This window comes from Uloborus diversus, chromosome 1 (genome assembly GCF_026930045.1).
Source record: "Uloborus diversus isolate 005 chromosome 1, Udiv.v.3.1, whole genome shotgun sequence".
NCBI classification, from domain to species: Eukaryota; Metazoa; Arthropoda; class Arachnida; order Araneae; family Uloboridae; genus Uloborus; species Uloborus diversus.
In genome coordinates, this window is record NC_072731.1 from 190329336 (window position 1) to 190473514 (window position 144179).

General features: G+C 31.9%; 3 protein-coding genes across 3 annotated transcripts in view; 2 read left to right on the forward strand and 1 right to left on the reverse strand.

Annotated features, from left to right (window-relative positions):
- Positions 1-920, forward strand: part of LOC129217846 (fat-like cadherin-related tumor suppressor homolog) — an 82762-nt gene extending 81842 nt beyond the window's left edge. Inside the window, exon 27 of the mRNA XM_054852182.1 lies at positions 178-920. Within this exon, the coding sequence (XP_054708157.1) occupies positions 178-920 (743 nt within the window). The remainder of the gene's footprint in view (positions 1-177) is intronic.
- Positions 921-20656: 19736 nt separating this feature from the next.
- On the reverse strand, positions 20657-115020 carry LOC129223943 (paired mesoderm homeobox protein 2A-like). The gene is made up of 4 exons (XM_054858330.1): positions 114741-115020; positions 91768-91964; positions 29868-30114; positions 20657-20853 (listed from the first exon to the last, which is right to left on the reverse strand). The coding sequence occupies exons 1-4, from the start codon at positions 115018-115020 to the stop codon at positions 20657-20659; spliced, it is 921 nt and encodes a 306-aa protein (XP_054714305.1).
- Positions 115021-122169: 7149 nt separating this feature from the next.
- Positions 122170-123086, forward strand: LOC129223953 (uncharacterized). Its single transcript, XM_054858340.1, has 2 exons — positions 122170-122270; positions 122408-123086. Exons 1-2 carry the CDS (start codon positions 122170-122172, stop codon positions 123009-123011), a joined length of 705 nt encoding a protein of 234 aa, XP_054714315.1. The 3' UTR covers positions 123012-123086.
- Positions 123087-144179: the final 21093 nt, after the last annotated feature.

The following is a 144179-nucleotide window of genomic DNA, read 5'->3' on the forward strand; positions in this document are numbered from 1 at the left end:
GAATGATGATTTCTTTTTCTCTAACAATTGGATGTTAATTTGCTAATTTTTTGATGTGCCGGTTATTTAAAGCATGTGTTTCTTTTTAACCTCCCATTCTACTTATTGCTGTTTCAAAACATTTCCTTGTGTCTGCTAAAACCATTTTCAGCTCCTTAATGCTATGTTTTTTTTTAGGTTACATATGGGACTGTTCCGACTGGGCCATGGCATCTCAGAAACCGCTTTCCAATATAGTAGAAGTCTCTACCAAAGAAGTCCGAGACTCCTCTAGTGTCCCCAGCACAGAATCCAATAGTCGTGCCAGCCAAATAGAACTACTTCCCAAGGAAGGAGACATTGCCAATCTAGGTCACACAAAATTGCCCAACCACCAATCAAGTAGTGATGATTTTGAGAGACCAGAGTCTGAATACGTTGGAGATTCCGAAAACAATGACAACGATTTCGACGACTCGTCCATCCCAGTGCCAAACTTCGAGAACATCCTAGGTATGACAGACCTGGAATTTGCGGATGATGGTAACGATAGTCTTCCTGCCTCTCCCCACAAGTACCAGCGCCATCCCAACTCTTACCTCCCTACTCACGCAACCAGCACAGCCAATACAAGCCCTGATCACACTTGGAACAATGACCAGCGCCAAATTTCTGATCTCTCTGATGATGAAGTTATGACTTACGGTTTTCCACCTCAGGGAGGACGTGGTTTCCATGTTCCGGTTGATGTCTCTGCCCTGGACTCCATGTCCATGTCAGTGGGCGGCTACACATCAACCAATGCCTCGTTTTCTGATATTTCCGGTGCTGTCTGTGAAATTGATGATAGTGAAACAAACTGCAGTGATGTGGACTATGAGTCTGTTAACATTAAACCTTCTGCATTTCCTCAGGACAGGTTTTGCTCTACTCACTTATAGCTGCCGCTTTCATCTGACACTTTTCATATTTTGCATTTCATTCAAGGCCGTAGCTAGAAATTCCCTTTTTGGAGAGGTTTTGCTTTTTTCCTCACAGAAAGTTTTATAACCCCATTTTGCATCTAATTTTCCATCTTCATGGCATGCTATAAATGGGCAGTGCCAAATTTCTATTGAGGCAGAGTAGGCAGCTGCCTGGTGCAGCAAATTTTTAGGGACAGAACATTTTCATTTTTATATAGATTTTTCATCATTCTTTTAAATAATAATCCAGTGAATTGTTATTTTCTTTTGTGACATCATTTTCTCATCTTGCTGTTAGTTGTATTTTCAAAGGCAAAGTAGGTTTCATTCTTCCTTTAACCAAAAAGGGTGTAGCAAATATCAGGCCAACCGATGAGAGGTTTGGACCTTCATTCAACCTCATATGTGAGAAAAATCTACTTTAAATCAATTGGAAATGAAGAAGTAGTTTTAGGTGTAAAAAAATATATTAAATTTAAAACAGAAAGCAAAAACTTTGTGTTTGATGTCAAGTTGTCAAGTGGTTTTTATACGTGCAATTTCTTCACCTTGGTTATGGCCTTGATTTCTTCAGATCTGTTTGGTCAATAATTCGTTATAGTACATTGAAACCTTGTTAATCCAGCTGATCTAACAAAATTTTGAATAACATTAGCAACACTTATTCTCCTTAGTGGTTCACAAAATTTTATAGTGGGCTCCAAAAGTTGTTTTTTACAGTTTAGGCAGCTTATGGACCAATGAAAAATTGAAAATGCTTCTCTATGTTGCAAGAGGTTTTCACATTTCTGAAACATTTGGGGAACACTTATCAGAGATTGATGTATGCTCCATTTATAGTACCAAGAATATCAGACGATGTTCAGGTTCCATAGCATAAAGTAATTACCTGCAATTGCTGTGGATCAGCAAGCAATGCTGTTTATATCTCCCTGAAGAAAAAAAGCAGATGCAAATAATTTGTTTTCCTGCCAGGTAGATATGGGCCTGATTTACCAATAAGACCTTGGGGCCCAGCCTACAAGTCCCCCATCTTGATAAGAGAAGCAAAATTATAGACCACATAAAAAATTATTCCAAAAAAAGATTTTAATTCCCATATTATGATGTTTAAAATTGTGTGTTATGTACATAGTCAGGGACCGTTTAAGATATTGAGATTTCATTAACATAATTAAGCTAGGGAAAAGGGTTTATTGCTAAATTTTGCAAATTTGCTCTTAATTGTCAATTTTTGCGTATTAAATAATACCTTTTGACTTGTCAATTGGTATTTTGATTATTCTGAATTAACAAGGACCGAATTTTCAAATTCACTCTTCAACAAATTCTTGACAGAAAAAATACTATATTCAGCTTGTGGATTTTAAACTTTGCAATTTCACTTGGAACATTTATGTATATTCATCATCTTTCTTAGTTGCGTCACACTGAAATGAAACTTAAAATATTTACTTACAAGTTGAGCAAAATCTCTCCTGCAATTTGTGATAAACATACATGTGGCAGCTGTGTATTGTCTCTTTTCATGTGGTTTTTGCAGCTGGATGTTGTGCCAAATTCCTTTTATTTCTCCAATCACATTATTTCTTAATTTTATATTTCATCTTTCACAGTGAAGTACTTTTTCATAAACTTTTTACACTTTTTTCTTTTAATGTGTGGTTAAAATTGTTTTGAAAAATAGGACGGCTAGTTTTCATTCCAGGGTGCCATTTTTTCTACTTGATGTATAACAGTTGACCTCACATGTTAAAATTGCACTAACTAAGATGCAATAATTTTTTACCAAGTTAAGATGTAAAAGATGTTTTATATCTAAAAATATATTTTAGTTGGTTGATTTTTTTGCAAATTCAGACGTACGTATAATTTGACCTTGACATTAGAACATGTAATTTTAACACAACCATAATTTTCTGATCTAAGAATGCTCCTGGTTTTTGAAATGCTTGACAAGGGAAAATCACTGAAATTAAAAATCCTAAGAGCTTTTAGTGTGGTTCAAATTGAATCTTGAATTACATGTAAAACATGATGCCTTATTTCAGTGTATGTCAGTATTCTGTGACTGTTTATTCTTTTAAATTCTCAAAACTATTTGCACAACTCAAACACTTACAACATCTCATATACAAATATTGGTAAAATACAAAACATAGGAACACTAAGTAATTCAATAAAAAATTTAAAATAAATTTTTTGTAAGTAGAAGGTTTGTGAGATAGAGAAATGCATCTTTCCCTTGGCCTTCTATCTAATCCCCAATATCCCTGAATAAACTTTCTAATTCTAGGGAAGGGGAAAGACTGTGATAGAGAAATGCGTCTTTCTCTTGCCCATCACCTTAATCCCCATATCCCTGAATAATCCTTGAATTTTCTGCTTCTAGAAAGAAAAAAAAAGCTTTGTTTGAAATAATTTTACAAGAGCACCTCAATCTAAAGTTCCACATTTTCATCTGAACAGTTTTTTTGCACAATTCAAACATTTCCTGAAGACATGAAGATTGCAGAGGTGGAACTAAATAGGACATTTTGCTTCCCAATACGTATTCAATGCATCACAACATTGTGATGGGGTTGCAAGTTTCACATGTTTATTGCCTTGATTGGCAACAAAATGTTTTGTGAATCAAATAACAAAACGTCTGAAGTAAAATACCTTCAAGGCTCTTAAACGTCCTGAAACTTTTTGCTGCATAATTCGAGCTATCTAACATCCTCCTACAATAAACTTTTTACACTTTTTTATGAACTATTATTTCAGAAAATATTATTTCAACAGAAAGCTATCAGTTTTCGTTTTGAATTTTAAGTATGAAAAATAATCCTGAATTATTGCTAAGATTGATAAAATATTTAGATGCTGCTAAAACCGTTGAGCTGTATTACTCATTCTTTAGTAATTTCCAAAGTTAGCTAAACTTTTGTCGTGATGATAATCAGTTCAGCCTGAGGAAGATTTTGGGGTCAAGTCCTCCCCCCCCCTCCTACCCAAGAAACCTTGGTTAACAATTATGCATATTATATTGCACATATTACCAATAATATTACACATATTACCTATTTTAATACTGTACAAAAACTCATATAAAGGCAGCTATGACAGAAAAAAACCACCCAGAAAGAATTTCCGGCTGCACTGATCCTTGCATAATGATTATGAAAATTAATCAATACAACGCAATGCATCATTGACTATCAGCAATTGAATGAATAATCATAAGAGAATTGTACATATGTATGTATGTTGATCTATTAGTTTTCCAGATTGTGTATTGGAATTAATGGCACAATATTTTTGGGGAAATCAAAGCAATTTTTTAATGTAATGGCTTCTATACCTTATAACTAATGCAGACTTGAAAATATTTCAAACATTTCTTGTTTGTGTGAACTGTTTTTAAATATTCCACTATGTTAATTTGAATATTTTATCATTTCCAATCATTCATTCCTTTTAACAGTATAATTATTATCATAACAAGTTTTGTACTTTTCCATGTGATTTTTTTATCTTTTATGATTTACAATTTTTTGTATAATTTTTTATGATTTGGAGCATTTATTTTGCATTTGTATTTTTTCCTTTTTTAGTGTAACATTTTTAATTTGAAAAATAACTATTTGTTTGAAATTATGTTTACCATTATCATATAATACTATCTTAAACTTTCCTAGAACAAAGTAAAACTGCATAATTGCAATTAATTTTTTTGACATTTTTTTTCAGTTTTAAACAATTCTTTAATGTTTAATATATGCAGAAAATTTCTGTAATATAAAACTGTAAAATTAGTTTGCATTACAAAATGTTTATTAGCAAATCAAGCTTGTTTTAATAGAAATTTCAAAAAAAAAAAAATGTCTGTTTGAATCTTTTAGTGTTAATCTTGTTTTGGGGCCAAAACTTCTCTGTAATTCCATAAAAGTATTATATATGTGCCAATGACTTTTAAAAAAATTAAGATAAGGAATCAAAGTTTACTTTTACAAGATATGATTGGTTTGTTACTAAAATGTAGTGAATCGTTTATGCTTTCATAATCAACAATATATGTTATGCTCTTTATTTATTTTTAACTTCCATTTAAATGAAATGGACACTTTCATAAATCCAATTCTTTCCATGTTTACATTTTTTGTTCTATTGAAAGCATTTTATAGTCCAGTCATTTAAGCTTAAATTAGGTAAAAATCTCGGAATTCGAGATACCCAGCTGTAAGTCTGTAAATACTTGTATATTGACACCCTAAAAGTTGTCTCAAAACCTACATATGGTAGGGTGTACGCAACTATTAAATTTCAACGTCAAAGGTCACAAAAATAGTTTTTGCGCCTTTTTTTTGTAAATATCTCATTTCCTATGAGTTTTTTGCTATTTGTATTTATTATCAATATTGTAGAATACAAAATTCTCTACAAATTTTGTTAAAAAAATTTTTTTATACGGTGAACCGTTTTCGAGATAGAGGGCGGAGAGCGCGCGGTCATAGGATCACTTCAGGTCAACCGGTGCCTCCGGTCGAAAACGTGCCATATATAGTTGATGAACTATCGCTAAATCAATGATTATAAATATTTGTCAATTTTTATTAACTATTATATTATATTTTATCATTTTCTTCATGCATTAAATCTATATACAATTTTCTGCAACTGTAAGAGTGGTTGTGGTTCGTGATGCGGATGCAGGAAAGCAGGCTTGCAATGCTCTTTAGCTTGTGGCCAATGTAATGGGCAAGCTTGTCTCAATGCTCTACCATATCAGAGCGACATTAACGAAGACAGAACCTTTGACCCCGAAATCATGGAAGAACTTGAGACAAATGTCATTGAAGACGATAATGAAGACTAGTTTGAAATTTACCAGCAGCCGGAAGACGACGATGAAGAGGAAGAAGATGATTAAAATTATAAATTGTAGTTTTTGAACTCTTTATTCCATTTTTTTACTTTTAATAAAAATAAATGTATTGAATGATATATTTTCATAAAAAGATTAATTCATAATTTATTTGTTTTTTTTTTTCATCACGTAAGAAGTTATTAATATTAATTAGGTTAAAAATCAAATATAATTCCTATATTTTCATTAACAATTCTGCAATTACATGGGCAGGTAAATGTTGTTAAGTAAATTAATACTGAATAAAAAGTTGATAGGTTAGGAAAAATGATAAAATATAATATAATAGTTAATAAAAATTGACAAATATTTATAATCATTGATTTATCGATAGTTCATCAACTATATATGGCGCGTTTTCGATCGGAGGCACCGGTTGACGTGAAGTGATCTTGTGACCGCACGCTCTCCACCCTCTATCTCAAAAACGGTTCACCGTATAAGAATTTTTTTAAACAAAATTTGTAGATAATTTTGTATTCTGCAATATTGTTAATAAATACAAATAGTAAAAAACCCATAGGAAATGAGATATTTACAAAAAAAAGCGCAAAAAACCGATTTTTGTGACCTTTGACCTTGAAATTTAATAGTTGCGTACACCCTACCATATGTAGGTTTTGAGACAACTTTTAGGGTGTCAATATACAAGTATTTACAGACTTACAGCTATGTATCTCGAATTCCGAGGTGAACTAACTATAATGCTGGGCTATTAGAAGATGTCGTCAACAGTGCAATGATGCTCTTGTTTTTAATTAGATGAAAATGTTGTTACTAATTGAAAAATTTATTCAATTTAACTTGAGTTTGATACATCTGCTATAGTCCAATTTTACAGCACTAGACCACAACTTAATAAAAATGCATTATATTCTGTGATGTGAGCAGAAATATCAAAGGGGTCATGATTTAATGTTTAGTGTAAATGTTTGCATTCATAAAATCTAAAATGTTTAGAATCTCAATTCTATAAAAAAAAATTATTGAATATTAAATTTAAACAAATTTTAATGCTATTAGCAAAAAATTAATTTGTCAAATGAGCAATGTTTGGATTTGTGGTTATTTACAATCATCAACTTCCAACCTATTTGTTCTCACAATTCATATGTTTAGTTTCTTGACTGTAAGGTGGACGTTTTGGTAATGTGTATTTTTTGCCTAGTGGTAAAATTTTATATGGCAGTCAAATCAGACTGACTGATGCCATGGGGCAACATTAATGATTTTTGAAAACTTTTAGTGAATGATATATTCTAAACAATAGCAAGTTTTGTCTAATTTATGATTATAGAAACTGACCAACTAAATCTCCTTGGCAGAAGTTCTTTGCAATGTTTGAATTTGAATAAAATACACATTACCAACTTGCTGCCAAAAATAATTCCCATTTAATAGCTCTGAAGACTTTGAAGGTTTAAAACTGAATTTTCATAGTTATTTAGAACCATGGTCCTGCTTGGTTCTGCATTGCTTAAATTGGCTGTAACGATTATTGAAAATGGTGGAAAGGGCAGTATTCTTCTTGAGCAACGTATAATTTGATGGTTAGCCTCTTTTGAGAAAATGTCATAATGAAATGATAGTTACAGCGTTGAAAAAACTCGTAATTTAGCTGTACTTGCAGTGTCATTTACAAGTAACCCTCCCCAAATGTGAATCACCAATTGGAATAAAACTTTGCACATCGATAGAACACTTAAAAGTATTGAACCCATGTTTTTGTTTAAATCAGCTACAGACACCTTTAACAGGGTAACCTTACTTTCTTATGGTAGATGTAAGTTTCAGGGTCATTCACCGTGACTATGTAATATTGCAAAGGATGGTTTACCCCTATAAAGAGTATTTTCAGAAAAATCCTGTAAGACATTAACTTTAGTTTATTTAGTTTTTTCAGAACTTTAGTCATTATTTGAATTTTTGCTATTAAAATTTAAAATGAAAGGTTATATTATACCCTCTAATATTCCAATTATCAATATTTAAGGGTAAATTTCACCCCATTAAAGGTATCTGTTGCCAATTTAGAAAAAAAACACAGGTTCAATATTTTTAAGTGTTTTATCAATGTGCAAAGTTATATTCCAATTAGTGATTCACAATTGGGTAGGGTTAGTTGTTTGCTGCAAACACAGTTTAATGTCCGAACTGTCCTTTAATTTAAAACGCTATCTGATTGTTAAACTAAGCATAGCAGGATCGAGAAGGACTATGATTGGTACTAGAAGGTAAAAGACTAAAACTAATTAACATTTAACGAGTTTACATTCAATTGAAGTGCCTATGGAATTCAAGGAAAATTGTATTAAGTGTTATTGTGTAAATAGTCTGCAATGGAGGAATAGTTTGAAATTCTATTACTCTCCCTCGTGCAGATGTTCAAATGTATAAGTTTTTGCATTTATGAAATTTATCTTGGAAGCTTTAAAAATAAGACTTTTGAATTCCTTATTGCTTCTCAGTTATATTTCGAGGAACAAAAATATAAAGTAAATAAATTATAGAAGAATAAATATTCATGTGATTTTCGGATTTTGAATGTAATTTATTTCATGAGAGAATGTATGTAGATGAATATGTTTGTAGTTTTTGAGTCAATAAGTTAACCTACAGGATTAGAAAGACTAACCGTTACTTGCAGAATTTTATGAGATTTCATAGAAATTTAAAAAAAAAGTTTGTTACTATTTCTCAAAACGGAATATACTTGAATTGAGTTGGCATGGCTCTCATATAATTCATGCCATTTTCTGTCCAAATATGACCAAAATGGTTGGTTCATAACATTTTGTCCACTATGGTGCTACTTAAGCCACTTCGCATTGTGTACATATTTCAAATGTAAATAGGTATAAAGATCTTGTAATAAAGCATTTCATAAGTTTTATGTTGGTGCTTGTTGAACTTCCAAAACACGTTTTTAAATGTACAACGTTCCTCCTGCAAGACCTCTTTTTTTGCAACCGTTAGATCCAGATTCCAATTGCAAAAGTAGTCAACATTAGATAGAGTTAAGACATGAAAAGTTTGAAGCAAAATATAAAAAATAAATATAGCAAAAAAAATTTAGTTTTAATTTTAATACTCTTTTTATATGGTATGGTTAAAAATGAGAGAAATCCATCTCTCAACAAAGTACTTCAACTACACTGTTGCCACAATTGGTAACCACAAATTTGTGTATACATAAGATCCAGAGCACAGCAAGTGAAAAATTATACGCCTTTTCTAGGGGCGTCTGTGATCCGAAAATTTTGGCTGACAATACATTTCTAAAACTAAAAAATTATTTTAAAATGTTTTTTTTTTCAATGATTTTTGCATTTATATTTGAAGAGTTTTTAGGAAAGGGGGGGGGGTCGAGCTTCCCCATGGTTTCCGAAAATATCACAATCTCTTCAGAAAATTTTACTTGAGTCCATTATCACCCCTGTCCTTTTCAAAAAAATTTCGCCATAGTAGCATGTCCCTGTTCAACCTGCAAGACCTCTAGTTTTGCAACCGTTAGTCCCAGATGCATACTTCCAATTGCAAAAAAGTCAATATCAGATGAAGAGTTAAGATATGTAAAGTTTGAAGCGTAAATAAATTAATAATAACAGCAAGAAAACAAAAACTAAATTATATTAATTTTTTATATGGTATTGTTAAAAATGCAGAGGAATCCATCTCCCAACAAAGTACTTCGACTATACTGTTGCCGAATTGATAACCACAACTTTGTGTGTGCACAAGATAACTAAGTCATTCCAGGGGCGGACTGGGTCCCTGAAGAGGGCGTCAACCTTGGCCTTCAAAGGGTGCAAAAAAAAAAAGTGCAATAGGAAAGAAAAGAGCGAAGAGAAGTCGCACAGGTTTTGAGAAAAAAAAATAATGAAGTTGCACCAAAAAATTAAAAAATAATTTTTAAAAAAGTTGTTCAGGCTTGAGGGCGCATCGTCCTTCGGGCTGATTTGCCAGCGGGCCAGTCCGCCTCCGAGTCATTCTCAACCACTGTCCACAGCACACCAAGTAAAAAATTATACTCCTTTTCGAAATAACAAATTTGCCGTAGTACACAGCGTGTCCCCAATTAGCCTGCAATTCCTCTATTTTTGCAACCGTTAGTCTCAGATACATTTCGGGTACGTTGTACATGAAATATAACTTACTATAGTGAAGATGATGAAATCTAGTTTCTAAAAGTTGGGGAAAGGAAAAATTTCATTGCAAAGTATTTGCAAACTAAACTTAGTGCAAAAAGATAGGGATTATAACCAAGTTTGAATTCTTGTAAGTGTTGATTAAATTTGGTTATTATGATAGAAGGTGGTCCACAAAGTTAATATCGTGTAAAAAGGCTGTTATTAAATTTTGTAAATTTAGTTAATAAACGAGTCAATGGAGGCTGAAATTTAATTTCAAAACGAAGACAATAACGTATTGCATAAAAGTTTCTAAAAATTTGTGTCAATGATGAGTTGCTTTTTACAGAGAGAAATTACGGAAATGTACCTTTTTAAATAGACATGATGAAACTTTACTCATATAACTGACGAGGAAAAATTCAGTTTCTGAACGATATTCTCAACAAAATTTGACTTAGATATATGAAGAGAATGATATTTAGCTCAAGCGTAGACAGGGCCGTCCGAAGAGCTGACAGCGCCCGGGGCGAAAGTTTCTTGGCGCCCCCTATTCCTTTACGCAAAAAAAAAAAAAAAAAAAAAAAATCAAGTTAGTTATAACATTAGTGCATAATATGCGTGAACGCGTCATATTTGATTTTTTTACGTATTAATGAACAGAAAACTCAGAGGGCTATGCATAATACAAACTAAAGCAATGAATTTGTTTCTAATATATGTAAAACATTAATGCCCCAAAAACTTTTCGAAAATGGAAATATTAAAAATCCAAATATTTATCTAGAAAAATGTTATTCCACTAGACAAAAAACAAACAATTAAAACTGAATCGGTTATTCATATTGATCAAACTAAGAACACAAATAAATAATTTGCTGATTATAAATGGAAAATGTATTTATCAAAATAAATTACATCCAATATTTAATTTTGATCTGGACTCATCCAATGATTCTTTTCAAGAGTTTTTTGGTTTTACTTCTACCAACTTAATAGCAGCTTTCATTGTGTTCAAAACAAAGATGTTATTCTTTTGCAACAAATATTTGTAAGATTTCGGGAGAAGCCCACAAATACTCAACAACATCGGAAATCGCTCAGAATTGCGGTTTTGGAGCTCTAATTTCGAAAAATCACTGGTGCTAATATTGCAAAATATGGTCTTACAAATTGTGTTTTAAGATTTAAGTTTAAGAAAATATTCGTGCAAGGGTCCCCATGCCGACTTTCTTTAATATCACAAGCAACAGGTTTTTTAAACTACACTTACAACAAATTTATGCGGAGCAACCCCTGAATGTAAAAAATTGCTTAAATTATTTGGACCATAATTTTGAACAATTTTCCTGGGAAAATGCTCCAGACCCTCCTATCCATAAAATCTTCAAAGTTTGTCTAAAGTTTCGTTTTTGAAAATTCGATTTCGAAAACGTGCAAGAGGAAAAGGAATTGATTTCAATCTATTTTTAAAAAAATCGATCCGAAACAGTCTCTGAGCTCCCTTCCTTACCCTAACGTCAATAAACATGGCCTATAATCGCGTTTTTAAGGCTGAAATTGCGTTTTTAAAATTAAAGATTTCAAAATGTTGACCGGACACCTTTTGACCTTTTTCCTATCGGATCAAAGAATTTTTTTTTTTTTTTTTGCTGTTTTCTGTTTTTTTTTTAATGTGCCCCTTGAATCTTTTTTCTGGTTACGTCCCTGCACACAGGGGCAGAATTCAAGCAAATTTGGTGAGAACTATACAAAGGAGAAGTGCCTTTTGTTTGATTCTAATATTTTCAGAAATTGTATCTGCTTCAATGATACAAATTAAACGAATGTTTTGGAGACTTAAAGAGAGGAACGGTTTTCGTGTCCTAGGAAAAAATAGAGAATCATTGCAATGATTCTCTATTTTGTGTGTCTATGACTGTGTATCTATGATACACGAAATGAGGGGGGGGGCGCCCCTAATGTTATGCAATTGGGGGGCATTTTATACGATGAGGGGCGGCACCCCTCATTTTGTGTGAATGTCTTCGTGCTCCGTTGAAACAAGGGGCGCCTTGCGGCGCCCCCTCATTTCGTGGCGCCCGGGGCGATTGCCCCGCTCGCCCCCCCCCCCCGTTCGGACGGCCCTGAGCGTAGATATGTTTAATATTTTACTTACTAGCATTACTTATATAACGTGCCCAGATAATATGTGATGCTTAAAGATTAAAGGAGAGGGCAATTAACGAGATTTTAACTTTTGTAAGTCATGGAACTGAAATACAATTTTTAATGAAGGATAAAGAAAAAGAAGCTATCTGATGATGATGAAGACATATACTTTTAAAGAAATGAAGAGTAAAACTGGTGAGAGTTAACAAAATAAAGTCAAAATTCCAAAAGATAATCAAGAAACAGTACGTTGAAAAAAATTTATAGCTTCTCAAAAGGAAAATGAAGACGCAAAATTTTTTAATTATGGGGGGTGTAGTAATAGTAACAAACGAAAGAAAACGAATTTGAAGAAAATTTTTGCTTTGGTTTCGATTTCGGTTAAAGAATTTAAGCATAAAACAACTGAAGTAACGATTGGGTTGGAAAAATTTCAGAATAGTATCGAAATGTTTTCAGATTACTATTCTATTTGATTTTTAGCTCGAAATTATTCATTCTAATGTTAGCCAGTGTGGTATTTAATGTTTTTGTTATTCGCTTTTAGATGTTTAATATTTTTTTACATTCAATGTTAGCAGATGCTATGTAGTAATGTTTTTAGTTATAACTTAAACGTATGTTTGGGTGTTATTAATATTTTTTAGCTGTTATATACCCTAAGTATCGTTTTTTACCTGTATCATTCGGATTATCCGCCATAACCTTGCCACTCTATTCCGCGGATAATCGGAAGTTTAGTGTAATGCAAAAATGGTGATCAAAACTTGTGAAAAACTCTAAATATAAACGCGCCATACTTACGTTTTCTTTGACTTATGTAGCTCGACATTTCATTTTAATACTAGCAAGTAGCAAGTGAAGTAATTGCTGCATTTACCATAAATTTTCCTCGTAGTTTGAGGTTTGACCAAAAGCTTTGAGTTAAAAATCAAAATGCTTTCACATTATGAAAATATTTCCAATGAAAACTATGTAATCACAGAAACAAATACATCTTTAATAAAATATTCCGGTGTATTTACAGATACATGATATATTCACATAGATAATAAGTATGATTTTCAACAGAAAACTTTTGTTTGTATTGGAGTTACAATGAACTAATAATATTATTGGTTGAAAATATAATCACTAAATATCAGCATATTATCGCCAATTCATACAATAACTGCAAAAAAATATGAAGTATAATTTTAGTTGTGCTAAAAAGTCTTAACAAAAGATAAAAGTTGATATCTTTCCAGTAATCACAAATAAATTTAAAACATTTAATTGGTTTTTAAATTGTTACGCATCAAATTATACTTAAAAATAGTTCATGTTCTTTTGTAACGCAATTGTAAGCTCTAGAAATATTACATGCTTGAATGTCAAAAAAAAAAAAAAAGTGAATTACTTATAATACAAGTACCAAGGCGTTGAATTAATTCTAAATCTTATGCAGCTGGTTCCAGAGATTGAATTGTTCATTATGTCCTCTTTTCCATGCACAGTATACTTTGGCTTATCCGTCCATGGATAATCCGTTTTACAGATTTTAGATGCAGTCTTTCGGTTTGTGTCAAATAAAGTTATTGTTAAAAGGTGCTTCATAAAAATGAAAAAAATTACATATTTAATAGTTATGTGGCTCGTATATATATTCCAGATGTGTTTATGATCCGAAATTACCGAAAAATTTGGGTTTCCGTTTTCGAAAAGTTTTGGCTTTTCAGTGTTATAATGTGTGGCGGACCACACATTATAACACTGAAAAATAATTTTAAAAATGTTTTTTTCAATGATTTTCGTATATGTATATTTGAAGAGTTTTACGAGGAAGGGAGGGGATCGAGATCCGTTATAGTTTCCGAAAATTTCATACTGTCTACAGAAAATTTTACTTGAGTTCACTTGCACCCCTGATATATTCGTCTGTACGCGTATCTACTCGTATACATATACATGGCAGGAATATACTCATGTAGAATGTACTCACGTACATTCTTGTGTATACACCGTACACCTGTATACATTTATACACTAGTAGACGGCTCAACAAAACTTAGATTATTGGAATGTCATAGAAGCACAAAAATAGAAATCGTTATACGGAAACAGATGGAACAATCAGTAAAGCAAAAATCTATCACTGACTACTTTAATTTAAAAACTAAACTAATTAAAAAAGTTATATTATAGCCAATAACTGTAAAACGCTAGTTCTTTTAATAAATTAGGATCAGTTATCATGTTTTAATTTATCTCATACTATACACGAAGACAATTTTATACATATTTAACTTATTCTATAGTAAAATAACCGGATTTCTGGAGTTTTCGTAATGAGGTGGAACAGGCCCGTGTTCAGATTTTCATAAAGGGAGGGGTTTTAATCTTACCTGCGGGAGGGGGGAATTGAACCCCCCGCAACCTTTAGTTTACGACAAATTGCCGATCCCAGTATGGCGTTTTTACACCTGGAAGGGCTGCTGAACCCCCCCCCCTCCCTTTTTTTTGAGGGATAGTTTTGGCTGCGTAGGTGACCAAAGTAATCCTTCATTTTACAGGTTCGCTTTAATCAAATCTTGTTTGTTACTTTTTAATTAAACCTGCTTACTACGCGGTACATTGCAATAAATATTAAAATGTCTCCACAAATTCTTTTATAATGTAGAATGTATACCAGGTTTTATGTTCTAAATAACTGAAATAATGCTTAATAAACTAAACAAGAAAGAAGTTATTGCAGATGCAAATTACATTACCAAACACCATCACTAATGCATTTTCATTGCTAGCACACATGCTAAATTCATCATAACCTCCTTACAATAAGCAATACTAATGCTTTGCATTGATAGATCATTCAGCAGTTCTTCCACCTCAGTTTTTCCTAAATATTATTTCAGTTGATCAAGCTTTAACAGTTGTAAATTGCAGAAAAACTTAAGAAAAGAGAGAAAGTTAAGAAAAAAAAAAACCCCCGCTGAACACAAACTTTACATTAAGATTAATTTAAGCCAAAAAAGAAAAAAAAAAACATATATTTTCTTCATTTCCCTTATTATTTTTCGCCAAATCCGGTGGAAAAGACTAATTTTAATTGATGTCTTTTTTTTTTCCAAATGCATTTTTTTTATATTAAAAAAAAAGAATTAAAAAAAACCCTCCGAAAATCTCTAATTAATTTTATACAAGTTTTACACAAATTTTAAATAGTTGTGTAGCTTACGTTATCTTTTGACAAAAACTTGAACGATATTTGAGTTAACTAAAAGAAAATTAAGGATAAGGAAGCATTTTTTTCCTGTAACTGTTATAACTACTTGTGTTATTTCAGCCATAGAAAAAAAGAAATGAACTGAAATGTTGTGAGAAAGTTATTCGCAACTCCAATAAACTATAGAGGGCGCTTCAGCCACTGTCTAATAGCGAATGAAAAAGGTAAAACAAAAAAATGCCGTAACTTATAACTTGCTTTGAAGCTTAATGAATGTCAGTAATTTTTCATCGTGGTTGCGGGAAGCTTTCTTTTCTATTCCTCTGAAATTACATTACACCACAAACTGCGTATTCGAGCTCTGGAGTTGCGAATTATACGCGATTAACTGTTTTCTTTTTTTAACCAATAAAATGGTCAGTGGCTATAATTAATTAATACGGGGATTCTCAATCGCTAGCCCCTGGAGATTCTTACTTGTCTACGCTAAAAAGTTTACTTATTTCAGAAGTTAATGTTTACATTATCTTCTAAAATGAGGAATAAGGAATTACATTTAATATTTTCCCGTTAATATTTTGATTACTTTTTACCATTTTCTACAATTTTCTCTTAAGTGTATTTACTTAGCATCGAAATTTCGATAAATATTTATTTCTATAGTTAAATAGTTATAAATAAATCATAATCAAGATCTTCGAAAGAGGCCATTAATACATAAATAATTCTGCTTTGCGTACGGTAAGATTGCCCTCTCTCTTGATTTTTTTTTAAAAATTGAAATGTCTGTCTGGAGAAATTAAAAAAAAAAGTTTATTCACTGAAAAATAACTGACTATAATTTCAAGCATGTGTAATTTCTTAATATTGCATTCCTCCTGACATTAATAGATATATTACTTCTGTTGATAGAAACATTAATTCTATTATCGTCACGAGATTTGGAGCTGTTTACATTGCGACCATAATGTCAAAGATATCAACACATACTGTTCTTAGAATGTTAAATTAATATAGCAATCAATGCGGTAATAATACAAATAGTTATAAAAATTACATATAACTAGTATTTTAAAAACTTTATGATACATTTCCGATAAAGTTTTAAATTTGTTCAATTTCGTGCTGTATTTACAATAGCAATTTGAACTGAATCTTGTCTCAGTGGCAATTAATTGACTAGAAAAAGAGAAGAATGATTACGTGGATATTTCCATTGAAACTCATGCTACAGCAAATGCTATCACTTCTCGATAAAGTAAATTCCAACTAAAGCGATTCCACTGAGTGGATAAGACTCATAGCAATATTCTTCAGTGTGGCAGGAAGAAAAACAGATTCATACAATATTTTGGTGATATTCGGCAATATTAGGTAAATCTATTTGGTTATCTGGGTAAAAACATATGTAAGTGTCAATTTGTTAATTGTATTCATGTGTTATCCTGGTCGTTTTTACTAATTCATTGGTTTAGAGATACAAAGCTTAGGGTCTGGTGGGGTAAAGTGGTCATAAAATCGTAGGTTTTCAACTTAGGTGGATAATAAATACAATAAATTCTTTAAATACTTCAACTTTTTTTGTTATTATTTTACATTGCATTATTAAAGAACACGTACATTGAATTTCAGGAAAATAAATATTGATTTAAGTAGTTTTATAACATTTTCATTTCCCTTTGTATTTATGACCACTTTACCCCATGGGGTGGGGGAAAGTGGTCATAGCATGGGGTAAAGTGGTCATAGTTAAAAACAGCTGCAAAACTGTTACAAATAACCCTATTATTTGTATATTTCGGTTATTTTTATAGTTACAAGTACATGTACGAGTATATGCGGGTATGCACGAGTATATACGTGTCGTGTAAACAATAGTAAACATGTTCATATATGAATTAATACATGTATACATCAGATACATGCATGCATGTGCCTACTCAAGTATATTTGTGTATACATGAGCATATTAGCATGCATACGTGATTGCCTACAGGAGTGTATACGTGTCTACACGAGTATATATGAGTCACGTGTATATGCGAGTATATACGCGCAAAACGAACATCATTTGCGTGTTTGCACATGTATCTCGAGTATATACGTTCATACCTGAGTTTCTGAGCATATACGTGTATAGTCGACGTATATACGCATATATAAGTGTAGATAGATACACTACTGGTCATTAAAATTGCTACACCAAGAAGAAATTGCCAGAATGAAGCTAAATTTTACACACGTGATAATAAAATTGACATTAGAAAGTGATTACAAAAATAAAGCAAATTGATCATTTATGGTTGGAAAAATCCCGAATTAATGGAGGTTTAAGTACCCTGTTAAGCCACCTCTAGCGTGAATGTACGATGTACTTGAAGCGAAACAATCGGGCATTGAGACATAACAGTCTCCTACGATATCCTGCGTCATCTCGTACCACAGTTGCTGTAAACGTGCCACTCATTCGATCAAACTCATATCTGTTAGCACTCCCTACGGGGCTCCCAGGAACCATTTTTTAACATGACAATGCTCGGTCACACACAGCAAGGGTGTAAAGGGATTTCCTCTTCCGCATTATCACTTTCTCTGGTCTGCGTGATGCTCTGGTCTGCGATTTGTGACTTGTCACAAATTGAGCATATCTGGGATCACTTGAGACGGTAAATTGGACAGCCTGTATGTTTGATCAAATTAGTGGCGCGTTTACAGCAACTGTGGTACGAGAAGACGTAAGACATCGTACGAAACTGCTGTACCTCAATGCTCGACCGTATCGGTTTTTACATTCCAGCTAGAGGTGGCGCAACAGGGTACTTAAACCTCCATTCATGTGAGATTTTTCCAATAATAAATGATCATAAATGCTTTCATTGTGTAATCGTTTTCTAGTGTCAATGTTGCCATCATGTGTGCAAAATTTTGTTTTATTCAGACTATTCCTTCTTGGTGTAGCAATTTTAACGACCAGTAGTGTACTTACATACACATACAGGTATACACGAGTTAATTCGTGGATATATCCAGTGCGTGTTTGGTACGTGTCTACTCACGTATATATATGTGGAAGCAAGAGTATATACGTATGCTTACGTGTAAACACGATTCTATACTCGCTGGATGTATATACGTATATTTACGTGTAAACACCAGTACATGTATCCACATATATCTACGAGTATATCCGCTAATATACATGTATGCTTACATAGTGAATCCAAGATCTTGGGCAAAATCTGAGTGGTGTGAAAGAGTAGGATAAGAAGCAAAGAATCATAAGGGACTTATGGTCATTGACGCGATACATGCACACAAAGCCAGAAATCGATGGAATGAAAACAGGTCACAAATTTGTTGCACAAAGAGGATTTTACCCGACATTTTAGTACTTAAGAAATATTTAGACAGTTGTTAAAAAGTAAGGCCTGTAGTAGCTCTAATACACGCATCGCAACAAAGGCGCAGCGACTGATGAAAGTTTTTCAAGTGTCTCGTTATTGTAACAGAGTGATTGCGACGCATGTATTACAGGTGCCGGCCGCAAGTTTCATCAATCACTTTAAAACTTTCTTAAGTCGTTGTGTAAAATTGTCTTTTTTGTAATAAATGTGTGACCTGTTTTGCATTCATTAGTTTCTGGCTTTGCGTGCATGTAGCGCGTCAGCATTGAGTTTGTGCCCATATGTTTTTTATGATTCTTAATTCTTATCCTCCTCTCTAACACCTTTTAAAAATTTCCCCGAGAGCTTAAACTCACACTGCATACATGTATATCATATCCTAGTATGTAAGTGTCAGCTCGAGTACGTACGCGTATATACGTCGTGTCTACCTGAGTATATAAGAGTTCGTATTTGTACGAGTATAAGCGGGTATATACGTGTATAGTCGAATGTATATCTGTATAGATAAAAAATACTACGAGATACCCAAATACGTGTTTATTGGTGCATTTATGTGAATACGTATATATACGTGCCTACACGAGTATATGCGTATGCATGCGCATATACTCATATATTTAACCTTGTTTACTGTAAAAACAATACATATTAAGTTAAAATAATATTTAATTTATATCTGCCTTATACTTAAAGATTAAGTGATTTTAAAAGAACAATATTCGTTAAGCCTAATATTATGACCACTTTACCCCATCTTACTAAAATTGTTCTAAAAAATTATTCAAAATAGATTCAGCTAACTGCTAATGAGTATGAGTTCTTGAGACATGTAGGAAGCTTCCTGTGCAATCAATCTGTTCATAATTCTAACAAACAAAATTTCCCAAAGAAGTTAAAAAAGGTGTTTATATTTTAAAAAAATTCATAATCACACAAAATATTTTTTTTTACCAAATAAAATTTTGCCAGTTGTAAAATTTTGTATTCAAAATGTAGTTTCTAACTGCACTACTCTAAAATAAAATTTTCACATTCATTCGAACATTTATTTCTAAGGTAAAGCCATTTATTTGAATTATGACCACTTTACCCCATTGACCACTTTCCCCCACCAGACCCTATTAAATGAATAGTGAAATTAACTTCATGGAAAAAGTTCTAAAGATTCCTTCCTCTCCGAAAACTCAAAACTTTAAACTGTATTAATAGCTTCTGAAATATGGAAAATACAGGTATGGCTCAATTTATTTCGCTGATATCTATGCAAAAAATTTAACAATTTCACTTTTTTTTTCTTTTTTTTTTAAGTTAGCACCAACGAGTTTTTAAAATCAAAGGATGCGGACCTCAATTCAATCGAGTTTCAAAAATGACGCCATATTTTCATCGACAGCAGACCATTATATTGAAATTTGCTATTTCAAAAATTTCCAGCTGATGAAAAGTGGCGCAATTTTTAGAAACAACTCTATCCCCTTATCAGCACATACAACTGAGATCACTATTATCTATAGCTTCCAGAAGGAAGCTGCAGCTTGAATTGCCACTGGGACTAGATCTTTCCAAACTAGAGTCATAAAAGTTAAATACATATCTTAAAAATGTAAGGTCAATAAACTACACAGATCGTCTTAATTCTTTGTGGATGAATGGTATTTTATGATCCCTCTGATATATCTTCCCGGAAACATGACTAACTGCTCCAGTTAAAATACAGAACGGACATTTCCATCAACTTGCTCTAAGCAGACTCTTTGGCCGACAACAAGACTTAGAACGTGACATATGACGTAACATGTCCTGACAATATGGATGCGCATATGACATTGCGCACATGTCTTTACACTTGGCCTCCTGTGTGGCTGGATAAATCAACAAGTATAAATAAAACAGTCATATCAGTGATATCAGAACATGGATGCTAGAGCTGTTGGTTTGGTGTCAATTGAAGACGATAGGGGATAAGGAACCGAACCCAAAACTCCAGGAAATGATGATGTTGGACAGGATGTCGCGAGTGACGTCAGCGGACTGATTGCTGCGACTGCTGGTTTCTGCTGTGGGCAGTGAGATGTACTCCACTTCACTGAAGGAGATATTTTTCCTAAAATAAAAAATAATCAATTAGAGTAAGAGAGATAAATAAAAACAAATAACGATATTTTCTGAGTTGCGTATTTTGCTTGTATAAGCCAAGTAAGACTTTTTATACGTTTGAAACACTTTTGCTGTAAAAATAGAGAAATATTATGCCAGTTTTACTTTTCTTTGCTCAGGCTTTCATTAATAATGAAAAATATTTTTTAAACATCTGAACTTACAAACGTTCATTGAAAGGTTTTACAATTTACTGTATTTTTGAAGAAAAAAGTAACAAAATTGTTTATTATTTCTCGAAATGACGTCAAATTTACATCGGCAACAGATCATTACACTGAATTTTTCCGCTGCACTGTATGATGTTTTACTCGAATTCGCGAATCGGATATTTTTCAAGGTGGTTGACACTTTTGTGGATTTCGTAAGTACTTTATTTTCACTTATACTCTCTTGATTTCTCCTTAGTTTTATATATAAAAAAGAAACGTATAAACGATGTTTTACTGCAATTAATAGAATTTTCAGAATTTGAAACAAAATTTAAACACGCTAGCACACAAATACTATTTTGAATCTAATTTCTATTTAAGGATAGAATAGATGATAAATGTATAAGACTAAAAAATACTTTAAGCTCCTAATTGTAACCCGCAATAGATCATGCACAGAGATGAAATTAACTGGTGTGATTTCATGGTTTTATTTCATTAGATACACACACAGTCGTTAAGAGCTCAAAAATTAATCATGTAAACAGACTGCTAATCTTTCCCACAAATGGATAAGTTTCTAGGTAGTACATAGATTTCTCCAACTTTTCTTTTAAAAAAAGAATCCGTTCGGAAATGTGAAACAAGCACTTTCTTGGACGATTCTGTCCCTTCAATAACATTAAGGAACACGAACAAAATGAACTGAAAAAGGAAACTTAAACAAGTAATACAGAGAAAAGTTTTCAAATAAAACAAGTTCCTGATATTCTAAATTAACATTGCCGGACTTAAACAAGACAAAAAGAAGGAACTCTACAAAGCCACTTTATCTGAAAGGCAATTTAGTTCTCAGCATGTTGGAGACAACTATAACTAGAGTATGAAAGGAAGCGGGGGTGGAGGCAGACCCATTGCGACAATAACATCAACAAAAAGAAAGCCATCAGCCTAATTACAATGAGTATCCACCATAGTTGTCCGTGGCCCTTATTTTGGTCCTCGACATCCTTCGTCCAGAATGGCAAAAAACAAGAGCCAAAAAGGAATAAGGAGTGTGACAACGCTCGGCCCCAGGTGAAAGCTGGCACGTGGTAGGGAGGGGTGGAAGGATAAAGACAACCCACCACGTGATGCCAGATGGGTCGAGGCAATTCCGTAAATGGTTTTTGGTGTACGCCCATTTGTTTCAGTTAGCGTCAGTAGAATGCGGGATAATGGAAGCATGACTTCTGCAACTCCCTTCCCTTTCTTACTTTCCCAGGAACTATCCGGCTCAGGTCCGTGCCCATGCAAGGAGCGAACGCATCCGGAGTGTTGATGAAAAGCCCGGATTCATAGTCCTAAATCGCATTGACTCTTCAGCAAGTTATGGCTGATGTGAAGTCGTTTCGTTTTGATTCGGAAATGGGAAGTTACCTTACGTGTGAGCATTAATAGCACTAAAATAAGGAGAGTGGGAAGCCTTAATGTTCTTCGAACACCGTACTTGTTCTTTCGATCGTTTTACACATCCTTCTCGTCAAGAAATAAAAATGCCACTTGTATACCTGAAGGTAGACAAGTTCAAAAAGGATAACTTATTAAATTACTTGACAGAGAACAGTTAAGGGTATAACAGTAGAAAGTTTTCAGAAATTCCCACTTAAGACGTTTTTCCATTTAATTTTAGGTTTTTCTATTCTTGAGTCTGCTTCCAAATTTATTTTAAGTTTCCATTTCAAAGCTGCTCATTTTTCTTGAATTTATCTTGTTCTATTTTTACTTGCCAATGTTTCAAATTATGACTATTTTCCTTAACTTGAAATTTTCTGCTTCAATAGAACCTGATAATCCAGAGTCGTTTGTAACAACGTATCACATTACTTGACAATCAGAACATAGTTAAAGATGCAACAGAAGAAAGTGTTCAGAAGTTCTCACTTATGACGTTTTTCCACTATTTTTCTCTTTCTGATTTTATTTCTATTTCTATGCTGTAAAAATTTCTCTTTAAAACAGTTTATTCACAACGATTAATCTTGTTCAAGAAGCATTTGTTTTTAAAACTGTTTAAAAAACTTCGTTACCAGGTTTTTTTTTTTTTTGTGCATTTTCTAAATTAATTTTTTTCTCCATTAGACTGTTTTCGTTTGCAATAATAAAACTTTGTTTCTCGTTTGGAATTTAATGCTAAACAAGTAAGTTAAGATTGTTGTTTGTTACTACGAAAACTGGATATTAAGGCAAGTTTTACATTGAAAAATTCAAATTGCATTTTTCAGATTTGGTGTACTATTCAAATTGTACGTATTTCGGAGTTAAAGGAGCCCAATGCCTATTTTTCTCGCCTTGCTCCAGGATAACCACCTTGCACTGAAGCACTCAAATTTGGACCAAATAACGTTAAATTTATAGTATACACAATTGTCTTATATGGTAATCATTTCAACTTAACTACGTGAAGATATTAACAAGCGTATTTCAGTGAATTTCCTAACACCTTATCATTTTGTATTGCATTAATTTTCAGCTCTTATAAGAGCTGAGTATACACACTTTATAGTATACACAGTTGTCTTATGGTAATCATTTCAACTTAATTACGTGAAGATATTAACAAGTGTATTTCAGTGAATTTCTTAACACCTTATCATTTTATATTGCATTAATTTTCAGCTCTTATAAGATTTAGAAGAATTTTCTAAGGTGAGAAACACACATTGCATGACATTGCATGCTCAAGCTCAGATCAACGTTTTCGTGAATGTTTACGTTGTCATGTGTTTCGCAAAGAAATAAAATGAAAAGTTTTGTCTATTGGTTAGGGGTAGTGGCGTAGTCAAGGTGGGGGGGACCCCCTCCGAAATCACTAAGTGTAAATATATTATTGAAGAAAAAATGTATTGTGTTGAAAACAAGCATTTTACTCAAGTTAAAAAAATGGAATAAGAAAAAATATGCATATACTTGTACAATATATAACATACAAAAAAAAAAAAAAATTTTTTGAAGGGAAAATTGATGCAGTTAAATAGGCGAGGGAAGGGGGGACGAAATGAGGAGGCGATGTAAGGCGTATAGCTTTATAGCAATGATTCTCAATTTTTCCCTATTGTGCGAAAATATTCCTCTCTGCAATTTCCAAAATATTGGTTTCCCTTGTATAATTGAAGTTGATGCAAATTCTGAGAAAATACCTGTTTAAAATGTAACAAAAGACACTTCTCCTTTGTCTAGTTGACTCCAAATTTCTTGGAATTTTTTCCCTGCGTGGTTTTTCTGTGGAAGTGGGGAATCTATTTTGCGCTGCTTGTTTAAAATCCAAATGCATTCAAAATTATTACTTGTCATTAATAACCGTTAAATAAATTTTTCATCTCTAAAATCTATTTTGCTTCTTTTTAAGAAGATCTCCATATCAATTTGGCAAATTTCTACTGTCCCCCCCTACTAACTTCCTGGCTACGAAACTGATTGGATCCCCTCCGAAATGAAATCCTGGCCACGCCACTGTTTAGGGGGAGGGGGCAAGCAAGCTGAAGATTTTTTAATTCTTTTTTAAGCTTAAATTTCGTTTCAAAGGGAAAAAACGTGCTCACTTTCAAATTAAGAAGATTTTTTTCTGATTAAATAACTTTCCCAAGCTGGATCGTTTTGACTTCTGAATTTTGAGTGGTCGAAAAAATGTATTTGAATACAAATTCGAGCAAATCAGCTTTGTTCAACGCTGTACCTACTATTCTAAAACATGGAACACTTTTAGTGATTGTTACTTCCAATGCATTTAGCTGCAGAAGAAATCTACATTAAGTGTGGTGCGAAATGCCAGCACTAATAACCTGTAACTTAACCGCTATTTGGAATTCTTTATTTTTCTTATACGTAAGGAAGAGAGAGAGAAAAAAAAGAATTGATAGTTACTGAACATTATTTCTGTGCTAAATTCTAGTTTCAAATGCATTTGGAGCGTTTTCTTAGCTGAATTACTGAAACAAAACGCAGAGAATTTTTCTTGGAGTGGACAAAATGGCTTAATTGATATGTATTACAAACACATTAGCCGAAAGAAAAACAACTTGATCTAAAGGAGGAGATATTTATACTTGGTCAATTTCAGATGCTATGCCAATCATTGTTTCAATTGATATTCGACGATGAACATTTTAACCAAAATACGAACAAAATCTACAAAACAGAACCATCTGTAGAAATACCGAATAAATTCCTTTGTACTTGAAAGTTAAATGAATCAATTAACCAACGTTTTGATGCACAAAAATTGCAACTTTTTGCAATTTTTTATTATTTTATTTTTACGATTTTTGTGCATCAAAACGTTGGTTAATTGATTCACCTGTCGAAAATCAATATGAAGTTATTTTAGAGGTTTTTTAAAAAAAATATTTCGTTTAATTTTTCTTTGTTTTTTTTTTTTTTTTTTTTTTTTTCAAACTGCTTGTCAATTTTCTCACGGAGCTGCAGGAAGCGTGATTTTAGGTAGATAATGTCTTAATGAGAAAAAAACATGAAACTCAAAAGAAAGCAAGATCTAAAAACGGTCTCTAGTAAATAGCAAACGAATTCTAGTTTTTAACTACAAAAGATGGTAGTCAGGTTAATTGGCTTCATTGAGATCGCTGCTTAGTGTCCGGACGCTCGAAAATTCTTTCATATTGAAAATGAAGGTCACTGTCATCCCGAAACACACATACAGAAAACTGATTATACTGAACAATCTTTTCAGTTCAATGTTAGTTTTCTCATAAATTATTTCCGAAAAAAATAAGCGTCTACTTCTAAATAATCCGTTTATTAAATTTGGAAGGGACAGAAAAAAAAAAAAAAAAACATGAATGTTTTACCGTAAATCGATTTTTTTGGCAGTAATAGTTGTATGAAGGAGGAGTATAAACAAAGTAAGAATTGCAGTCGGGTGGTTTATTCCGTTACTATTTTATAATTGTGCATAAGCTTTAGTTTCCCTTTTCGGATTTTATATTCATTCAAAATGTCATAAAAAAGAGTAGAAATGAACAGGGTGGGGAATTTTAGGACTTACATGCCAATTGCAAGTACATTTTTAGTTATTCAGTTAATGTTTTATACGTACAATTTAAATTGGTTCTTAGTTCCCAACCACTTCATTTGGAAGTACAAAACAAAAAAGTTTCATTTAACCCACATATATTTAGTAAAACAATAAAATAAATAATTTACAGACAATATAAACAAAACTAACATCCTGTTTCTCAATTTGAATCCTTAAAAATTCGATTCATTTTAGTTAGAACTCTTTTGATTTAGGGTATATTTAAAATCCTTTTGATGAATTTATTTATTTATTTATTGTTGGTTTTATTTTATTTCTTTATTTTATTTTTAAGAATTATGTTTGGTAAAGAGACATTTTTTTGGGAGTAGATTATTTTATTGCCAAATGCAACGTGTATTTTAAACTTCAATAAAATAATTGTAATTAAATTTGTGTTTAATCAGCAGGAACTTTTTTGATTTTAAAGTTTCTTACGATTTTTGGGCTGCCCCCCCCCCCCCCCCACAAATATGTAAATTTGTTTAGAACAACAAAACTACAATAATGACCGTGAAAATAGAAATGCATTTGCATCTAATAAACTGCTCTGCAAGACAAAATACTTGGAAAGGTTCTCACAGTGAGAAATTAACTGTTTGAAGCAGGGCTGCGGGATCGGAAGGAAAATGGCCGACTCCGACTCCTAGATTTCGAAACACCCGACTCCGATTCCAACTCCGACTCCGGATTTTTTATATTTTTTTTAATTGTATTTTTTCAACTCCCTCTCTCCCTTCAGGGGAAGGGGGAAAACCTCTAAACAAAGATTGAAATATTGATTCCTTTTCATGAAAATTTCGCATTTTGTTTTTTATTGTAAACCCTAAACGCATACAAAGTTAGAAATTCAATTTAAAAATCAAATTTTCCAACAGTTACGAATTAAAAAGTGAGATTACTTAAAAATCCCTTTTAAAAAATTTGCAAAGGATTATCTGTAATTTCCCCCCTTTTAATGTTAAACAAATAGATATTTATCAAATCGTGTGCTTTCAATTTTTGAAAGTTGTAACTTGAGAGAAAAAAAGCTTTTTTTCTAAATCCAAGTTCTTGAGAGGGGGTGGTTTGCCCCGGGTGACACCCATCTGGTAGATGACATCCAAAGTTAATTTCAGAGTTTATAAAAAATATAAATACCTTAATTCAGAAAATTTTCGCGAATATATTTTAAATTATATTTCATCACTAAAATTTCAACGAAAATAGGGCACATATACATCAGGAGCTAATTTTACACAAAATGCGGCGGTATACAAATTTGTACGAATAGCTTTTACTATACTTATATTTCTTCTTCGCTAAATTTTTAATTAAATTTTATTGGCTGCTTTAGAAATTAACCTTAATGTTAAGATTTTAAGATTAACTGCAATTATTGAGTGTTGTAATCAAGAAATCATTTACACTTATTTTGTTCCACACTTTTTAGTGAGAACCAAGCTTATAGAAATAGTCTTAATAAAGAAAAAACATTAGATTATTTCATCAGATCTTTTGGATTCGTGCTTTAGCGCCAGAACTTTTTTGAATTTGCCGATCACCCTTAAACGTTTCAACCTTATAGCTAAAGGCCTCGACTTACTAATTTGTTACGTTTCATTTACTATTTTATAACTGAGATCGTACAAAACACTATATTTCTATTTTTATTTGAAAGTGATTACTTGAAAATGTTAGGCAACAAAACCGTTTGCTGACAGTTGCTATTAGTTAAGTTAAAAAGCAAGCAAACTAGGGGACGGCTACAGAAAGTTCGGTAAACATTTAAACTAGCTGACTGCCATAATGGCAGTTATTTTCTCATTGGTATCTTTTTATACATGTAATCGAACCAATTGGTAGTTTTTAAAAAATGCAAGGAGAGTCAATGAAAATGAAAGAAAAAAAAAAGCCCGGAGTCGGCATGTTTCCTAACAACTCCGACTCCTTTACCCCAAAATCAGTCCGACTCCGACTCTTCGACTCCGACTCCACAGCCCTGGTTTGAAGTGCGTCTTATTTGGTTAGGAGGGTAGCTTTTGCGCTTTTAAAGAATAAGCAACAGTGTGAAGTGAAAATTCAAAAAACTCAAAAGAGAGTAAGGTCTAAGGCGATCTCCAGTAAACGTATTCTTAACTACAAAATAATATAATAAGCAATAAGGCTAATTGGCTTCATTAAGATTGCTGCTTGTGTCTGAACGCTCAAAAAAATTTTAGCATTGAAAATGAAGGTCACTGTTAAGCATTATAAACCGTGATCGGTTACCGTAAATCGTTTTTTTTATTCTCTTTCTTTCTTTTTTTTGACAATACTGTATTTGTAAAGGAGGAGTATAAATACAGTAAAAATTGCAGTTCGGAGATTATTCCGTATTCCTAAGTTATAGGGTAGCACCCCCAGGTCACAAGTGATTGGCACTTCCAACAAAAATGTCTTAAAATGAGATTCGTATCCAATCTTTTAAAAGTAGAAGGCTGTATACCAGCTGAATGTAAATCTACTTTAAAGATTATAACTTCAATTCATGTTACAAAATGGTAGCAGTGTTAGGAAAAAGAAACAATTGTGGCTTGTGTCAAATCAGCCATTTTTGTTACAAAAGCTTCTTCTTTGGCTTAAGGGAAGCATGTACATCAATCCATTAAAATCTGACTTAAAATATCGGATTGTTTTTTATAGTCCCTTAGAATCTCATCGAGTCAGTGTTCCTTTTTCTGTGGAAACAGCTATAATTCGTAAAATGGAAACTACATACCGACTAATGGACAGCAATAATCTCGATATTTTTTTTCCATGCATTACTCCGAATTTATTTTTATTTCTCTAAAATACTTTTTCAACGTCAAGATGTGTGATTTAACATTAATTTATGTAAAATTACCTACTTTAAATTAACATTAATTATGTTTCATATGATGGTAAAATTTTTATGTAATCTAAAAGTGAAAAATAAAGTGATTTTCCAGTTCTATTAATATGTGCCAATTACTGGATCACAAGGTGTCATACACTGGGGTATCAGGTGCCAATTACTGGTGATTTTAGTAACTTTTTGTGTCTATATTTTTATAAAAATATCAATTCAAATATTTTTGATTTTAGTGAACTAAATAGATGCACAGATATGCATTCTTTACTACAAAAATATTTGGAAGTGATTTTTTTTTTCTAAGTAATGAAAACAGAGGTAAGTTTAAGGATAAACTCTTAAAGTGCCAATTATGGGGTAATTACCATAGATTGGCATAAACTTTAGTTTTCATTTTCAGATTTTTTTACATTCTAAATATCATACCAAAAGAACACAAATGAACAGTGGTGAGGAATTGCGTGAGTTATTCGACTTCTTTCTTTCTTCTATATCTAATATGTAGAAGAAAGTATTAGATTCGTGAAAAATTTTCGAATTACGAATTTTGACGGTTTTTCACGCTTTGGGGTGAGTCGCGTTCATTTTGACCATTTTTTGAAACTTTCAGTCTGTCTGAATGTGTGTGACAGGTTTTTTGTGGCCGCCCTAGAGAAAAAGCTACTGCATGAAATCAAACTATTTGTGTTTTACTCACGCTGCTTATTCATTTTATTCACATTTTAGCACAAAGAATAATTTCGTCTTGACTTGATACATAAATGTCGACTCACCGTTCACCAATTTCTTAGCGGCGCAGTGATTTTCATGCATCAATTTTAGTTTTCAATCAGTTTTCATACATCAATAAATAATTTCGCCTTGATGCATAAATATAGACTCACCGTTCACCACCTTCGAATCGGGGCTGATGACGGATAGGACGGGCGGTTTGGTGTCCTTGCCTACGCAGTTTGTGTTACCAGACCCTTCCTTGAGACTGGAGACTGTGCTGTCTGTGCCATTGTTGGTCGTAGAGGACGTACTGGACGTACTGCTGTTGTTGCTGTTGGCTTGGGAACCTTGAGACTGTTTCTGCTGGTTTAGGCGTTCTTGCTTACGGAACTTTGCGCGCCGATTCTGGAACCACACCTATAGGAAGAAAAGATAACTTTTAGTCGTTGTAAAGATAATCTCATTACAGCATTAGTCAGGGCTGCGGAGTCGAAGGAAAAAGGACCGACTCCGGCTCTGACTTTGGAAATTGTTGAGCCTCCGACTCCGACTTCTTTACCTCACAAAATTAACCCGACTCCGCAAGCGCTGGCAGAGTTGAGGATTTTGAGGAAAAATGATCGACTCCGACTCTTCGACTACGATCCGCAGCCCTGGTATTAGTATATCTTATACAAGAGCCGTCATTGCGGTGCGTATACAGAAGTAAGCATATAAGCAAAAAATAAATAAATAAATAAATAATTATTATTAAAGTAATCAGTTGTTTATAAGTGCAGTTGTAAAGGATGAAAAAGCACATTATAAGCCGGGTTTTCCGTGTAAAGAATTTTGGAATGATTTACTTACTCTTTTAATCAACACCACATGAAAACATATTAGATTTTTTGCTTTCCTTAAATGGTATAGATACATTGAAACTGATGCAAACCGCAACGAAATTGATGATGATCGTGAAACTATATCAGTCTGCATATGCTAGCTTTAATTTGTTGGGAAGGATTAGGAGCTGCAGATTAAATTTTAAGGTCCAAATTTAGTATGAAGATTTCATTGGATACATTTAAAGAACAAAGGGAAAATGATTTCTTCCTCACCATTCTCTAAAAACCTATTTACAGTAACAGGATAGTGAAATTTTAACCATAAATTAATTGTAGAATTACCAAAGCAAATACGAAGAGATCTCAGACCCTGTAAACTTTGAAAAGTGCACTGCATAAAAAGATACGGAACAATAATTTGTGTTTTCTTAAAATCCTTTAGCATTAGATGAATAACGAATGATTACTTTGTGCTGAAAATTAAATGAATCAACTAACCAACGTTTTCGCATATACAACATCAACATCTTTCTACATAAACAAATGTTTCAGCAGAGTCGAAAAAAAAATAAGGTTAGAGGAAAGTATTACGTTTTAGCTGGGCATTGCTGTAAAAATAAATGTTACCGTTGTCAAAATTATGATTTTCCATGGAAGTTTCCAATGTTTCTGAAATTTAAACGTAAGGACGCAGTTTACTTACCCTCGGAAGCTCAGCTTCTGCATTGTAAAGAGGTTGCCTTTTAGCCGCGAAACAAATGAATGACATAATTTAAAATTATTTTAGTTTAGCAACGTTAATTTTCTGTCTCTTTTTTTTTTTTTTTTGTTTGCACCAAACAAATCGCTTTTTGCTTCCTAAATTCAAAACTTAGTCATCTTGTTTTTCCACGTGGAAATTAAGGAATCCCTTTCTAAACTATTTTTACTCATTTAAAAGTTTCCAGGTTTTGCAGCTAACTGAACTAAACTGAAATGTAACTTTTTTTATATAGTGGGTACAGTGAGGCGCAAAAATTCAATCATATTTTTTATTATGAAAAAACATTGAAATCAATTTCTTTTAAATATTTTTTCCATTTCTTATATAAAAGTACCATGGGAACAGTAAGACACGAACTCATGCTGTCTCACTATTTCCTCGCTGCTATATCTGAACTTAAGTAAGCGCCATTTTCGTACAAAGAAAAATAACAAAATCATTTTGCTATTAAAATGAACGTTAAATAACTGCTAATAAAAGATTAATACACCAGTTTTTAGGATACATCAACAGTAGCGTACCTAGGGGGTGTGGTGACCCTGGCGAAATTAAGAAATTGCCCCCCCCCCCTCCCCTCAGCGTCGTCCCAATGGGAAGGCATTGGAGGTCACTGTGACCTCATAAAAATATTTTGGGGGGAAACATTTGACTAACTGATTCGGCAAGTTAGGAGACAGTATTGCAACTTTAATATTCTTATTTTCAATTTTTAAATTGTTATCAATGACGCCCAATTTTCCTTCGCAGTAGATGTTATGTATGAATATATGTGCATGCTCGATTTTATCATTCGGTAAAACTGGGATTTCATTCAGAATTCAACCCAACTTCCCAACAATTTTAGTTCTCTTCCACAATTTCACATACTAAATTCAATAAAACCAATAATGTTTGCAATTCATTAATAAATGTAAATAATGTACATTCTTGAACCAAATGAGAATTAACATTTTTCAGTTCCGTTTATAGCAATGTATTTATTTATTTACTTTAAAGCTTCAACTTTCAATAGAATTTGTTTCAAACCACTAGGATAATGTACACTAAACATAATTTACACATTTACTTACACACTTTTACAACATTCAAGCATCCAGCATAGAACGCCCCCCACCACCGTTTCCTGGTATGCAAATTGCATGTATAAGTCTATAAGTCTTTAGCTAACTCAATGAATCGGAATACAATTTCATGCCACGGGTAAAATCTACCTCCTCCCCCCCCCTTTTTTTTTGAGAATTAAGGATTGTTTCATCTTTTCCTCTAGCTCTTTTTCTTACGACGCTTTTTTTCATTTTTATTTGAATTTGTAAAAGCATTTTTTTACTTATATGCCCAATTTTTAAAAAAAAACTTTTTTTTTAATCAGTCGAAATGCCGCACCCACCCCCTCCCCCCCCCCCCAGCTGCTGCGCCCCCGGCGAGAGCCACTCCTACCAACTCCTTGGTAGGCTACTGTACATCAAACAAGGCAAGATACAATACAACAAGCAATACAAAAAAATACTTTGATGGGGTTAAATTAAGATCACGTAATTATTTTTCTCAAATTAGATCTGAACGCAACTTTCTTTCTAAAATAATATTCACAACATATTGATTTGACTTTACAAAAGTGTTGCCAGTCTGGAAAAAGCTAAACAAAAAATAAATTGCTGCTGTTCTCCCTGTCTCACTGTAGAAACTCTTCCCCTACATATTCGTACAATTTAAAGTGTAAGGTGACTAGATTGAGTTGTCTGTGAAGTCCAAAAATATGTCTCGGCAAACTGTTGACTGTTGTTTGTGACCAAAATCTATATTTATATTGTGTACCATGTATAGTTTGTCTGTAAAATCAAAGAATATGTTTGAGAAATCCATACATCATTCTTTGTAGTGAAAATCGAATTTTCTGATGAACTCAAGAAGATATTTTTTCAGAATAATGAAAATGAAAATAAACAATGAGCATTCATGCTTGACATCAACAGACCAACATCAAGAAGATAAACTGCTGCCTGATACGAAAGACAGGAGAGAAATAAACAGCACCTTGAATAAGAAATGTTTGCAGCGCCTTCATCTACCGATGCATTGCTAAGACAGACAAATCGCACCAAATTCCTAACAGCCTCTGAAATCTACTTTTCAGTTTCTCTCTTTCTCTCTCTACATTGAGAGTAAAACTAACGATACAAAAGCGTTACTTTCCAAATACACCCCAGAAAATTAGTGCATTCTGCTTCCGCTACTTTGTTCGAAATTTTCAAGACTCCCTTTGCCTGAAGGAGGACTTCGCACCGCGCTCCAAACAACGGGAACGCACTTTTCCGTCATCAACATACAGCCTGAAGCATCTACCAACAACATACGATCCCGCCGAATGATGACTAAAAGTTTGTACACGGAGTTCGAAATTCCCCCAACCCCCGTTTTGTTCTCTCCCCGAGAATCGGCATCCCCCCCCTTTCCTCCCCAGCCTGGATTGGCTAAAGTCTTAGCCCCCTAAGCAGTGGTCCCCAGACTGATTAAATTATCGTAATGTCATTAGTTCCAATTAAGGGACGAGTCAACATTGGTGTTTCGGAGTTCGTAGGGGCGTTTCTCCCCCACCCCTAAGGGGGAGGATCTGGCCTGAGGATATACGAAGGGGGTGGAAAACAGACTTTCAATTAGGAATCTGCTTTCAGTTTCTTTTCTTTTTTTTCCCATCGGAGATTTAGTACAAAAGCGTTTTACTTCTTGGAATTGTTCGTTTGTAATTGTTGACGATTGGGCATTATTGTTATTTAATGCATAAATGATGAAATTAAGTGTGTGGTACTATGAAAGCTATATGTTTTCTTTTTTAAGCATGTTGCAATCTGGCAAAATAGATCTTCAAAAAAAGAACTTGACAACTGTAGCATATATATTCATAGCAGTTTTTATGAAATTTTCAATGTTTACATCAGAGTAGCAAGTACTAAAATTGTAAGGCGTAGGTATTAGTCTGAAAATTTCATAACAATTGCAAAATTGCAATAAGGAAAAAAGTAATAATTAATGAATTAATTTGAAAAAAAGCTAGGGAGGGCAAATGGGGAGGGCGAGATTTTTTTTTACTAAAAGTAGGATGATAAAAAATGATCGACTCCCATTTTCATCGGCTGTTAGACTACATGCGTTCAAATTGGTAAAGCATTAATTTGCAGTGATAATTGCATACATGTGTTTCAGAACTGCACGAAACTTCTTCATTACAGGAGCTACTAGTGAGAAAAGGGAATGAAAGAGGGAAAAAAACTAAATTTTATCCCATAACTCCATTTTAATGCACTGAAGAAAAGATTTCATGTAGCAATGAAACGCGTGAACGCACTCTTTATTTTCGAGTAGTGATTTACTGGGCTTGTTCAGTTAAAAGCATGTATAGTTAAAGATATTGGAATAATGCTTTGCCAGTAAAGTTACGAGTACACAGATAGAAAACAAATACAAAATACACCCTCAAATAGATCGATGAATGCATAGAGGTAACGATAAACATATGAAATACCAGAGACAAAAGTAGATTGCGGTTCTTAAGTAGATGTTTTACCAAAAAAAAAAAATGCATAGATAGCGATAGGCGGATATGAGATAAAGATGTAGAGTTGATACACATAAAAATACTATTAAATAGATATATGAATAAATATATACATAGAGGTAATGATAGACAAATATGAATAATGATAGAAGCATAAAGATTTTTAAATTGACACGTGAATTAATACATGCTTGCAGAAGAGATGATGTAGTCGAATGCAAAATAATGATGTCTATGATATAAGACATCATAGATCATACAAGTGTTTAAAATAGTTAAAGAAAACAATTTAGCGGATAGATACATTGACTAATATCTAAATTGATTAGAATCTTTAAATGATGGAAAGTTTAGAAAAGGCAAACATTGGTAATTTGATAAAAAGATACGATTAAACTCTAGAGATAAAGCTGCAAACAAATATTATGCACACAAAAATTGTTTGATGCTGAAAACCTTAACAATTTAATCAGTGATGTCATAAACATTCGAAATATGTAATTAATAATGATGAAATTATCTTTATGTGTTTGCGTCCTATAAATAGGAGAAAAAGATTACATTTTGATATAAATCGCTAGGTAAAGAGAGTAAAGTATGCACAGACGCACAGTGGCATAGCGAGAAATTTTTTGTGGGGGGGGGGGGGGTATGATCCCCTTGGCTACGTCACTGGTAGACGGGTTCTTAAAAGAAAGTAAATAAATCGGTAAAGCAATAGACATATGAGTGGATAGAGAGCCACATATAAAGGAAAATAAGAAAGCGTGAAGATTATTGGTTGAGAGTGAGCTAAGACGTAGATAAATCTATTCAGCAAGTAAAAAAAAAAAAAAAAAAAAAACTAGTTGATACATACATTGCTGCTAAAACTAAAGTGAATTAGAGGAAAACTCCCATGTATTGACTGCTAAAATACAAAAAGTAATAACAATAATAATATTAATAATAATAATAAAATTTAAAATACCTAGTGGAAAAAACTAGTCAAATATTTCAATTTGATTTTATCCTTATCATACCCGAGGAAAAACCTTGTTCAAAAAACACTTTCTTTGTTTTACTACATTGTCTTGTGCTCCAAAAATAAAAATAATTCGGATAAAAATTTATTTGATTATTTGACTGAAAAAATTGTGCATCATTGATGGTGAACTTTAAAACAGACAGCACACACACAAGAAAGAAAATAATAAAAGGAAGCATAGTGAATCAAACTTGTCAAAAATTTCAATAGATTTTATCCTTACCATACCCGAGGAAAAAACAATGTTCAATTTTTTTTTTTTCTTTATTGTATATTGTCATCTTGTGACTCAAATAACAGAAATAATTCGGGTACAAAATTATTTAACCACTTGACTGAAAAAAAATTCTGCATCATTAATGGTGCACTTTACAAGAAAACACACACACACACAAACACAGACAGGAAAAAAAAAGAAAAATGGAACACACATAGGTGTGCATGTATTCATGGGATTACAAGTGAAGCATAATAAGTCGCAAAACATTTTTATCATTAATGTGTTTCATCTGTAACCCCCCCCCCCCCCAATAATGCAATTACTCTTATGTTATGTGTTCCTCCTTTTGTGTGTGTGTGTGCGTCTTTTCTGCTTTGAAGTCTACCATTAATGATGCATTATTTTTTCAGCCAAAAAATCAATTAATTCTCAACCGAATTATTTCTGTTATTTGAGTCATTGGACAACTTTATATAACAAAGTAGTTTTTGAACAATGTTTTTCCTCGTGTATATTATCACATGCTTATAGAATCATAGCAACAGGGGCAGTGACATGATTAATTACTTGCATAACCGTATTAACATATAAGTAACAGTTGTGTAGGAAATACATCTCTTGCAAAGAGGACATCTTAATGATAAATCACAAAAACACAGAACTAACTTCATGCAAATTGTAGCAACAAATGACTAACATAAATAAATAGCATATAAATAAAAAAAAACGCACGCTTTAAGAATTAATTCGACGCTCGGTAACTACGGGGAACGAAATAACTTAAAAAATACATCTGCTATAAATTCTCAAAGCAATCTCCAAATTGGTCAATTTATGTTTTTCTTTCGAAACATAGTTTTAAAAAACGAGGGACATTAAATAGCAGCAAAATAAAATGCGTTCTTCCAATGTTATCATTATTATTTTACCATTTTGTTTTTTGCCTAAATCACAATGATACTTTTTAGAAAATAAAACTCTTCTTGTTTTTTGCTAAAAAATTGCTTTTGACTGAAACAACTAAAAAAGCACTTTATTTCCCTGATTCATTTAGTTCTTCCTGAGTGCTATCATTTTCTTATCTAGGAAGTAAAAGAAAATAGATGTGTTTTGTTCGATATTTTGAAAGAAACTTTTATCTATTTCGAATCTTAATAATTCCTCAGCCAATAATTGTTATTTTAATAATAATGCTAAGTAAACTTCAATTCCTTAATGCAATTTAAATAGAGCCAATTTTTTTTCTCTTCATTTTTTTCTTTTAAGAAAGATATTATATTAAATTATTATTTTTTTTTTTTTTTTCAAATTTCTTTCAAGAAATAGTTTTCTGTAATAAAGATTTCTAATTTGTTTCATTAGTTTAATCTAATCACAATCTCCTCGAAGTAACAACTGTACGTGATTAAATATTATTTTAAACGCTAAATCAAAAAAGAGGTTTAATTCTAAATGTTATTTGCAGAAACAAGCTAAGTACGAATTCGTAAATTATTTGATACATTGAATTTTAAAAGTATCTTTTTTCCTGTCTCTTCAACGAAGTACATTTGAATGGGGGGGAAGTCTTTTTTTTCTTTTTTTTTTGTACGTTTTTAAGTGGAAAAAGCTTAATTATTCTGTTATATACACACATACGCACACAAAGGTAATAATTTACAGCATAATGAATCTATTTTTCTTATCCCCAAGTAGTCGTTGAAAGTACTTCTAATGATACACCTGTATTATTAGCAGGCTGAATTTACATTGTCCGCAATGAAGAATTCAGATTTCCATGATGATAGCTGCACTATTGAGCAGGATTGGGGGATTTTTTGAAATCTTACACGCCAAGAATATTTTTAACCCAGAAGAGATTGTGTCACGCATAATCGATGATCTTAGCAAACAAAAAAAAATCTCAATGTGTAAGGTAAATATTACTGCCAGATTATTTGCAAAAGAATTTGATGTATCGCCATTTTCATACGTATTATTAGAATCAGTCATACAATTGCCCATAGCAAGAAATGTCCATTAAATATTTAAACAAAAAGAAAAAAAGCTTTAAAAGTACCGTTACCTATATAATTAAACAAAATTATTATCTCCTTCCTAACTGTACATACGATTTATAAGACAGGCATAACAATAGAAATTGCTATTTTTATTAAGATAGTCAATTAGCATTACAAAAGCCAAAAATACTAGGGAAATTTTTATTAAAAAAATATATTATTATCATTATTATTAAGTCTTGAAATGAAAATAAGCGCACTAAACTACTTTTTAACAGCCCTGCACTGGAAAAATTCCGGATCAAATTTATCGAATTTATTGGGTGTCTAACTCAAAACTTGTATGTTAGCTTCACTTCTGCTATTTGTTATATAGATATACATTATCTTTTGTTCATGAATATAGCATTCGTCATTTATGTGTCACTGCGAATAGCACACCCACAAAAAAAAAAAAAAAAAAAGCTAATTAACTTAAAATACACTGGACATGTCAGACAAAAACATTTACCGTGAGGGCGTGAGGAGTAGTAAATCATGCAATTCCACAACCCTAACCCATGAGGTCAATTAGATGCAATAAAATCAAGGGGATTCCTTCGTTGCTACATACCATTCCAGAGATGTACCAGATTGTCTGCCTGGTTGGGATCAAGATATCTACCATCGTATTTGAAAATTCCGGAGGATCCATTCCACCCCCTGGTCTTATCCCTTCTAGAGCTTTAAATTAAAATCTCTATCATTAAAATCCAGTCGCATATGCATAGATCTGTTTTTGCCCGGCACCTGTAGTTACAGATTGTTGTCCTAATTTTAATAGGAATTTTTAACTGTAGTCATCATTTTAATGAGCATTTTTAGAATCCGAAGCCCTTTTGATGATAGAGATTTTTATGGACTGTTGTTTTTATTGAGGAACTATTAACCTTATATAAATTGTAGATTTTTTGAAACTGTTGTTTTTATTGTAAGATTAATTTTAGAGACACAATCTTGTTTAAATGGGATTTTGAAAGACTTTTGACCTCGTTGGAATTTTTAATGAGTTGCAGGCCTTATTCTCATGAGTTGAGGATTGTTAGGAACTTCTGTTATTTTTAAAATGATAATTTTTAGGTTAATTCCTTATCTGGGAACTAATGTCCTCATTCCGTGGGAATTTTAGAGGCTGTTGTCTTTATTGTACCGGAGAGTTTTAAGGACTGTTTACCTTATTCTATCTGGGATTTTTAGAGGGACTGTTGACACTAACGAATTGATTTTAATATAATTGGATCTTAACTTTTAGCCTTTGATGACTTTTAGAGACAATTACTTACTTACTTAGTTACTTATTCTAATGAAGTTTTCATAAACAGTAGTCCTCATGCTAGTTTAAATTTTTTAGAGACTGTTGCGATTCTTATTATAGGAATTTTTAGGGGCTCGTTTTTATTTAGGAACTCTTGCCCCTATTGTAGTGGAAATTTTTAGAACTGCTGTTCTTATTTTAACGAAGATCATGAGAGACGGCTGTCCTTACTCTAATGGAATTTTGAACTACTTTATATCTTTATGCAAATAAAATTTTAAAAGACTATAGGCTTTATTCTAATGGGGAGTTTTAGAGGGACTGTTTAAGGAATGTAGTTCTTATATGTGGGAGTTGTTGAACTCCTATATAAGTTGGAGAGTTGTTGACTGTTCTTATTCTGATGAGGATTTTTAGGATATCTTTCTTTGAATGGATATTTTTAGCAGCTGTAGGGGAGACCAGGTGCAGTTGATACTGGTTTAATTTGATACAAGTGCTTCACTTTTCGAGAGCGCATCTGCTCTGAACTGAGAGTCTTATGAAGAAGCAACTGACTTATGACCTACGTACATGGAAGAACCTGCCTTTTTTATTTCAGAGTTATTTGTAAAGAAATGTATGTTGGGCACAAAATAAAGCTTTGATGGTTTTCTTTCAACAATCGTATAAGGTGTTTGAGTGATTATATCATATTAAGTAAGATACTACTGCAACAGAAAGTGTTCAACATTTCTTTAGTACAAAAAAAAGTTGGATACTGCCTGTTATTTTTCAGCACAAAGGTATTTATTCATTTCTTAAGATACTACTGTGTTTCTTGAATAGGCTTTCATCATATAGCTTTCATTATAAAAAAAATTCCACATGTTTCTAAGCATTTATGGGCAAACCGCATCGTTTTATGGCAAAAGCTTAATAATACTTATAAGGTTTTGAAAAAAAAAATAGTAATTTACTTGTTTATTTATATATTTTTACTTTTTAAACACTGATTTAAAATTCAAAAAAAAAAGCTTAAGGTAAAATTTTTTTATAAAAACCTAGACAATTTTTTTTTTTTTTTTAAATTTGGCCATGCATCCAGTACAAGTGTAGAGGAGAGTGTTGTATCTTGGGACGTTTGTACCATGGGACACTGTTAATTTCTAAGAATCTATTTTTAGCCGCCATGTTTTTGTATAATCTCTAATAATAATCTTCACCACTAAATGGTTCCAGAATAAAAATCAGCATCAAATGAGTAAAATTGACGATTTTGTGAGAGAAAGAAAATTTTATGACTCTTAAAGTAAATATTTTCCTCATTTTTATTTCATTTTCTATCTTTGTATTTGCAAAACTAATCAACTGAATTTCATTATGTTATAAAAGAGAAGTACTTTGCATATTTTGGTTATGAGAAAATTATGATAGTGCGTCTAGATTGACCACCATTTTGATATTGCACCTTAGGACACTTTCCGAGGTACAACATATGCATGTTTCTCAATAAGTAAGATAGATATGTTTAGGAGCATGGAACAGTATGACTGATTTAAAAGCAAATGTCTGTAAAGTTGTGACTCAATGTAACTTCGCCTGCCGCAAGTGAAAAGTCCAAACCAGTTTTATTTTTACTTTTTATCACAAGCGTATTTGTACTTATTTATTAATCATAAGTATTGTTTGGCATAAACACTTGGAAATAATTGAACCTATGCATCTCTTTCTAAATACAGTTTTTTACGACTTGGCATAAGATCGACTCTCTACAAAGCCACTTTCCCAGATTTTATTAAGAAGCAGATGTCGATAAAATGGAGGCTCAGAGTAACTTGTGTCGTGAGCGAAAAGAAAACCCTAATTTTACTTTTACTTTTTATCACAAAGGTATTTACCGATTTCTTAATAAGAATTGTTTGGCATGAACACTTATAAGTAATAAAATTCATTCATCTTGTTTTTAAAAACAACTTTTCTAAAAAAACTAGGCATATGATCGGCTCTCCAATAATCACGTTCTCTCTGCTTTGATAAAGTTGTGCAAAAAAGACAGCAGCAATTTATTTTTACTTTTTATCACAAAGGTATTTACTATTTTCTTATTAATAAAGTATTGTTTGGTACAAGCACTTGGAAATAATATGACCCATGCATCTGTTTTCAAAATCACTTAGCATGAGATCGGTTCTCAAATAATCCACTTTTCATTGATTTGATTACTAAGTAGATGCTGATAAAGTTTTGGCTCAGCATAACTTGTGTCATGGGCGAAAATACCACACCAATTTTGTTTTTAATTTTTAAAGCAAAGCTACTTTTAAGCAATCTTTGGCAAAAACTCTTGCAAATCATAAAATCTATGACTTTTCTTAAAGACTTGGCACAAGATCAACTCCCTTATAATCCATTCTCTGATTAATAAGCAGGTGTTGGTAAAATTGTAGCTTAGTATGAGTTGCACTGCAGGTGAAAAGACCACACCAATTTTATGTTCACTTTTTATCACAAAGGAATTTACTTATTTTTTTAATGATAAGTATCGTTTGACATAAACACTTAGAAATAATATCCGAAAGTATTTACTTTTTAAAAATGATGTGTATTAACAATAGTAAACTACATAATCAAGCACAAATTTGCAAACTAATTGCAGTGCAATCAAGTAGCTAATTTGCACTTGATTACGATGTCAAGTATTGTTACTTTTGTGCACAAAGGTATAACAAAATCCATGTATGTCTTTTCTAAATGATGCTTTTAAAAAAGACTTGGCATAAGATCGACTCCCTAATAATCCGCGTTCCCTGATTAATAAGCAGATGTCGATAAAGTTGTGGTTCAATGTGCCGCAGGCGAAAAGACCACACCAATTTAAATTTCACTTTTTATCACAAAGGAGTTTACTTATTTTTTTAATGTTCAGTGTTGTTTGCATAAACACTTGGAAATAATATCATAAAGACATTTACTTTTTTTTAATGATATGTATTAACAATAGTAAACAACGTAATCAAGCACAAATTAAAAAACTAATTGCAGTGTTGTCAATTTTCTAATTTGCACTTGATTACGACGTCAACTATGCAATAAAATCCACGTATCTCTTTTCTAAATGTTGCTTTTCTAAAAGACTTGGCATAAGATCGACTCCCTAATAATACGCATTCCCTGATTAATAAGCAGATGTCGATAAAGTTGTGGCTCAGTGTGCCGCAGGCGAAAAGACCACACCACTCCTGAGCATTTACGGAAACATCACGCTTTGCTGCGCACCCATACAAACAGAGCCGGGAGAAAAGAGACGGCGAAAGGCGGCGACTTCTCCGCCGCTAAACTCCCGGGTGCTTCCCGCAGAGAATCCCGACCAGCAGACCGTATTCACTTCCACGGCTTTTGTTACGCACTAAATATTCATTCACTTAAGCCGAGCGGTTAGCACAAAAGGTGGTGTTTAATAAAAGACTTGTTGTAAGCGATGGGTGGTGGATTAATGCTTGCTCGGGCGGGGGAGGAACAGTTAGGGACAGATGTGCACCTGATGGTTTCATTCAGCTTTTGTTCGTAATAACGCTGTCACGGGGTTTTATTGAGGTAATCTTGGAATGGATACTCTTTAAATCCCGTTTTGAGTTAAATGAGTTCGAAAAGAGTTGCAGCATATGTCATTTTATTTTAATGATAGCGGATCCTTACAGTGAAAATACTCTTTTGTTACCCAATTCATACTTTTCTGGACTCAAAATATTATGCTCTTCAAGGGTAATAAACAATAAGTATAATTAGGTGTTCACGATCAAAACTATACAGGTATGGTCGGGATTTACTTGAAAACTATTTGAAGATAAATGTGCTTTGTAAAGATTTGTTGTATATATGCTTTCATATTCCTTATGGCATGGCTCTGACCTCTAGGGCAGAAAACATGCAATTTGTGGTTGGAGGGGGACACGATAAATTACGTGTCATTCTACTATATTATTACATTTTTGAAAAGAAAAACGTTGCCAAAAACCTGGGTTAACTTTAAACTCTGTCAGGTATGGGAGTTTTGAATCACTAGAATAATGATAGCAGACTTTTTGCCGAATCCATAATATTCTTAACTATTTCTAATCGTTTCTAACCAATCCTGACCATTTCTAAATATTCCCAAACATTCCTAACTATTCCTAACCACTTTTAACTATTTCTCACTGTTCTCAAACATTCCTAACTATTCTCTAATTATTTCCAATTTCAATCGATGTATCATTTGGGTTGTACAACAAGTTTATTCCTGCCTGGGGAAGAAGAAGAGAAATTTATACATTGGTATAAAACCAGTAATATTGTATAACGTATAGGAGAAGCAACCGGCTAACTTCACTTCTGTTATCTGAACAAATGGAAATATGTTTAATCCTTCGTTAATCGGAAATCCTCTTATTAGCGATAAACTTGGCGATTCATGGATATAAATGTCAAAACAACACGAATAAACATGTATTATTGTGATCTGTCTGACTTTATTTCAAATCACATTTGGAGTTTGATGAATTTTTTAAAAACTTCAATGTTTGCCTATGCTACAATATATTTATGATGCTAAGTATCGACATTGAAAACAGTCTTCTTGCTCACCCCTCATTAATTTTATGAAATTCTATATTTTTATAGTCTATCAATAAAAACCCTATAATCTTATTGGGGTTTTAACTACTAAATTGTCATAATTACACAGGAAGCCTATTGTATTCACCACTTTAAACCCAATAAAAATAATTTTTGAAGGTTTCCCAGATTAATGATGAAAACATTATACGCTAAGAATATACTCGTTTACTATTTACATTTATGTTTACATAAAATTTCTCTGGAGAAAAAAAAGCTCTCACAGTGTGCATACATTTTAGCACTCACTTTCGGGTGAAATGATTTTGGATCATATTACTGATGCGATAGATTCGAGGAATCAATGATCCTTCGTCAATAAAAAGAAAATCGTAAAACAAATACTTGCTAAACATTTTTCAAAAAAAAAAAAAAATCATGCCTAGGTCAAAGGCATAATTTACAAAAGTTCGCAGTTGCATCACGCAGAAAAAAATATTTTTCAATAAGGTACAGCAGAAACACAAATAGAAAAGAAACTATTTGTCCAAGTTGTAGATTGATAGATCATTTTGTAAATTAATAGCATTTTAACAAGTCGTAGAGGAATAAATAAATATCATAATAAAGTCAGAAAACTTAATTGAAAATGAATCTTACAAAAAAAAAAAAAGCGAGGGGAAAGGAGAGGGAGCTTAAGTGGAAACGGCATTTAACAATGAAAACATCACTTTAAAAAGTATCTTTATTTGGAACTGATTCTTTTAAAAGCAAATACGTAATAAAACTCAAATGCAAGTTTCAAAGCAAACAGAAATAGTAAGTTCACATATTTTAATAAGGTCGATGGATTCATTAACTATTTTAACAGGTGGCTGGATTTCGATCCAGCACCTCACACAAGTACTGTTTCAAAAACGATCCGAACTTACCCTATTTTAAATTTAATCCACATCATTTTGTCAAAGAGAGGAACTGGAAAAAAAAAAGGGCTATGAATAAACATCAAAAGAAACTCCTCAAAACATTGAAACAGTGTCGCAGGTGTGTTACGCAACACAGCCCCTACCTTTCTCCGCAGCCCCCCGACGCATCGTGTTGACATAGGGGATAACGCCACTCACCATAGCACATGTGCAATGTCCCCTCCTTGGGTCAAGCGAGCAAACTTGGCATACAGTCGCAGGTGCCGGCGATTTCACCGCTGTTATTGTGGTGGTATTAAACTTATAACAGGGGGAATGAGGAAACAAAAATCTTTTCTGCATTCATCTCCATTGTTAGAGGAGTCTCTCTTGTTAATATACTCCCGATAGCTTACGGCTCAATTCGGGATTATCGAACCATGTTCGAGGGATTGAGGATTATTTTTTATTGATATTAACGCTACGGCGGGTATTTATGTAGCATTCATTGCACTTCGATGCAAAGAGTTGAATCGGTGATGGATATGAACCCTCCATTATACTTGTGAATAGAGAACTCTCTCCCTTCTACCACTCTTTTCCGCGTCATTGATTACATAAAAAATGTATTTATAAAATCATTTGGAAACGCTTCAAAGTTATTCTTTGGTTTATAACTGATTGCGAAAACGGTGTGTTCTTAGGTTATAAACAGAAATTTTCGTTAAAGTAGCTCATAGAAACTAAAAGATAATCTTGCAGCTTAGTGTCTTGAGCGAAAAACCTTATCTGAAGAGTTACAAAAGAAAAACTAAAAATGATAAGGTCCAATTCTTTTAAGTCAACTGAAACCCTATCTTCCGAGTATACATTAAGACGCAAAAAAAAAAAAAAAAAAAAGAATAGGAAAGACGAAAAAAAAAATCTTCTGAATTACTTTTGACGCAGTATGATCTTACGTATATATGAAGAAATAAAAACTGATTATTTTGTTCCGCTTTAATTTACTATTACACTATTTAATTTAAAAAATATAGAACGGATTCTCAAAAGACAATAAAATTTAAATGGAAAGAACACACAAATACTTAATGGCATAACAAAGTATTTTAAACGTGAAAGTCGGCAAGAGTTGTTAATGAAATTAAAAAGTTTCTTCTATGCTCTCTATTAAGGTGATTTAACGGTATGTTCTTGATCAGTGAAATTCTCAATCTAATAATTAACTTTAAAAATCAATTGCACATAAAAAGTATTTTTGTAGATTGATATTTGTACGCAAATACGTGGACTTTTTAAATTCTTAATTAAAAAATATTATGAATAATTAAATTAGTTTCAATTTTCCCTACTTTTTCGCTAAAGGTACATTTTAATGGTAATTTTAAATTGATTTTGAGTAATTTTTTACAGCAAGAAGATAGATAAATAGTTTTCTGCACCTCATATAGAGACATGCAGTTCTGTACGATAACGAGACTCATAAAATTTCGTATATGAACATTAAGGATTTGGAAAAACGCGCATTTTGGTTAAAAATAGAGTTGAGGAGAAATTTCAACACAAAAAGGCAATAGAAAAAAAAAAAAAAACCATGAATTTCACAGCGCTCAACTTTGAAAAAAAAAAAAAAGAACTAGGAGTGCGTAATGCCACTGGTTGACACTACACATTGCAAGGTTAAAGTTCAAAAAGGATTTCTTGAAAAACAGTCCTCTTTAATTAATTGTGGAACTGTTCCATATTGAGACCAATGAGACCTTCGGTGGTAACCAAAGCATTCGATTCATACTGCACAAAGTCAACAACATTAGTTTCATCCTTCCACAACAAAGCCATTATAACATATTTTACCTGTCAAAGCCAACGTTTCCAACAATTACAAATTTCCTTCGAGCATCCTTATGCATAATACAGGCCCGATCCTTTTGGGCCTTGGTACATAAACAGTAGCCCTCTATTCCCAGCAGCCCCCCTCCATTCTAATTTCAGCAGACACACACGATAGCAGCGATAAATAATGAAAGCCCGCTACAATAATCCAACATCACCCAAATGGCAAAGTGCTAATGTTGGTGATAATGTGATTTGGGACTTAGACGCGGATCTGATGCCCGCGCTAATCATATTGAAATCCAGCGAACCGGGCGTTTGAATTTCAAACCCAGCTTGCGTATTGACGTGAGGTTTATGCTTGTTATAATTTTATATTTCTCGTGTATTGTTGTGGGAATGGGGATCTGAAGGCAAGTTCCACGGCTTTCATCTGTGTTAAACGATTCCTACTTATTTCCAGCGTAGCCTTTTAATGAATCCGGATAGACTTCATAATAATGAACGGGGAGTGGGGCGTGGCTAGGAGGTGCTGTCAATTAAGGAGGATGGTTTAATGGATACCGGAGAATCTTTTGGCATCGGGAATTCTTAATGAAGTGCAAATGAGTGAAATGTGGGGAATTTCGTCTTCGTACTTAAAAGCAGTTGTTGTGGCGGATGTTAAAATGCCTTCGAGCTTGCAATTTGTTGTGACGACGTGACATCAAATGTTTGTAATAGATTGGTTTAGGAAAATAGAAAATATTAATTATTAATGCGGTAATTACATCGAAGAGAAATTATCACTACGTTTTTATGAATTTGCTTTGTTGGGGATAAACAAATTTTGTGCTTTTAAGGAATAAAAATATTTGTTTGATTATATTTAGAAAGCAGTAATTCTTTGAAAAGAAGCGGGCTGTCGGTAACAACAATGCATATTCTCTGCTTTAACTTTTTTAAGAATTAAAAAAATAAACAAATAATACCAACTAACTGGATATCTGTAGTATTGAAGCTGCAATGGAATTGTTGTTCAGTATACTAATTGTTGTTCAATACTAAGCAGCACATTCAATTTATCACCACCACAGAGCGAAGCCCTTCTGCGGGGGGGGGGGGGGATTAGTCGTAACCAAACTTATATGTACATAAGGTACCGTAATGTTGTTCAGGGCCTGATTACCGCACAGGCCTACTAAGCCTGGGGCCCCCTCACCCTAAGGGGTCCCAAATTACTTAAAGAATTATGCATAGCATTACAACTATACAAAAAATACACACGTTTTAAAAATAATAGCCTTCAGGGGACCTCCAAATTATTGTGGTCCTTGGGCCGCACTTTTAGTTAGTCGGGCCCTGATGGGGTTACTGCTAAAACCAAAGGTTAGCCTCCCTCGCTGCACCACTGCGGTTTACTATTTCAAAAGTAACAAATGCCTGAGAAAGTTTGACACCCACATACGTTTTTAGAACAAATTAAAAAGATTTTTTTTTAGACTAAACTATTAAAAATGTTGGTTCAAGAATAATAGTTCATCATAACAAAATGGTTTTATTTCGTAGGATAAAATAGATAATAATGTAAGTAAGTAATAAGTAAGTAATAATGAGAACAAATGTTCTTCCTAAGAAAAAATTTTGCTGAAAATTAGAAGAGAAATTACTTTGTTAATGTATACCTATTTAAAACTGAAATATCATTTTAAAAGAATTTGTAAATTTGTAAATTGCAATGAAGTATAATTGATGAGGAACAAATACAGAAAATAGTAAAGCCGATGAAAGTACTTATTGCAAATGAAATTGAACAACTGAATAAAAAATTTATTGAAAAAAAAGTTCCTCTGTTTATCTTATTGAAATCTATATACTTTATATAGATTTCATAAAACTTTTCCTTTCTTTTTTTTAACTCCACCTAATTTTTAAAAGAAATGTGTTTCTAAGATTTACTCACTTACTCACTTTTCAACCACTGAAAGATGAGTGAGTACATATTCTTCGAATGCTATAGCATACTGCGGAAGTACAGATCCGTTTACCTGGATTTAATAATTTTAAGGAAATAATTCAATTATAAAAAGGAATTTATTTATACAGGACGTTAAGACATAATTTTATTTCCTTTTAAATCATGGCGTTAACAATTACATTTCCCCATTTTGACGCAAGTTATTAAATGATACAGTGTCTCCCAAAAGTGTTCGTACACCTTGAAATTTTGTAGTAAAACCAAAATAACGCAAAACTGAATTCGAATATGAAGTCCAATTTTTTTTCACACCATTCCTATGCAATTCTGAATAAAACCCAGTAGTTTTTTTCAAAATATTGCCAGATTTTATTTTTGAAATTCGTCAAAAAACGAAGAGATAGAGAAAAAATACGCCACAAAAGTCATCGTACACTGAAATAGTTTCGAATAAGCTCATAATTAAAATTATCATATGTGGTTTTTTCATTATTTTTGGATTGTAATGATACTGAAAAGTCATTTGCCTTCAATTTTTTGCGTATTTATTACCTAATATTCTATTTATTATTTTTAAATGGCAGGTATGCGTAGAAAACAACAAACACGATTCGAAATTTGATTTTTTTCCCCTCACAGTAGCCGTAAATTGGTTTGAAATGTCTCTAAATTGGTTGATTTATACCATTATATGGTGAAGTGCTTGATAAAATGCTTTTAAGACAAGAATCGGATCGTAAACAAGGTAAGAAATGGTCAACTGGCAAAGTTAACAAAGCGTGGTCGGAGGTTTACAGTTAAAAAAAATATGAAAAATACACATTTGAGTGCTGAAAAAGTTTCTGGAGAATTGAATGAAACATTTTACGTTTAATTTTCACCTAAAATTGTTCACCAAGTTCTCTGATTAGCTGGATTTAATGGGACCTCTTCCCGCAGAAATTTTCTTGTTCGTGCGAAAAACAGTAAGCTTACGCTTTCCGTCGTAATATCAATGATAAATAAGCTCAAAACGTTTTGGAACAACGTCTTACTTATAGATGAAAATAAATTCAACATTTTGGGTTAAATTGGTGTCTAACTGTAAATAGAAGAAAAAATGAGGAATTTAATCTTAAGAACTAAGTTGAAGCAGTTAATCAGGACGGTGAAGGTGTTCTAGTGTGAGGGTGCATTATTGCATTAGGACTTGGAAATTTGGAATTTTTTGATGAAATAATGAATCATGCTGTTCATTTAAATATTTTAAAAAACAATTTTAAGATTCAGGCAAAAAGTTTGGTAATCACAAACAACTTTGTTTTTTATCAAGATAATGATAAGAAGCACCCGTTTGCATTTGGTGCCTCAAAAATTGTCCTTAAGCTTAGAACTGTCTCCTCAATCGCCAGATTTAAACTTAATGGAACAAGTTTGGAGATATCTGGTAGCTAGATTACGAAAATAGACCATTGAAATGAAAAGCGAACTAGAAACAGTAAGACTCGAAATGCGGCTGAACACTTACTCAGAAATTGCACAAAAAAAGAAAGAAAAAACAATGAAATCTATTCCCAGAAGTTTAAAAGCTGTTGTTGATACTGCATGATATTCTACTAAATAATAATTTTGTAAAAAGCTAGATTATTTACTAATTTTTTGACATTTTTTCAAAGTGTACGAAGACTTTTGTGAGATAAAATTTCCGGTAATTTTTGGTTTTTGATTTTTTTAAAAATAATGTTTAATGTTTGATTAAAATTTTTCATGTAGTTTTGTTGAAAATAGATCATAGATCTTATAATAAAATACCTATTCCGAAATATTAATTCTAACCAATGGAAAGTGGCCTATTTCATTGAAAGTCGTAGGTGTACGAACACTTTTGGGAGCCACTGTAAATATTTTTGTTTTGGTATTTAGAACACATTTTGTGGAATTAACTTTCATCGCGACAAAGTTTCATTTAAGTAAAATCACGAAATAAATGTCTTACAAAAAACTAACAAAACTGTAATTTGCTCGGATATTTATACTTTTTCAATCATATTTAGTGAACACGTCATTGCATTTTTATTTATTTTTTTTAATTTCAGAATGAGTTTACTTTTGTTTACTTATTGTTGTTATTCTTTTTGTTATTATTCCAAAATTAATTCATTGTGTACAGTGCTGGCCAAATTATTAGACTAAAGAGGTTTTTTTTTTGTACAATATTTGTACTAAAATACTATTTCTTTTACTGTTAAAGTACAGTACATACTGTACACTGATTATTACGTTATTTTAGCATAATTTAATGTTTGCAGGTGGCAGCACTGTCTGCTTTGTTTATGTTCTTTGTTTATCTACCTACCAGGAACATAACCTCAATCAGCTTCAACAGTTCACTAGTTCTTTTTATTAGTGTGTTCTATTATATTTAAAGTTAGTTTTAGGTAATTAGTGAGTATGTGTATGTGAGTATATATAATAGTGAGTATAAACGATTTTTACCTCCTTTTTGAAAAAGTTAGGAAATGGTGTAAACCTTGTGAAAAGTATGCCAAAAAGACTTAAAATGCTCATCAAGAACAAGGGAATGCATACTAAATATTAGATAGTTATTTCACTGTTCGTTAATGTGTCTATAGTTATGTAATCAATAATGAATTTGCTTTTAAAAGTCTTAATCTAATAATTTGGCCAGCACTGTATATTAATTGCTCTTCACCTAGGTTGCTGATAACAACAAAGAACAGGTAATTTCTTATTTCATTTAATGTAACATTGTACTTAACTTGATTTGTTGTACATTGAATGCTTATTGGCTGATTTTCTATGTAATTAAACAACTATTCTTCCTCATCATTGCAATTATTATTAGTTTTATTATTAATTAATTCTTTCTTCACTACTTTTCCTTAATCAATATAAACTCTATTTGCAATTTGGTTTTACTTATTGAAAGTATTTATCTAAAAATTTGGTATTTCTAACTGCTTTTATTTTGTTTAAAAATTCTAGAATTTTACATCTTTAGTTCTACTTTCGGGGATGAGACTGAGATTTGTCATTTATCTCTCTAACACACACATAATGGCAAATAATTTGAATAGGAGAGATTTGAGTGCAGTGAGACAGGGAGAATAGTGAGACAACAGAAATTTATTTCCTGTTTAGATATTTCTAGCCTGGTGTAACTTTTAAAAAGTCAAGTCGAGATATTGGGAATAATATTATAGAAAAAGACCTGCTTTCAAGTATCAGGTAAGAAAAATAACTGTGTCATCATAGCTCGAACCCATCGAAGTAAAATATTTCCATTGTCTGTTGACTATTTATAAAATGCTGATGAACTTAAAGACTGGTATGATTAATCTTACATTAGATTGTTTTCAAACGTTCATTTCAGCAATAGGCTGTATTAATTATCTTTGTCTGAGAATGGCAGCTATTGAGTTCATATTTTGCAATGGGGAAACAGTGAGACAGGAACAGTGAGACATCATTAATTCGTTGCTCACTGCTCCTAAAGACGCTTTTAGATTAAAAGTGGGCACATTATATATTGAATTTAATTTAATTACACCTAGCCTGTTGATGCAAATAATAACAAAATTAGTTTGAAATCCCTGCACCTGCAAAATAAGGATGCTTGAACGGAATTATGACTTTTATTGCAATATAATATCACATAAATATTTCCATTTCGTACTTATTATATTCAACGTTTTTTAATTGTTTCATTGCAATACGCTAAATGTAATAATATTTATCCACATTTTAAAATTTTAACAAGCCGAGAAAAGGGAAGTCAGATAACTTTATTTGGAGATTTTCTGAAACAGACATTTTCAGAAAGATTTTCTGAAAGAAGTTTGAGAACCAGTTGTACTGGTGAAAGACAAAGGCTACAGGAAAAGCAGCCCTAGTTTGCCCTAGACGAATATGTAACCACCCCTTCTCCGTAATATTGAGCTCTATTTTCCTTAGAATTTGATAGATTTAACGTAAGTTATATACTTAGAAACAACAATTTTAGAATTAAACTATTTGTATTTTTTATAAACTCTTAAACATACTTTGGGTATAATACGGGGTGGAGGACAACCTCCCCCCCCCCTCCGTAGTGACGTTACTGTATTCAGAGAGTTCGCCATTTTACATACAGTACATAAATATATATTTTTGAACAGAGTCTTTCAAGCTCTTAGGATGCTCAGTTATCAATATGTGAATAAATTTATTGAGTTCATAAGAGAAGAAATATTTCAGTTTTGCGACAGCACTTGTTCCGAGTTTACTGATAAAATGTAGGTATCATTTGAGGGATTTTTTTTTCCTGGAAAATATTTTCCCTCTGCGTTCCTACCTTATTTTATTCGACAGTGTAGAGGAAGTCAGGAACTATGCCTTGAAGGGAAAACAACGAAGCGTAGAGAGACATCATTCTGGGGGCCGGAGGAGGAGGGGGAGGGAGAGGAGAAGAGAGAAAAAAAAAGTTAGCAGTAAAGAAAATCCCTTAAAACTGCCGTGCCACTCCCTGAATAAGAAAGGGAAGAATAAATGCAAAAAACGAAGAGATGAAGGGAAGAATAGAACAAGGAAAAAACAGCAGTGACAGTGACGAGAGAAAGCGAATGGAACCACCCATAAAATCCAATAAAAACATTCCAAACGACGGGATAGAAGGAACGTAAAGGGAAAAGGGTGGATTTTGCCTGGCGTGTGTCTTGACAAATTCAGGCTTAGTAAAGAGCTGGCAGAGCGCGGTGCACCACAAGGAAGGGCTGGGATGCTGTATGCAAATGAGATGTGACAGGATAGGGCGACGTCATCGATCTTCTCGGTCGCCATAGTTACCAAGATGTTGCCGAAGCTGGAAGCGAGCATCCTTTGCTCTTGCGCCTCGTTGGAGCATTCGCGGATATAATCCCCAGTCGCGCTTTTTTCCTTCCCCCGCCTTGCCTCTAATATTCTTCTTCTAGTTGGTTTATTATTTGGAATATTCTTTGGGTTTGTTGCAGCGCGATGATAGCATGGTGAAGTTGCGAATGAAGATGAAATGATTTTTTCCTCTGCTTAACACCTTGAGTTTTGTTTATTTGTTTTTGCTTTCATTTTCGTAACGAGAGGGAGAAATTCGGAAATTTCTTTTCGTTTTTCCCCTCGGCAAAGATGCTGTGGTGAAAGGAGTTCATTAATTTTCATTAATCTGAGGAAATGAAAATAAAAATAGTTATGAGATTTTTTGGGTTGATTGACTGTTTGAAGACGGATTTAAAATTTAAATCCCTAAAAAAATCAACAAATATTGTTTTTTACTATGTAGAACAGCACATAGATGATATGAGGCGGCACGAAGCAAAGGGGTGTAAGTGGGCGTCTTAAAGTTTCGAGTAAAACGCGTTTGAAATTTCAATCCAGGTAGGCTTTCGTTGAAAACTTTTTTTAGATCTAGTACTATCTCTTGCCCCAATCAGAGGAGAGGTTCTCCTACCATTTGTACTGATTATCTCCAATTCTTTCGTTTTGGCACTTTCATCCCTTTGTTTCTCCCTGCCTCATGTAATCCATGATACTGTAGTTGACCAGTGAATGTGCACTCAAGCGCAATTTCATTTTCAAAAATTCATAACATCGTTAAAAACTAGCATTTAGCACAGTCGAAAATTTTTAGATGATATTATATTCAATTATTTTTAAAAAATTAGATGCACTTTTACAGATCTATATTTTTGGGGGGTTGAAATGCAAAAAAAGTAAAGTAAACAAGTGAATGAGCACTCCAGCGCAATTTCATTTTCAAAAATTCATAACGTCATTAAAAACTAGCATTTAGCATAGTCAAAAAATTTTAGATGATATTATAATATATTATTTTTAAAACATTAGAAGCACTTTTACAGATCTATGTTTTTTCGGGGTTGAAATGCAAAAAAAGTAAAGTAAAGCAGGGAATGAGGACTCAAGCGCAATTTCATTTTCAAAAACTCATAACATCGTTAAAAACTAGCATTTAGCACAGTCGAAAAGTTTTAGATGATACTATATTCAATTATTTTTAAAAAATTGGGATCACTTTTACAGATCTATGTTTTTCGGGGGTTGAAATGCAAAAAAAAGTAAAGCAAACCAGTGAATGAACACTCTCAACCGGTAGACAAACATAGTATTTCCTAGTGTTGTTTTTGAAAATGTATGGAACCAAGTTACAACTGCCGATTCATATAAGAGTAAACTTTTTACGTCTTATTCAATAATAATAATAATAATAATAATAATAATAATAATAATAATAATAATAACAATTGTTCCATGCACTGGTTGATCTACGCTAAAATATTTTTTATTTAGTTTATCACCTTTTTTTCTGTTATAACGAAAAAAAGCCAAAATCCTAAAGTAATATTAGTTTTTATTTTTCACCTTTTAATGAAGAGATTTGTAATAAAAAGAGTTCATTATATTTATCAGCTCTGGATGAATGAAATACCTGTTCTGGATGAATTTTGTGTGTTTGGAAATTTCCTTTCCTTTCTTTCTTTTTCATGTCAAGGGCAAGAAATCCTTATTTATACGATATTCTCTGGTGCAAAACTACTTGCATTGAAAGTTGATTGATTTTCACTAGTATCGAAAAAAAGATAATAGGTGTCGTAAGACATTCATATTGTATGATTTAATATTGCACACATCCAGAACTTTAATATTAATAGAATGGGTTATTAGAAATAATTTTAATGTCCAAAACGCAAATATAAATCTTTAAATATTTAGCTTTTCCTCTGAACATGCTTGCCATTTAAAAAAAAAAAAATTAAAGTCAGAATGAAAATTTTTTATATATTTAACTTTTCATCTTAACATGCTTGCTATTTTTGAAAAAAATTCATATCAAAAACAAAATACAAAATACTTAAATGTTTAATTTACATGCATAGTGAAAATGCTTAGATTATTTTTAAAAAAAGCTAATAGCAAAAAACAGAGTTCAAAACCTTTTAGATATTTAATTTTTCAACCTTAATGAATATACACATTATAAAAAGAATTTTCCATGTATATATTTTTTAAATATTTATCTATAAATTTTTAATCTTTAGTGAAGATGCTTAGATTATTTTTAAAAAAAATTTAATATCATAAAACGAATTCAGAATCTTTAAATATTTAACTTTTCACCCATAGAGAACATGCATATATTATTAAAAACAAATTAATATAAAACAAATAAATGTAACATCGTTAACCTTTCCATCTTGCTTATTGAAGATGCTTTGGTTATTTAAATTTTCACAGGATGCAAAACCTTTTTAAATACTATGTTATTTTTTAAACCTAATGAAGTTGCTTAGGCAATTAAAAGGACTGTAAACATCACAAAAGGAATACAAAATCTTCAAGAATTTAATTTTTCATTCTCAGTGAAGATGCTTAGGTTAATAAAAGAGTTCTTAATATCAAGAACACAATGCAAAATTTTGAATCCTCTTGGCAGCAGAATCGCACCCACTCAATGTTAAATGGGGGATTAAATATCAAACTTTTCATATTCAGTGAAGATGCTTGTAATGGATGCAAATCGTAATTTATCATAAATCTGCACAAATGAAATGATATTTGGCACAAGATTTTCTTACTGATTTATTGATATGATACTTATCTAAAATCTTGAAGTCATCACGAAAAACTAACGAAATTTCTTCAATGGTAAATACAGCAAATGAATACCACGAATGAAAAGAAAATGATCTAACCCAATCTAACGCGAAGAGTACTATTTCTTTAGTCGTTTTCGTAATGAAAGAGCGAAATAATGAAATATTTTCTTTTCTCCCAAAGTTAATGAGTTTGTGAAAAAAAAGAGTTCATTAATTTTTTCAACTTAAACGAAATAATTTTATTCAAATATTTTTTGATGCTTAATTGGTTGTACTCTGATTAGAAGTTGAACGACAGTAAAGTCCTGTAATAAACTTACTTTGATATCAAAAATTTTGATGTAGTTGGGACGTAAATGAAATGAAATAAGATTTGTTTACCTAAGGTTGTACCTTAAATTTATTTCTCTTGTTTTTAAGTAATAAAAGGTATAATTATAAAATCTTTTGCTTAGATAAGCTAAAATGCTTGAGGGGGAGAAAAGATGTTTCTTTGTTTAATCACTTAACATATTTTTGTCTTGAAGAATTCTTAACTCTTCAAGAATTCTAAGTCATCTTTTATCAATTTGAAAAATAATAATAAGCAAATCATAAATTGGCAAATATAATAATAATTAGGGTCGAAAATGCAATAATTGTTTTAAGTCTCTCCTTATCTCCTTCTCGTGCAATTCGACTCGTTAGCATCCTTCTCGAAGGTAAGAATTACACTTTGAATTAATTTGTTTAAAAATATTTTATTTATTTGTTATTATTGTTTTGAGGTTTTTAACTTACTTGTTTAAATGCTTCTGGGTAGTAATGTGGGTTTTTTTTTACTCTGATTTGCGGAAACTCGTTTTATTTATGAGTTACGTCAGCAAGAACGCAAGTCCCCCATAACTTTACATTGCTCTCACCCCCCCCCCCCCCCCCCCCCACACCCTTTCTTATGTGCTCTCAAGGAATATAGGTGTTGAGTTTAAATGTTTCCTCACATTTTTACGGGAACATTACAAAAATATTTTCAACTGTTAAAACTTGCGTATAGTTTTGAAAAAATTTATTTTAATTTTTTGGTTTCTCGGACCGGGGCATCTTAGAGGCGTCAGCCCCCACACAGCGGGGGCTGCAGGTAAGTGGATTCGGACTGATTGCACATTCTCACAATATGTATGAAAAAATTAAAAATAAATTGCTTAATCATCTCACATTTTTGATTCTACAGGCCAGTACATGGCATATAAAAGGGAGGTACTGCTTGAATTTAATGGAAACTTGAATTCAAAATTAATAAATAGAAGTAAATTAAGGCCGATTTACTTTAAAACCAGCCCAATCTAAATTATTTTATCTAAATATTTGGACAATATTTGCTAACTTAAAAAGGAAAACAAAAATGAAGCCATACTCGGAATGCTTTTTTCAAACGGAAGGAAAGATATTTTGGAAAAATTAAATGTTCGGAGTGTGAAATGTTTTTTGTGTCTCCTGTAAAGTTTTTGAGAATGGATGAGATGGTTTTGATTCTAAACGCTTCACTTACAATACGAAAACTTTTCTTAACATAAAAATACAAGATTTCTATCTTCGGGGGAGAAAATCAGATTGTCAGATTTCGCAGCGTACATAAAGCTACTTCCCAGTGAGACCACATCTCGCAGAAGCTACACCACAGTTTATTATCCCGCTTTTAAAAGCAGTCGTTGATAAGCCTTTCAAAACGCAAGCTCTCCTAATTTGCAAAAAAACCTTCTCCAGATATCCTCATTTATTTATTCATTAAAAAATACGAAATAAAAAATGTTCTTGAAGAAGAAAAAGGAGAAAAATGGCTACGATCCAGCAGAAGGGAGGATTTTTAAAAGAAACCAATTCCTCTTTGTCGAGATAATAAATAATAAGAACCGTTTTGCCACTTTTTTCTTCATTTTTATTATTTTTTATTTTCAAGGGTGCAACGAAAAGTAGAAGAAATATTGATAATTAGAAAATATAAACTGCTCTGGATGGATGGAAACAAATAAAGAAATAAAAAGAAACAGCGAAAAGGGGGGGAAATATTTTTTTTTCGTTTTTGTTACTTAGATTTAAGGCGAAAGAAAAAGTAAAACATAGATAAAAGAAAAACGTTTTTCATTGGGGATTTTAGACTAACAGCTAAAGTTTTAAATACGGGACAGGTTTTTAGAAATTCAAATAAGGGAAGAAAAAGTAACTTCCCTGCGTTTCATGTTCATTAAGGAAGAGAAATATATGAGAGAAAGAAAAAAATAATAAGGAGCAACTGTACTTACGTAATTAGAAAGTAAGTTCTTGCATGGTACTAAGTACGTCTTTTAATTTTTTTTCTCCTTTTTTGTTTCATTCCCTCTTTTTTCGAGGGATTCAACGCTTTAATTCATGACATTTTCTCCTTTTTCTGTAACATAGGAGCATTTTCTTAGCTTTTAAAAGCTTCGTCCATTTACAGGTAGTGAAATATTAATGGACTGTAAATACAACACATTTTATGCAATCACAGTATTTACCCGTGAAACGATATTTATGTGCTTTGTGTTATAAAATACGACGCTGTTCTCAGAGACTGTCCACTAAATTTTCGACACGAGTTTGCAAATTGTTCAATATACGCGAATAAAAAAAGTATTTGCAGATATACTGTCAGTGAATTAAGGGGGGAAACCAGTTTTAGACGGGTCAAAAAATCTGCTTTTTTATGTCATAAAATGTTTGTAAAACTATGCAAGAAAATGTTGCCATAACTTCAATGAAAAATTCCGATTAATTCCGGTGCTATGAGCACTTAAGTGACTGCTGAGATTCGAAAACGTTCACAGCGGTTTTTTTTTTCCAAACGCGTTTTTCTCGAAACAACTTTTTTTCAAACTGGTGAGCATTCTAGCTCGAACAGTTATTCACCAATCGTTCTGAAAATATGTGTGAATATTCTGTACTGAATCTATACGAAACAAACTTTGGGATGGTACTATTAATGAAAATAGTTTTTTAATGCAGGAAATGTGAAAGATATGGTAGAAAAACATGACATTGTAATCAAACACTTCAAAAATATGCAATTTTTAACTTTTTTTGGTCACAATTAAATTAGGTTCATATTCTTAGAAATATGGAAATATGTTGTGAAAGAAAAAATTGTAGCGATAACAGATAAAAATTGTGGATTCGGTAATGCCCACCAGCAACAAGTTCTAACGGCGACCGCCCATGAATCGCTTCTAACTCCATTATTTCGCGTGAAAATGACTTGAAAAAATTAAAGTATATTTCAAAAGATGAAAAAAAAAAATCTTAAGTTTAAGAAATTCTGATTGTTCCTTCCCTGTTTACAAAATTAATGAAAAACACTAAAATTTCGACCTTTAAGCTAGTCCCCCCCCCCCTTAAGCTTCATCAACCGGCTTTCTAATTACGAGAAAAGCCGGATTTTCAGGCGCTGAGGTCAAGAAGATATGTTTGGGCGCACAGAGCAGCCGCAGAAATACGAATACTGGATATCCGAAATTCCGGATAACCTGAACAGCTTTTGAAGTGAAGGTTTTAAAATAAGATTTGAAAGAAAGAAAAATTTCCACGATTCAAAAGTTAAGTTAGTTTTGAACAACAGCTACTTTGAGTAAACGTTTGAAAACAAATAGTACAGCTCGGTATAGCTTATTAAGTAGCTCTGGAAGTGGGTAATATTTCATTAAAGTAACGAGCTGAACCGGCTTGATGACGCGCTTCGTACTTCTTTATACTGTACTGCACACACTTACAACGATATTCTTGCTACTATAACATAGATGAAGTACAAAGCACTCTTTTTTTTTATCGGGGCAATATTGCTCCAATATTTATTGAAACCTAAGACTTTCAGATCACTATTGATCTAATAACAAGAGTTTAAATAGGCTACCCGGTATCCGAACTTCTGTTAATCGGAACAGAGTTCAGCCCCAATTAGTTCGAATTTTTGAGGCTCCAACGTAAATATAATTTCAGAAACGCAACGAAAAATGTAGAGATATCAAGATTTAAAGACATGAATTATTATTTAGAGAGAATTTTATATATTGACTTCAACAAAATGGAATAATATGACACAGAAGCGTAATGACTGTGTTTCGAGGAAAGAAAGCATCACAGAAGTAATCACAGAACTGGCAAATGCGGAATTTTAAAGCATCATTGTAACCTCTAGACCTCTGGAAAACTATACGCTCCAAAGCAGAATATTGGGGTTTTCAGTCAAATCCCCCCCCCCCCCAAATTTTTTTAAACCAATATCTTTTTTTTTTTTGCTAATATTAAGATTCTGATGTCTCAATAACATGAAAACAGTGTAACTTATAAATTATTTATAGATTTGATATTTATAAAATGAACTTGAACTTAGGAGACATATGTGTCCTAAAACCCTCTGCTTCTTTTCTTCTCTTGTCAAAGACTGCTGCTCTATTTCATATCTTAATTTTTAAAAAAAACTTCTTTTCTTTTTCACTTTCAAAGAGTAAACAGTAAAATGTTCTATTATTTTTACATTTTGCCTTTCATTATTTTTCTGCAACTGAAACTAAGTACACAAATATTTTTGTTTCAACAATCTCTTATTGGAACAAATGGTTTACCCATATAAATAATGTGTCTCTGCTCGCTCAAGAAGGATGCAGTCAAAGTGATACTTAAGGGGAATCAATTAACCGCAGAAATGAAGTACTTCTGCTCTGTACTCAAAATGTCTATGTATAGAAGATGAATATTATACAAACTATGTGACTATGTGTAGTAAATTTCCCCATTAACATAAACAACTACATTTATTTAAAAAATCCCCCTAAAGGTGCTCAAAATCTTCGTCCATCTATGACTACACTGCTTTACGAAGCCTTTCTGCCTGAAATTCTTTTCTTGTTTAGAGACGAGACGTTTGCTGGAGGAGGTAAAGTTTCCCTACCATCTAATCACATTAAAGGGATCGAGAGCAATCCGTCATGGGTACATGACGTCATCTTGTGCAGACTTGAAAGGAGGAGAGAATCAGAACTTGGTTTTCCGGAATCCACCCACTCCCTCAGATTCAATTTTAATGATGATTTCATTTTATCCCGTCTTTTCATCGGCTGTAGTAGATTTTTTAAAAATCATCTTGTTGTCGCATTGGATGAAAGAAAGTCAGGCAAATGCTTTCTTGGCTTCAAAATTTGAAGCATACCTTTTCGTCGAAGCATTGGCATAGGGATCACTGAAATTTTGCTTGAAAACTTAACAACTACTTATTTTTTCGTTCAATGCATGTCTTTCTTTTTTAACACATTCACTACATTATGTGTGCATTACACACACACAAATAATTTAGAAATGTTTTGAATATTTCAAACATACTTTTTTAACGTTTACAACTGATTTTTAAAAAGAAAATATACCACTCTGGTGTAAAAAAAAAATAACAGCATTTGATGAAATGAATTTGAGAAAATGATACTGATACAATTTTCTCAAATTAAGGGCATCTTGTTTCAGTGAATTTCAACAATTCTATTACAAACATTGTTCTATGACCCGTTTTCTATTAGAAATATTCTAAATTCAGCAATTTTGTTGATATTCAAGAATATATTACAGGGGTAATGGTGGACTCAAGAAAAAATTTTCGGAAGCTCGACCCTCCTCCCCCGTCCTCCCGTAAAAACTCTTCAAATATGCATGCAAAAATCATTGAACAAAATCATTTTAAAAGTTTTTTCTTCCTTTTTTTAAAAAAATTAATTCTTTAGTTTTAGTATGTTCTCACTCCAAAATTTTCGGAAATTTCGGATCACAAGGTTTCCTAGAGGCAAATAAAAAAAGAAAAAAAAGAAAGAAAGAAAACGGCATTACCAAAAAAAAAAGAAGAATGAAAATGTTTTGCATACAAAAAGGTACGTAAATAAATAAAGCAAGAGCAATGCAAAGGCAACTAACATATTAAAATATTTTAATTTTAAATCTTCATTCGTTTTAAAAATGATTTAAAAATTGCATCTAAATCAATAACTTTTTAACAAAAATAATTATAGTTGCTATATTTTGATTATTTTAGTCCTAAGGGATTTTTATACTTAAAAAATGGATCAAAAGTACACATCGTTGTGCAACACTATTAAAATCAAAGTTCAGTAATGAAGCAAGTTAAGCATATACCACAAATTCAAAATCTGCTCATTTTAGAGGGAATCATACAGGTAGCAGACACTGTTTCGTTCTTTAAAATTCTAACGATTCTTTTTAAGTTTTAAAGATCCTTTTTTGAAAACGTCGGTGAGGAATGGAGCACCTGTGCCTTGATGTCTAAGTAAAATATCAGAATTCATTTCTAGCTCTCTTTTTTCATTTTTTTCTCTAAACGGAGTACCTATAGACTCATGCTCGACAAAAATTGTTACATAAAGTACAGGAATGTTTGTAGTTAAAACCGAAAACCTTATTTTTATATCTGAGTTTCTCAGAGTTAAGTAAATGTTTTTACTTTCTCAATGATTTTCTCAGTTGCGAAATTACAAATGAAAAACAAGCTTAAAGATGTAGTATTTGAAGACTTGTAAATTAAACCTAAATAGATCAGGCTTTATAGGAGAAGTACAATTTCAAGCTCTGTATGCGGGATGAATATTCTTGCATGGGTGTTCTATTCCTCCCGAATGGATGTTGTTCTATTTTGTTATTTCATTTTTGAGTTTCTAATTACCTAAATGTGTTAACGATTCAAATTTTTAATTTTTCTTCATATTACTTATAAAAATTCATCATTGGGGGGTTTCAATAAACTAACAAGTTGAAGATCTTAGATTTCTAAAAATGGATAAGAAAGTAGTCATCTAAATTACATTTTTTAAAAATAATATAATGTAATAATGTACAGTATAAAAGTAGGATTTCCGGTTGCCAAACCAGAAGTTATAAAAAAAATATCTCTTTCGAAAACTTACTTAAGCACACCAGTGTCTGGAAACATTCGGTAACATTTTACATTAAAAAAAATCTTTTCGAGCTAAAACCATATTTACTACTCTGTTTCAATTAATAGATACTGTAATGCATACATAAATAATAAATTTTTGAATAATACAATAAATAATCTAGTATGGAGGCAAAATATTATTAAATTTTGTTATGTAATCTTAATCAGAAAGAAAAATTACTAGTGGCTCTTTTTCTTGTTCTTCTTCATTTTTTAAAATTTAATATTTCATTTTCTTTTTCTTTTTTTTTTTTTTTTGAAAAAATGCCACAAATACGGATGAAATTTATCCAGAAAGGAGAAATATATAAAGAAGAAGTATTGCAAGCCGAGTAATCGGCAATAAAAGTAAATGAAAGTACGAGATGATGCAACTTTAACGATGAAGTTTTTAAACTCAGCGGTCATGAAAAAGATAACTGTTTATTGTATTAGCAGAGGTACGGGTATAGGCATGGATACGAAACATTCAGTAAATTACGAGAAAAAAAGTGAAAAAAGTTCCACTTTCAAAAGAAAAAAAAGACTAATGTAGCAGAGAAAAATGAAATCATAATGGAACTATCCCCAAGTATAAATTTGAAAGCACCGGAGCCCTGTCCTACTTTTCTTTCAGTTTTAACTGATCAAAAAACAATGTTTGTTATCTCAAATCTTCTCAAATCTTGTTGCAGTCCTTCCTTTATGTTCAATCCCGTACCTCCTTTTTTTGGTGGAGGCGTGGGACAGAAATGTTAACTTTAAAATATGCAAATAAAATCAAGGATGTTTTTTTTTAATGCTGTGTTTGTATGTTTGTTACATAGCTAAAAGACCATAGGTACTATTGTACTTTTATGTGTTGAACTCTTGTTAAGACTTAATTAATTAGGGACGTTAAGCAAAAACTAAACTCTGTTCCACTATCCCGACTCTCTCTCACGTACTTTTTTTTTTATTTTTCCATTTATTGTCATTATCACCAAAAAAACTTCAAGTAATGTTCTTGTTATGAAAATTTATAAGCTTTGCTTGCGAGACAAATGAATTCCGATTTATTGATGGGAAAAAAGGCAAAGACTTTAACTTTTCTGGGGATAAAAGTCTTCAAAGTATAAGAGTCGCCTGATAGCTCCAGCAATTCTATTAACGAACTCCACCGTGAAAATTTCAAAGCAAGAGAAAATTTCACTTGAAAAATACCCCTCCCCCAAAACTTCTGTCGAAAGCCCAAACCTTCAGAGAACCAGGAAGAGCGTTCGAAACGGCAGGGTTTTCCATCAAATACGTACTCGCAGAGGGGTATTAAACATTTATGCCCAACAGCCATGAGAAATAGCAAATCTTCAAAATTCTTCGTCTGAGAGAAAAGGAACTCAGTTTTCACATTCTAGGACTCATCATAATAATAAACGGAGGCATTAAAACAAAACGCAGCTAGGAAAAGCTACTTGAGAAATTCGTTCTAAATTCTGCTGATGCCCATAAAAATCCTTTCGAACACCTCATCTGCGAGGTAATTTCGCAACATACGTGATTCGTCGTTAATGTTCTCTTTCTCGGTGTTTTAGTTGCCGAGCGGGTGGTACCACACCCCTCCTAGATCCTCTGGTTTTACTAAATGACAATTTCAGTGCAGAAGTGGCTTGAATGGTATCCAGCTATTACATGCAAATTGCACAAGTGAGTGCTGTTTATTGCTCGCTTAGATAACGTCTCATAAAAACATTTCTCCTCGTTTCGTTCGTAATTTATTTCTACGTTTCACAAAGATTAACATTCATATTAATTTGTAGCTTTGAAATTCTCTGGAATTGTCTGAAGCGTCGATTTTGCATAAAATCTCAGGGATAATTTACCAGTGATAAATCTTCACAGATATCAAATTAAATACGAAAACTTAAGAGGGCCGTTTTTAATTGGATTTCATTTGCGATAAGCAAAATTGATTTTGATACAATGCTGATTAGATTAATGGGGAAAAATACATTTTTTTTTTATTTTTATTGTCAATTAATATTTCTGTTTATTTATTGATAAAAGCCACTTCCGGCGGTTAGATAGCTCGCCTTTTTGCGGAATATGGTTTTTATGTCATCCAGTACTTTACTGCTAGAATGCCACCTTCGGGGTTTGTAGCAACTTTGGCAGGTGCATTAAAATTATTTCAATCAATGTCTACAAAACTGTATATCTATATTCAATCTATAACTCTACATCTATCTATTTCAAAAACTCAATTTATGTATATTTATCTCGATTATCTCTCTATTCATCAATCTATGTAGATCTATCTCCATAAGCTCATTTCTTTTGCATTGGGAAAGGCTTTTCTTGTAACGCCGAAACACGTGTCTGCAGTAATCTGCAATTTGTGCTTTTTTGATTTAGTTATTTCGTATTTTATAGATATACATAGCTTGATAAATATAGAGATATTAGAGGTAGATAGATAGAGAAGAAGATAGATAGCAATAATAGTTTATCCTTTTTCATTCTGTGTTTATTGCTTATAGGTCTCTAAGGATCAGGATATCAGATAAACAGCAATGTTTGGACATACGAAATTTAAATTTTATGGACGAATTCATTTTTTTTAAGTCCTTACATTTTTGCAAAAAATTTTTAGTTTTTTTAAGGATCAAGAATTTAAAAGATTTTTTGTTGAGAGGTTAAACAAAAAAGGAAATATTAAAATTGGTTTGCTTAAAATTACTTTCTTTCAATGTGCAATGTGCAAATTAAGTTATCAAAAAATGTGTTGTTAACATTTTAAATTAACTCGCATTATAATGAAAAATCCAGATATATTTGATTTGCACTTGAAAAGTCAGTTTCCTTAATAAACAATATATCAACCCTTCTGAAATACTTGTTCATCATTTCCCTGACCACATTTTGTGTATAGAATTTCTCTCTCTCTCTTTCCTCTCTTTTGTTTATGTTTGCGTTTTAATTATTTTTACTTTGCAAATGGTATTTTGAACCCATTTCAGTGCAATTACTTTGATTTTAATTAACGGTATAATATTCCAATATTTCTATCATGAATATATCTGCAAAACTGTCTTTCCTGCATCAGTTCGGAGCAACCAAGGAAGTGCAAATTTTTAAAATAGACTTCCGCTCACTCTAAGGCAGATGATGAGATCAAACGGGGCATTGAAGCATCTCTCATGAGGTTGTGACACTATTCCTACTTTTAAATTAAATAATATACAGTTTTTTAAAAAATATATTTTTTATTTAAAAAAATAACATCACTTTTAATTTCCTTTGTAGCGATTTTAAATGTGGTTATTTTTTTTAATTAAATGTATACATTGCTTAAATTTTTGTTTAAACAGTTTTTGAGTTCCTATTTTGTTAAAATTTAATTGTATTTATAATGTATCATTTTTCGCTAATTAAAAAAATTAATTCTCTATTATTTGCTTTTAGCACAAATGTATGTAAAACCGGAAAATGTGCTAAAAATTTAAAAGTGTCATTTTTTCTAATTTCTGCAATCATTGTGTTACACGTAATTCATTATTACGCACGAATTAAAAGGTCTCAAGCACCAAAACATCTCAATGTATCAATGTATAGGTACAAACGGTACACATACGGGGTCGCAGGTTACTGAATCAGCAAAAAAGGTTCGTAATGTGAGAAAAGTTGGGAACCATTGTTGTAAGGCATTTCGCAATTTCAATTTCAAATGCTAACAAAACCAAAAAAAAAAATCTTTGAAAATGCAATTTTCTATATTTACCATGCTTTTCCACGTAGGGATCTGTCTAAACATTTATATAAAAAAGGTAAACATTCATTTAAAAAGTTATACATTTACGAACTATAACTTCTAACGCATGTACATGAGTAGACGCACCTATTTTTTAATGGTTAGTAAAAATTGTCGGTTTCTAATAGGCATGTAAGGAAATCATGTGATGTCCAAATTATATTACATTATTATCTTCGTTATTTGGTAATCAAACTTTCAAATAGTTAGTAGACACGACAATTAACAACTTTAGGATTACACCTGAATATGCTATTAATGTACTAATGATTTGATTACTTTAGAACAACTAACAATATTATCGAGTAAAACTACATTAATGTCTAGAATATAAGATCATATTAATGACTCAGAAAACGAATGGTGATGCAGAATTATTAGTCAGTGCAAATTGAAACTTAAAAAAAAAATAGTTAAAATAAAGTAATTGGTTGATAAAGTACAGAAAAGACAAGGATTGAAAAAATGAGGTTAAAAAGAAAAGAACATTAAGTGTTGTTCGAATGAAAAATATAATACTAAGAACCACGTTACCCCCTGTTTGCCCTTTCCATTTTTGTGAGGGCAACATGTTGCCCTCACAAGCTGGGAAACATAAGTATATATAGTCGCCTCAGAGCAACAGTAAGATATCTAATCCCAGAAATAACACTAAGATATCTTACTGTTGCTCTGAGGCGACGATATGTATGTTTGCATTGATTTTATTTAAGAAAAAAAAAAAACTAGTCAAGAATCATCAAAATTTCCAAATTTCAAGCTCAATTTAGAAGTATGGAAATTTATATCTTCGAAATTCTATAATAGGATGTAGAAAGTAAATAGAAAGAGACACATAACTCATGATTCTGAATTTTGTATCCTCTTAAAACGATTTGCGAAATCAGCCCATTAATTATACGAACCGAAAATACATAACATCCACCAAACATTCGACGTTTTATGTGCAGAATTTACACATATGAGCTGCGATTACATTAGCAGTTTTGTCCTCCTAGAGCGACTTGAAGTTTTAATAAAAATAAAACACAAGAACGACATTAAATTTAGCTCATCCCATGACACGTGACGTATTAAAACTCTTCTAAATGGCTCGCATGCTGGTATTCTAACAGCTTCGCAGTCATTCTGGGTTCTAAAACTTGCATTGAAGGTCCCGCTCATTCATTTGCGGCGGGAAATTCCGGCGAAGAAAAAGTTTCCCATTTTCACCTTTAAGAAATATAAAGCCACTTTTGAGGTATGCTCTCTTAAAATCTATTATGCAACGTTATGAGGTTCGAGCTGTTCCCTACCGTACCGAGAATTCCAAATGGCTGTTCTAAAAATGTTTAAATTAGTTGCTGGAAGTGCGGTTGAGAAATGGTATTGTAAATAAGTGGAAGATAGTTTTGGAATAAACATGGTGTAAATGCCGCTGGTGGATAAAGTGTATCCGTCTGGGCAAGTTCGGCAGTGCAGAGAGTAGTGGTAGATCTTTGAATCTTTATCTTTAATTAATTGAAGAGGATTTTCCGGAATTATTTTCGTTTCCTAAATAAAAGTCGTCACAAGAAGTAAGAAAAAAATCACTATGTTTTACATCGTCATTTGGGTTAATGAAGATTGACAGAATTGAAAGTTCGTAATTTTTGTAACTTAAGCATAAAATAGAAATTAAATTTATTGGCACACCTATTTTTTTGCTTGTTAAAAGATTGATATGCACAACCTTTTATAGAATACAAAGCTGTGTTTTGTCCTTTGCAATGATTAATTCGTTCGAATTAATTTAAATTTTGAATGGATGGAAAAGAGGAGCAATTTCTTTTAGCATGAAATCAAAAAGGTGCATGAAATTAGAAACTTTAAAAACCTTTTATATTTTCTTGTTAGTCAATCGCGGGGTCGAAATAAAACTGAGTTTATTTTTACTTTGAATATTTCGAGACTGATCTTGAATTGTTTCTTCAAATGTCGTAACCCTGAGCCGCACTATCTGAGCACCATACAACATATACAAGCAAAAAAGCTGACATACAGTCTCTTTTATAATAATTATAGTTTCATATTTCTGAAATTTTATCTTATATTAATTCAATAACCTCTGCCTCTCACTTATACGTCAGCGAAAAGAACGACAAAAACAAAAAAAAAAAAAAAAGAAACAAAAAAAAAGACGCATAAGTGAGGACGTACAAGTGAAATTCATCTTTATTTTAGATCATTAGATCAACATCAAAATAAATTGCAGAAAAACTCATAAATAATATCATTCCTTATTGGCAGTCAAAACCGATATTAATAGAAATAAAGTTACAACGTAGTAAATTTACGTAACTTACATACTGCTTCAAATGTTTTGAATACCATTCACAGTAACTTTTTTAATTTCATCCATTATTTATGGTTTAAAGTATGTAAATCAGCCTTTTGCATAAGTTAATTTTTGGACAAAAAAAATGCTCGGGAAAAGATACACTACTGACATATAATTGAGAGATACCTCTGAAACAGCAAAGCATAAAAGAGTTAACTTAGATTAATTTATCTATTCTTTTGGTCAGAATTTTTTATTATTCTTCCTTCTTTTTTAACTAAGAGTGTGCTGCTTTATTATTATTATTATTGTTTGTGTGTTGTTATATTACTGTTATTACTACTGTTATTATTATTGTTATTAAATTATTACTGTTATTATTACTACTATTTTTTATCATAATTGTTATTATTATTGTTACTGTAATTATTACTATCATTATTATTATCATTGCTGTAATTATCGCTATTACTAATATTATTATTGTAACTACTGCAAACAGTTTAAAGGCAGCTCGTATTCAATAGTATTTTTCTTAGGATATCCGGAAATAAATGCCTCTCCCCTCCCTCAACAGACAGGACCCTTGAAAAGCAAAATATAACTATATATATATAACTCCCCCTTTCAGAACCATAAAACCAACAAATACAAGGGAAGTAGCCACAACCAATCCCGACAAGCCGACACATGTCCCAATAAATCATAGAGATGCACATCTCAATGATAGCTTCATTTCATAGACCACAACTTGGGGACTTTTTTTTTCCCTCTTCTTTCCCTTCCCCATCGTATGGCACTTCAGTGAATCTACAACTTTCCCCAAACACGCCGCTTTTGTACATAGAATAATCGCTGTCATATAAAAGGCCAATGATGCAGCCATCTGTTACACGCTCGTTTGAAAGCGTGGAAAATTTTGCTTTCGTTTATTTGTTTGTAGAGGGCTCCTACGGCAACCGTTTTGTGGTACTATACTACAACCGGATATGTATGAAAGTATTTAAGGAAAATTATTAGGAATTTGACATTTTTATATAAAATTAGACCAATTTAAAATAATCAAAAAAAAAAAAAAAAGTCGCCCAAAACTAAATTATTTTGCCCTTCCGTCAAATTCCTTCAAACGAATACCCACACGACGGTGCTCGTGCTAGAGTTGCACATAAAGAATCTCAGTATTTAACATCTTAGTTTTTAGGAATTATCATTTTTTTTCTACGTTGAAAAATAAATAAATAACTAAAACTTGATAAGAATCTTGAAGGAAGATAAAAGGGACGACAGTATAAAGTCAGAACCCTCCTCGAAAAAATTGAAGATCTTTTACTATTGTTTTCAATCCAAAAAATTCAAATTACAAAAAGAAGTGGCGGGTGAAGAGGTGGTCTAATCTTGATGATATTGGCCCCCTCCAAAATAAAAGCATTTATATGACGCTAGAAAAAAAGTTAAACATTAAATGAGTAGGTACATAAAGTCTATATCATTAGAATAGATAGTAATTCTCATAATAAATTAATAAATTTGCAATTAAAATTTTTTATTTTACTGAACTGCACATAAGTTTGGCTTCTTTAAATGACACAAAAATGAATTTTGTGTTCCAATTATTGTGTAGTTTATAACCTCATTTAGGTTCAATTTTGTCATTTGCATGTGTTTTCCTGTTCATGCCAATGATAAATAATTCATGTGTTTTTTTTTTTTTTTTTTTTCAAAATTTCGCTAACAATAATATTTTAAGATTTTAGTTTTTGAAAAAGTTTGCTATTTTGGGAATCACCCATTTCTGAATATAGTCAACATTAGAAAAAACGAATTTCTACATTGCACTTTTGGCGAAACAATTCCGTATAAAGAGTCTCTGTCATTTGTAGAAGTTTAAGTTTTAAGCAATTAAAATCCTTATTCACAATGAGTGATCTTAAACTTATTTTGGGAGGGGCCCACGACCTTCGACTTCCCTCTTAAATATGTCCTTGTCAGTTTTCATAAGGTATTTTTACATTTTAGATGTCTCCATTAATAGACATTTCCGACAAAAGTTCGATGTACGTTCTGGTTACAATTCATTCCTGTTTCATTTCAAACTATAAAGTATCGTTCTTTAAAAGCAAATTCCAATTACTTAAATTTGCCAATAAAAGTCTGACTAGTACAAATAGAAGTTTAGTTTTCTAACTGGATTCTTATTTAACCAAAATTAAAACAGGCTGATATTTAAACATATTTTCAATAAAGATGAAAGCAAAACAAGAAATAAAAGTCACCCAGTTTAATCATTCTAACAGCACTTGGTCATCTTCGTTTCTATAACTTGCTCATGCAACTTCGTTCATGCGTGGTAATCGAATTAAATGCCAACGCAGAGAGGAGGACAGTTAATTTCTATCCGTCCCCTCAAGGGGGCAGCTCTATAAGTGGCCTGACACTGCATTGAAGATGCTCGGGTCATTAGTCAATGATTAACGAGCCTGCGCGGCACTAGATAGGGACGGGGCTATTGTCATGGGTGAACTGGGAGGTTGCGTCTGTTGTGCCTCAAACGTTTGATCCGTGCCCCTGATAAAGTTGTATGGACAACTTTGTGGAACAGACCACATTTGTTAGTTCTGTCCAAAAGGCTTCTATGTCAACCACCGTCAAACTTGTGTTGCGCATGAGGCGTGCTGTTCTGGCGGAAGAAAATAGAATTTTTCATCAAAACCCTATAATAAAAACCCACGAAGAACATCACTTGGCTATGAAATCAGTTATTTGGAGTCTATTGTGTTAAGTAATATAAGGATTCGTGTGAATTAAGTATTAAAAGAGAAGAACACAGAAATATATCCGTCAGAAATCGAAAAATAAAAAGCGAATGGGCATTTTAATAAATTAAAACTGAATGTTTAGTCAACTGTGGAATGCTTGGGTATCGAAACGGTATCGAAATTGAAAGTTCGGAAATTCCAAAAAAGGGGAAAAGTGAGTGGATATTTTGCTCAATCTTGATCAAATGTAAAGTAAATTATGGAACATTTAGTCATCAAAACTGTATGCGAATCGAATCCGCATAGTTTGTATGAGCAACTACTTACTGATATTTTTTTTTTTTTTTTTTTTTTTTGTATTTCTGAATAATATCCATAATGTATCATCATTCTTAAATTAAAAAAATGAATACATTCGATTCATTCTATTGTTGTAAAAAATAAAAGCGGGTAAATTGAATAACTAAAATTTAGAAATTGTAATTTCCAAATGTTTTGCGCAGTTTATAAAGTTTTAAAAAGGACCTCAATTATTGGAATAAGCTGAAAACATTTTGAAACCAGTAATTTTGTAATCGATTTACAGTTCGGTTAAATACAGGGTGACAAGAAATAACTTAGACACACACAATACACCATAATTGTAATGCTAATGAAAATATTACGACCAAACTTCAAAATAAATATGAATACATTATTTCGTCTAATACACTCGTATTTACAAATTTTCAAAGTGGCTACCTTTAGGATTAATACAGAGCTTTAAACGTGTCACAAAATTTTCGGCTCTGGGTCATACCTTACTTACTGATAGTTTAACCCATCCCTTGCAAAATAATTTCTTCAGGGATGCCAAAGTTTTAGGAAGTTTAGCACACAACCTTGTCTCCAGGACCTTCTTGCATTGTTAAACTGCGTCAACGACCCCAATCTAATGGTTTGGCGTGGGATATGTGCAAGTGGGAAAATATCACCTGTTTTTGTAAAACAGGGGATAAAATTAGTCAAGAAATATATCGCAAACGCATTTTGGAAGATGTTGTCTTACCTTGGTCGCAAAATTTCTTCAGAAACAAAAGATGGACCTTTCAACAGGATTCCACACCTGCACACAGAGCTAAAGACTGGTGCAAGACACATTTTCCTGACTTCATTGGAGCTCAAGAATGGTCACCGTATTCCCCAGATTTGAATCCAATGGATTATTCTGTTTGTCCATCGTGGAGACAAGGTGCTAAACCTCATAAAACTTCGGCATCTCAAAAGATATCCTTATGCAAAGCATAGGATAAAATATCAGTAAATGAGTTGCGGCCCAGAGCCGAAAATTTTGTAATACGTTTAAACTCTGTATTAATCCTAAAGGTAGCCTTTTTGAAAATTTGTAAATATATTAGACAAAATAATGTATTTATTTTTATTTTGAAGTTTGGTCGTAATATTTTCATTAGCATTAAAGTTATGGTGTATTATGTGTGTCTAAGTTATTTTTTATCACTCTGTAATTTCTCATGCCTTACTCCATATCAAATTACGTAAAAATAACTATGAATGATTAGAAAAATTGCTCTCTCATTAAAAAATCCAGACTTATGAAAAGCGCTAGACATTACTACTTCAGATTTAGAAGTTATATTAATGGACTTTTGGCATTTATATCAGCTGCATTTAAGTATGTATAATTATCCTTGGAACAATCTGGGAAAATCACATTAACATCTATGCGAGGAAAAAAAATATTATTCCTTGCTTTTGCTACATTTTTGTGGAAGGTTTATGTTACAATGTATTCCGAAAAAGCACATCTCCGTATTTTTGGAGTAACAGTTCTTTTAACTCTAAAAAAAAATTCCGTCAACAAATTCGACAAATTCTGGTTCCATTGTGATTCATTCAAATTTCATTCAAACTCATAAGTATTATTCTTTGAAATAAAATTATTATTCTGGACCAGTAAAGAATGTATTATTTCTATGTAATACGAACCGCATATTAACCAACACTACCAAAATAACTCCGGTTTAGTTTCATTTCATGACTATCATATCCCGCATGGCGTGACCTGACTTGACAGACAAAAACAATGACTCTGAAATGGAAGGGCAAAAGAGTCGAAAGCGATAAGAAATAAAATTTTTTAAACTTTTTAAAAGCCTAAATTAAACTTAATTTATGTAAGCGGAATCGAAGCGAAAGATTATTAAATCGAAAGATAGACCTTTGAAATGATAAAAACGAACTTTAATTTTAAATCGGCGAATCAAAATAAATTAAAAGAATTAAACTTTCGTTCAATTTCATGAGCTGTCTGTCAGAAATTACAAAATTGAAGGAGTTAAAATTTTATCGGAAGTTTTAAAATAAACTTCGCTAAAAATAACCAAAAGTTAAAATTTTTAGCTTTCAAATAGCATAAGTTAGATGAATTATTTTTAATGTTCGTGACAAAATGACGGAGGAAGGGCTGGTGATTCACTACGATACGCCTTTACGAATTCCTTAAAGTCATTGATGCATTCCTTAAATTATGAAATTTAAAATAAACAGAGAGAGTGGGAGAAAGTAACGATCATTTTAACCTACACTAAAATGAAAAGGAAATACTATGACAATAACCAATATTTAAAAAAAGCAAAAGAGAGAAAGAAAAACAATAAGAAAGAAATAGAAAGTACAAAATTTAAAATCAAACAAAATATTAAACATTGAACTAAAACAGAATCACTTAAGAACAAAGAGAAAGAACCCTTGACTTTGACCTTGAGAAGAGTACTACACATATTTTAATGCTAACACAAAACAACAGCTGTTGAGAAATGTTTTTCCCACCGTAATATGTAACATGTCGTTTGCAAAAAAAAAAAAAAAACACATTTTTTCCAACTGAAACATTTTAACTTTAACAAATTTATCACATGTTACTAAAAGCACCGATTCTAGGAGAAACTGTAAAGCAGAAGAAAGAAACAAATTAAAGCGCGGCAGGGTTTTTCCGGATCAGTTGCTTTATTGAATCCAATTTCGATGAAAAATGCATAATCAGAAATGAACGGTGATTATAGCATTATTATTGATAGCAACCTCTTCCCAAAAATTTTACAACTTCCTGTAAAAGAAGTTTAAAGGCACCTACCATGCCGAATTAGCTATGGAGAAAATTTGTGTTGGGAAAAAATTTTAGAGCTCGCCAACAAAAAACTAACAATAAGAAATCATTAAGAAAAATTTTACTAATCTTATAATTACTTATCTTATGGTGAAACGCACCATTTATCATTTATTTAAAAAGAATTTTTTAGATGCAGTAGTTGTAGTTTCACCTAGATGTTTTAGGTAAAATGCTTCATTTTCGGAACCATCTCAAGATCAAATATATTTTCAGAAAAGGAAACACATTACAACAAGGATTTTTCGTAGTATTTGAATGGGAGAAGAATCATCTCTCTCTCTCTTTTTTTTTCAAGATTTACTAAGAACTACAGCCAATTCATGAAAAAAGTAAATAAGTAAATATAATTATTTTTTATTTTAAAGTTTAAAATTCAACTTTCAAGGGCTCTTAAGTACGCATGTGGGCTAAATTTTGTATCGATTAGTGCGATAAATTTCTCTATATACATTTTACATATAATGGACACTTTCTCGATAAGCAAAAATACTTCACAAATATGTGGAAAATATAAACTTTTGCGAGGCTGAGATCAAAATGGAAATTGTCCTCTCCCTTAGGAGTTAATGTTAATGTTTGTTGAATTTCTTAAAAAAATATCATTAAAATAGTCAATTTTAGTTTTTTTTTTTAATTGCATGTTCTTCTCTCTCTCAACAAGAGTTTTTTCTGACAAATTCACCTTTTTGTTTAAAATCTGTATTCGTCTTAAATTAATCCGCAAGCACTATTGTTAAGTTTTTAAAATTCAATAGAAAATGAAACATGAAAATAAAGTGTTCTGCTTAGATTTTTCGAAAAAATAAAAAGTTTGTTCGAATTGAAATATTTTTTCAGAAGTTATTAGAGTGACAAAGAGATAGGCCAACCGACACACACGTCCCCATCTATATATATATATATATATATATATAAAACTTTAAAAAACACTCCTTCTTTTTCTTCAAATAATAACTTAATTCATTTTCGAATTTTTTAATACTTTTTATCGATTTTTTAAGCATACATTAAGTTTTCTTTTCGTGTTTTTTTTCTCTTCCTTTTTTGTTTTTCTTTCTTTTTTTTTTTTTTTTTTTTTTTTTTTTTTTTGATTTTATGGGAAGGTATCAAAGAAAATTTATACGTATTTGTGCTTCAAACGCCTCCTTTGATGTTTGACTGTTTTTGTCTATAAGAGGATGAAAGGAATTTGTTTACACATGATTTTACCCAAGTTTTCCTCCCGACTTCAAAAATTATGTTTGAATGATGTATCAGTAGCGCTCAAAGAATATGATTAATTTTTACCTTTTAGAGCAATTTCCAGCTGCACTACAGAAATCGGTTCTTTTTTATTTCAAAAATATATTTTATAGTCTATAGGAAAAGAGGATTTTATAAATTCAGAGATAAAACACGAGGAAAAGAAAAATAATTGCGTTCTTTAAAGGAAACTTTTACCGGGGGAATTATTGTTAAACTAAAAAGTCCAATTTACTCTAAATGGCTTTAAACTCAACTTCTTATGGGTTCTTTTTACCACGTAACAACAAGCAACTACAATTAGCGCATGATTTAACAATAGGCCCATAAGGTCCGGCCTAGAGGTTCCCCACCTCAGGTGCCTCAAATTTATAGTCTAGAAAATGATGACAAAATATGATTTTCATTTGTTTATTCTGGTGGTTAAAACTAGGAGTGATAGTATAAAGTGTATAGAAATGTTGCTTTTAACGTAAAAAAACAGCAATTTTTCGCTACCTAATATCTGTACCTCACAACCAGAACAACGCCAGTCACATAATCGCTACAGAAGAGAGAGGAAAAAAGATTGGCTCATGTAAAAGATGGGAGGCGCGCTTTTTTAACACTGATACATAATTACAAAGGATTTTTTTAGAATTACGTTCACGTGGCTCGATACGGAATAGGAATCTTCATACAATGCACTGATGTACAGAAAATCGTAATTTTTGGACTTACGTCAGTCTGGCTCTCAGGTACAGATATTTCGTTTAGTAGTTTACAAAATCGGTAAGCCTATAGCATACAAAAACTGCGTTTGCGCCTATACAACACTTTCTTCGAATTTAATATTCAAAGGGGCCCCTGTAAATGTGCTAGGCCTACTTTCCTAAAATTTAAAAATCGGACCCTGACTGCAACTACATACAGAGAAATCCCATTACAACGAACTTCAAGGGACCACAAATTTTCTTCTTTGTAACGGGAATTTCTTTGTAATGGAATTAAAGCAACGTACTAGAAATTGAATCGGGACTGAACCTTTATTTCGCTGAAACGGAAATTTCGTTGTATCAGTATTCGTTGTAACGGGATTTTACTGCATTGTCAAGTATTTTGAACAAGACTGGACACGAAATTCTCTCCTGGAATCAAACTGTCGGATACCCCCGACTGTTCGACAAAATCGAACACGACATGGCGACAAATATACTTGCAAACAGTTATCCTTCTGATTCACAGTTCGGCATTGTCACACATGAAGCACACAGCGAATGAAACTCCAATCACCCGTATAACCCAAAGATAGATAGCGCTACCCTAGAAGGTCCTCAATCGAGCAAATTGACAAGTTGTACCCACACACAATGAAACAATCACAACCGCCTACCGAGAGGAGGAGGACCTCCGACAAAAGTCCTGTTGTCCACAAACCTCCTCCCCCAGAATAGACAGATCCGGCCACAGGAACTCATTATGCTATGCATCCGCTTCTCAACAAGCCACGTGGCCAGGTACAAAGGGGGGCAATCAGTGTTGCCACGCGACTTTTCCAGGATCGCACGCGACCGTCCCAGTGTTAAGCAACATCCGTCAAGAGGCTCTGTGACAGCTCTCTAAATGGCGATCGGCATACAGCTGCAGTGACTTGTTGGAGGCAGTTTTTTCGGAAGAGGGTTTATTTCTGTCGCTTCGACATATTTTGGGTGCGTTATGGAAATAACTGTCGTGTGCACCTATTGTGGAGGTAATCAAGGGTGTATGAGCGAGTGGGACTGGAAAGTTTGATATGAAAGGCATTTGTAGAAAGACGAATGGCTGTTGTTTGAATTATGCTTTTTGCCCCCTGCTTACATTAGTCTCTTTTTAGAGATTTGTTGCGCACCTTGCACTCAACTGCAAAGCAATAAATGATGCGTAAATAGATTGAGACAGCATATAGAAGAATTTTCCGCTGCACTGTTTCAGAAAAAAAAGATACATTTTTAATTTGGAAATACATGAAAATCATGCACTTTTTTTCTAAAATTAATAAAAAAATTTAAACTGAATTTTCACAACTTTCGGAACTGTTTTACACTTTTTGCTTTTTCATATTTTGTGCCAAAAAAAAATCCCTTAAATCACCAAGTAAGAAAATAGGAATAATTAAAAATGTAACCCTATGACTAAGGGCAACTACGATTTGCAGTAGAGAACTTCTTTCCCCTGTAAAATATCACTACAATATTAATGTACCTTTTGCCATTTCTTTCATAAAATTGGTATTATTAATCATTTGTATCCTTCGTATTATTGAGTTATTACTAATTATAGTACCTTGAACTTTTTAGTGTTAAATTGAGTGACAAGATCTCACAATATGGTTCTTCTTACAATACAATAGAAACAGTAATAAACGAGAGAACAGGAGGACTGTACTTACTCGACAAAATGGTTCATTACCAGTGGCAGATTTACAGTTCTAGGTGCCCGTCGCAGTACATGATGGGGGTCATGACCCCCCCCCCTAAATCGTAAACAATATTATCCATCCACATTGTGTTCGAACAGTTTATGAATATAATGCAACAGTTTATGAATATAATGTTCAGTAATCTTTCAATTCATTAATTATTTTTAAAAGTAAATATTTGAAATATTACTTCCTTCAATGCTTATAAAATCAATTAGTAATATTATGCTTTACTAAGTGCCTTATTGGCCCCCTAGCAGTTTCAGAAATGTTTCGTACCCAAAACCGTAGTTTCATTCATGGGGGGGGGGTGTCATTCTACCACTTGACCCCCTTAAATTGATAGTTTGTATCCGCCACTGATTGGGGGGGGGGGGACCCTTGGAGCTAAACAGAACGACGAAAAAGGTTTTCTATGTACCTTTTTGTATCACTCACTTTCTGGACTCCTATATTTTGGGGGCCTCTCGCTATTACAACATGGTAAATCCGCCACTGTTCACTACTAGCGCAAAGTGATAAGCGGCAATTAAGTGTGAAAAATCAATAATTTAGTGTTTCTCCTGTTTCTGAGATTATCGTAGCAAAGAACTGAGAATTTATTTCAAGAGCCTAATTCTTCGATTCGAGCATGAGAAGAAGAGTAGAAGCTTTTCTAGTAGTAGAACGGACAAGTAAAGGAATGAGAACAAAGGAAACTAGCTAAGATAACTAATATTTTTCGAAATAAATTTCCAATTTCAAACAAATTGGAAATTTATTTCGAAAATTACAGTATTAAACTTGTATTAAATAGTTATTTTTCATTTTTAAGAGTAAATTTGTAGCTTTAAATAAAAATGGAAAACTATCATTTTGCTCCATGTATTGGTTAAAGTGATGCTTAAAATATATTTCTAAGAAAATATTTTCTATTTGATTATTTTTTTTTTCTTCAAATCAACAAATAAACACACGAATAAATGAATGAAAAAATGTAAGAGTATATTATTTTTTAAATAAATGCGTGAATGAAATAAGAAAATTTGTGAATGAAACAATAAATAATTGCATGAACATGAATGAATGAATCAATAATACGTAAATGGTTTCATAAACGAATGAAAATATAAATGAAGTAGGCACAATTTCACTTTGCCTTGCCCCGCATGTTTTTGACAAACTGCACCATACGTTTAAAATCAAAACACGTCTAATGTTAAATAAATAAGTACTGCACTGAACACCAGTAGTTCTCAATTTATGTTTGAAATATTAACAAGTAATTTATCATCTTAAAATAACGAAATTTATTTTTAATCTTCCACAAAATATTGCATTAGGAGTCAGTAGGGGAATAATGAGAGTTCTGCAACAGGAGGCGGTGGCGTTGCGGTGTTAACACCGCCTCCCCCTCCCACTCTTCCTCCCACCGCCTCCTCCACTTCCTCCCCACCCCCTCCCGACCTTGGGGTTGACCCTCCCCACGACGGGGGCCGCCGCGAGAACCCGTAGAAGGTGACGAGGGTTTTTCCCGCGTTTTAGATATTTTTCCCGCGTTTTCGGACTTAGAATATTTTGAACTTGTTGTCATGGTATCCACAAAGTTTTTACTTTTTGGATGGCAACACTTGTTTGAGTTTCGGTTTTGGAATGGCAACACTTGTTGTCATGACAACCAGAGTTTTTAGTTTTCGGTTGGCAACACTTGTTGCTATGTTTTAACTTATGCTATGTTTAACGTCGGTGGCGCCATCTATTGAGAGGTTGATTTTTTATTTCCGGACTTTGAATAATTTCGACGAATGGTTGTCAAGACAACCAAAGTTTCGCGAATTTAATTATTTTTATTTTTACAGAGTGTTGAAGTTGGGAATCGAACACCCAAACTTTGAGTTAGCAAAAACGTATGCTAACCACTATGCTATATTTTTCATTACTCTTTCAGTCTTAATGTGAATCTGTACCATGACAACGAATATTACAATTAAATTAATTTTAAAACCATCAGTTAATTTACTCTTTAGTACTAATCATGGCATATCATTAACTGAATTTCAGCTCATAATTGAAACTATCATCATTATTATTATTTTTCATAATAACAAAGTTTTCACTTAAGTAAAGATTTATTTAAATACAACCCATTCGAGATTTTAGATTTGGTTCAATGCTTTGTGGACTTGAAATATATTTTAAACTTTGATTTTCTTTTTCATGCATTTCAAACTTTATCATTTTTATTTTTTCTAACTTGTTAAATTTTCTTAACTAATTTCATTTTTCTTTGTCAAATTTACAAATATTTTTTCTAACTTGTAAAAATTTCGAAGAAATAATTTTCTTAACTAATTTTTTTTTGACTTTCATACAACAAAATATTTTTTCTTACTTGTTAAATTTTCAAAGAAATAATTAACTTAAATATTCTTTCACACATTTTGAACTTTAACGTTTTTTCCTGTCATTTAGCACTTTGATTTTTTTTTTTTTTTTCACTATTTTAGCGTTTTTCAATTATTTTCAGTCTTTAACTATTTTCTTAACTTTTTAGTCTTTAACTAATTTCAAGCATTTCAGACTTAGATTATTTTTTCGTGATTTCGATTTTTTTTTTTTAGTATATTTTAGAGTTTGATCATTTTCTCGCTTGTTTTTACTTTATCGTTTTTTTTTTTTTTCCCGATATTTTTAAACTTAGAAATTTTTCACAAGTAGTGACAGGAATCGAACCTTCAAATTTTTCAAAACGTTATCATGTCTTCAATTTTTGCAATCATGTCAAACTTGCAATCAATTTACTCGTAGTAGTAATTAACACTTATCATTAACAAATTTTCTCAGATTTTAAAAAAATCAACTTAATTAATTTTTTCCAGTAAGCAAATTGCGCACTCAAGTTACATTCCAACACTGCATATATGTTTCAAGAGTTTCATTGAATTTATCACATTCCATTTAATTAACTCTAATAATTACTTTTTCATTAATACTTAACTTAATCATTTTATCATACATTTATTCCAGTTACAAAATTATGCTTAAAAGTTATTTATTTTTCTTAGCACAAGAGATTTTAACATGTTCCTACTAAAATGCTTTTCACTCTAGTTTGAGTTTACTAAAATAGCAACTCATTTACGATTTAGATTCATTTAATCGTCTTTGATTCTTTTTTCATTGTTAATATTTTAAATTATCACATACGTTATTATTTTTATACATTTATCCATTTAATTTTCGAAAATCTACAATCAATTTACTTTTCGTATTAATTAACACTTATCACTATCAAATATTTTCATGAATTTTAAAAAATTATCTTCTTAAATAATTTTTTACTGTAACCAAATTTCCCACTCAAGTTATATTTTATCACTACATATGCTTTTCATGAGTTTCACTTAATTTATCGCATTTCATTTAATTAACTCTAATAATTATTTTTTATCATCGATATTTAAGTTAATCATATTTTCCTTTCTTTATTTTTTTTTTCATGCAAACACTCTTGATGGAATAAAACAAAATTTTCAACTTTCATGAATTAAATCCCCTCTGAATATTTTATTTTACTTTACCATACTTTACTATTTTACTTACTGCGTTTTACTATTTATCATTCATTACAGCTTTTCCAAAATATTACTTTACAACCAACCAATTTCATTAACAGAATTTTCATTACAATTTATAAATTTCACTTTTATTTAATTATTTTTACCTACGGTAAAATAAAACACATAACACAAAAATGTTAAACATCAATGAAGTACCCAAGAAATGTTAAAATTATAAGTCGAGTATCAAAACTTCATGTCAGCAAATTTTAAAAATAGACTTACCGAAAAATAACTTCTACTGAAATTCATTTCAAAACTTGGAATCAATTTACTCTTAGCATTAATAAACACTTATCATTAAGAAATTTTCATGGATTTTAAAAATCAACTTATTTAATTTTTTTCCAGTAAGCAAATTTCGCACTCAAGTTACATTTCATCACTTTATATGCTTTTCAAGAGTTTCATTTAATTTATCACATTTTATTTAATCAACTCTATTAATTATTTTTTTGATTAGTATTTAACTTAGTCATTTTATCGCATAGTGTTTTACTTTATTATTTTTTTTTTTCATACAAGCACTCTTGTTAGAATAAAACAAAATTTTCAACCTTCATGAATTAGAATCACTTTGGCTATTTCATTTTCCCAATAATATTTTACTTTAACAACTAATTTCTTTAACAAAATCGATATCATTTATTTTAGTCTTTATCCTTTTCGAACGATACATTCAAATGGACAGCTATACGTTAAATTAAGAAACTTAATCTAAATTTTGACAAATTAAGTTATAGCTAAATACTGACTAAAATTAAGTACAAAAGACTAACCTTTTTGGGGTGAAATCCCTCAAGTACCAGCTATCGCGAAGTTATTTAAAAACAGTGAATGAAATTGTAATAAGTGGATTGTTAATTATAACTCAATCTCACAAAATTACAATTACATGCATGTTTTATTTGAAATCGCTGCATACGGCTGGCTGCCCATCGTCGATTTGCAGAACGCATGCCGTGATATCGCAAATCAACTCGGCTGTTGAAAGAAACTACCGTAATCCCACAGCACTTCGGATCGTCCACACACACGCATCGAGGCGAATTGAGAAAATGACTTTATCAATATTGCTATCTACCCCTTTACCGATAACAGATAACAAACCCCACGTGCTAGTATTATTCACCACCTGGCCTACGTCTTTCAAGTGATGTCACTGTTTCTGACCAATTAAAATTAGTTCACGTTTCTCAAATATCAAGCACATAGATCGGCAATAGCCTGATGTCAGGTTTTTCCAAACAAAATTTTAGATTTTAATTCGTAGTTTCGAATTAATTTCTTTTTCATTTCAAACTTATAAAAAAAAATTTCCAGCTTGTAAGAATATTTCTTTCAAAAACAGATTTTTGATTCAAAACAGTATTTTTTCAAACTTGTAATATTTTTCTACTTAGAAAATGAAATCAAAAATTTTTGTTTTCTTTAATCATATAAAATGTTTTTAAGAAATAATTTCTCAAACTTGTAATATTTTTCCACTAATTAAAAAAAAATCAATTTTTTTTTTTCAATCATATAAAAATAAATTTTTAATCTTACAACAGTAAATTTTTCCGCAAAAATATTTTTTTCAAATCAAAATAATAATAATATTTTTGTAACATATTGTTTTTTTTTCCTTTCAATCTTTTTTTTTTTTTTTTCAAAAATTTTCAAACTTACGAAATAAAATTTTTTCAACTGAATCTTCAAACGAAATGCTTTAATTAAATTTAAAACTCAATATCACTTTACTCTTAGTATTAATAACCAATAGCACTTAACCATTTACTCTTTGCACTCTAAGTATTAATTAACACACACGCATTAGAAATAATAATAATAATGTTTAAGATACTTACAAATCACTTACTCAAGCTTTCAAATATCCATCTAGCATGTTATTGTTCATTCGTGTGAGGGAACTTGTAATAAAACTTTACTTATCAACCGAAATTATAAGCGAAAATATCGCATTTTTTAGCACTTAATATAATCCTACAATTAACAAATTGGTTTTAACTTTGAATTTAAGAAAAATAAAAACTATTACACACTTAGTAACATATCTATCGATGTATATTATTTCATGACAAATCACAAATAGGTGAGGATCTTTTATCGATCATGTGACCAACTAAGTTAAGAAAGAGCGTTCTTATCTCATATGAGAATTTATAAGTCTTTAATATTTCTCTTTAATGTAAGTGTATTGATACGTACGAGTTTGTGTATGTGAATATAACTGTGTATTGTTTTCAAACCATTGTCATGTTTAAGCTTTACGGTTCTAATTTTGACTTTCCACTTAGCATTATTTGAAGTCCTTCGCATGCATTAAACTATAGAAATATTACAAAAATTATATTTTCATTCAGTCTTAATTACAAAACCATACAATAAGATGAAGACAACACCGATAGTATAAAGATTACTTACAATAAAGTGCATATAAAAAATATATGTAAGAGTGATTTCAAAGTATAATCCATCAACCATATTCAACAACTCAATCAAAACACAAGTCTCTTTTAAAATGATAAACACAATTTATTCACACACACAGTAAAAGACAATTAAAAAAAACTTTCATCTTTAAGTAAAACTCTTCAAAACTTTCAAGCGTATTTTTAACATCGATTGCATCAAATAAATCAGACACATGACATTTTAAACATGGACTATCAACATTCAAAGCAACGAAGTCACGAGTCAAGTTTTCCCAATTAACATTAAAAAGAGCCCGTTCGAAAAAAAGTGTCGAACTTTCGACCCCTTGTTAATGATTCACATTCATGCACTCTCATGTAAAAAATGAATCCATTTTTACAATCCACACATTCTTTTTTAGAAAGGTAGTTTATGTTGCATATGAGCTCATCAAATAGTCACTTACGTAGAGAATCAGCCAATTTACGAACTTCTTGTGATGTATATGTGCTGATTTTATCACATCGACAATCACAGGGATATTTTTTCTCAATTTCCGAAAGGATGTACTCTTTTAGAGTATAAGTCATAAGTTTGTCTTTGACACTACGTGAGATACAAGGGGATGCGTAGCACAATTTGTCAATCTGGCTTTCCAAAAGTAGAACTCTATCAGGCATCAACTGGAACACTTCTCGTTTCAGTTTGAACAATCTTTGCACACTAACACAGATGTTACCATTCGCACTCGACTCTCCTTTTTTATAACAAAAGCGAAATCACGGTCTTCGATTAATTTTTGATTTACATTTTTACGTAGGCTTGAAATAAGTGATCTCCACACATCTGGTTCTAAGGAAATACCATCCATAGTTGGTCGAAAAATACCATCTTTCCCACACGTATATCTTCTAATATGCACGCGTGTACGTTTCCGAAAAGTATTCACCTAAAGTGAAAATACAATCACCCAAGTGTATCATATCATCAGGCTGTGGAGAAGCCTCAATGTTCATTTTCATGTTCGTTGCATCCCATCTGTTCATCTTCAGGCTTCAAAGTTTCAGAATGATTTTCACCAGCGTTAGTCATTCTTAACTCTCATAGGATTAGGAGTCACAATACTAAAACAACTTCCTGTGAACTTAAAAAATAAATCAAACTAGGTTTTAACACTAGCTGGTGAAGAAAAATCCTAAGTACATAGAATAAAATTTCACGATCTCTTTCAAAGCTCAGAATCACCCTGAAAATGATTCTCCAAACATCCACTATAAACCAATGAATATTCACTTTAACCAATGAGAAGTGTACATAAATCTCTTGCTACTGACGTCATAGAATATCACATGAACTTTTGAGCAGAATTGAGTTGTTTTACACAGTATTCAGATTTTTAGAAAATGCCAACACTTTGACTTCCAAATTCATCCTGACCTACTACGAGTAATTTTAAGATGGTAGCAGGTTTTCACATCACATCGAATGCCGATGACGGTTTTGCATCTCATGCAAATTGACATGATCAATTACACGTGATTGATCATGTCATGCGTGAGATGCGAAAACGCTTTTTTTCGAACGGGCTCTTTTTAATGTTAATTGGGAAAACTTGACTCGTGACTTCGTTGCTTTGAATGTTGATAGTCCATGTTTAAAATGTCATGTGTCTGATTTATTTGATGCAATCGATGTTAAAAATACGCTTGAAAGTTTTGAAGAGTTTTACTTAAAGATGAAAGTTTTTTTTAATTGTCTTTTACTGTGTGTGTGAATAAATTGTGTTTATCATTTTAAAAGAGACTTGTGTTTTGATTGAGTTGTTGAATATGGTTGATGGATTATACTTTGAAATCACTCTTACATATATTTTTTATATGCACTTTATTGTAAGTAATCTTTATACTATCGGTGTTGTCTTCATCTTATTGTATGGTTTTGTAATTAAGACTGAATGAAAATATAATTTTTGTAATATTTCTATAGTTTAATGCATGCGAAGGACTTCAAATAATGCTAAGTGGAAAGTCAAAATTAGAACCGTAAAGCTTAAACATGACAATGGTTTGAAAACAATACACAGTTATATTCACATACACAAACTCGTACGTATCAATACACTTACATTAAAGAGAAATATTAAAGACTTATAAATTCTCATATGAGATAAGAACGCTCTTTCTTAACTTAGTTGGTCACATGATCGATAAAAGATCCTCACCTATTTGTGATTTGTCATGAAATAATATACATCGATAGATATGTTACTAAGTGTGTAATAGTTTTTATTTTTCTTAAATTCAAAGTTAAAACCAATTTGTTAATTGTAGGATTATATTAAGTGCTAAAAAATGCGATATTTTCGCTTATAATTTCGGTTGATAAGTAAAGTTTTATTACAAGTTCCCTCACACGAATGAACAATAACATGCTAGATGGATATTTGAAAGCTTGAGTAAGTGATTTGTAAGTATCTTAAACATTATTATTATTATTTGTAATGCGTGTGTGTTAATTAATACTTAGAGTGCAAAGAGTAAATGGTTAAGTGCTATTGGTTATTAATACTAAGAGTAAAGTGATATTGAGTTTTAAATTTAATTAAAGCATTTCGTTTGAAGATTCAGTTGAAAAAATTTTATTTCGTAAAATTGAAAATTTTTGAAAAAAAAAAAAAAAGATTGAAAGGAAAAAAAAACAATATGTTACAAAAATATTATTATTATTTTGATTTGAAAAAAATATTTTTGCGGAAAAATTTACTGTTGTAAGATTAAAAATTTATTTTTATATGATTGAAAAAAAAAATTGATTTTTTTTTAATTAGTGGAAAAATATTACAAGTTTGAGAAATTATTTCTTAAAAACATTTTATATGATTAAAGAAAACAAAAATTTTTGATTTCATTTTCTAAGTAGAAAAATATTACAAGTTTGAAAAAATACTGCTTTGAATCAAAAATCTGTTTTTGAAAGAAATATTCTTACAAGCTGGAAATTTTTTTTTATAAGTTTGAAATGAAAAAGAAATTAATTCGAAACTACGAATTAAAATCTAAAATTTTGTTTGGAAAAACCTGACATCAGGCTATTGCCGATCTATGTGCTTGATATTTGAGAAACGTGAACTAATTTTAATTGGTCAGAAACAGTGACATCACTTGAAAGACGTAGGCCAGGTGGTGAATAATACTAGCACGTGGGGTTTGTTATCTGTTATCGGTAAAGGGGTAGATAGCAATATTGATAAAGTCATTTTCTCAATTCGCCTCGATGCGTGTGTGTGGACGATCCGAAGTGCTGTGGGATTACGGTAGTTTCTTTCAACAGCCGAGTTGATTTGCGATATCACGGCATGCGTTCTGCAAATCGACGATGGGCAGCCAGCCGTATGCAGCGATTTCAAATAAAACATGCATGTAATTGTAATTTTGTGAGATTGAGTTATAATTAACAATCCACTTATTACAATTTCATTCACTGTTTTTAAATAACTTCGCGATAGCTGGTACTTGAGGGATTTCACCCCAAAAAGGTTAGTCTTTTGTACTTAATTTTAGTCAGTATTTAGCTATAACTTAATTTGTCAAAATTTAGATTAAGTTTCTTAATTTAACGTATAGCTGTCCATTTGAATGTATCGTTCGAAAAGGATAAAGACTAAAATAAATGATATCGATTTTGTTAAAGAAATTAGTTGTTAAAGTAAAATATTATTGGGAAAATGAAATAGCCAAAGTGATTCTAATTCATGAAGGTTGAAAATTTTGTTTTATTCTAACAAGAGTGCTTGTATGAAAAAAAAAAAATAATAAAGTAAAACACTATGCGATAAAATGACTAAGTTAAATACTAATCAAAAAAATAATTAATAGAGTTGATTAAATAAAATGTGATAAATTAAATGAAACTCTTGAAAAGCATATAAAGTGATGAAATGTAACTTGAGTGCGAAATTTGCTTACTGGAAAAAAATTAAATAAGTTGATTTTTAAAATCCATGAAAATTTCTTAATGATAAGTGTTTATTAATGCTAAGAGTAAATTGATTCCAAGTTTTGAAATGAATTTCAGTAGAAGTTATTTTTCGGTAAGTCTATTTTTAAAATTTGCTGACATGAAGTTTTGATACTCGACTTATAATTTTAACATTTCTTGGGTACTTCATTGATGTTTAACATTTTTGTGTTATGTGTTTTATTTTACCGTAGGTAAAAATAATTAAATAAAAGTGAAATTTATAAATTGTAATGAAAATTCTGTTAATGAAATTGGTTGGTTGTAAAGTAATATTTTGGAAAAGCTGTAATGAATGATAAATAGTAAAACGCAGTAAGTAAAATAGTAAAGTATGGTAAAGTAAAATAAAATATTCAGAGGGGATTTAATTCATGAAAGTTGAAAATTTTGTTTTATTCCATCAAGAGTGTTTGCATGAAAAAAAAAATAAAGAAAGGAAAATATGATTAACTTAAATATCGATGATAAAAAATAATTATTAGAGTTAATTAAATGAAATGCGATAAATTAAGTGAAACTCATGAAAAGCATATGTAGTGATAAAATATAACTTGAGTGGGAAATTTGGTTACAGTAAAAAATTATTTAAGAAGATAATTTTTTAAAATTCATGAAAATATTTGATAGTGATAAGTGTTAATTAATACGAAAAGTAAATTGATTGTAGATTTTCGAAAATTAAATGGATAAATGTATAAAAATAATAACGTATGTGATAATTTAAAATATTAACAATGAAAAAAGAATCAAAGACGATTAAATGAATCTAAATCGTAAATGAGTTGCTATTTTAGTAAACTCAAACTAGAGTGAAAAGCATTTTAGTAGGAACATGTTAAAATCTCTTGTGCTAAGAAAAATAAATAACTTTTAAGCATAATTTTGTAACTGGAATAAATGTATGATAAAATGATTAAGTTAAGTATTAATGAAAAAGTAATTATTAGAGTTAATTAAATGGAATGTGATAAATTCAATGAAACTCTTGAAACATATATGCAGTGTTGGAATGTAACTTGAGTGCGCAATTTGCTTACTGGAAAAAATTAATTAAGTTGATTTTTTTAAAATCTGAGAAAATTTGTTAATGATAAGTGTTAATTACTACTACGAGTAAATTGATTGCAAGTTTGACATGATTGCAAAAATTGAAGACATGATAACGTTTTGAAAAATTTGAAGGTTCGATTCCTGTCACTACTTGTGAAAAATTTCTAAGTTTAAAAATATCGGGAAAAAAAAAAACGATAAAGTAAAAACAAGCGAGAAAATGATCAAACTCTAAAATATACTAAAAAAAAAAAATCGAAATCACGAAAAAATAATCTAAGTCTGAAATGCTTGAAATTAGTTAAAGACTAAAAAGTTAAGAAAATAGTTAAAGACTGAAAATAATTGAAAAACGCTAAAATAGTGAAAAAAAAAAAAAAATCAAAGTGCTAAATGACAGGAAAAAACGTTAAAGTTCAAAATGTGTGAAAGAATATTTAAGTTAATTATTTCTTTGAAAATTTAACAAGTAAGAAAAAATATTTTGTTGTATGAAAGTCAAAAAAAAATTAGTTAAGAAAATTATTTCTTCGAAATTTTTACAAGTTAGAAAAAATATTTGTAAATTTGACAAAGAAAAATGAAATTAGTTAAGAAAATTTAACAAGTTAGAAAAAATAAAAATGATAAAGTTTGAAATGCATGAAAAAGAAAATCAAAGTTTAAAATATATTTCAAGTCCACAAAGCATTGAACCAAATCTAAAATCTCGAATGGGTTGTATTTAAATAAATCTTTACTTAAGTGAAAACTTTGTTATTATGAAAAATAATAATAATGATGATAGTTTCAATTATGAGCTGAAATTCAGTTAATGATATGCCATGATTAGTACTAAAGAGTAAATTAACTGATGGTTTTAAAATTAATTTAATTGTAATATTCGTTGTCATGGTACAGATTCACATTAAGACTGAAAGAGTAATGAAAAATATAGCATAGTGGTTAGCATACGTTTTTGCTAACTCAAAGTTTGGGTGTTCGATTCCCAACTTCAACACTCTGTAAAAATAAAAATAATTAAATTCGCGAAACTTTGGTTGTCTTGACAACCATTCGTCGAAATTATTCAAAGTCCGGAAATAAAAAATCAACCTCTCAATAGATGGCGCCACCGACGTTAAACATAGCATAAGTTAAAACATAGCAACAAGTGTTGCCAACCGAAAACTAAAAACTCTGGTTGTCATGACAACAAGTGTTGCCATTCCAAAACCGAAACTCAAACAAGTGTTGCCATCCAAAAAGTAAAAACTTTGTGGATACCATGACAACAAGTTCAAAATATTCTAAGTCCGAAAACGCGGGAAAAATATCTAAAACGCGGGAAAAACCCTCGTCACCTTCTACGGGTTCTCGCGGCGGCCCCCGTCGTGGGGAGGGTCAACCCCAAGGTCGGGAGGGGGTGGGGAGGAAGTGGAGGAGGCGGTGGGAGGAAGAGTGGGAGGGGGAGGCGGTGTTAACACCGCAACGCCACCGCCTCCTGTTGCAGAACTCTCATTATTCCCCTACTGGAGTCACAAATTATCAAAACGGCTTGTATTATAAAATAACTTGATCTTAATAGAAACTATTTTTTCTCTCTGGAATCAACTGCATGTTTGATAACATAGTTAAAATACTGTCAGACAGATGACGCTGCAAACTGTGGAAAATATTTTACCATTAAACTTTGCCCACATTGTCAATTCTTTTAAATATTGTCATGGAAAAACTTATCAAAACAGAATTCGAATTTGGAACATTCTGCACTGACCTGCACCCTGGCTTCCGTGAGGTCGGTCTTCATCGCTATTTCTTCCCGCGTGTAAATGTCGGGGTAGTGGGTTTCTTGGAAGGCGCGTTCGAGTTCTTTCAGCTGTGAGCTTGTGAAAGTGGTCCGGATACGACGTTGTTTTCTCTTTTCGGTGAGCACACCATCATGGCCTGTGTATACTTTGTAAGGTAAACCGCCTATAGAAGAAAAAATAAAGAGAAATGAAGTTTTCACAAATAGTAATAATCGTATATTAATCGTATTATATATTTTTTTAAAGAAAAAAACTTATAGGGGATATAAAATAGGGATATAAAATAAAAATGCAATTAATGGACATCAAATTATAAAAATGGCTTGTATTATCATATGCCTTGATTTTTGGAGTTATTTATTTTCTTACTGGGTTCAATTACATACCTAATAACGTAATATCTATTGTGATAATGTTTTTCGTAATTTATCTAGATGTTCAGCTAACTTTGTAGTGACGTTGAAAAATAATTAAATCACAAGGAAGCTAACCGTTTTTAAATAAGAAGAGAAAGGATGGTTTTTACTTAGCAGTTGAAGACTAAAATTAAAAAACGCATTAAGTGCCAAAAAAAAAATTTTTTTTTTTGTTTTGTTTTTTGTCAAAATGAAGTAAATGCCAAGCATTTCACTGTGGTAAACGATTCATGGGCCTATCCCCCCTCCTCCGAAAATTATAGTTAAAATAACGTTGGTAGGGTTCGCCAGTGGAGCAAGTGTTAGCGCCCGTGCAGTGGAGAACGCAGTATGTGCCATTGAAGGTTTTTGAAGGTTACTTGGTATCTTGGTTGGTCCAAGTCCTAATGTAAAAAAAAGGAAAGTTTTCCATTTTTAGTCTTCAGTTATTGCAGAATGATTCCCTAAAATGCCTGATTTTTTTTCTCTCTTACAAGTAGAAAGATAAAAATTAGAAAACAGGTACTTGATTCTTTATTTATTACGATACGTTTACTGACCCATCCCCATCTATGCATAAAAATATTTTTAAAAAAAATTTAAACCCCTTCTCTATTTCTTATGCTACAGCTCTCTACGTTTTCCTAGGGAAATACGAGTTCGTTCATCCTAACGATAAAATTTTTGTTTTCAAAGTTTTATGATGGTAATTATTATATTATTTGTTCCCTTAAGAGTTGTCAATTTAAGTGATCAATCTCTTAATAAAATGCCCCATTCTTTGCAACGAACGAAATTGAAAGATGATAAAAATCCAAAATTCCTATGACCCTGTGAGTTCAATGCAGTTTTTAATTTAGAAACCGCAGTTTGAGAGATTGATCCTTGGGACTAAACTGAAAGGTTTGTTTTACTTAAGGTGTCAATCACACCCGGTGTGAATAACACCACAGCTCTTCCATAACGGTGTTACCAAATGAAATATACAAGTAGCTATCCCCCCCTCTCCCCTCGATTGCTTCAGTTAGCTATACCCACTTCCTTAGATAAGACCCTGAAAAGAAAGAAACAAGTCGCAGTCTTTTATTTACTTAGAGGCTGTCCAAAAAAAAAAGGGATGTCACATTTTTTTCAACAAACTTGACTTCCGTACCCTCTGTGTCGCAAAGTGTCATACTTCACCCGTGTCCCATGTCACGCTGTTTTTCATAACCATATTTTTATTATTTTTTAAAATGTGATTTCACATTTCTTGTTAATTGATGTCAATTTCTTGTGATGTCAATTTCTTGTCCTCCCTCTTCTCACAAACTGACATCCTCCCCCCAAAGCGTGATATAATTTGCGAACGGTCCCTTACCCTGTATCTTAAGATTATCGGCAGTTTTGTAACTAATCTCTGCTCAATTGGAGTAATTTGGTTTTCGGCCTCTTTTTGGAGAAAGTTTTGTTTTACAGTAACAGTAATAGTAAAGTTTCCGGAGACTCTTTTTCCTACGTTTATAATGCAATAAATTTTACTTTCGCTCTTCAAGTATTAATTACGTACGATTTCATCTAAATATAACACATAAATATAAATAATTATTGATTCCTAGCGTTTTACTTAGTGTACATATATGTTTTATACGTTTCAAAACTAAAGCATGCATTTAAAGTATCCGTAATTCGGACCAGAGTTAAATTTTTTCCTGATATTAAACATTACCCTTTTACACATTTTCCAGAAAGTCTGTATTTATAGATAAAACTTCAAGTTCTTATGCATTTACATAAGTTAACGTAATCTATATAAAACTGAATCTTTGTCTGTATGTCATCCATGAACTCAAAAACTACCCGGCAGATTTGGCTAAAACTTTCACCGTTTGTTATTTTTGGTACTGGGAATGTTTATAGACCAGTTCGAAAAAAATCCGATCGATAGTTCCTTTTTTACTCCAATTTAAGTCACAATCCATTGGATAAATACGAATAAAATTATCGGCTGCAGAAATTAATTCGCGTGAAAGATCTCATTGATAAGAAGTTAGCTGTTGCCATTTTTCTTGAGTTTGAACAAATAAATTCTTTCTTTATTGTTTTATGGCTTTTCATGCAACGGGGGGATTTAAAACTTTTTCTATTTGATATTTTTAGCGATTGATTGATCTTGCAAACTGCGTGAGTACAAAATTTGAGTATAGTCACGGCTTCACTTGATACCTGGACCGATTATTATGAAAATTGCTATATATATATATGTATTTTTCCACGGAGAAGGTGCATAATATGCTCATTGAAGCCACTCGTCACCAGATGGCACTGCAGAGTAGCAACTTCTGCCCCGTTCAACCGATTGTCATGAAAATCAGTATAATGATGTTTTTTTTTTTTTTTTTTTTTTTTTTTTTTTTTTTTTTTTTTTTTTTTTTTGGCGTAGCAACGCGCGTCGGGTACAGCTAGTATGAATATAAAACATACATTTTTATCTGCACGTATGCAAGCATACAAAATATAAATCTATGTTTTCATCTTCTGAACAGAATTGGGATCAATTCCCTTTTCACAGTAATTGATGGTTAGAACATCACAAAATTGAGCTTCAATATAAATAAATAAATAGCTTTCGTCATTTTAAAAAAAAAAGGTTTTTTTTTTGGGGTGAAACCCATATTTAATTAATGCAAGTTTGCGTAAGGATATCAGAAATCGAAAAGTAATAATAGAATAGAATCTAACACGATTTGAGTTATAAAACTGGTGTTTACTCACGGCCATAGCTGCTAATTAAAAGTGTATATTTGCTTCAGTATAAAGTTTGCGAAAAAAAGAAAAAACTAACGCCTCTCGCCAACACCAAGTTGTCTTCCTCCATTGTTGGAAATTAAAACTTGGCGACATTTCATCACACTTTCTAAATTATCATAAGTGCCTGATGAAATTAAAGTTACGGAGAAAGAGGACTTAATTTGAAACGCGAAACTTCTGTATAAAAACGGAGCGAGAAGCTGAGACAGAGAAAACAATGCGCAATTAATCAAAATGTAAACTCCAGTTCCTTCGCTTACTGTTATCAGTTTGCGCGGAAAACTAATCTTACAAAACAAACTTTTATTATGTTTTAAAAAGCGGAGGCGGTAAAAGAGAAGACTTTTATAATTAAAATTTATGACCGGTTTCAATTCCACGGAAGCAGCATTTTCCCTTCTAATAAAGTGTTGCCATTCCCTAATGAACAAAGTCTGAAATTTTAGATTAAAAATTAAATGAATAAATTGTGTCTGTTTTCCATCTTTTGCCCTGGCGACATTAAATTAACTTCTAATTTTCGTTGGTTGGGGAGATTGTTTAAATTTCGAAAATTTTATTTGGTTTAAGTCAAAAATTCGAAATATTTTTACCAGCCGAAAGAAAACTATAACATTGCTAAATATTTTGATAAAAATTATAAGACACAAACTTGTAATTAGGATGCCAATAAAAGTTTCAAAGAACTTCAAAATATTTTCTCAGAAGGTAAAGGATCTAATTTTTTGAACTCACACGAAAAATAAATAATTTCTTAATTTAAAACTCTTGTTTAAATAACATATATTAGAATACCTATAGGGAAGTTAATTAATTAAATTATAAATGTTTTTGAGTTTGTTTATGTTTAAAAAGTGTGAGAAATTATTATATCAAATTTTATGGTAGTAAATTGTATTGGTCATAAAAATAAACAGCTTTTACTTCCGAAGAAAATTATCAGCTCAACAATTATATTTATGGTTTAAAAGTATTTTAATCTTAAAGCCACTGAAAATTTCATTAAGAAACAGAACATTATCGTTGTTTGAAACATTTGTTTGTCCCGAAGATAAACGCTAAACTCACTTTGTTCTTCTATCTTTCTTTTTGTCTTAACAATTTCCCAACATATCTGTTACTGTTTTTGTCACATGATATTGTTTATCTTTGAAATGCTTTTTTTTTCCTAAATTAGCTATATTTATTTTGATACAAAGGTTTTCCATGTGACAATAAATCAAAATTTAATTTACATAAATTATAGTAATAATAATTACAATAACAATATTTTAATAATAATATTAATAATAATTTAAATATTTATTATTATTAATTAATAATAGGTTTTTTTTTAATTCTTATTATTAATTTTTAAAAAGATCAAAAGATAAAATTAAACAAATCATGTAGGGAGAAAACACCCTTACTTTATATGAAAAAAATTATTATTATTATTTTTTTTTTCTTTTGTTATAAATAAAAATAGATTGTGTAAATTCTCTTTCTGTAAAATTAAGTGTTGTAGCGAGAGTTTTGAGCCTAAGTTTTTATACTAAAAATATCTAGAAACAAACAAACAGTGTATTTATAATTTTTAACGTGTGGTATATTAGTTGTACATTTAAAATGAATGCTGGAAAAAGTGCACACAATACAAAAGTCAGAGGAACAGTTTGTCAAAGCATACCTCTTGACGAATGATATAAAAATAATAATATTGATCATAATAATAATAGTAATAATAATAGCCAGTCACTCGTGAAATTGCCCAATAATAATAGTAGGGCAATTCCACGGGTAGCTAATTGACATTTTTGAAGCAAAAAATGCGTAATTTGTAACACTCGACGCAAAATATATGTCGTGCAATTTTGCCCTGGAATATTGTATTTTTTAAGCTAAATTTAATGGTAGAATCGATTCCCGAAATACATTTTAGATGATTTTTAAATATTCATTAAAAACATGGTAACTGACTGACATTTTAAAATGAAGTATGTCAGTCAAATACCATACATTTAACTTTTTTTTAATCATCCAAAGTGAATCATTTTGAGAGTTTAACTATGAATACAGTCTAAAAAATACAACATTCCACGGGAAAAGATCGTTTTTAAAATGTATATTTTGCGTTGAATATTACAAAACACATCATACAGTAACATTCTGTTACAACGTATACCAATATAACGAAATTTCCGTTTCAACGAAATAAAATTTCAGTCCCGATTTAATTTTTAGCACGTTGCTTAAATTTCATTGTAACGAAATTCTCGTTACAACGAACAAAATTCGCGGCCCCTTAAAGTTCGTTGTAACGGGATTTCACTGTATTATTTTGCTTCAATAATAATAATAATAATAATAATATTAATAAAGCACAAAAGTGCGAGAAAAATATCCCTTTTGCACCTTCATTTATTTACTGTAAAACTTTTTTGACGGATTAAAATACATTTTGAAGCCAATTTCTAGATTTACGCATGAGAAACCTCAAATATTTTAAGAAAGTGAAGCCGTACTCTGTATAAAATGTTCCATTGAACTCCTTGTAAATTATGCACAATCAGTTATACAGAGTCACGACAAACAGATGAAACACTTTAATGGAAAATTGGTTCAGCCTGTTTAAAATTTTTAATTTTGTAAGCAATGTCAATGGAATTGTACTATGAGAATAAATAAAATTTTTGTTCTTTAACTGTGTCTTTAATTTAAAATTGCTTTTAAATATAACAATTAAAAACAAAACAGACATTTAACATTTCTTTTATTGAGTTTAATTTCCGACAGTTTGTATTTTTTTTTTTTTTTTTGTAATCATAAATAAATCAGTATAAAATTACATTCTAGTCTTATTAAAAAGTAATAAAATAAAAAATGTCAGCAACAAGATTTGCTTACTGTAGAAAAGAGTACAAAACGTAAGGCTAAAGCCCAAAAATTGCATTTCATGCAATTTGATTTTTTAATAGATAATGCGATATGAGACAACATACAATTTAGGAGACCGGTATGCAAAATTATAGATTCAATTCCATTTTAATTTCCTCGAGTAATAACTGATTAGTGATTAATCAAAATAAATGAACGCATTCGAAATTGGGCCTGTATTTTCAGCTGGTAAGCATTTTCTCTCGTGTCCTATTTTAGTTCTTGAAAATCAAGCTTTAGCTAGACATGCAAAAGAAGATAAGAATAAAGCTTCCGAATGCGGTCGTTTCCAATATTTTAAAAGTATTTTTTCTGAAAGAACATGTTTAAAAACATAGGATCTAACCATTTTTTAAATAATTTGTTTAAGTTTAATATTTTCAAAAAATTACTTAACTAGGTGATCTTTTATTGTTTACGTTTCTTGCAGATGACATTACAAATGTTGAAATGCCATTCTGTGTTGCCATTCACAGAGCAAAATATTTAATTCGCATCTTTACTCACATGTATTGGTAACGATATGGTTGATAGCAAGCGTAGAGCGCAATTTTAATTCGCTTCTTGATTATCATAACGTGGAAACGCGGTACAAAGATGCGCCAAAAAGTATCATTTATGACGTCATCTAGACCACGCCTTGTTTGAAAAATCGGACATTTTAAAAAAATTCATTAAAAAATAACTGTTGGGAAAATAAAAGAATTTTCTTGGTAAATGTTTTTTTTTTTTTTTTTTTTGCTTATTCTATCAATTTCAGTGAATAGAATACTACTTTTGACTGAAGGAAACAGCCTCATTGTCATAAAAAGAAGGAGGTTATGAATCTTACTAGTTTTTGAAGTGTCTATCAAAAAATTATGAAGAAAAACAATTTATCTTTACACTATTTATACCATTATGCATCAAAAAATGAAAAAAAGAGTTTAGGATCGTATCAACTCATGGTTAGGGTAAAGTGTCTAATTAAAAGTTTTAACAGATAGGAGAAAAAACAAACAAACATTACAAGATCATAAAGGACTCCTGGACTCCCACACCAAAAAAGTAGCTAGAGGAGCGTTAGTTATAGCAAAGTCGATGTGGTTGCAGAGTTCACCTCAGTGGATAATAGTTTTTAAAGTGTCTATCAAAAAACATGAAGAAAAACAATTTGTCTTCTCCCTATTTATATCATTATGCATCAAAAAATGAAAAGAGTTTAGGATCGTATCAACTCATGCTTAAAGTAAAGTGTCTAATTAAAAGTTTTAACAGGTAGGAGAAAAAACAAACAAACATTACAAGATCATAAAGGACTCCTGAACGCCCACACCGAAAAAAGAGCTAGAGGAGCGTTATAGCAAAGTTGATGTGGTTGCAGGGTTCACCTAGTATATAATCCATATCTTGTGTCTCGGTACAACTATTCATATGTTTAAAGCTATGGAATCTATCTCTATAACTATCAATCCCATCCGTAACTATCTGTATCAATCTCTGTATTCATCCAATCTCTTTATCTTTTTCAATCTATATTTAAATACCTTAGTTTTTTCTCTATATTTATCAAAATACGCATCTCTATATTTGCCAATTGATGCAGTGAGAAGCAAAGGGATTGTAAGTGGACAATTTCAAGTTTTGAGTAAAACGCGTTTAAAGATTAGCTCGTACACTGTTAAAACTACAGGATGCATTCGGCACCTTTCAGGAGAGAAACGCTTGTTCACCAGCGGCACTCAATACGGAGCCGAATTGGCACCTCTAAATAGGGTGAAAAACAGGCACCTTTTAAAAAATAGACAGCCGGAGTGAAAAAAAGGAACCTTCGGAGAAAGAAATGGCACCCTTACTATAGATCATCCTCCTCCCCCCTCCCCTGTATTGTGTGCGTTTTTGAATACAGCTGTGTGTGTGTTTTTTTTTTTTTTTTTTTAAATAGTTTTTTTTTGATTCGTGATATTCTACATTTTGGACATTTTTCACATTGAAATCAGTTCTGGAAATGATTAAAATATGTAATTACAGCATTTAATCGTGTTTCAGAGTTTTCAGCATAGTTAAGAAGTGCGCATTGCTTAATTCATCTGATCGAGCTCTAACTCAGTGTTTCTCAACCACTTTTCACCCACGGGCCGGTAAAAGCAAATGAAAAACTTTGCGAGCAGTGAAATCTTAATCTTTTCTTAAAAAATTCATAAAATAAATAATAATAATAACTCGGGGGCCGTTAAAAACTTGTGAAAAAATTCGGCGTTCTGATGAGGGTTTTTTTTTTTTTTTTTTTGACAAAGTAACGTTAAAAATTAATAAAACAATAAATATCTACCCCTTCACTTGGTATCAAAGAGTTGTCCCAAATATGTTATAATTTAAAGACGAGTAATTATTTAAATAATGTGAGAAATTATACATTTACTAAAACATGACCCGTGACGAAAATGAAGTATAGAATAGAGGTACTTATGGATTATTTACACGAAGAGCCAAAAATATTCTGGGATAATGCAGTTACGGAAAAACAAAATCGTTTCATAAACGTTAATCAAGAGTAACAAAATAAAATGCACATGAAGTTTTTTCATAGTTTAAAAACCAAAAGAAACTTTTAACACTATCGAGACATCACCGCTAACAGGAAGTGATTCAAACACTTGAATGAAAAAGAAAGAAAAAAAAAAAAAAGCCAGACGGACAAAGATTTTTTTTTTTTTTTTTGCTGTTTATGTTTTAGCATACTATATTCTGTTATATCCTACGAAGCACAAGAATCATTTTTATTCTGGTCCTCACTTGTTGATTATTGATAATCTTAGCTGGTTATTTTGGTGATTAAATGCTGCTTATCGAGTACTCAAGAAAATAAAGATAGATATTTTTGGTAGCGTTTTGAATGATGGAAACTTCACGAGACAGTAACGGTAAACTGAAACTAAACGACATAACTGAAGAGCAGTAAATGCACTTTTAAATACTTTTAACTATGTTTGAAAGCCCTAAAAGCTACAAGTGATCAAAAGCTGTACTTAGTTATTTCGGATAATTAATCCAAGAAAAGTTGTTTTTTAATCCTTCACTCAATGTAAAAGACACATAAACGCAATCATCATTTGTCTGCCATATTGAAGTGGTTGAATGTAATTCTAAGGCAAAAGCGCATGCGCAGCAAATCCTTTTGCGATTGCATGCCGTTTCGGCTCCTCTGCTCTATTTCCTGGCCTGCATTGCACCTTCAGGCACCATGCTTTCACCTTAGAGGGAATATATTCACTCGTCTGGAACCCCTGGTTATAACAGTGTAGGTAGGCTTTTATTTAAATTTTTTTCTAAATCATGCTATACAGCAGCAGCTACCAGGGCTACTAGTACCATCTCTTGCCCCAAGACAGAGGAGAGGTTCACCTACTATGTGTACAGGTTATCTCCAAATTTTTAATTTTGCCACTTACATCCCATTGCTTCTCACTGCCTCAACTGATATACATCTGTATAGATATTAATTTAAAAAATCCTCTTTATAAAATAATTTTTCCCTCGTCATTTTTATCAAAACACCTTAATACTTATCCATCCATTTACGTACACAGCATAACTCGCAACAATGTGCATTTATTTCTAACTTGAATTAAATTCTTGGAAAGAATTTCATTGTTAAAGCCTTCAAACTGTTAAGAAGCTGTAAGTTGAGTTTCGCTGTTTACAACAATGCAGTGAAAAATAACGCAACAATTAGTTCGGTTATACATACACGACTACCTTACATGTTTTCCTAAACAGTATATGGTACTTTAAGTGACTTAAGTGATAACAATGATTTTTATGCAAATCATCAAAACGAACAATATTTAATTGGATTTTTCTGCGGGATGACTATTTTTGGGAGACGTGTTTAAATCTTTTTTTAAGGATAGATTTCATCCATCGATAACATTTTAGTAGCTGTTGAGCCATTTTTGTACAGTGCCCTTAACAGAAATCTTTAAGGTCATTATCTCAAAAGATCTATAAATCGTTTCATAGCTAGCAACTCCGCTATATTTTTGATAGTAAAAACATATGTTTTCGCAGGAAAACATGTTATGTCGTTCTTTATGCTTTAGAAATTAATTTTTCGTAAACATTTTAACATTTGCACGCAAAAAGTAAATAAATGCACTACTCTTTTTGGTGGGATATAAGTCTGAAGTCTTTGTATCCCATCAGCTAAATTTAGTTGTAAATGGGAAGAAGTTCATTTGTCCCCTTTTCTCCTCTATCGCAATGCATTTTTTTTTTTTTGGGGGGGGGGCACTTAGAGTCGAACATGGTTAGAACGTCAAATATTTTTCATGCGCAAGTTTGCCCATTTTTCGTATGCCTCCTGTAGTTGCAATATGGTAAATCTCCACCGTGAAGAGGATATTGTAATGTTCCAGTTTTTAAATGTGATGCTTGACAAAATTTAGGTTTTTTTTTTTGAAAACTACATGATGTTCTGATAATTATTTCGATAAAAAATATATTAATTGAAACTTTTGCTCTGCATCAGTAAAATATTATAAATATAAATGCTAAGAAAAAACTAATAGTGGTCGTCTTTTAACGTCAAATCTTGAGTAAAATCAAATTTAGCGCATTGTAAATAATTAAAAGCGTAGATATTCATGTTTAAAAATAGAAAATCTTTGAGTCCATAAATAGCTTGAAATTTGTAGCTACTATCTTATGCAACTGAAAGCGGACACTCCCACCACACACACTTACACTTAGGGAAGGGCGAGGGAGGGAGGTAAATATCTCATAAAAACAAGGGTTTATCATTACTTATTGAAAAAAATTTAGAAAACCTATAATGAAACTGAAGTTACTAGCATATTAATAAATAAAGTAATAATAGTAACAAAACTTTTTTTTTTTTTTAATAGAGGCTGATAAGAACTGAGCTTAGGTACCACTGTTTTACGATCCTCAACTTCTCACAAATGAAAAAGAAATTCTACGCGAAAAAATTCAATCATCGCAAGAATTGACTACGAGTGGGGAATTTATGGAAATAAACCGCTGGTTTTATTGTGGTTCATGTCCGTAGTGAAAAATCAGTAACCTTCTAATTCATTTTTATTGACACTTCTAATTCTTTAAAAGAAAAATTAAAAAACAGTTTGAATTTAAAGATCTTGAATTCAAATAAGGCTTTGAATTCAAATGTTCGCAATCAAATGAATAATGTTTGCAATCATGAATTGCAATAGGACCCTGTTCGTTGGCTTTCTTGTTTCTCCTAATGGCTTTTATTGCAACAATAATTTGAATTGAAGACATCAAAATTCAAATGAATGTCAGGGGCTGAAAGCTGAATGTTGTATGCTGGATACTGCTTTCGCGTAAAAAGGATTGTGTAAAGTCGCGAAGTTCGTTTATAAATATCGATAAAGGCGATGAAAGACGAAGCACATGGACGCCTGCATTACAAGCACATATTAAAGAAGTATCGTTTATAAATATTTCGATTCCGAAGCACATGATGGGCGCCTGCATTATAAGCATAGAAAAATAAAATCAAAGGACGCGGACGTCATTCAACGATCAAGTGAAAACAATAAGCAATTTGTGATTGCTCAAAAAAAGTACAAAACTATGCGCTGCGAGCAAATTCTCATATTCCTAAGAAAACTATATTGAGAAACGAAATATATCCACATTGTAAATAAGCAAAATCATCTTTATTTACAATTTTAAAAATCGAAACCTGCAAAAAATAGGCTCATGGACCTACTTACTCACGATCTCAACTTCTTACAAATAAAACGGAAACTCATAAGAAAGTTCCACAAATCGCAGTAATGTCCACAACGGAATCAGTGACCTTCCAATTCATCATATTAACGCATTAATTACTCACAAACAAATGATGAAAAAAGAGTCAAACAATTAGGACCCATTACTCCTTCAGTCTCCAAAAATAAACCATAAGAGGAAACAGATAAAAATATCTTATCAACCAAAAGAGAGAAAGCAAACTGTAACAGAGAGCAAAAACCTCAGGACCTCAGCCTTTCCAGATCTTTTACCCTTGTGAAGAATGGGACAAATTAGCATGCGCTCTAAGGCTGGCAGTGAATCGTAATTAGGGCTAATCTGATTTTTGCTAATTATTCTCGGTTACTTAATTAGCTGTGATAGCTCCCGTAGTGGCAAAAACTCAAGGCCAACAGGTGGTTCTGGAAAACCGTTCTCTGTTTCTTTTGTAGTAGACTGATGAGAACGTCTTTAGCCACATCGTGAAACTTAGTTATGTGTATATAAACAAAACTTTCTTTAATTATTTTTTTCTTTCAAGTTTAAAAAAAAAATAGAAAAAGTTATAACAATGACTTAAAGGTTTATTTTTAGGCACATAGAGTAGTTTTTTGGTATTCAAATTTTCAGTACATATGTCTTACGTTCCTGATGACTGGAATTTAAATTGAAACACTATGTCAATGAAATAATTTTCTTGAAAAAATCTTCTATAAAGATTTCATGCACCTAATCAAGGTTGTTAAAAAACATCTTACTACTAACTTATAGTGTATCTTACCTACTTTTTTAAAATTTGCTTCCTCCTCCCTTTAAAAAAAAAAAAAAAAAAAAAAAAAAAAAAAAAAAAAAAAAAAAAAAAAAAACCTTATTAAAGAATACAAGCTTGTTTGTATGATTCTCTTATCATCTTGCCATGCAAATAATTTATTTCAAAATAAAAGATCCCTCAAAATATTCGTTACAACCTAGTTTTGATCACGTTTTTTGCATCAGTATTAAAATGAATTTTTCGAAATAGATATATTTCGAAACAATATATTTGGAACTACATGAAGTTGCTCTCTTGATATCTAATTTTAGAATTTTTATGCAGCAAATAACAAAAAGAACTGAAGCATTGTTTGTTCTTATTACGTATAAAGCAACTTAAAGCATGATTAGCATTGTACCCTGTGTTATACTAAAATATTGAAACACCTTTTAAGTTATTCTTTACATTTCAACTGAATTCAATTTTATTGCATGCAGCAACGTAAAAACATGATAAGTGTTAAGCAGTATGTTGCCGTACCTAAGCCCCCAATGGCAGATATGCAATATACCAACAGGCAGGTTATCCCATCTGGAGACTGTTATTTTGTCCTTGTTATGTTATTATCAGTCTAAAATAGGGACTGCCCGGGTCAACCGAGCTGGAGGCAGATATCATCTTATTCAAGCTGAGAGGGTCAATTATCTACCAGTTTGTTAGCACTATCAGCTTCAGCGTGATGACGTCTGCCTCTAACTAGGTTATTCACTATTCCAACCAGATAAGTAAATAACAAATGCGAAACTGCAGTCTCTGAATAGGATAACCGGGCTGTCGGTATATTGCATGCATGATTAATGTTGCACCAAAAATAACTTTTAAATTATGGTTTGCGTTTAAAATGAAACTTTTCCCTCCTGCGTTGGCAAAGGGTGCGTTTTTTAACCACCAATAATGTATTTGAAAATTATTGGAATGACTCCATGGTTTTTTGTATTGCATGCAACAACTTATAGCATGATTGGTGTTGCACTGACGTACTAAATAGTTTGTAACAAATGCTTTACATTGAAACTTTTTTTCACCATAGCTGGTAAACAAAACATATTTTAGCCGACAATGATGTGATTTAAGAGTTTCAATGATGCAGGCAGTGTTTGCCTTTATTGCTTGTAAGAACTAAAAACATGGCTAGTGCACAACCTTGTGCTGTAATAAAGTACTGTGCACCTTGTGAAACATGTTTTACACTTTAATGGAAATGATTTTCACCATCACTGCTGCTAGTGGATAATGAATTGTTTAGATATGAATATATATGACTAAAAATCATCAAATACGAATAAGTTATTTTCCGAAGTTTTCATTATTGTTTTACAGTCTGGGTTTTTAGCTGGTATCAGTTTAGTTTAATGAAGTTCAAGTTATTACTATAAAATGAATTTAAATTAGGGTAATGAATATGCATTACTTAGAGTCATTTATATTTCTAGGCAAAAACATTTAGTTTGCACTACATGTCGTTCGTAATCATTTGAATTTTAAAAGTTGTATTTGCAGTTTGACTTTCAGCAGAACAAATAAATGCAATTAAAAATAGCTCACAACGTTCAGAAATCACACAAAATTCTTCTTACATTTTTGAACAGTAGTTATTCTCTCCCAATTTCTTTTTATCAAAGGAAATAGAATTTTAAAAATAGAATGTTTCACATATAAAAGCAAGACAATTACTGCATTAAAAATTAAAGCTGTGCTTCAATCATTCAGTTTGAATTTTAAATTCACGCTCAATATATTTCAATATCATTCATTTTCATTCAGGTATTTTTTGAGTCAATATATGTGTGGTGATGCAGTTAATTTTGAGTACATGATTAACTTTTTTAGCCAATAAAAAAGCTAGATCCCCCCCTCTCATACCTCATAAATTTGTCACCATTTTAGAGGGATTTATCTTTCACAGCTCTTTCAGTTTCAAAAAACGCTCTGTATCAATTTAATTTAATGTTTTATACCATTTTGCATAGATATTTTGTGGTAGCATGGCAACATTTCGATTTCGAATATGCATTCTTGGTTAAATTTTATTAGAACGATCTAGTAAATGTTAGCGTGAAATTTACTTTGACTTATTATTATGATTTTCACATGTTTGTAATTTCACGAATCGAATTTTAACACCGGAAACAGAGAAAGTCCCAATTCGATATGCTGTTTGCAGAACTCTCTTTTACTTCCTTTTACAAAAAAGGAAGTATTGTATTCGCAAAAAAAATTTCACTCAAAAATCGACCTTAATTTCCATTTTGCACACCCCCGAATGAATGTTGAGTTTTTTTTCGACTCGACCACGCGGGGATAAGTGCCTAAGAACGTATAGAATAGACACGCGAAATATCCATTTTAACGATTCCAGAGTTAATTACAACGAATTTTCTCGTGACGTCTGTATGTACGTATGTATGTGCGGATGTATGTCGCATAACTCAAGAACGGTAAGCGCTAGAAAGTTGAAATTTAGTACGTAGACTCCTAGTGAGGTCTAGTTGTGCACCTCCCCTTTTGGTTGCATTCGGATGTTTCTAAAGGGGTCTTTTGCCCCTTTTTGGGGGAAAATCATTGTTAATTTCGATGTAAACTAAAGTGGTGTGTGTGTGTGTGTGTTTTTTTTTTTTTTTGGCGAACACTTGGCGATATATCGCCAGTCTTTTGATCGCCTACTTAGCGACAAATTTGGCGATTTTTTTAAAAAATCTGTTTTGATTTGGCCACTGTTGGTGATATTTAGAGAGTAAACTATTGAATCACATTAAAATTGCTAGTAATAGGGAAATGACATTAAATTGGAGTAAAAGGAAGTCATGTGATGCACAAATCAGCTCGGGTTTTTTTTCCCCATATTTCAAACTTCTTAATTTATAAGTTTGCTATTATCTCCATTAGTGAGGGGGGGGGGGAATCAATCAAATCTTAATTATGACTAAAACGAAAAAAAAAAACCTCAAACAAAGCCCATTTAAGAAAATATTTTTTTTTCCTTTATTAAAGTTTTTTTTTTCTCTTTAATCATATTTTAGGACAAATATTTTTTTAAAATTTTTCATTTAAATCTTAATTATCTTTTTTTATACGATAATATTATAGAATGTGGTTGCTATACGTTGATGTTATCAATATATTGTATTGATTAAAAATTATAATACTCATAATCCTTCTCTAATTTTTATAAATTAGTGTTTTTAACTTACATAGATGCTACATAAAACAAAACAAAGTCTGACTACATCAAACAGAATATGAAGCTGAGTTTTTTTATATTGTAAGAAACATAATCTTGTGCAACTCTCCTCTCCCGCAACTTAAAAATGAATTCAAACATGCACAACTCTCTTCAAATGATACTCAAAAGAAGTCAATACATTACGTACATCTTTTCTAAGTTTCCGCAAAACATCTCACGTATATTTATTTCAACAATGGTAGAAACTGACAAGAGAATTAAACACATCTAGTGTTCAAAAACCGCAATAAAATTTTGGTTTTGATTTTAACTAATAAGCTCTCAAGTGATTGATTAATTACATACATCCTTCCTCTTGTATCGCTCAATAACAAGGATTCTTCAAACGTTTGAAAAAATATTCCTAAACACCGATTCTATTGTCACTGGGTCGGAAACTCATGGCTCAAATCTTGTGAAATTTTCGTCAATTTAATGAAACATTTAACAGGAGAGTTTTTCACCAAGCCATTTCATCAAATACGGCGAAACTTTTGTGAAGATTGAGGATACGCTTTTGAAAGTATTCATGCATGCTGCTTTAATGTAAACGCTTTTTACTGTTAAAGTTTCAGATATCATGCTGATTGCTGTAAATAAATTAAATTTAAAACCCAATAAAAAGATTCAAGGAAATCAAGATTGATTTCTAATTTTAACACATTTTAGGTTTTTATTTTTTGCAATCTTATCTTAAAATTTCAAATATCTTCATGTTATGCTCTTTTTCTTCATCATATTCAGGAATATTTTAAGCAATTTTGCTGTCCTTTTTTCATAAAAATCAAAACTGCAGTCATCTTATGCAAGCTAATTCAGCTTTCTTCCGTATTCATCGTTACAAACATGCAAAGAAATAATCATTTCACGAAATGCAAGCGTACAATTCTGTTTTGAAACTCAATTTATTTTATAAGTTATCTTCTGTAATAACCTCAATACGTAATAATTTGAATACACACCAAAATAATTTAGCGTTTATAACTAATTTTAAGAATTAGCTTAAAGTAAAAAGTCACCTTTTGATTTGGCATAGGTTGGTAAAAGTTTAATAAATATGGTGGGTCTACATGAGTTTCAATTAGTGAAAAAGCGTAACTCTGAGCTCTGTTATAATTGTAAATTAACACTTTATGAAACTAATAAACATGCCATAAGCAAATTGAATCAATAATTTCAATTTTCATTTCTAATACAGACAATTTTGGATTCGATAAATGTTCTTTAAATCTCCTCGTAAAAAAAGAAGAACCAAAACTTTGCGTTTAAGTTTGCTGCGTGTTTCTTTTGTTTACACGTATCCACCTCTAAAATATGAATTCGATATTGTCATACTGAGTTCCAAAATAAGAGTTAAGTCTCAGATTTTGAGAATTTTTGATGTCTATTACAATCTGAACTATTGCCAGGTTTTTGTTACAGGTGTGAAAGTACTTCTTAAAATTTTTAGAGGAGTGAAATTCATTTTGGAGGAGAGAAATATGCGAAAAACGTGGATCACAATAGGGATCAATTCGACAAAATAACATTATGAGTGAAAACCGAAAGGTTACAGGGAAAGAAAGAGACATACACTATTTGAATTTTAGTATTTAGTGTTTTATTTTCAATTAAATAAAAAAGTATTGTATTCCCATCCCCTTTCCACGATGATAAATTTTTATATGTAGCGGAAAGCGTGAAAATTTTCTTAATTGAATTTTTGAAGTGTGTTTCGTGTTTTCAGTGCGCGTAAAATACAGTTGTTGATGCATTAAAAATATTTCTTTTTGTACTAAATGATGAACAAGTACAGATATTTTTTTCTATATATGTATCTGGGTTGAAAATTGCATTATTATTTATTCACTTATTGCAGGACTTGTAGAAAATAAATGAATAAATATATAATGAATATTTGATAAGTGACAAAAAAGTTGCTGCTCTTATCAACGAAAGGAAAATATAATCCAAGTAAAAAAGTATTCACTGAACATTACTTTTACTGTAAAAATCTGAAACATAACCGTTCAGGAGAACCTCGAGTAAGTTCCTCTATTTTATACTACCCTTCACGTATTTGATCAGTTTTAATGTATTTGTTGGCACAAAGTAGAAGAAGCACCCTCGCACAAAGTATTGTATCTATAAGTAAGAAATAATATGAAATCTATTTAAAGTGAATTTTTAGCCTGGTACAAAACTATCCTACACTGTTGAAAATTCAAGAAATTTTTTAGGAAAATATTACTGTAAATAGAGTGATTACAGAGCAGAAAAATTTTACACTAAATTGTACCGGAAAAAGTAAGCGATAGCAGCAGCACCAGAAATGGAATCATAAAAAAAAATGTTTTAATTAAAGTAATTTTAATTAGCTGCGTTCAAGTTTCACTATAATGCAGAAAAAACAAATTTCTAAATATTTAAAAACTCACCGTTTTTACTTTACAGATATGTTTTACTCTCTTATTAATTTTTGAAGTCATAAGCAAAAATTTGCACCGAAATTTAGACAAACAAACAGAAAAAAATAAGTCATTCTCGATAGCTTTGAGTCAGTTTTTCTATTTTCAAATGCCCCACTCATATTGTAAGAGTTTGTGTATATTTGTTAGTGTGAAACAAAATAAAAACTCTGAAAGTATTGTATAGTTATTTAAAATAAAAAAATATATATATTTATTAAGCCTATTCAAAGTGAATGATTTGCCTGTTCAAAGTTATGTTGCCCTTTTGTGTAACTTTGAACCACTTCAGAAATGGGCTGCAAAATAAATGACTTTAATAAACGTAATGCTACGAATGAGTACAATAAAATGCCTAAATGTTTATATATGACAACATCACGAATTCTCAATGTTTTATAATATTGCACAGGATATTACAATGTAGGAGGAGTGATTTCAACTACTCCAAAAATAACAGGAAATATCCAACGTTATTTAGCACAAATAAATCTGTTTATTTATGCTAAAAAACGTTGGATATTTCCTGTTATTCCTCGGCACAAAGGTATTTAATTATTGCTTACTCCAAAAATAGCTTCCAAACGGTAGTTTTAGAATTATTGAACGATGCAATCAGCTTTGTACAATATTACTAATTGTTTTCAAAATCTAAAATAAAGAATAGAAAACCTATTTCATATGCTTGCCAGCGGTGGCGGCGATTGGAGGGGGGGGGGTAAAAAAAAAGAAAGACAACTAAACACCATGAGACTTTTAACGGCAGCGTAAAATTTAAAAAAAAAAAAAAAAAAGACAGAGAAAAAAAAGTACGAAATTTTGTTAGGGCTGGTTTTGAAGGAGATAAGTGGAAATTGATGTAAGTCTAACAATTTAATCAACGTTTTTCTTAAGGTTTTGATGAATTTTGTACGCAATAACTTTCCCCGGAAAGAAACGCTTAGACATGAATTAGACTTGCATTATTTACCGCGAAGTATTGTGAGATGTCACAAACACTTGGTAATAATTTCATTAAACAAGTATGGTTTTTGTTTACGTAAAACAACTGATTTATTAATGCCTAGTCAATGAATACATAAACTAAAAGTTGTTGCTTGTGCTAAATCACGTTTCGTAAACAGATATACAAAGTAAAACAAATAATTATGTTCTGAAAATTTTGACATTTCTGGTTTTTTTTTTTTTTTTTGTATAATTTCTAGTTTTGGATCCCCCCCCCCCTTTAATCGCTGCCGCTGCTTGCCAGGAGAGTAGGCACTGGGCTTTTAAGATTTTATTAAAAGTTCAATATACTAAAAAAAGTTGAATTGGCGCAAAATTGACCCGCATAACTCAAAGTTACCCTAATTGAATAGAAACGATCATCTTTGAAGATCTTAATGCCCTTAACATTAAAAAAAATTTTCATTTGCAAAATTTAGTAATGAGGAGAGACGTAACAAAAATAACATTTGTTACTATATTTAAAGTAAAATGAGTCTTAAGACATTATTTAGTAGTTGAGCCTCATGGCTATAAAAGTTTCTATTTTAATTTAATTACATTTTCCCTATAAAAATAGACAATGTCTCTTTTCCTTTTTTAAGAAAGGTTAAAGAATTGTAACTCGAACGGATTCATTAATTTCAATTTCTTATGAGAGAAACTTAGATTTTACTCTCAGTTAAAGGAGGAAAACAGAAATGGCTTCATTTGTATATACATCGCCTTTCAGTCATTAAACATTTGCACCAGTTTTGCTGATGGAATGAAATAATACTTTTAAGAACTAAGAGACAAGGAACGACAAAGCACGTAGAAAAGTTTAACACAGATTTATCGACTTATTTAATTCTAATAATCGTTTTTTATTTAGAAATTTCAGGAAAAATTAATTTATCAAATCCTTCGCTTTTCTTCTCCGATTTAAGAGTTTTGTTTCGTAAATGCAATAAAGAAAAACTTCGTGCGAAAAGCTAAAAAATGTTTTATTTTGTAACAGTGGTAGCATGCGTAATAAAAAATAGCTAAAATTAATAGTTAACAAATTTATAAAGTACGGCATGTGTGGTAATTTCAAGAAGGAGTTATATTTTCAAAAATGTAATAATAATGTAAAAAAAAAAAGAAGAAAGTTAAAGAACGTTGATGACTAAATTTGTAAATGAACAAAAAAATAACAAATAAATAAAAAACTGGTTTTATACTTAAAATTAATGTTCGTAGCGAGATAAATTGAATCAAGTTAAATCGATGTTTTCTTGCTCTCACTGCAGTAATTCTAATGAGCTTGACGCACTTGGGAAGAGGCTCTTTTTGCAACCCCAAACCCCAAAACACGTGCCTAACATTCTCACCTCACATTTGTACCTTATTATTTCTCCGTTATTCTTGAACACGCCTATTGGTCTCCTATTGTTTCGAATAAACAAGTGATTAATTATGTACTCCATAATTTATTTTGAACTGTTCTTTTCCTAAATGAGAGTATTAAACTAAAATAGTTCTTTCCATCTGAAATTTGTGAGTTAAATAGTGTATGATAAGAACTCAAATATGGCCAGCTACGATTCAAGAAAAATGAAGTTTTCAAGTAATATTTTTACTGCAACGAAGCGCCACATAAAAGAAGAAAAAGTTTAATTTTATCAAGTGGAGTATTCAAAAAAATACACCTAATTTGTAAAACTCGCGAAATTTCATTGAGGTGCATCATAAGTTTTAACTTTGGAGAAATTTCCCCTTAAATTTGAGGATATAAATCCTTCAGTCTTGCAGTGAAGCATTAGCAATCAGCAACATACTCAAATAATAATGAAAACACATTTGCAAAACCTTAATTGACTGATTTAAAAGCACTGTATTTACTCGGTGCACAAATATTGAAGAAAAGTTGTGTTTCTGTTACTTTTGCTTGTACATGCAACGAAGCTGTGTGAAATGTAAGTGGACAACGTAATGCAAAACCTATAATCACAAGGTTATAAGTAAACAAAAACTTAAACCCGAACCTTGAGAAATTTTTCAAAATTTACAACATGGATCTCAGAATGTCTGTCATTAAATTGATCTTTTTACATGTATATTTACTACTGATAATCAAGGTTTTTAGAATTAGCTACCAGTTACAAAACTAAGTTTATCACAAATATAATCGATTGTTGAACCACAAAATTTTTAGTAACATTTATCATTGCATAACTTAGGTTTTCAAACATGTCTGCCTTTGAGAAAACAAGATTTTCAAAAATATCTAATTTAGTATTTGAGAATACCACAAATGTATTTACCATTACAGAGTCAATCCCAGGTGCGTATTCCATTTCACGATCAATATTCTCAGATAATCCAATGTTTGTAAGAGTGAAATTAAGGATATTTGAAATAACGTTCAATCTCGAATTCACGTCAATCGAATGAAAACGATTTTTACCGTTGGCCAACACCTAATGTAAACACGTTTTCCACAAATACATCTTGCCACTAAACAACGCAGATTTTCAAATTAAATTAAATTCAATCGTTAACAATCTAAACCGTAACTGCGCACAGTTTTGTTCAATGAAGATTTTCATATTTATGTACACTAATATTCCAAGTTTTTCCTTATGTGTGGAATTTCTGCTTTCAGATTATTTTGAAAACAATTTTACAATTAGTCTCCCGCTAATTCCAAAATTTGACAAGAGATGAAGCTGAGGAGACTCTATCTCACAACGCCTTGCTTTGGAATGATTCTATCTCTGTGGTACCTCCTGGCCGAAAGGTAAGAAAAAGGGAGGGTTTTTCTTCCGAAGATTTATGTGTAGCGATGGCCTATGATCAAATTTGGGCGGTCTGGGCTTTCTTCTACTAACCGGGTTAAAGCTTCGCCCAAATTGAGTCTAAGCAAGAAAAATGACGTATATTGAGCCTCTGAAGAAATATGAATCGCAGCCTGAGAAAATCAGGTTAGCTGCCAGGGATCTAAATAGTCATCCTCTGGATTATTCAGCATCGACCTGGCGCTATCAAATTATTTAATTTCCGGGCGGCCTTTTCCTTTCCTCCTCGGCGCCCCCGTTCCTTCCCACCCTTCCGGTAACCGAGTTACTGGGCCCAAGCGTTTAAAGGCAAAGGTACTGCCTCGCGTTTCTCCAGTTGGGCTCCAGAGCTCTTCTGGAATCGCGTTAGGTTTAATCCCAAACGGCTATTCCAAGAAAAAAAAACCGAAAATTTGGTGGAAAAGGACCTCGGAAGTTTTTCGTTATCAAGGTCATGAAAGTCTAATCAGTTTTGCTCATTCTGGTACCTTAGCTTGTGAGTATCACAATTATTCGTATTTCCTCCATAGAGCATCCATCAAATCTATTTCTCTGTTCCCAGTTTTGCAAATTTTCTTTAATTGTTTACATCTTTTCTTTTTTCCCTAAATTTCATGTTTATTGATCTAGGACAGTCTCACTCATATCCAGACAAAGCGGAAAATTAGGAACCTTCGCAGCTGGGAATAAAAAAAGATTCACCATTTTAAGTAATTTTCGTATTAATGATTTCAATTATTCCTCCCTTGCCATTTTGAGCCTAGTTTTTGTAGTTACCACCAAAAGTGACGTATGAAATAAATACTTACTTTGCAATGCCATTCCGGCGGAACTGAAGACAGAAGCAGGGCCCTGGTCATGTCGGGGTCTTGCAGCCACCATGCCACATGGAGGGGGCCCCACAGATGTTGGGCCCCCAAAAGACCTCGGAACGGCTGCGGTGCTATACCTGTAGGCTGCTGCAGTTGTCATCTGACTGCAAGATCCTAAGTCTGCGTAAGAGCAAGGCAACTGACAACTTGGCAGTTCCATTGCACTAAGAGAGCAGCTGGGGTCGAAGGGGGGCTGGTTCAGGTACGAATATTCCATACCGATACCCAGACTTGAAGAATGTAACAGCGAAATGGTGACGGATTAATGTTTATTACAAGAGAGGAAGAAAGTCTTCAGGCGAAGACAGATTGCTGATGATTTTTGGTATCTTCTTGAGAACTCAAAGATACCAATTGGACACAAAATGAAATTTCAAAACGAGTAATGAATCAAGTCCACTCTCTTGTCAACCTCGCAATCCAATAAGGCTCAGTTCATTAGATTAAGACAACGTATGACTAACAACCCGATAGTATCTAAGGGGTGCCTACGCCGCTTCAACAGTTTGTTCGGGACCGGAGCATTACAGGAGACTTCTGCCAGCGAGATTACGACCGTAATCTTTATCTGCGCGGGGTTACGGCAGACGACATCCAAACGGGCCAACCCCCAGAAAACCTGTAAAAGCCTAGCTTTTAACTAAATGACGTTTCTCTCTGGCGGGCTTACGCGAGGATAGAGAGAATGCCAAATCGTAGGGCAGCCACCGGGGTTGAAAACTGGAGGAGGAAGAGGAGAATAGATGCTCGCTCCTCGTGCTCCCGTGGCTCCCTCCCCCGCTTGTGGGGGAAGAAGAACGCCCCGCCCCCTCGTGACCGCCCGCCAATGGCTCTCGCGACTGTTAATCGAATTAAAATTTACCGTCACCGGCTCCTAGAGAAAACAATTCAACTCCGCTCGCTAGCTCGCAGGGAAGAGCGGACTGCGCTCCCCCCTCCCCGGTTTTCTTCCTAATGGAGCATGACGAAAACAGGGGTCATTAGGTCAGTCTCGGTGACAAAGGGACCACTCGAGCGAGGCAGCGCCGTGAGAGTTGCTGTTGTATAAATAATATTGTTTCGGCGGGGAAATTCGCGCACCTGCGACTAAGGATTTGGGATTTGCATTAAACATTGGTTAGGATTCTCAATGGCAGTCAAAAACTGTGATCGCGCCAACACGTGAAATCAACAAGTGTTGTGAAATTAAATTAAGTAATTAGGGCCTTCAGACCGCGGAGTGAATGAGGACACACTTGCTCACTTGATCAAAGGATTTATAAAAACTAGGGATTGCAATACCGGACCAAAAATGCTATACTGATACTCGGTATATTTTTAACGCGATACCGGAATACAGGTATTAGAAATTTCCCAAAAAATATGCAAAAACGTAATGTTTCGTAACAAAAAGTGCATTATTTATTTATTTATTGTGAACAAATATAAAATGAAGGAACAAACACCATAATAAAAAATCAATAATAGCAAGAAACATAATTGTCGCAAAGCCTGGAACTCATTTTAGTGAAAAATTTCCTGCAGTTAAAAATATTCTTTCTGAATTCACGTAGGCCGGTGATACTGTTAATAATTTAAAATTTACGATGTATTTGATCCTGTCAGTTTTTTTTTTTTTCCGTTTTCGTTTTCTTTTTGAAATTCTTTACAATTATGTAAATATATGAAAATATCTTCCAACTGATTATGTCTTACCTCTTTGCAAATGTTCAAGACATTACAAATATTATCTCGCTTGGTAAAAAGCTGAATAACGAGACAGAATAGCACTCCAATACCGGTGACAAAAAATTACTTTTCATTGTACTAAGTTTTTTGTACAAGTTTTTTTTTTTTTTTTTTTTTTTTTTTTCAAAATTCAGTACGGTTGAGACAAACATTTTTATGAAATATCATAAAGAATTGCTGCAATTGATGGTTGGCATAAATCGTAACCTGCACAAACACATTCGTAATTCCACTTGAAATTAATTTTCAAAAGAGGACAAGTCAAGAAAAAAAGAGAAAATAAAAAACGTGGTTCAAATAAACTCACGAAAGTACGATTCATCACACCATCTGATGATGAAAATATCACTTTGTGATATTTCCGCCACTTTTATATTCATTGACATTCTATAAATTCGTACTTTAGAAGCCAAATTTTTACTTCAATAGATTGATTGTCTCATCGGAAAAGAAATTTATATTTATAAAAACAGTAGACATCTAATTAGTTAAATTGAAAACGCTTTAATTAAAAACTATTTATTTTTTTAGCTAATACCGAAAACACCGGTATTCTACCTCAGCAAGTACCGGTATTACGAAATTGCAAAATAGCTCCAAATACCGGTATTCGGTATAGTATTGCAATCACTAATAAAAAATCAAACAAAGAGATGTTACTAGCAGAGCTTTCTCGACAGTATTTTGTTATAGAAAAATCTCATGTTTTCCTTAAATTTGGACCTTATTTTATTTGTAAACAGTATTTTAACCTCGTTTTAATTGTATGAGTATCCTGTTTATAGCGTATCCTTAAAAATTTATTATAAAGTAATTAATTGCCAATACATTGCATTACTTCCAATACAACGAAATTTCCGTTACAACGAACAAATTTGTGTTCCTTTGAAGTTCATTGTAACGTGATCTTACTGCATTATTACATAAGTAAAATGCATTTTCTCCCAAATTTGACGAATGAAATGAATAATTAATCTTCGGCTGTGAAATTATTAATTATAGTTGTTAGTATTTACTGTACGTATGATAGTAGAGATTATCATCAATAAAACATTTTACGATACTAAAACATAGCCAGAATAGTTTCAAAAAATTCTAGGAAAACACGTAATTTGATGTTCTCTCATGCAACAGTTGATTAGGGCTTAGTTAAAATAATGTTGCGGGAGACGGCAGACCAAAAAATTTTTAGGGGCCCATCGTAGTTAAAATTTTATAAAAACAGATATTTACGAAGAGACAAAAGTTCAGAGGTGCTGAAGTGCTCAACAACTTGATCAAAACATTTGTCCTAGACATTATCCCCCCCCCCACCCACCCACCCACACGAAAAAAAAAAGTAGAACATACCACACTTTCAGTCCACAAAAGAAAAGATAAATAAACAAAGGAGTAAAGCCTAATTTTCTTTTCTTTTCTTAACTAATAGATTAGAACAATTCTAGTCATTCTGGGGCTTCAAGCTCACTATCTCGTTCGTTCAGTAATCAAAAAGGTTCTGAGCTTAATATACTGCACTCTTACAGCATGATCCATTGATGTGCAGCAGATCACGTACTTTCTGCGGTATTCAGGCCTGGGGGACGCACTTTTAGAATGTTAGATAGGATTTATTGCATGGTCAACTTATTTAGAGACCTCATGTTTGAAAGCATTCCAACGAAAATCGAATTAAAATGCTTTGTAACTGAATTAAATTACTTTACAGTACTATTTGTAACAAAAATGGCATCATCACCTAATTATAACTACGTTTGTAATTACGTTTTATAATCTGCGCTACATAAAACTTCAAAACGTTGTAAAACTTGAAAAAGCCGCAAAAACATGGTTCGATGTGATTTAATGATTGAACCTTCAACGCGGTCTGGCTGATTGAAGCAAATATCAGGTGGAATTGACAGGGTTGGCAAAAACCCGGGTTTTTTTAAAAAAGCCCATGGACCCAGGGTTTTTTGGGTTTTTTTAAATAAAACCCAAAAAACCCAACGAAAGCTGGGTTTTTTAAAAGAAATGTGGGTTTTTTTTGTCTTTTTTTAGGGGAAAGGTGGGGTACTCGTAGCATATTGTAGCATAAGTATATGGACAAAGCACAAAAATTGTCTTGATAAAAAAAGCTGGAAAATTCAGCGTTTTCTGAAGAAGGGTATAAAAGACGACAAAGTTCAAGAATGGTGAAGTTTCAGATTTTTTTAGTTTCCATGTGGTGCTCTTCACTGAGAGTCTGAAAGATTCGGATCTAATGTTAACCTACGGGGAAAGTTGGAGCTTGTTTTACAAAATTCCTTTGAAGTTTTCGGGTCAATTTTTTTTCTGAGTATTTTTCAAGCCTATGTCAGTGTATTTTAGTTTTTATTTTTTTGATACGTCCATTCTTCGATTTTTTAAAATTCGAGAAAAAATGTATTTCTTCGAAAACGAGGTACTGTTGGACCTTTCGCTCTGTAAAAAAGCTGCAAATCGTGCTATCGAAATTTTAAGAACGCCCCAACACGCAAAATATTTCCACCTCTCTTTTGAGACTAAGTTTGAAATGATGCGACCATTTCTAAAAAAATATCGGAGTTCCAACCATCTGAAATATTTTCGAAAAAGCTCAATTTCTCTACTAAGCCACGCCTCCCACCAGTTCGTCCTTCCTTGGGGGGAAAAACCGGGTGAGGTGTATAAGATTTACAATCATTAGCGCAAACGACCGTTTCCATTTACTACTCCCCTCTTTTCCGGAGGCATTTTTCAATGAAGGAATGAATGAGTGCTTTTGAAAGTGAATCCACATGCTTGGAAACATCTTCACGATTTGATTTGTGTTTAGAAAGGATATAGTTTTTAAAGAGTGCTTCTGGGAGATAATTCTTCTGAATTCTTGTGCTAAATGACCTCCTGAATCCAAATATGACCACCTTCTTCCATTCACACGTCCCGCTTTTTTGGAAATGTCGCCCGAAATTTTTTTCAGTTTTTGACAGTTTCATAGCCAGTATTTTTATCTGGAGGGAAAGGGATCGTTATATTATACATTAATACTTTTCTGAGGGGCTAGAGAGGTGCTAAGTTTGTACGCAAGAACATATGGAGGAAATTGGTTAACTCATGGGGGGTATTACCACTTATTATATTTTTAAAATCATCAAAACCCATCCTTTTTTCTAGGGGTTTGTTTTACAATTTCCCCCCCTTTTTTTTGGCATAAAACCAGAGTATAGGACTAACACCTATAAACCCTATATCCGAAAAAAAAAAAAGATTCACGTTGTAAATTTTAAAAAAAGGAAGTATCGCATTTTGCGTAAAGTTGCATCGCAGACCTTCAGTGAAGAACCTTTCCGTGTTACTCAAATTAATTCACGGATATAATTAAGATTAAAATGATCTTAAGTATGCTTGTAATATAGCATTAATGAATATTTCTATTTCTGGGGATGCACTACTCCCATTACTTTTCACTATATCAAGAAAGCATAAACAATGGAGGTGGTGCATTCAAAGAAAGATAAATATGTATATTAATGCTATTTTATAAGCAAATTTAAGGGTGCTTTTCACTGAGAGTCTGAAAGCGTACGGATCTAATGTTAACCTATGGGGAAAGTTGGATGAAGGTTTTACAAATTCCTTTGAAGTTTTCATGTAAATTTTTTTCCGAGTATTTTTCAAGCCTCTGTCTGTGTCGTGTACTTTTTGCTTTTTTGAAATATCCATTCTTTGATTGTTTAAAATTCGAAAAAAAAAATGAATTTCGTTGAAAAAGGTGGTAGGTACTGTTCGACATTTTGCTCCATAAAAGATCTGGCAAAATATTTCCAGCACTCTTTTGAGACTTTGTTCGAAATAATGCGACCATTTCTAAAAAAAAAAAAAAAACCGGGGTTCCAAAACCGTATTCCAGATACTTACTAAATATTTGGAATCTATTTTTGTCTATATTATACTATGTTACTACAAATGTAAACGCATAAAATGCTTTCCACAGCTCAACAAACATTTTTAAAAATAATTTCTCGAACCAAACTCGAAAAAAATTCTTTACAAGGTATGTACACATTGATCATGTAATTCATAATACAGTGAAATCCAGTAACAATGAACTTCAAAATCGTGACTGAAAACTTATTTGGTTGAAACGGGTATTTCCTTATACCGATATTCGTTGTAACAGGATTTTACTGAATTTTTCTTTTGAAAATTTTCTAAGGAGAAAAATTATACATACCTGCATTTCTTTAAAGCATGAATGAGTATAAAAAAATTGTTTTAAAGCAGGGGTGGGTTCCCAGGGTCGTGACCCCAAATGGGGTCGTGTAGCGTTTCTTATTCGGTCGAAACATTATTCCTACCAGAGTATAGTTAGGGGTGAATCGAATCTAACAAAGCAGTTTTGTAATCTGATCTAACGTAGCTTTCACAATGTTGCCAGGTTAGGTCCACACCTAGCGATACTTTACTAACATGTAGGCTACGGGATCACAGGTCCTTTACTTGGTCAAAAAAGGGTCGCAACGTGCAAAAGATTGGGAACCACTGGTTTAAATTTACAGATAATTAGAGAACTGATGGGGGAAGGGGGAGAACACTGACCATTTTGTTTTAGACTGGATGAATACACAATGTTCTAAGAATCTTTCGGTAGTCGTGTTACACTGAAATTTTCATAAGCTCAGACAAATAATTTGTCTGACGTCTAAAACATTTCCCTGAAACCTAAGGTTTTTCAATTTTAGCCGGTCTTTATCTATATATATATATTTCTGTGTATGCATTGTGCAGTCGCACCTGTTCATAGAGAAATCTAAGGAACAAAATAACAATTTCGTTTATAGCCTCAATTTCGCTATAAAAGGTAAACAACAAGAAGGGAACTGAACCATAAATACAATATATACGGCTTGAATATTAGTACGAAAAACCAAATTTCTAGTTGAATTTTAATTCAAAATGTCAAAGGTGAAAGTTTTTTAATATCCTGGATAAAAAAACAAATACAAAGCCACAAGTTTTCAATCAAGCAATGCATTTTCTACACTTATAATTTGTAGTTCAACAAAAGAATTGTTTCAGATGGGTGGAAAAACTTTTTGTCTATAAGTAAATTCAATCCGTTGAAATGGAATCCGTAAATTCAACCGTTATTGAAAAAAATAAAAAATAAGTGAATAAAAAATAAATCATTAAAAATCTTGTTATCGAGTTACATTTCGTGTCGAAATGTAAGGCAAAGAATATTCATTTCAGCCTTTCACGCTTTCACATTTACATAAATGAATTTGTTACTCTATCTATTAGCTACTTCATGTACATTAACATTGTTTACATATTATTGACTGTTGATCAGGTACTCATAACCAGTAAGTGTCTTCACACTTCTCAGTTATACTCAAGAATCGCTTCTCGTTACTACTCCGGAAATCGCTTTTTTCGAAATAGACTTCACTATAACTTACTTACTTACTACTTATTACACATGCATTTTCTAGCCGCTTCAACGTAAAGTACTTCCTTCGCTCGTATGGTTGCCATTTTGAGGCGCACATTACTTCTTTAGTCTCCTGTATTCATTTGGTGTACTATACGTTGTTCCAGTTGGAAGCGTGGTCGTCTGTGAGCTTACATTTTTCTGGGAACCGGACGAAGCTCGCAAATGAATTATCGGCATAGAAGAAATAACGTAAATGCTCGTCTCAAACTTTATGCGAAAAGAAAGAAAAATAGCGGAAAGAACTTGGCAATTTGGAGAGAAAAGTAAGCATTTCATTTATTTACTTATTTTACCCAATTTATTAGTTAATTATCAAGTAAAATATAATGCATAGAAGCAAAACCATAAAAAAGCATTACATACATATATATATATATTTTTTTTCTTTTTCATATTTCAGAAAAAAACAGAACTGCCAAAGCAACAATCCTGAGGGTGACATAGGAATTTCATCAGAAAAAAAGAATGAAGACCTAATGAATGGTAGGCGAATAGTTGACATTCGATTTTTCATCAAATCTCTTCAAGAACTAAATGCACATAGCTCTCTTGGTTGCACGTTTTCAGACATGGATATTGTCTCAGAAAAAAGATGCGGTCTGAGAAGTGGCATTAAATTTAAATGTAAAATGTGTAATTTCACAAAATTGGTATGGACAGAGAAATCTCCACACGATAAAATGAGTATTAATGCAGCTGCCGTAACGGGAGTAATAGCAATAGGTGCAGGGCATTCAAATTTGGAAGAATTTCTTTCTGTAATTGAAATTCCAACGATATCCATCAATACGTTTCTCAAAGAGTATGACATTATATCAAAAGCTTGGGAATCAACTGCTTTGAAAGAAATGGAACTCGCTGGAATTGAAGAAAAAGAAATAGCAATCCGTGATGGAAAAGTAGACGCTGATGAAGTTCCATGTATAACAGTGATAGCAGATGGCAGCTGGGCAAAACGGTCATACAGATCAAACTATTCATCTTTATCAGGAGTGGTAAGTTAATTTTTTTTCCTGTATATATTTTATGCATTCTTCATTTTAGAAATTTCTTTTTCATAAATAATTCTAAAAATTAGTTCTAGAATCAAAAACAAAACAAAACAAAAAAAAAAAAAACGCCTAAAATACTAAATATACAAGATGTATATGTTTTTATACTCACAATTTTTAATTGATCAAAACGAAAATGAAAATTTTAATCATTAAATTGCATATGAATTGATAAATAGCTATCATTTCATTTAGTTTTAATCAGCTTATTTTGTTAAATTGAAATGGAGGATCTCAAAATTTAATTTCTGTCTATCCACACATATATTGCTAAATCTATTCTTGAAGCTGTGACATTGATAAGTACATATTTGTGTTTTGATTTAGGTATTCTAACTTTTGCCTTTAAATTTCTGTGTATCTGAATATAAGTAACTTTTATGAATCTTAATTTAATCAACCTTCTAAAATTTAGCACTTTTGCAGATGTGATGTTTTGCGTAACACTCGCTACATGGACTATTTATTATTTTTAAATACAAAAACGTTTTTAAAGAAAGTTCGTACTTTATGGCATAAGAAAAAAAAAAGAGATTTTTTTGCTGTTTAATTTTAATTGAATTTTAATTAGATTGATCCTGAGCATATTGATGTAGTTTCAGAGAAAACATTTTTAATTTTTAAATCAATGAAAAATTGTCACCAAAGTATACCCCATGACGGGGTAAAATGAGTCATCATACAAAAATGAGATGAATTTAATTTTGAGGTAGACCTGATTCTAAGTATATTGGCATGTTTACTGAACTTGTTAGCTACAATAAACATGCACGAAAGTATCCTATCAAGCAATTTAATCTTCACACTTTAAAATGACGTAGCTCTAAGCTCTCTCCCTTTCCCAGATTAAAGTTTGCTCGTTTGAACAGCTTGCACACACTAAGTGAAATTACTGAAATTTCGTACTAAACTACTGCTTTGCACCTTTTACATTTCATAGAGCATATAATTTTAAATCATGTATCTATTTTTAACTCAAATTTCATGTAAAAAAAGTGAAAGTTGACGAAAAAAATAGGTTAATTTGAAAATATTTTAATATTTATTATATGAAATATTATCGAAATTCTTTTGTCTAAAACGTAACTATTTAAGAAGGAAACATTTACCAATGTTCAGAAACAAATTTTGTCAGTTACATTTTGATTAAAAAAAAGGAATAATAAGAAAAGAAAAAACACTCTATGTAATCTCAAAATGTATTATGTAGTGATACGTTTTGCAATTTGTGCTTACAAACCATAAGGATATGATTAAAATAAAGAGGGCAGCTTGCTTACACCATAAACATGAATAACATCAAGTATATTTCTTAATTCATCGACTCGAGAAGTTAGAAATAAAGATTTGACCAGTTTAAAAATTAGTAATTAATAAGTGACATAATTTACATTGCATATAATAACACATAGACATGTTAAAATATTTAGATATGGCTACAGTTCATGGAATATGGTGCTTTCATGACATAGATAGGCTAATTTCATATGATTACTATAGTCTCACTTTGTCACTTGGCAATTCCGTGTTTTCTGCTCTGGACAGGTAAAGGGCAGTAAATGTTTTTTTTTTTTTTTTTTTTTTTTTGTATAATTTTGTCATCTGTTGTAAGTTGGCTTTATTGTACAAGATTGCTTATTTGGTTTTCACTGAAAAAAAAGTTGAATGTATAGGGGTGGTATAGTAACTCATGTTTACTCTTGCATATTATGTCTTTATATATGTATATTAGTAATGAATAAATATTGTAGATTTAATGCAAATGGTTTCTTCACTATATTTAAAACGCAGCAATTTGAGTCAATATTTACTCCATTAATCACACATAAATCTTAAGTCTTATAAAAGTAAAAAAGTAAAATTTGATTCAAAGAAATTAATTATAAGTTCAGCTCATAAACTTGTCAAGTGCATATTTTTGCTTGCTTTGCACTGAGGAAGGAGGCTATTGTCTCTGAAACATGTTTGCATTTTAAACTTTTAAATCTTTATCTTGTGCTTTTAAGACATTGTTTTTGACTTTTATCTATTTCTTGCACAAAGCTCATGCTTTTTAAAGTGCATATTTTAATTACAATTTATACATTTAAAAATTGAAGATATTTTGGAACACCCGATTTAAAATGGTGTTAAAACTTCATTGAAACATTATCATTACTTGATCTTATTCATAAATGGGGGGAAAAATCAAAAAAATAAAAAATAATAATAATAATAATAATAGTAATACCAAGCAGAAAAGAAAGAAACATTTAGCATCCAGCCCATGGCTTTCATTTGAATTTTGACGTCTTGGATTTAAATTATGTTTTTTGCAATTACGAATTGTGGTAGGACCCTACTCGTTGGGTTTCTTATTTCTACAAATGGTTCCTATCCGCATCATATATTTGTTAAAGTCATGATTTGAATACAAGACGTCTACATTCAAATGAATTCCAGGGGCTGGATGCTGGATGTTGTTGACTGAATGCTGTTTTTGTCTGAAAAGTATTGTGTAAAATCGAGAGGGTTGGGAATAAGTAAAGTCGCTGGCGGGGGACATGAACTTCACCGCCCAGGAGGAGAGACATGCTCGCGAAGACACGTGGAACAGACGAGTTCGCATTAAAAGCATAGAAAAATAAAGTCGAAAGAACATCAATTACGGACAAGTGAACACAATAAGCAACCGTGGTCGCTCAAAAAAAGAATATATTTGGTCTTTGCCAAGCAATAATAAGGTATTCGAGGGCGAATGATTGGTATTAGTCTCACGCAACTTTGCGCACATCTCTTAACTTTTGTTGATTTTAAAGGTTAACATTTATTAATATAGAAATTACACTATTTTAATGTACAAACGTGCAAATTAAATTACACTTGTTTCGGGGTTACTAAGAACATCTTTATAAATAGAGATAGATACATGTGTTTCTGTCTTTTACATCATTCAAAAAGCTTTATTGGGCCTGACAGATTTCTTTTCCACGTTCTAGAGTTATTTGAGTTACCCTAATTTTGCTAACAGTTTAAAATTTCCCCGGAAAGTCGAGAAGAGATCAAAAAAAAGAAAAATTAGGAAAATTAGAGCAACAAATGTTAGTACACTCAACAATTTATAAATTCTGCTTCATGAATACTTTTATACAAAAAGAGAAAAATTAAATTGAAATATTTTTTAAATTTAAAGGATAGTATACTAATGTGTGTGATTTGCAAATGTCGGACTATATTTTCAATTCTAATAATTTTTCTGAATATAAATTATGTATGTAAGACATTGTTCACGTTCTTACGAGCAAACAATTGACGTAAGTAGGGAAAAAGCGGATCCGGAAATATCCCGCGTAATTGTTACGATTGTTTGCAGCGTTAGAAATTACTGCTGGTCCACTGGTCCCAGACCAGTGAGACCTTCCTGGGACCACCATTAAAAAAAATAATTGGTGGTCCCTGGGACCACTTACTGTTGTATATTTTTTATCATACTCTGCTATAAAAAATTCAAAAGCTTTTGCCTAGCCAATGTTTAGTCAAACTGTTGGTTAACTTCTTTTACAATTTATTTTTCTTTTCAAAAGTTTTACGTAAGTTTAAATCATACATTTACATTTTATTCAATATTTATCACACTTAGAGGGGAAAATAACGTCCTGAAACTAAGTAAAAATGATCAAATTAAATTCAAATTTTTGGTAGCCTATTTTAATGGTTGTTTTAATGAAATTTGTTTTCATACTGTATACTTCGCAAATTTAAATGTTTATTGCCAAACTTTGCCAAACAAAAATCTTAAATTTTGAAACATTCAAGTATATTAAAAAATTCTCATCAGTATAAAAATGTGCTTAAATGTGTTTCGCATTGTTATTTAATATTATGTTTACCATTTTGAACAGTTAAGTGTTTTATTTAATGTTTAATCAATGAGCTAAAAATGAAAAAGTTACATTTTAAATAACTGAACAAATGCAATCAGCCTAAAGTGCAAATCATTTTTGATACAAACATATTTAGTGTTAAACCTAAAGCGGACCAGTGATGTTTTTTGAGGACCAGTAGGATTTTTTACTGATTTCTAACGCTGGTTTGATTGATTGGAATAATTTGCATCAATGAAAGCTTGATTGAGTGCAGCTATCAAGTTTAGGACGTCGTTTGCACGAAGCTCTCAACTTTGTGCGGTAATAAAGAGGTTTCATTTAATTTCGAAATGCGAGCATGAATGAATTTTCTGAAACTTGTGCTTTTAGCCGTTGCTTTTTTCACGATAGTATCTGCAGAAAGGAAAGCATTTCTGATTATTGTTATTATTACTATTTTGAATCGCAGAAAACAATGCATAACTAATGTAACCAAAAATTGAAAACCATTAGAAAAAAAAGAACTAAGAAGAAAAAAAATCAAAAAAGTTTTTAAAAGTTATTCTATTCCTCCTAACATTTTGCATTTGAATAATTCGAAGTACATTGTTCCAAGTGTACTGCAAGTAAACTGTCCCTGTTGCTCGAGTAATTCCACCCACGAAATGTATTTTCAAATGTTCTCAAACATCATATAACTGCCTGCTTCGAAAATACACTTCAATAAAAGACTTACCAATTACTTATTATTGTAGCCTGTTGTACTTTTCGTTTCATGCGTAAAATATTATTATTATTATTATTATTGTTATATTTTTCTTTTTTTTTTGAAAAAGACTTTCAAATTTAAGAAGTATATTAATTATTTAGTCTTGTGTATGCTGCTCTAGTCACCATGCTGATTATCTATGTTTTAGCGGGATGATTTGTTTACTGATAGTAAACAAATGCAGCCCTGCGCATGAAGAATCACCGGAAAAATATAAATAAATATCTAAAAGATTAATTAACAAAAATGTCAGTTCAGCGTTGCTTATCCTTCATCATCGAATTGCAGAAGTATTCCTTTTTCGACCATATATATATATATATATATATATATACTAAAAATAGCGGGATCCCCCCCCCCTCTTTGAAATGTAACCATATCCTAATCAGAAATTTTTTTCTGATTACGCCATTTCTGCCGTCCTCCCAATAATTAAAAATAAAATCAGCATGGTTCCACCTCTTGACTGTAAATATCCGATAACCGATATGTAATCATCCCTCCTCTCCCCTCAGCCGTTTTTTCCGGGACTACACCACAGTTTTACACTAAGCTTTTACCTCTTATATTTTTCTTTTTATATAATCATATCCTAACGCAAAAAATTGCATTCTTTAATTAAACTTCAGACAAGAAATGAATTAGCTTTATGAACGAAATAAGATTCGGACGTGGTAATTGAGAACATCGTTTTAAAAAAAAATATGAAGACAATCGTTTTTCCTGTTCAATTTATGATAAATTTTCGTTTCATTCATCAATTTTTCATGAATATAAATTCTGGGAACGCATATCCAAAAAACAAAACTTTGTTTCAAAAATTACCGCAGATCCGTTGGTACTGACTTTATTTTCTGTTCTGCTCAACCTTCGCGTCGGTACTGTTAAAGTGAGGTTTCGGCCGCCAGCTAATTTCTTTGATTGCTCTTCACGACGGGGGTCATTTAGGGGATCCTTTCCCTCCAGAATAATGACAGCTGTGACAGGTCACGTGTTCCTGCCTTACATCGATTACCGTCCACTCCATTGGTCGTTTAAATGTCAATCACTTGATTCAGGTTCACGCCCTTCGTTCAAGGAAGAAAGCCATTTACACCCTAACTTCAATGTTTTCTCTCACTGAAGAGCAGCCTTAAGGCAAAGTTACTTCTTGAGTGATAAAATCTATTGTTTATTTGTTCGTTTTTTATTGCGACATTTTTTTTTTTTTTGTATTTTACTTTATTGTATTTCATTTTGTTATATGCAAAACTACTGTAGAACCTCAAGTAGTTTAAATCCCTTTTTACTGAATTCCAGCTTAATTAAGACATTTCTTTGAATTTTATGTTGCCTGTTTTTCTATTTCTGTGTACAGAGTAAGAAATATTAAACTTTTTCGTAAGATAATGAAAATACTGTACATCCTATTCCGTTTTCTGTCCGACCATTTGTAAAACCTGTTAATTTCTAAAAAATATACCTTGTTTATTCGAGTTTTGTGACGTGTTGGTTTGCAGAAAATAATTCACATGAGAGCCTTTTAGCTAAAGTAGTATCCTTTGTACAATCTGCAAATATCGAGAAAATCTGACGTGACAGGACTTAGTCAAGATAGTTTGAGTTCCTTATTGACCAGTTGAAGGAAAAAAGTTAAATATATTTATTTAAAACCTTTGAAGCATTTTTTAATGCCCTTAAGAGTTAAGAAATACTATTAAAGTTCAAAATTCATTTTTTATGTCCATTGCCTATTGTGAAGAAGAAATAAAAAAGAAGTTTAAATTGTAAAAGTATTTAGATTAATTATTTTTTTAAAAAAAGTTCTCAGAAAATTTTAAAAAACCCAAAAGTGGGCTAAATAATGGGGTTTTTTAAATGGGTTTTTTCAAAAAAACCCATTGGGTCCAACCCAATTGGGTCCAATCCGGCCAACCCTGGGAATTGAATGCATCCAGATTTTCTATCATATATTGATTTGCGCTAGTAGCCTCCGTGGTTCTGCTATAGAAGCTTCGCATCAAATGCCGAAGGTCTTGGGTTCCATTCCCACCTTTTCTTGGTTGTTGTTTCCTTCATATGTATTGTCAATCTTTTATGTGCATTGTCCTGATAATAAAGAATTGGGAATATCGTTATGGGGATAGAGGTAAAAGCCTCTCGGTTGAGAATAGCAAAAGAGCTCAATTTGTGTTATTTAATCAAAACAAAATATCGCAATAGTTCTCTCATTTCAGTTTTTAAAAAATATCAATTATTTAAAAAATCGAAAGCAAAATGCACGAAAATAAGAAGATAAGCAAATAGCGAAAACTAAACATGAATTTCAGTGGTCTTCCTAAGAGTAAGACGGGTTGTTATAGCAACGATTGCTGTTTTGCGTATGGAAACGTGATGTTAGTCACACTATTTGAAGTTGCTATGGTTTTGTCTCATTTTAAGAGTTGGTCCTTCCTAAAAGCACTGAGAAAGAAAGGTTGCTGTATTTAGCTGAGATAAATTAGCTTTTGCTATTTTGTAATCTAACAAACTACATTCCTTTTGTCGTCGCAAATGAATTGGGGAACTAACACTACTAAACCTTGCATAGAAAATCAATTTAATTGAAATTAGGAGAATTATAAATAATAGATTGTCAGGTTAAAAATTCATAGGTGATGAAGAGAAAGGTGATGCCCTGGGCCATCGCGTGGTCAGCAAAGTAGGGATGTGTATAATGTGCATAATTCTCATATCTATAATTATGTTAAGGAAATTCGGGGTTCTGCCCCGGGTTGTTTTTTTTTTTTAATGTTGCTCTAAAAACTCAATTTTAGACGAATTTTGTGGATGTTAAGGGGCGGAGAAATTCGAGGATTCACCCCCGGAATTTTTCTAATTTACTCTTTAAAATGCCCACTGGTCGATCATTAGTAATGTTAGAGGAAGAACAGGTTCGGTGGCGCTTTGTAGTTCATTCTTTGAAATTGAAACTTTAAAAACGCTATTGTTATACTCTAATTATGTGACACAAGGAGGATTCGGGGGTTCTTTCTTCACCCGGATATTTTTTGAAATTGCAGCTGTAAAAATGCAGTTTTAGACGATCTTTGGTGATGTTAAGGGTAAGAGAGATTTTGAAGTTCAGCCATGAAAGTTTTTTAAATTGAAATCTTAAAAACGTGATTGTGAGCCATCTTTGGTAACGTTGAGACCGGCAATTTTTCAATTGCAGATTCAAAAGCGTAATTTTAGTCGATTTTCAATGATGTTGGAGGAGGAGTGTTTGGGAGCTCTACCTCGGAAACTTTTCATAATTCAAGTCCTTAAAGCAAAATATCTTTCATCAATTTCTTAATCATGGTGGCGAGAGGGGGAGGAGAGAAACACTTCGTTGGGAAATTTTTGAAGTTAATTTTTAAAACGCAGTACTATTTAGACGATCTTTAGTAATGTAAGTGCGAGGAGAGGTTTGGGGGCCGCCTTTCGGCAATTTTCCGAAATTGAAATTCCAAAAACCGCAACTGTAGATGATCTTCGACGATGCTATAGAGGATTCGAGGGCTCTTCCTGGAAATCTTTTGGAAAGTGAAGACCTAAAAAAGAAATTTTAGACGATCTTTAGTAATATTAGGGGGAGAGAGATCCGGAATTTTTCCAAATTTAAGTTTCAAAAAACGAAATTTTGGAGGATCTTTGATAATTAGATGAGGGCGCTCTCCTGGAAGCGTTTTAAAATTTTAGGCCATCTTTGATGAAGATAGACGATAGGGAAAGGGATGGGGTTTGGCAACTCTTTCCCGGAGTTCTTTCAAAACGAAAGTTTAAAAAACGCTCTTCTAGGATACTTTTGGTTGATGTAAAATGTAGGCATAAGGTTCTATCATCTTTTAATAGATTAAATTATTGATAAAAATGTCATGACATGCCTCTTCTTAAGTTTTCCTTTTCAAAAACCATTTGAGTGCATTTAGTTTTTTCACATCGAAGTTTCAGCCTGATGTTTTTATTTGTTTCAAATACAAGCCATTTGCGACCACAGTAAAAAAAAAAAAGTTTAACATTTTGGACTGATGTGGTACTTCTCAGTGACACCTTAAGTCTTTTATTTTTCCCACTTTATTTTATTTTATTTTAAACATCGTGCTTCTTGAATCTCTTAATAAAGTTTTGATTTGTTTTAGCTTTTTTAAATTCAAACACCTAGAACTACTGGTGTGACTATTGAGTACGATATTTTAAATCTCGCTCACCATTTTTTAACATTTTTGTTATTCCGACAGCACATGTATTTTTCTCCACTTAATTGATCTTCCTGATGATTTTTCCAGAAAATAAAAAGAAATATAAATGTGTCGGCAGACCCTATGAGTCCATCATGTTTATTTATCGATTCATCTTTTGTTCAACTAAAGCTTGCCATGGCTTTGTACTATGCACTGAATAAATTTATTTCATGAAGAAAATGTTTAAAAAGTACATTCCAGCGGCCCTCATCAGTTAAGTAAATTATTTTAAGTATTGGAAGTTCCTAAATAATACTTAAAGATTGCATTTATCTTTAAAAACTTTGCAGAAACATTACTTTTCGGTCACTTTTTTCCCCTTTGTTCATTGTTATTCATATTAAAATTTTTTCAAGAATGCGGAAGGTTTTTTTTTTCTTTCCTTTTCAAATTACTAAAATAAAATTGGCTGTCCTATTTCTTAAAAAGTGGAGGGGGTTTTCGAAGCTTTCTTTGATTCAATTCAAGTCTTCAGTTTAAAGTCGTCATTAAAAGCTTTTTTTTTACTATGTAATAGTTAAAAGCTGTTTTTAAATTCAAGTATACAGACATACAATATTTACAGCAAATTAGCGGTAAATAAGGCTAAATTACAGATAAATATGTTTAAAATTTCAATGAATTTCACGCTTCACGTCAAATTTTATTCAAATAAAAAAAAAAAAAAATAAATAAAAAAACATAAAACACTTGATTCGCACTAAAAAGTATGAAATAAAATAACTATATAATTTCTTGATTGCAACTGCAACACTGAAAAACTGCAGTTGATCTTAATATTTTTATCCTCAGCTTAATTCTAAAATAGTAAGTAAATGTCAAACTAAAAATTAAGAGATGAAAAAATGTTAGCGGTAACAGTAAAAGCTGTTCGTACAAAGCTGTACACCGCCTATTCTCTCAAACTTATAAATTAACATTTATTGACTGTTTTAAAATCAACTTAAAGATAAAGATATCAACTGCAATTTTTAAGTGTTGTAATCAAGAAATTATGTACTTATTTTATTTCATACTTTTCAATAAGACCCAAGCTTACAGAAACAGTCTTTATATTTAGAAAACATTTTTCAAATTTTATTTTATAGCTTCTACCTTAGATTAGTGTTTGACTATAATTTAAAAGAAAGTTCTGTTTTTACTCTTCCAAGGAAATTATAACAGGTTTTATTTCGGATAATTATAAAAGTAATAGTTTAGAGTTCCAACGTATTTTTTATTTGCTTCCACATCGCTGCTGCTAAAAAAATCTTTTTCTGAAGTTATCTCCTGCCAAGTTTTTCACTGTATTTTACTTTATTAGATTAAGTTTTGTTCTGAGCAATAAAGCAACATAAAAACTTGTCAATGTAAAGACGAAAAAACTAAAGCAAATGAATAAAACAAATTAAAAAAAATGAAAGGTAAATTTAAAAAAAAAATGAATTTGATGATACAGTGAAACCTGTATGAATTGACCACTTGTGGTGCACTACCTTTGTGGTCAACTTATAGAAGTTGAATTACATAATACAGATCTAATTCTGTGCCTGAAAATAGCGGTCAACTTAGACAGGTGGTCAACTTACAAAGGTGGTCAATTTTACAGGTTTTACTGTATTGCTGTTGAAAAATTGAAAAAAAAAAAAAAAAAGCACTAGCGCTGCCAGAGAACGAGTACTTTGGAGATGGGGAGAGGGAATTGGTCATAACAGTCCTTACATGTATACTACATACCGCTAAAAACCAAAGACTCTGGAGGGGGTGGGGTAATTCTCATCAATGCACCCATGGAATAGTAGTCAAAGAAACAGTCAAGTATGAATTACAATAGACAATGACAACTTCTTAATCATAGATAAAAATTGAGAGCAGCTATTCAGTTTGAATAGTTGAATTGTTGCATTTTAGCTGATCTTTTGCTTTAAGAAGGGCATTTAAGACATTTTGTCCTGCTGAAGCAATTTAAGAGAAGCCTGAAAACTCTGCCGAAACTTCATTGCTATAACTTCTCTTTACATTAAAAATTTAAGAAATTTTAATTTCGTTCCCATCTCTTGTTAAATTTCAGTTTCAGCCTGATTTCCTATAAGAATATTTAAATTGAAAGTGAAGAGGAAAAAAGCATGAAATGGAGGCTAAGTGTATCTTAAAAATACGGCTCAAAAAATCCCGGGAACATCGATAAAACCGACCATTGTTTCGCATATAAAAACATTCTGGTGCCATTTTTCGGTCCTCAAATTAAAATTTGAATGGTTTAGAACTTTTAACTCCCCCTCCCTCCCACACGACACTACCTAGATGCTAAAGTTCCTCTCAGACAAATTTTTCAAGATCCGACGTCAACTGTAGATTTTTGTACGGAACTTAACTTACACACACAAACCTCTAACAACATTTAGTTAAAATTAGGTGCATTTATAAAGTATTATCTTAAAATTTTTCTTTTTTCATTTCAAAATGTTTCATTTTATTTATTTATTTATTTTTTTAAACTTGATCTGATTCGAACTTTAGAATATTTTTACTCAATTTCATAATTTGATCCTCCTCCGTTTAAATAGAAGTGTTTGAATTCGAAAACCATTCAAATGTTTTGAGACTCACCATTCCATCTCTATGAGAAAACTGGAACGTTCGTCAATTGAACAAAAGCAAACTCTTTTTCTCTTAATTGATATTAGTAAAAAGCATTCATAAACGAAATTATGGACGTAGTGAAACGTAAAGAATTTGATATCGTTCAATGGACGAACAAGTCTCATCTATGAAGCGCGCGCGGAGATGAAATGATGAGTCGCAAAACGTTTAAAGCGAAATGGAAAAATAAGCGCTCTGCAACAGGCGATCGGAAGTGAACGGCTATATCTCGCGCAAAAAATACCCAGCTGAAAGTGAACGTCTAAATGATTTCTATTGTTCACTTTCGGACGAATAAAAATAAAGAAGCCAAACAGAAAAACGCGCCAGTGTCAAGCTTCTTTTCCCTCAGGTCCTCTCCAATTCAACCGGTCCATTTGTCGCCAAGGTAACCAGAACCAGTTTCGGGAGCACAACAGCCAATCAGCGTCAAACGGCGTCACGTATGTTGCCGTGTCGCCCAATGAATTGGCCGCCGCCGTTTGATGGAAAGGCGCATTCGAAGCTCCGCCCTCGTTTCCATAACAACGGGATGCTGCTCCAGAGCGATTCAGTACGAATTTCTTAACCTTTTGCTTTTGATGGTAAGGTTTTTGCTCTTTTTCTTCTCTCCTTTTTTACGGTCGTTTAGAAAGTAACGAAGTGAAATATTTATTAGTTTTGTTATGGATGCTATACTGCTCCTGCTTTTTTCGAAGCAAATCGCGTCTTATTCAAGTTCACAGAAAGACAAAAAAAAAAAAAAAAAATAAAGAGAAACAACATTATACTAAACTTTAATCACTGAAATAAAGAGTAAAATTCAAACCTTTCCAGCTACTCTTATCTTATTTAATGATCATTCAGAAAGCAGTTGAATTGCTATTACTGTGATGCAGTGATTTTTCAATCTTCAACAGTTCTTTTTTTTTTTTTTGTCCCGACTGTTTGACGAGAAGTTTAATTAGAAAACTGGATCAGTTTGTAATTATCTAGATTTATTAGTAAAATCAAAGTTTTAATGAATATATCATTATTCTTATATCACTTAAATTAGTTGATGCTGTTTCTAGTAGAAAAGATATTTATTGTGTTTGATGTCCCTATCAGTGGCGCACACAAGGGGAAGGTCCATGGGATGCGGACCCCTTCCATCGCCATTCAGTTTTTTTGATTGTCTATAATCCTATGCGTGTAGTACGTAAAATAATTCTAAGCAAAGGTAACAATAATTTCAGATTTAATAAATTAATTAATTTAATAAATAAATTTATTGTCTCTCTTTCTTCCTCTACAAAATCGAACTGCGTGTGAACATAAATTGTTCTATAATGATGATTATGCTTCGCTGTTTTTATTTTTCAGTATAAGAAAAGTAAGTACATTCATTTTGCGATTTCTGACGGTGTTTTAACTAAGTATTTGTTTTTCATATATTTGTTTTATTAACTACAGCTAAGTAATTATTCAATAATTGTTTTTAATGACTTTTGTTCCTGAAAATCGATAAAATCAAAAGAATATGTTTGGATGCGTGCATATATATATATATATATATATATATATATATATATATATATATATATATATATATATATATATATATATATATATATATATATATATATATATATGTGTGTGTGTGTGCACGCATCATGTATGATATGAGAATGGTGGACCTTCGATCCTGGACCCTCCATTTGAGAAATTCCTGGTGCGCCACTAGCTCCCTATTTAACTAAAATGTCATTTCCACAAAACAAATCTTTAAAGTGTTGTTTAGCTACAGAAACTTTGCGCTTGTTTGAGTGCAACGCCGAATCAATATCATCTATAAAAAAAATCCAGTTAAAGAAATTCTTGCCCGATCTTTAGAAAAGGTTCACTTGAGTTCACTTGAGATTTATTTTTCTGTAATTAAAACGTTGATAATATTTAAATATGGGAAGGGGCTTTTTTTTTTTTTTTTTTCAGGGCTGCGGAGTAGGAGTCGGTCTAATTTTGGGGTAAAGGAGTCCGAGTCGGAGATCGAAGGTTTAAAAGTCGGAATGGGATTCGGTCATTTTTCCTCCAAGTCCGCAATTCTGCCAGTGTTTGCAGAGTAGGACTGATTTTGGGGTAAATGAGTAGGAGTCAAAGGCTTTAAAAGGTTTTTTATTTATTTTTTTACAAGTTAGTTCTAAGGTAGATAATGGGACACTTGTGAACACATCATCAAGGCAGGAGCATGTGTGAACTGTTCCCATATCTTTTCCGTAATATTAGTGTAGGATATTGTAAGTGTTGAAACAGTGTGTAGATATTTATATTTTTTCTGTAATTAATTTGTTAATTTATTGCTAATTATTACTTATATTAAATTCTTATTTACCTATTTTTATTATTTTTTATTTTTTCTTATTTTTATTTTATTTATTTGTTTATTTTTGCTAAAAGACAACATATTTTCATTAGTTAAAAGTTGAAGTTTAAAATAACTTTAAAGCACATTATAATACTCTGTACGAAGCTTAAAAGCTAGAAATAATTACTATAACTTTTATGACATCAAATATTCTTTGAGCTACGTAGACTTATAAGTTTTTTTTTTTTTTTTCGTGTCCATCCAGTGATCAGGACAGGCTCCGAGACTGTAAAATTTGACAGTGGGCAGAGTTATATATTTTGGAAAAATATTTCCTTAATGACACAACTACTGCACAATTTAAATTGACCCAGTATAGGTTGCAGACCCTTCATTGTAATGTACGTATATGTTTTATGTATATTAAGGAGATTTCTTTGAAATATGATGCTTGACCAGCATTTTTTAATCGTGTTCATTATGTACCCGCATATAGGGGCATATGTGAACAGTTGAAGACATTTTTAAAAAATTCCATACATTAGGCGAGAAGTGGGTCCAGTGAGACAGGGAGAACAGTGAGAGAACAGCAATGTATTTTCTGTTTGGATAGTTCCAGCCTGGTAAAACTTTTGAAACGTCAGGTCGACATACTGTGAACTATAGAAAAAAGCTTGCTTTCATGTTTCATGTAAGAAAAAAAACTATGTCGTCATAATTTAAACCCATCGAAGTAAGATATCTCCACTGTTTTGCTCTTTTGTCTGTTCTGCTCAATGTCTGTTTCTAAACTGTTAAGCTTCACAGACTGGTGTTATTAATCTTATATTAGCCTATTAATTAACGTTCATTCTAGCAGTAGAATGATGTTATTAATTTTCTTTGTCTGAGAATGGCAGCTATTGAGTTTATATTTTGCGATGAGGGGACAGTGATGCAGGAACAACCATTAATTCGCTGCTTGATGGTCCCATGGCACTTTTACATTAAAAGTGGAGAAATTATACATTGAATTACGTTTAATTACAACTAGCCTGTGGATGCAAATAATAATAAAATAAGTTTGAAAGAAGTGCATGAACAAAATAAGGAACCTTGAATGAAATTACGACTTTTACAGCTACATAATGTTGTATAAATATTTCCATTTCGTACCTATTCTATTTACTTTTTTTTTTAAATCGTTTCATTGAAATATGCTAAGTGTAATAATGTTTTTCCACATTTCAAACTTTCAGTATGCCTAGAAAAAAGAAAGTCAGGAAAGCTATTTTGGATATTTTCTAAAACAGACAGGAAAGAAGCTGTTGTACTAGAGATAGAAAAAGGCTACAGTACAAAAATTTCATCCAATTATCTAATACTACATCATACGATGACACTTTAAGTTGCTGCGGAACTGAAATCTATTTTGGAACTTGGCCACCGTTTCAATGGAACTCATTACGCGGTTATTGCAGAATCATCTAAATCATTATATATTAATCCCAAACAAATACGTGGTAGATGAGACTACTTTGAGTCAAGACGACATGAAATTTACCTTCCCAAAGGCAAAAGCTCATACCAAAACTAAATGACAACAATCATTCATATTTTTGGATCTAAATTCAGATTCTTTCAAAGTTCCCTAATTCAAAAAATATGTTTCACTGTTCCTCTTATCGGGGGAACAGTAAGATAAAACCGCGTTTCGCTTTTTTTTTTTTTTTTCTTTTCTCGTTTATGTGAATTCAAACTTTTTTCTAGATCTACTTTTACAGTATTACAGTGACAAATATTAACATTGAAAGTGACATACAGTGACAAATATTGACATTTAAAATAATTTAATTTCTGTGTTTTTAATAATAAACGAGCTGATGTGTGTGCATCACATGACTTCCTTTTACTCCAATTTAATGTTATTTCCCCATTATTGGCAATTTTAATGTGATTCAATTGTTTACTCTCTAAATATCAACAACATTGGCCAAATTTAAAGTTAAAAAATAATAATATCGCCAAATTTGTCACCAAGTTGCCGACCAAAAGATTGGCGATATATCGCCAAGTGTCCGACAAATTATAACACCACTTGAGTTTACATCGAAATTAACAATGATCTCCCCCAAAAAAGGGGAAAAACACCCCCTTAGGAACATCCGAATGCAACCAAAAGAGAAGGTGCACTACTAGGCCACACTAGGAGTCTACGTACCAAATTTCAACTTTCTAGGACCTACCGTTTTTGAGTTATACGAGATATATACACACATACGCACATATACACGTTACGTACATACGGACGTCATGATAAAATTCGTTGTAATTAACTCGGGGGTCATCAAAATGGATATTTCGGGTGTCTGTGGCTGTAGGTTCCTTGGCATATATCCACATGTGGTAAGGTCGAAAAAAAAAACTCAACATTCATTCGGGGGTGAGAAAAATGGAAATTAAGGCCGATTTTTGAGTGAAAATTTTTTCGCGAATACAATACTTCCTTTTTTGTATAAGAAAGTAAAAATGCAATTGAACTTTTATGTCTCACTGTACCCACTCTTCCATCGGTTTTTGCACTGAACAATTGATAATTTTATTTAAAATAATAATGAAATGGAAAAAAATGTTCACATGTGCCCTCTTTTCCCCTACATACATAATTATTAATACTTCGATGCCCGGTGATGCCTTTTCAACGCAAACTCAGTAAAAAATGGCGAAAATTCAAAGAAAAATACTATGTTCAATAAAAAGGTTAAAGTTATTCCACACTTGAAGCGAAAACATTCCTCGAAAATTAAAGCAGTTACATAATATGCGTAAGTAAACTTCTTCCTCTATTTCCATACGTAGATGGTCGTATCTCGTTTTGATGAAAAACCTTCATTCAAATTAAAACCGTTTAAAAGATAAACTAATTCGAATAACAAGAAAATTGTTATCAATTACGTGAAGCAAGACTAACAGAACTATACGGAAGTGGTAGCGGGGAAAAAAAAGAAAAAAATAGTGAGGAATATTCATCTGCCCCTTAAGTTCAATAAAAATAAGTATAAACAGAATCTTAACTTGGAACAATTTAAAACAACTAAACATTACTGAGTACAAATCCGTACAAGAACCGTGCACTGTTTCCTGCCTTCCGATTGGCCATTGAAGGCCATAGGAACTAGTTCTTTATATTCATTAGTGTCCCTAATTGAAGAACGGTATCGTCGTCAGTTAATAGAGCGCAGCCATAAACACCGTTAATGTTCGGATCGGAAGTTCGAACAGCTTTTCGGAATGGTCGGAAAATTGATCACGAATCTTTCCTGGAATTGATCGTCGGCTCGAGAAGAAAAAAAAGGAGTTTAGTAAAAAGCAGTTTGGGAAAAAAGTTTTTTTTTCCCCTCCAGCGTCATTTCGTTCTTTCGTTTTAAAATACATTTTAGGAAATGTTACGTGAAAATACTTTTCACTTTAAACCCAAGGTCGCAGAGAGCCAAAGCGGGCCCCTCCAGCCCCCTCCCCCCCCAAAAAAAAGAAAAGGGGAAAAGGAGGGGAGAGAAGAAAAATATAAACTGCTTACTAGAAAACAATTAACTATATTTGAAGTGCCACAACAGTAAATACCAAAAGATAAAGAGTAAATTTTACTTAATCTTTACGTTTTCTCTTATTCAGAGTCCCCCCCCCCTTTTTTTCTTCCTTTCTTTTTCTCTTTCTTTCATTTCTTTCTTTTTTTTTTTGCGTCAGTGTCACCGCACCTCCTCCCCCTAAAAAAGCTCAAAACAACCTAAATCGGATTGAATACCTTCTTTATTGATGCCAGGTCATATGCGATGCACCTCTTTTCGCTAGCTCCCTGCGAGAAAGGAAGATGCATATATTTTTCTTCTTTCTAACTGGGCTGCGTTCGAGACTTTACCTTTAATAGCAATTGTTATTGTTATTATGAAAAAAAAAAAACAGCAAAAAAGAAAAGAAAAAAAGAAATAACTAAGCAATAAAAATAAATATTTTTTTACGCATGTAATGAAAGCTGACTGAAATAATTTTTCATAGCGTTCATCCCGTGATTCGCTATTTACTGATCACAAAGTGAATTGGTCTGATATTAAGTTCATGGCAAAGTGAGAACAAGCAACCTTGAATGTTCCATAAATAAATTGTAATCTATTGAAAGAACGCCAGTCACTGAAAAAAAAAAGAAAAAAAAAATCAGAAAACGATTTTTTAAAAAAATGAAAAAATAAATAAAATATATCGAAATGCTTAATGGGGTCGTTTCCGAAATTTTAAAAGTATTTTTTCTGAAAGAGCATGCTTAAATACATAGGATTTGATCATTTTTTAAATAATTTGACAAAGTTTAGTATTTTCAAAAAATTATTTCAATTGGTGAGCAGACTCGTAATGATTATATTTTTTACACTTCTGCGCATGACGTCGTAAATAATGAACTACCAGTCACTGTTGCCATTAGCGCAGAGCGTAATATTTAATTCACTTCTTTACTTATATGTAGTGGCAACGATATGGTTGATAGCAAGCGGAGAGCGCAATATTTAATTCGCTTCTGAATTATCATAACCAAAAATGCGGTACACAGCAAGCGTAAACATTCAGCGGGCCAGTGGAATGCGTCAAAGTACATCATTTGTGACGTCAAAGAGCACGCCTTGTTTGAAAAATCGTACATTTAAAAAAATTCATTTAAGAATAACTGTTGGGAAAATGAAAGTATTTTCTGAGTCTATGTTTTATTTTTTATTTTTTGCTCATTCTATCAACTTCAGTGACTAAAAGTAGTACTTTTGACTGAATAAAACAACCCCAATTTCTCTGCTTCAATTCCAAGAATCTTATAACATATACTGTGTAAAAAAAACCTCGAGTTTGAGCCCGGATTATACCATCACTACCTACAAGAAAGCTTCATTAGTGGTTACCTTAAATGAGTGATGACGTACTAGAAAACGGCCGAGTCAAATCCTTATTTGACTGTTTAGTGCTCTCAGTACTCGCCAACGCGAGCGCCAATCTCAAATTAAGTTTCGAATTCTGTGGCATTTGTTTTTTCACTAATGCTACTGTACAGCAGAGTTCCACTCTGGATTTACTAAAACTCCTTCTTATAAATTAATTATGCAAATATAAAAGCATTTTAGTAATATTACATTGTAATGAAGAATAAAAAAGAAATGAAAATCTTTAAACTTTAATAATCTATAACGAATGTAATTTACAACATAAAAACAGGTAAGAATTTTTTTCTTTTTTTTTTTTTTTTAAGACCATCCGTGGCTCGTTCTTTCTCGCAAATTGCATTTTTGCAATGAGAGAAATATTTAAAAAACTTTAACATTTTAAATATTTTTTCACATTCTGCATGAAAGAAATTCTGATCACTGAATTTTTTTGCCATCATTTCAATAATTTTAATAGAATGCAGCTACTAACTTCACGAAAATTTGTAAGAATAAAGCTAAAAACTTGTTTTAATTGATTGTGAAAGATGAAACTTATGTCGCCAAGGAAAGTAAACAAGAAGAAAATATTTCACTCACAACTGACATTTTTTTATGATTGCTTTCTGTTTCGCAAAATATTCATTTGATTACTTAGTGTTGCAGATAGTGACACATGATTTACACAATTTCCATGTAAGTTTTCATATTTATGCAGAGCGCATTTCATATTCAATTATACATTTTTTTAGAATACTTTATTGTGATAGCCATTGCGTTACTAAGTACGTGAACGCTTCTACGATATAGTGGATGGGGAAATTTAAATTATGTTGTTCTTGTTTAAATCTGAGTCTATGATAGTTAAAATTTAAATTTTTCATTTATGTTTACTTTGTTATGATATTGATAACTGAGACATTATTTTTCGAATCTAACAAGACTCCTTAAAAATCACACGGATAAGATACAATCTATTGAAAATTTTGGTTACTCTAATTTTGTTATTCCCTACGTTCTTCCCTATATATTTGCTTAATTTAAAGAAAAAAAGAGCGTTAACTTAGAAAATAAACTTTTGATTTCTCATTTGATCAATGTTAATATGTTTGGTGAACTACTGTTCTCAAAATAATAGCTTTAGCATGTTAAGAGACATAAATTAAAACGATTTTCATCCGAGAATTTCCTCTGAGTCATCCTCTTTCGGTCACGTGACGAAATCAGTGCTAGGGCTTTTTATGTAGGAAGTGGTGATTATACATAAAATGCTATGTGCATATGCAATTGCACAATTTTACTTTTTTTTTTGACCTAAGTGCATATAAATGCCTAAAAACAGAATTTTTTTTTTAAATAAATATATATTTCTGCGTTTTTCCACGATCTGTACATTTTTTTCATCTTTAAGAAATTTAAAAACCAATATTTGGTTCTTCAAAAAGGAAGAAAAAATCTGACTGCCTATGGAAACCTATTTCGTGGAATTAGTAGGTGGCATACTATATTCCGTGGGAAATTTCGTGAGGAAATTGTGAGACCAACTTCAATAGATTCCTTATGGTTTGTGTAACTATGCCTCACCGGGTGCTTTGCTTGAATTTGTGTCAGACAGCCTATATGACGTCATCAATCCAATATGGCGGCTTTAATGAGTTTTTACAATTATGAGTTAACTTTTGGGTATTTTGTAATAATTTTCTGGTGAATTTACTTGATTAATATTCTATTCATCTTATTATAAATTAAAAACAAAGTATTTAATTTTTTTTTGTTTATTAACTCATTTTTAAAAAAATTCTGATAAATTTTCTTTCTTCACTTTGGCTCTCAGAATTAGCTGTTTTAAAAGCACATCGGGTGAATTTTCGCAGTTAAAAATACTTTTAATTTTCAGGCTAAGATCACTAAACATTAGTACAGTCGAGCCTCGTTAATTCGAACACGATTGTAACGAACTACTGCTAAAGCGAACTACATTTGCGATCCCCGTTCTTCTGTTGAAAATCACTTAACACACCTAACACTATTGTTTTTCGGATAAAGCGAGCTACTGTTGAGACAAATTTACTTTGAATGTCCCTTTGAGTTTGTTTTAACGAGGTTTGACTGTATAATCGTTTCACTGAATTCTAATAACCTGTATACTCCCTGACCCCCTAAACTCTTTGACCGGATATGAATATCGTATATTGGGGGTGCTCTTAAGGAATTTGTAGGTAGAGTAGAAGAGAAAGCTTCTGCGTAGAGAAAGTATTGTTTGTCGGTTCGTTGGTGAATATTCTGCAAATCTTCAAGTACGGTTATTTTTTTCCTTAACTTATCACTGCTATTTTATTCACGATGTCTTCTCTCCCAGAAACTCATTTACAAGTTTTTT

Coding starts and splice junctions, on each gene's coding strand:
- LOC129223943 (XM_054858330.1), bottom strand. CDS start 115,020: ATGGAATATTCGTACCTGAACCAGCCCCCCTTCGACCCCAGCTGCTCT. Junction 91,965..114,740: donor CGCCGGAATGGCATTGCAAA/GTAAGTATTTAT, acceptor TTTCTTCTATAG/GCGGTTTACCTTACAAAGTA. Junction 30,115..91,767: donor TCACGGAAGCCAGGGTGCAG/GTCAGTGCAGAA, acceptor TTCTTCCTATAG/GTGTGGTTCCAGAATCGGCG.
- LOC129223953 (XM_054858340.1), top strand. CDS start 122,170: ATGAATTATCGGCATAGAAGAAATAACGTAAATGCTCGTCTCAAACTT. Junction 122,271..122,407: donor TTGGCAATTTGGAGAGAAAA/GTAAGCATTTCA, acceptor TTCATATTTCAG/AAAAAAACAGAACTGCCAAA.